Here is a 144,179-nt window from a genome sequence, read left to right as displayed (position 1 = left end):
CACCCAATGCTCCATGCAATCTGTGCCCTCTATAATACCCACCACCTGGTACCCCAACCTCCCACCCACCCCACCCCTCCGCCACTTCAAACCCCTAAGATTGTTTTGCAGAGTCCATAGTCTCTCATGGCTCACCTCCCCTTCCAATTTCCCCCAACTCCTTTCTCCTCTCTAACTCCCCATGCTATTTGTTATGCTCCACAAATAAGTGAAACCATATGATAATTGACTCTCTCTCTGCTTGACTGATTTCACTCAGCATAATCTCTTCCAGTCCCGTCCATGTTGCTACAAAAGTTGGGTATTCATCCTTTCTGATGGAGGCATAATACTCCATAGTGTATATGGACCACATTTTCCTTATCCATTCATCCATTGAAGGGCATCTCGGTTCTTTCCATAGTTTGGTGACCGTGGCCATTGCTGCTATAAACATTGGGGTACAGATGGCCCTTCTTTTCACGACATCTGTATCTTTGGGGTAAATACCCAGGAGTGCAATGGCAGGGTCATAGGGAAGCTCTATTTTTAATTTCTTGAGGAATCTCCACACTGTTCTCCAAAGAGGCTGCACCAACTTGCATTCCCACCAACAGTGTAAGAGGGTTCCCCTTTCTCCACATCCCCTCCAACACATGTTGTTTCCCGTCTTGTTAATTTTGGCCATTCTAACTGGTGTAAGGTGACATCTCAATGTGGTTTTGATTTGAATCTCCCTGATGGCTAGTGATGATGAACATTTTTTCATGTGTCTGATAGCCATTTTTATGTCTTCATTGGAGAAGTGTCTGTTCATATCTTCTGCCCATTTTTTTAATATGATTGCCTGTTTTGTGTGTGTTGAGTTTTAGGAGTTCATTATAGATCCTGGATATCAACCTTTCGTCTGTACTGTCATTTGCAAATATCTTCTCCCATTTTGTGGGTTGCCTCTTTGTTTTTTTGACTGCTTCCTTTGCTGTGTAGAAGCTTTTGATTTTGATGAAGTCCCAAAAGTTCATCTTTGCTTTTGTTTCCTTTGCCTTTGGAGACATATCTTGAAAGAAGTTTCTGTGGCTGATATCAAAGAGATTACTGCCTATGTTCTCCTCTAGGATTCTGATGGATTACTGTCTCACATTGAGGTCTTTTATCCACAGGGGTGCCTGGGTGGCTCAGTGGGCTAGTTTTATTGCATTTTTGAGCTTATTTCTTTGTATTGTTTTCACAGTGGTCACTGTGGTTATTATGACAGACTGCTGTACGAACATTCACCCACTTCAAGTGAAGTGAGGAAAACTTACTCCCTTTTAGACTCCTTTACCTTCTCCACTTTTAAATATCATTGTCTTGAGCATCAAATGTTATTTTTGTTTCAATTATCAAATATGATTTATAACTCATAAGGAGGATAGTCTATTGCATATAGCCATATTTCTGTGGTTTCCATTGTTCTTTCCCCTTTGCTGATGCTCCAGGATTCCTCTTTTTATCATTTTGTTTACAGAACTTCCTTCAGTCTTAAAGTGTAGGTGTGCTAGTGACAGATTCTCTTAGTTTTCCATTGTCTGAGAATGTCTTTATTTCCTCTTTCTTAGTAAACATACTTAAGGTTAGTTTTGCCAGATATGAGATTCATGATTGATAGCTCTTCCCTTTCAGCACTTGGAAAATCTTGTGGCACTCCCTTCTGGCTGCCATGGTTTCCAATGCAAAATTTAAACTGGTGCTCCCCTATAAGTAATATGTCATTTCTTTCTAGCTGCTTTCAAGAATTTTAAATTTGTCTTTACTTTTCAGCAAGTAATTGTGAAGTGTCTTGGCATGGATATCTTTAGATTTATACTATTTTGAGATGACTCAGCTTCTTGAATCTGTAGGTTAATGTATTTCATCAAATTTGGGAAGTTTTTAGCAATTAATCCTTTGAACATTCTTTCCCCCATTCACTTTTCCTCTTCCTTCTGGAAAAGCACCAGCCAACCTTCTGGGGGGTCCAGTGACAAATGTTGGATATTTTGTTATTGCTCCACACCTCCCTGAGGCTCTTATATTTTTTTCTTCAGTGTTTCTCTCTGTTGTTCAGACTGGATGAATTCTATTGATTGGTCCTCAAGTTCACTGATTCTATCAGCTGTCCTGTCCACTCTACTTTTTTTTCTTTTTTTTTTTTTTAAGATTTTATTCATTCATTTGAGAGACAGAGACAGAGATGGAGATAGTACAAGCAGGGGGACAGGCAAAGGGAGAGGGAGAAACAGACTTCCTGCTGAGCTGGGAGCCTAACATGGGGCTTGATCCCAGGATCTGGAGATCATGACCTGAGTTGAAGGCAGACACTTAACCATATGAACCACCCAAGCACCCCTCCACTCTACTCTTGAGGCCATCCAGCAAGCTTTTCATATCTCTTATTGTATTTTTCTGTAGCATAATTTCCATTGGTTATTTTTAATAGCTTTTTTTCTGAGAACTTTAAGACTTTTTAATTGGTTGCTGAAGTATTTTTATGAAGGCTTCTTTAATATTCTTTCAGATAATTCAATATCTGATTCATCTTGAAGTTGGCATCAGTTCATTGTCTTTTCTCTCTAGTGTGGAGATGTTTCTGGCTCTTGATATGATGAGTAATAATTCTTTTGTATCCTAGATATTTTGTCTATTATGTTAGGTGACTCTGGTTCCTATTTAAATCTTACATTTTAGGAGGGCGCCTGGGTGGCTCAGTGGGTTAAGCTGCAGCCTTCGGCTCAGGTCATGATCTCAGGGTCCTGGGATCGAGTCCCGCATCGGGCTCTCTGCTCAGCAGGGAGCCTGCCTCCTCCTCTCTCTCTCTCTCTGCCTGCCTCTCTGCCTACTTGTGATCTCTCTCTGTCAAATAAATAAATAAAATCTTAAAAAAAAATCTTACATTTTACAAGGCAGTCACCTCTTTGAGCACTGGCCTATATTTGCAGAAGATGTGTTTCCAGTGACAGTTATATTTTCTGAGCATTTGGAGTAATACTTTCATGCTTGGTTGGCTGGTGCTTCTAGATCTTTCCCTGGTCCATGCTGGAACTGTCTGGGAGGAAAACTGCCTCAGGGTGAATTATGGGAGTCTTAGGCCCATGGGAACAAAGAGGCTTCCTGGGCCAGTCTGTTTGTGGTGTTCAATTGCATAGCTAGTAAGTGGCAGGACCAGGAGGGAGCCCAAGCAGTCTGGCTTTAGGACCTGGGTTCTCAGCCACTCTGCCATATAACTCCTCTTCATAAGCATGTTTTATTTAATTACCAACCACTATGGATATTTAGGCTATTTATAATTCTCACCCTGATTAGCAACACTGGTATTAACTACCTGTGATTAAAACTTGTGTAAATGTTTGTATAAATCTCTGATAATTCCTTAGCATAAATTCCTAGAAGTGCAACTGTTGAATTGACTATTTTGAAGAGCTTTGTGATGCATGTTCCAAATTACTCTTCACTTTTAGATATAAGCAGTATGAGAATGCCCTTATCATTCACCCTCTGAGCTGAAAAGGGCACAACCTGTCGCTTCTACAGTTTCCCTAAATTACCAAGAGAATGATCTCAGTAACCAATTCTAGAAGAAGTCACACCCTCATCTTTCTAGCACACTTCATTCATTCAATAAACATCTCAGTGCCAGTCATTAGGGATATAAGAACAAAAGAATAAAGGCTTATAAACAAATGGATATACTAGAGTGTTTACATCAGTTAAGGGTGTACCTGTGTCACTCTCAATACTGATGTATTGTCTTACCTACTAGGTAGATATTTTTATTCCTGTTTTCCAGAAGAGGAACCTGAGGCCTGAAGAATCTAATTTGCCCAACAGCTCACTGGAAAGAAGCAATATAGAAAACTCGATGCATCTGACTCCTATGCTCTGTGCTCTTAACAACTGACCCTTAGTGCCTCCCAGGGGCAGTAGATATAGTGAGAGAAGCAGAGGCAGAGAACATCATTTAACAAATATTTGGAGGCTATAGGACTGAAATGTGGGTGTGGAGGGTGGAGTGATAGTAACACTGAGTGGAATTGGAGGCAAGGGCTTGTGGTTTAGGCGACCAAGATATATTGTGTGCTAGACCAATAGTGGGAAAGAGGTCAGTCTACAGCCATCACTGCAAGCCTATTTTATCTGAACTACCACTTATAAAACTGTATTCTATTATGTTTGTGTATGAACATAGGTATTGCAGGAGGAAAGCCATGTTTGTGTGCATTGTATGTTAGGCCAGGTGAGAAGCTGCTTTTATTTTCTACACTTCTTCTTTCCTTCCTTATAAGGTGATGTTTCATTTTGAAGTAGGTGAATAACACAGCCTGGTTTCCTGTTGATTCTGATTTTAAGACCAAAAGTCTTGCATCTTGGGAAACCTCTAAGTTCTGGGCTATTTGGAGGATGACCATTTTTGGGGTCAGAGAACAGAGCAGCCAGTTTCCAAGGCCTGTGGGTCTGGGTCATAACCAAGGAAAAAGGGGTTAATCTCAATTCAGTCAAATTTGAATTGAATGAGAGTGGGCGTGGGTAGACTTTGACTTCGAAATCCCATTATTAAGCTTCTTGAGGGCAGGACTGGGTCTGTCTGTCCTGTGCAATCTTAGAGGTGCTTGGCATAGTGCTTGGCACAAAATAGCTGCCTAACGAATGTGAGGACAAGAAGAAAAAAGAGATCATTGCGTTCCAGTTGACGCTGATTTTGACAGCTGCTTAACCATCTGCTTGTTGGGTCTAGTGAGTCCCAGCAGAAGCTTCTCAGTTTTCAGTGGCTGTTGTGGTGCCTCAAGTGATCCCTTCCTTCACCCTGAGTTCTACAAAGGTGTAATGTGTCTTGCAGTAGATTAAGGGAGTCGTGTACCAAGTCAAAAGCAAAACACACTTTTGGTCAGAAAGCTGAGCCCCAGTCTGGTCCCCTTATGATAGATGGGAGCACACACATTTTGACCTGAATTAAGCTTTGGGAGAGATTTACAGCATTTATTAAAAATGTGTGAGGCATGACTGGATCCAGTGCAGCTGCTCACAGGCACTAGCACTGTCCCGGCTGACAACCTAAGGAAGGTAGAAGGATCATTTAGCATGATGGCAGTGTTTGTTCCTGGGCCCCCTCGACCTTCACATCCTCACTGAGCTGGCTTTTTGCTCTCAGGCTGGAGCCACACAGACCTGTGGCAACCCCAAAGCAACTCTTATCCCTACTAGGCTCTAAACACAGAGAAGAAGAAAGCATATGGGTGTCTCTGAAAGAAACTTGAATAACATTCCAGCCTAGAATGGGGAAGGGGCCAGACCAGCCATGTAGTGCTATTGCTCCAGGATCAAAAGAAAATGGGGAAGACATAAATCTTATTTAACCTTTTAAACCACAGACATGATTGGTATTTACATTATTTTTAGATCATCATATTGTATTGAAAATAAAACATTGCATTGTTAGTTCTTGCTTCTCCATTCACCTGTAACTTTAGGGTTTGTGGATGAATGGACGTTCAGACCCCATTCCTGGTGGTCTGTATGCAGAAATACCTGGGGAAAGACTGACAATGTGCTGCTCCATTGGCCAATGTGAACAGTAAGGAGCTGGGGGAGTGGAAAAGCAGTTAGCTTTTCTTTATTTTGCCACACTTGGATTTCCCAGGAAAGCATGGACTGGTAGAAAAATGTGAATGGGTTTATTTTATGTACCATTTTTAAAGCCTGCTTATGTGGGCTGTTCATAAAAAATCTTTCCAACCAAGACATACTGTGTGGAGCTGAGCTGCCAGTAATCCCTTAGTCTTCCTTTCTCCCTCTATTTTAGTAGAACCCCTGATTTGTGTCTGTCTCTACAGCTTCTCAAAAAAGAGATTCATTTCCCAGCCTCCTTTGCAGCTGGGGATGGCCATGTGACCAGGTTCTGGCCAATGGGATGTAAGCAGAGGTAGTGTGAGCATTTTTCAGGGAGTGCCCTCTGGCCCTCCCACTTCCTTTTCCCAAGTGCTGAACTAGTGGTGAGTGATCATGGACCCTAGCAGTAGAGACAATGTGCTAGGGATGGCAGAACAAAAAGGTAGGAGGAGGCTGGGTCCTTGATGACTTTGCTGAGCAGAATTATCATACCAATTCAGATTTAGTTAGGTCACTGGTATTTGTGGTCTCTGTCACATACTGCTGGACCTTTATCTCAACTAATAGACTGTGTGAAGCCACAGGTTCTAAGTGAAACTTTATGCACCTCACTCTGCTCTTCCTTAGTATTTTCTCCCCTTGGTGGTGCTACTTCCCTTAGATAACCAAGGCTCTCACGTTTTATCTATCCCCCACTCTTTAAAAGCTAGTTTCAGGAAAGAATCTTATAAATGGATTATTACTGACATTTATATAATTTATGACAGTCCAAAGTACTATATAGGTTAGTGTCTAGATACAGGTTTTACAGAATGATTGGTTTATGCAAATTGGTCCTAAAAGAAATTGCTCCATTTGGCACAAAATACTTTTTTTGAGATGTAGAAAAGGATGTGTTAAAACAGAAAGCCAAGTAGGGATGAGCAAAAGCAGAGCAGCAGCTGCTCAAGGGAGAAGGCCCCTCATGTTCAGTATTGCTCAGTCAATCAACAAGTGCTCAACAATGAGGTATGTGCATTATGTGAGGTTCTGGGACACAGTGGTGAATTGAGTAAACAAAGTGACTTGTCAAACATCTGTTCAGTTGGTGTGAGGGGTAGACAGACAGACAATAAATAAATAAATAAATAAATAAATAAATAAATAAATTAGAAGACATCCTGTAGGGCTGTTTTATACATTAAGGAAGCCTGAATGACAAGGAGGAGCCGGTCATGTGAAGATCTAAAGGAAGAGTGTTCCAAGCTATGGGAGCCCTAGTGCAAAGGCCCTGAGGTGGGACCTGATTCGAAGCATTATTAATGAAAGAGAGAAAAAGAGAGAGTATGTAAGCAAGGGAGTCAATGTGGCTGGAGAGGATATTGGAGAAAGGCAGGAAGCTGATCATTTAGAGCTTTGTGGTTCTGGTGAAGGAGGATTGCGCCCTAAGCATAACAGGATGACATTGACAGCAAAAGTTAGATGTCAGCCTGTCATAATGTATGTCTCTCTCTTCTGCCATCTACTTTTTTCCTCACTGACTCACACTTCAGGTTGCAGGAAAACTTCCAGACTTGAGTGGAAGTCTCTGTAATTGCATTTTAAAAAACGTATGATTCTTAGGTCAAAGAGAAAACATCTAAGGGTGGAACTAAAGCATCATTCCTGGCTGAGTGATGTCCTTTTAGAAACCCAAAGTAACAACTGACTACATCAACTACAGAAGTTTGTTGTCATCTAAGATGAAAAAAGTGTGGACACGGCATGTCCAAGGCTGGCATGAGAGTTTCAGTAAGTCCTTAGAAATCAGGCTCCCTGCAGATCACCTGCTTACTATTTCCAAAGTTTGACTTCCATTCTCAGGGTCTAGAAAGGCTGCTAAAATTCCAATGATCACATCGTTATTCCAGGTAGCAGCTAAGAGTGAAGAAGAATGCCCATTCATTTTTTTAATTTTTTATTTTTTTATAAACATATATTTTTATCCCCCGGGTACAGGTCTGTGAATCGCCAGGATAACACATTTCACAGCACTCACCAAAGCACATACCCTCCCCAATGTCCATAACCCCACCCCCCTTCTCCCAACCCCCCTCCCCCCAGCAACCCTCAGTTTGTTTTGTGAGATTAAGAGTCACTTATGGTTTGTCTCCCTCCCAATCCCATCTTGTTTCATTTATTTTTCTCCTACCCACTTAAGCCCTCATGTTGCATCACCATTTCCGCATATCAGGGAGATCATATGATAATTGTCTTTCTCCACTTGACTTATTTCGCTAAGCATGATACGCTCTAGTTCCATCCACGTTGTCGCAAATGGCAAGATTTCATTTCTTTTGATGGCTGCATAGTATTCCATTGTGTATATATACCACATCTTCTTTATCCACTCGTCTGTTGATGGACATCTAGGTTCATTCCATAGTTTGGCTATTGTGGACATTGCTGCTATAAACATTCAGGTGCACATGCCCCTTCGGATCACTACATTTGTATCTTTAGGGTAAATACCCAGTAATGCAATTGCTGGGTCATAGGGCAGTTCTATTTTCAACATTCTGAGGAACCTCCATGCTATTTTCCAGAGTGGTTGCACCAGCTTGCATTCCCACCAACAGTGTAGGAGGGTTCACCTTTCTCCGCATCCTCGCCAGCATCTGTCATTTCCTGACTTGTTGATTTTAGCCATTCTGACTGGTGTGAGGTGATATCTCATTGTGGTTTTGATTTGTATTTCCCTGATGCCGAGGGATATGGAGCACTTTTTCATGTGTCTGTTGGCCATCTGGATGTATTCTTTGCAGAAATGTCTGTTCATGTCCTCTGCCCATTTCTTGATTGGATTATTTGTTCTGTGGGTGTTGAGTTTGCTAAGTTCTTTATAGATTTTGGACACTAGTCCTTCATCTGATATGTCATGTGCAAATATCTTCTTTCATTCTGTCAGTTTTCTTTTGGTTTTGTTAACTGTTTCCTTTGCTGTGCAAAAGCTTTTGATCTTGATGAAATCCCAATAGTTCATTTTTTCCCTTGCTTCCCTTGCCTTTTGCGTTGTTCCTAGGAAGATGTTGCTGCGGCAGAGGTCGAAGAGGTTGCTGCCTGTGTTCTCCTCAAGGATTTTGATGGATTCCTTTCTCACATTGAGGTCCTTCATCCATTTTGAGTCTATTTTTGTGTGTGGTGTAAGGAAATGGTCCAATTTCATTTTTCTGCATGTGGCTGTCCAATTTTCCCAACACCATTTATTGAAGAGGCTGTCTTTTTTCCATTGGACATTCTTTCCTGCTTTGTCGAAGATTAGTTGACCATAGAGTTGAGGGTCTATTTCTGGGCTCTCTACTCTGTTCCATTGATCTATGTGCCTGTTTTTGTGCCAGTACCATGTTGTCTTGATGATGACAGCTTTGTAATATAGCTTGAAGTCTGGAATTGTGATGCCACCAACGTTGGCTTTTCTTTTCAATATCCGTTTGGCTATTCGAGGTCTTTTCTGGATCCATATAAATTTTAGAATTATTTGTTCCATTTCTTTGAAAAAGATGGATGGTACTTTGATAGGAATTGCATTAAATGTGTAAATTGCTTTAGGTAGCATAGACATTTTCACAATATTTATTTTTACAATCCAGGAGCATGGAATATTTTTCCATTTCTTTGTGTCTTCCTCAATTTCTTTCATGAGTACTTTATAGTTTTCTGAGTATAGATTCTTAGCCTCTTTGGTTAGGTTTATTCCTAGGTATCTTATGGTTTGGGGTGCAATTGTAAATGGGATTGACTCCTTAATTTCTCTTTCTTCTGTCTTGCTGTTGGTGTAGAGAAATGCAACTGATTTCTGTGCATTGATTTTATATCCTGACAGTTTACTGAATTCCTGTACAAGTTCTAGCAGTTTTGGCTTTTCCACATATAGTATCATATCATCTGCGAAGAGTGATAATTTGACTTCTTCTTTGCCGATTTGGATGCCTTTAATTTCCTTTTGTTGTCTGATTGCTGGGGCTAGGACTTCTAGTACTATGTTGAATAGCAGTGGTGATAATGGACACCCCTGCCGTGTTCCTGACCTTAGAAGAAAAACTTTCAGTTTTTCTTCATTGAGAATGATATTTGCAGTGGGTTTTTCATAGATGGCTTTGATGATATTGAGGTATGTGCCTTCTATCTCTATACTTTGAAGAGTTTTGATCAGGAAGGGATGCTGTACTTTGTCAAATGCTTTTTTAGCATCTATTGAGAGTATCACATGGTTCTTGATCTTTCTTTTATTGATGTGTTGTATCACATTGACTGATTTGTGGATGTTGAACCAACCTTGCAGCCCTGGAATAAATCCCACTTGGTCGTGGTGAATAATCCTTTTAATGTACTGTTGAATCCTATTGGCTAATATTTTGGTGAGAATTTTCGCATCTGTGTTCATCAAGGATATTGGTCTACAGCTCTCTTTTTTGATGGGATCCTTGTCTGGTTTTGGGATCAAGGTGATGCTGGCCTCATAAAATGATTTTGGAAGTTTTCCTTCCATTTCTATTTTTTGGAACAGTTTCAGGAGAATAGGAATTAGTTCTTCTTTAAATGTTTGGTAGAATTCCCCTGGGAAGCTGTCTGGCCCTGGGCTTTTGTTTGTTTGGAGATTTTTAATGACTGTTTCCATCTCCTCACTGGTTATGGGTCTGTTCAGGCTTTCTATTTCTTCCTGGTTCAGTTGTGGTAGTTTATATGTTTCTAGGAATGCATCCATTTCTTCCAGATTGTCAAATTTGTTGGTGTAGAGTTGCTCATAGTATGTTCTTATAATAGTTTGTATTTCTTTGGTGTTAGTTGTGATCTCTCCTCTTTCACCCATAAGTTTATTTATTTGGGTCCTTTCGCTTTTCTTTTTGATAAGTCGGGCCAGGGGTTTATCAATTTTATTAATTCTTTCAAAGAACCAGCTCCTAGTTTTGTTGATTTGTTCTATTGTTTATTTTGGTTTCTATTTCATTGATTTCTGCTCTGATCTTTATGATTTCTCTTCTCCCGCTGGGCTTAGGGTTTCTTTCTTGTTCTTTCTCCAGCTCCTTTAGGTGTAGGGTTAGGTTGTGTACCTGAGACCTTTCTTGTTTCTTGAGAAAGGCTTGTACCGCTATATATTTTCCTCTCAGGACTGCCTTTGTTGTGTCCCACAGATTTTGAACCGTTGTATTTTCATTATCATTTGTTTCCATGATTTTTTTCAATTCTTCTTTAATTTCCCGGTTGACCCATTCATTCTTTAGAAGGATGCTGTTTAGTCTCCATGTATTTGGGTTCTTTCCAAACTTCCTCTTGTGGTTGAGTTCTAGCTTCAAAGCATTGTGGTCTGAAAATATGCAGGGATGATCCCAATCTTTTGATACCGGCTGAGTCCTGATTTAGGACCGAGGATGTGATCTATTCTGGAGAATATTCCATGTGCACTAGAGAAGAATGTGTATTCTGTTGCTTTGGGATGAATGCTCTGAATATATCTGTGATGTCCATCTGGTCCAGTGTGTCGTTTAAGGCCTTTATTTCCTTGTTGATCTTTTGCTTGGATGATCTGTCCCCAATTCAGTGAGGGGAGTGTTAAAGTCCCCTACTATTATTGTATTATTGTTGATGTGTTTCTTTGATTTTGTTATTAATTGGTTTATATAGTTAGCTGCTCCCACGTTAGGGGCATAGATATTTAAAATTGTTAGATCTTGTTGTTGGACAGACCCTTTGAGTATGATATAGTGTCCTTCCTCATCTCTTATTATAGTCTTTGGCTTAAAATCTAATTGATCTGATATAATGATTGCCACTCCTGTTTTCTTCTGATGTCCATTAGCATGGTAAATTCTTTTCCACCTCCTCACTTTAAATCCGGAGGTGTCTTTGGGCTTAAAATGTGTTTCTTGGAGGCAACATATAGATGGGTTTTGTTTTTTTATCCATTCTGATACCCTGGGGCATTTAGCCCATTAACATTCAGGGTAACTATTGAGAGATATGAATTTAGTGCCATTGTATTGCCTGTCAGGTCACTGTTACTGTATATTGTCTCTGTTCCTTTCTGATCTACCACTTGTAGGCTCCTCTTTGCTTAGAGGACCCCTTTCAATATTTCCTGTAGAGCTGGTTTGGTGTTTGCAAATTCTTTCAGTTTTTGTTTGTCCTGGAAGCTTTTAATCTCTCCTTCTATTTTCAATGATAGCCTAGCTGGATATAGTATTCTTGGCTGCATGTTTTTCTCGTTTAGTGCTCTGAAAATATCATGCCAGCTCTTTCTGGCCTGCCACGTCTCTGTGGATAAGTCAGCTGCCAATCTAATATTTTTACCATTGTATGTTACAGACTTCTTTTCCCGGGCTGCTTTCAGGATTTTCTCTTTGTCACTAAGACCTGTAAATTTTACTATTAGGTGATGGGGTGTGGGCCTATTCTTATTGATTTTGAGGGGTGTTCTCGGAACCTCCTGAATTTTGATGCCCATTCCCTTTGCCATATTGGGGAAATTTTCCCCAATATTTCTCTCCAGTATACCTTCTGCTCCTCTCTCTCTTTCTTCTTCTGGAATCCCAATTATTCTAATGTGTTACGTCTTATGGTGTCACTTATCTCTCGAATTCTCCCCTCGTGGTCCAGTAGCTGTTTGTCCCTCTTTTGCTTAGCTTCTTTATTCTCTGTTATTTGGTCTTCTATATCACTAATTCTTTCTTCTGCCTCATTTATCCTAGCAATGAGAGCCTCCATTTTTGATTGCACCTCATTAATAGCTTTTTTTATTTCAATTTGGTTACATTTTAGTTCTTTTATTTCTCCAGAAAGGGCTTTTATATCTCCCGAGAGGGTTTCTCTAATATCTTCCATGCCTTTTTTGAGCCCGGCTAGAACCTTGAGAATTGTCATTCTGAACTCTAGATCTGACATATTACCAATGTGTTTATTGATTAGGTCCCTAGCCTTCAGTACTGCCTCTTGTTATTTTTTTTGTGGTTAATTTTTCTGCCTTGTCCTTTTGTTCAGATAAGAGTAAATGAAGGAGCAAGTAAAATACTAAAAGGGTGGGAACAACCCCAGGAAAATGTGCTTTAACCAACTCAGAAGAGATCCCAAATCGTGAGGTGGGAGAAAGGGGATAAAAAAAGAGGTTCAAAAAGAAAAAGAGGAAAAGAATAAAAAAAGAAAATGAATAAAGAAAAGTTTAAAAAATATATATATAATAGATAAACTAGTTAAAAAACGTTAAAAAAGAAAAGGGTAAAAGTTAAAAAAAATGTTAGCTGAAGAAGAGAGAAAAAAATGAAAAAGAAAAAATTAAATTAACTGCAAGATTAAAAAATCACAGGGAGAAAGCCATGAGTTCCGTGCTTTGCTTTCTCCTCCTCTGGAATTCTGCTGCTCTCCTTGGTATTGAAACCGCACTCCTTGGTAGGTGAACTTGGTCTTGGCTGGATTTCTTGTTGATCTTCTGGAGGAGGGGCCTGGTGTAGTGATTCTCAAGTGTCTTTGCCCCAGGTGGAATTGCACCGCCCTTACCACTGGCCGGGTTGAGTACTCCGCTCGAGTTTGCTTTCAGGAGCTTTTGTTCCCTGAGCGCTTTCCGTAGAGTCCGGAGGACAGGAATACAAATGGTGGCCTCCTGGTCTCCAGCTCGGAGGAGCCGAGAGCCCGGGGCCCCACTCCTCAGTGCGCCCTCAGAGAACAGTGCCCAGTAACTCCCGTCTGCTTGACCTCAGGCTGCGCGCCGAGCTCACCGAGCCTGCGGCTGGTTCAAGGTAACCCCGAGCTGTGATCTTATTGTCGGCTCTATCTCTGTAGACAGCTTTACCGTTCTAATACCCACAAGCTCTGTGACACTCAGACACCCCGGATCCTTCTGTGACCCTCCGGGACCTGAGGCCACGCTGCCCCCACGTGGGCTTGGCCCCAGTTTAGCCTCTGGAGCGATGTCCCTCAGTGGAACAGACTTTTAAAAGTCCTGATTTTGTGCTCAATTGCTCTGCCATTTGCCGGGAGCCGCCCCCCCCCCCCGGGGTCTATCTTCCCGTCACTTTGGATTCACTTCTCCACCAGTCCTACCTTTCAGAAAGTGGTTGTTTTTCTGTTTCTAGAATTGATGTTCTTCTTCTCTTCAATCTGCCGATGGATTTGCAGGTGTTTGCAATCTTTAGATAAGCTATCTAGCTGATCTCCTGCTAGCTGACGTAGTCTCAGCCTGCTACTTCTCCGCCATCTTGACTCCTCTCCTGCCCATTCATTTTTAAGAGATCTTGAAATTTTTTCTCTATCACCATATTTTGCAAGTTTAATTACAACATGTCTGAGTGTGGGTCTGCTTTTGTTGATTTTGTTGGGAGTTCTCTGTGCCTCCTGGATATGGTTATCTGTTTTCTTCCCCAGATTGGAAAGTTTTCAGCTATTATTTCTTCAAATAAATTTTCTGTCCAAGTGTCCATCAATTGATGAATGGATAAAGAAGATGTGAGATACACACACACACACACACACACACACACTGTAATAATATTTAGACAGAAAAAAAGAATGAAATCTTACCATTTACAATGACATGGATGGAGTTAGAGAGTATTATGCTAAATGAAATGTCAGTCAGAGAAAGACAAATATATTTCACTCATATATGTGAAATTTAAGAAACAAGACAAATAAAGGAAATAGAGAGAGAGAGAGAGAGAGAGAAATCAAGTAAAAGACTCTTAACTCAAGAACAAACTGATGGTTACCAGAGGGGAGGTAATGTGGGGTTGGGTGCAATAGGTGATGGGGATTAAAGAGTATACCTGTGATGAGCACTGGGTGATGTGTGGTAGTGTTGAAGTAGTATATTGTACACCTGAAACTAATATAATACTATGTGTTAACTAATTGGAATTAAAATTAAAACTTAAAAAAATAAAATTAACATAAATAGGAAAAAATAAATACATATTAAATTTGCATAAAAATTTTGTTTACATTTCATTTGCCAATATTTAATCACATAGCTACTTGTAGTTTCAAGGGAGTCTGGGGAAACAGATAGGGGGTAATGTGCCTTAGTGAAAATCAAGGTTCTATTACTAAAGAAGAAGAAGATGAAGTTTTTCAGAAAGAAGCTAGCTGTTTCTGCTACAAGGTCCTCCTTGGCATCCTTTAAAAATCACTGCAGGGGTGCCCGGGTGCCCAGTCTGTTGGGTGTCCTACACTTGGTTTTGGCTCAGGTCATTTTGTGAGCTGTGAAATTAAACCCTTCCTCTGGCTCCATGCTCAGTGAGGAGTTTGCTTGAAGATTCTCTCCCTCTTTCTCTCCCCCACTCACACTCTCTCTATCAAATGGATATATATATATTTTTTTAAATCACTGCATTATATTTAGATATAAGGCATCTAAGGCAGGCCAGGAGATACTTTTTCTGAAAGTTACCAACCTTGACTTCTAATGCACTGGGGAAAACTAACACCAGAGACACAGAGACTAATAGCAGCACGTATTTATTGAAGGTCACTGTGCAATCAATAAACTGTACTAGGCATATGTCCACTCAATGCAAGCCAACCAGCAGACACTCAGAAATTTTGAAATGCATGAAAAAAATGGATGCTAAGTAGATGATTTTCCCTCTCCCTTACAAAGATGATACTTGACTAAAGAGACATACAAGCAATAATGACAATCCAGTAGTCTGAATGTTAGAACAGAAGTAAGAATAAAGGGCTCTTGGTTGGGGGGAGGCAGTCACAGAAGAAGGGATTACCAATCCCTAAACCTGAAATGTGGAAAGAAGCTCAGTCCAGCTATTCTTAATCAGGGCTGGAGCTTGTCAAGGGTGATGAGTAGCCTGCCCAGACAGAACTAAACTGGGGAGATGGTTTTCTTAACTCAGTTTAAGCCACTTCTGACATCACCCTTCAATCACAGTTGTCCATCAAAGTGAACTTGGCACAGAAACATATCTGCAGACAACTGGGTCAGAGTGGAATGCATCATCTTCAGTGGAGAATTTTATGAAGATCACATCATAACCTGGTTCAGACTGTCTGACCTCACTCAATGGCAGAAGAACTTCGTACAGCTTCAATTAAATCCATAAAATTTTATAAAAATTTGTATTTTTATTCCATAAATATCTGCTCTGGGCCAGTCACTGTATTAAGCCAACCAAAGAGAACCCTGAGCTTAGAGAGCTTATGTAATAGACCAGAAGACCCACAACTAAACAATCCATGACACAAACATGTGAAAAGTGCTGTGGAGAAGGCCCAGGTCCCAGAGTTGCACAGCCAAGGCACACCTACCCAGTCTAGAGTCAGGAGTAGATATAGCTTGGACAAAAGGCCCATTTGAAGACCTATTTTTTTTTTAATTGTGGTAAGAACAATTAATGTACATTCCACCCTCTTAAAAAGTTTTTGAGGGTACAACACAGTTTTGTTAACTATAGGAATGATGTACAGCAGACCTCTAGAATTTATTTATCTTGCATAACTGAAACTTTGAAGCTGTTGATAATTGACTCCCCGTTTCCCTCTCCTACCTAAGCCCCAGGCACCCACCATGTTATTTTCTGCTTCTATGAGTGGGACTATTTTAGATACCTCACATAAGTGGAATCATACAATATCTTATCCTTCTGTGACTACCTTATTTCAGTTAGCATAATAACCTCCAGGTTATCCATTTTGTATCAGATGATCAGATTTTCTTTTCTTTTACCTTAAATGAAATACGTTTTACTTGTCCATTCACCCATCTATCTGTGCATATTTGTTTCCACATCTTGGCTATTGTGAATAAGGCAGCAATGAACACAGAAGTGCAAATATATCTTCAAGATTCCAGATTTCAGTTCTTTTAGATAAACACTCAGATGTGGAACTGCTGGATCCTATGACATTTCTATTCTAATTTGGGGGGAAAGCTTTATATTGTTTTCCATAGTGGCTGCACCATCTTACATCCTTACCAATAGCACACAAGGATTCCAATTTCTCCATGTTCTCATGAACACTTATCTTTTGTTGTTGTTTTTAAAGGTTTTTTTAAAAATTATTTGAGAGGGGTGCCTGGGTGGCTCAATGGGTTAAAGCCTCTGCCTTTTGCTCAGGTCATGGTTCCAGGGTCCTGGGATTGAGCCCCATGTTGGGCTCTCTCCTCAGCCAGGAGCCTGCTTCCACCTCTCTCTCTGCCTGTCTCTGTGCCTACTTGTGATCTCTGTCTGTCAAATAAATGAATAAATAAAATATTTTTAAAAAGATGATTTGAGAGAGAGAGAGTCAACAAGCATGGAGGGAGGGGCAGAGGGAGAGGGAGAAGCAGACTCGCCACTGAGCACAGAGCTTGATGTGGGACTCAATCCCAGGATCCTGGGATTGTGACGTGAGCTGAAGGCAGATGCTTAACCGACTGAGCCACCCAAGCGCCCTGTTGATGTTTTTTATATTAGCTATCCTAAATGGTGTTTGAAGATTAATGGTGTTGAGCATCTTTTCATACACTGTTGGCCATTTGTAAGTCTTCTTTGGAGAAATGTCTGTTTAAATCCTCTGTTCACTTAAACTTTTATTTGGTTGTAATGCATTAAGGTATAGGAGTTCCTTATTCTGGGTATTAACCCTTTATCAGATACATGGTTCACACGTATTTTCTCCCATCCTGTAGGTTCCTTTTTCACTGTTAATTATTCATTTTGCTGTACAGAAACTTTTCAGTCTGATGTAGTCCAACTTGTCTATTTTTGCCAGTACTTTTGGTGTCATATCTAAGAAATCATTGCCAAGACCAATGTCATGAAGTTTTGCTTCTCTTCTAGGAGTTTTACAGTTTCAGGTCTGATGTATAAGCCTTTAATTCATTTTGAGTTCTATTTTTAAAAAATCAATTTCATCAAGGAATAACATATATAAAAATAATGTGCCAATTTTAAGTGAACATCTCAATGAATTCTGACAACTGATTGTAACTACCGTCATCCCAAGATGTAGAACATGGCAATCACACCTAAAAGTCAGTCTTGTGAGCATTTTCTGTCCTAACTGAACACCCCCAGTTGTATATAACCATTGATCTGTTTCTATTACCATAAATTAGGTTTATGTTTTCTGGAATCAATATAAATGGAATCATATATAATATATTCTTTTATGTCTAGCCTCTTTCTCCCAACATGATGTTTTGAGATTCATCAATGTTGTTACATGTATTAGTTCATTCCACTCTATGGCTGGCTAGTATTCCATTGTATGGATATTCCACATTTTATTCATTCATCTGTGGATGGGCATTTGGGTTATTTCTAGTTGTGGGCTCTTATGTGTAAAGTTGCTATGAGTGTTCATGTACATTCCTTTGTTTGATCACATATTTTTATTCTTCATTGGTAAATACAGTGCAATTGCTGGGTCTTAGGGTAAGTGCAGTGCTTATTTATCTTTATAAGAAATTGTCAAACTATTTTACAAGATGGTTATATCTTTTATACTCCTATCATAAATGTGTCACAGTTCCAATTGTTCCACCTACTAGTTATCTATTGAGGCATAAAAAGTTGCTACAAATGTAGAGGGTTAAGACAGCACATATATATTGTCACATAGTTGATGCAAGTCAGGAATTTTGGCAACATTACCTTGGTCCTTTGTTTCAAGGTCTCTTGTGAGGCTGCAATCATAGTGTTGCCAGGGCTCTGGTTCATTGGAAGCTCAACTGGGTAAGATCCATTTCCCAGTTCATGTGTTGTTGGCAGGATTCATTTCCTTGTGGGCTGTCAAAGGATCCATTTCCCAGTTCATGTGTTGTTGGCAGGATTCATTTCCTTGTGGACTGTCAGGCTTCAGCAACTGTTGGATGCTGGCTAGTGGCCACACTCAGTTCTTTGACCCATGGGTCTCTTCATGTAGCAGCTTACTTCAACAACTATAGCAAGGGATATAGCCATTAGAGATGGTGGGCCAGCAGGAGAGAAGCTGTAAGCTTATGTACTGCAAACACATGAGTGACATTCCATCACTTTTTAAAAATTTTTTATTTTTTTAAAATTTCTTTTCAGTGTTCCAGAATTCATTGTTTATGCACCACACCCAGTGCACCATGCAATACGTGCCCTCCATAATACCCACCACCAGGCTCACCCACCTTCCCAGTCCCGCCCCTTCAAAACCCTCAGATTGTTTTTCAGCGTCCATAGTCTCTCATGGTTCATTTCCCCCTCCAATTTCCATCACCTCCCTTCTCTCCATCTCCCCATGTCTTCCGTGTTATTTCTTATGCTCCACAAATAAGTGAAACCATATGATAATTGGCTCTCTCTGTTTGAATTATTTCACTCAACATAATTTCTTCCAGTCCAGTCCATGTTGATACAAAAGTTGGGTATTCATCCTTTCTGATGGAGGCATAATACTCCATAGTGTATATGAACCACATCTTCCTTATCCATTTGTCCATTGAAGGGCATCTTGGTTCTTTCCACAGTTTGGCAACTGTGGCCATTGCTGCTATGAACATTGGGGTACAGATGGCCCTTCTTTTCATTATGTCTGTATATTTGGGGTAAATACCCAGTAGTGCAATGGCAGGATCATAGGGAAGCTCTATTTTTAATTTCTTAAGGAATATACACACTCTTTTCCAAAGTGCCTGCACCAACTTGCATTCCCACCAACAGTGTAAGAGGGTTCCCCTTTCTCCACATCCTCTCCAACACACGTTGTTTACTGTCCTATTAATATTGGCCATTCTAACTGGTGTAAGGTGGTATCTCAATGTGGTTTTAATTTGATGGCTAGTGACAATGAACATTTTTTCATGTGTCTGATAGCCATTTGCATGTCTTCATTGGAGAAGTAAGTGTCTGTTCATGTCTTCTGCCCATTTTTTGACATGATAATCTGTTTTGTGTGTGTTGAGTTTGAGAAGTTCTTTATAGATCCTGGATATCAGCCTTTTGTCTGTACTGTCGTTTGCAAATATCTTCTCCCATTCAGTGGGTTGTCTCTTTGTTTTGTTGACTGTTTCCTTTGCTGTGCAGGAGGTTTTGATCTTGATGAAGTCCCAAAAATTCATTTTTTCTTCTGTTTCCTTTGCCTTTGGAGACATATCTTGAAAGAATTTTCTGTGGCTGATATCAAAGAGGTTACTGCCTATGTTCTCCTCTATGATTTTGATGGATTCCTGCCTCACATTGATGAAATGGATGACTATAAACTTCCAGAATTGAACTAGGAAGAAATTGACAACCTGAATAGACTGATATCTAGTAACGAGATTGAAACAGTGATCAAAAACCTCCCCAAAAACAAGAGCCCAGGACCTGATGGATTCCCTGGAAATTCTACCAAACTTTCAAAGAAGAAATAACACTTATTCTCCTGAAGCTGTTTCAAAAAATTGAAGCAGAAGGAAAACTTCCAGACTCTTTTTATGAAGCCAGCATTACCCTGATCCCCAAACCAGGCAAAGACCCCATCAAAAAGGAGAATTTCAGACCAATATCCCTGATGAATATGGATGCTAAGATTCTCAACAAGATCCTAGCAAATAGGATCCAACAGCACATTAAAAATAATATCCACCATGACCAGGTGGGATTCATCCCTGGGCTTCAAGGATGGTTCAACATTTGCAAATCAATCAATGTGATAGAATAAATCAATAAGAGAAGAGAGAAGAACCACATGGTCCTCTCAATTGATGCAGAAAAAACATTTGACAAAATCCAGCATCTATTCCTGGTTAAAACGCTTCAAAGTATAGGGATAGAGGGAACATTCCTCAGCTTCATAAAATCTGTCTATGAAAAACCCACAGCAAATATCATCCTCAATGGGAAAAAGCTTACAGCCTTCCTGTTGAGACCAGGAACATAGCAAGGATGCCCACTCTCACCACACTTGTTCAACATAGTATTAGAAGTCTTAGCAACAGCAATCAGACAACAAAGAGAAATAAAGGGTATTCAAATTGGCAATGAAAAAGTCAAACTCTCTCTCTTCGCAGATGATATGATACTTTGTATGGAAAACCCAAAAGACTCCACCCCCAAACTACTAGAACTCAAGCAGCAATTCAGTAATGTGGCAGGCTATAAAGTCAATGTACAGAAATCAGTTGCTTTCTTATACACTAACAATGAAAATACAGAAAGGGAAATTAGAGAATCGATCTCATTTACTATAGTACCAAGAACCAATAAAAACCTGGGAATAAACCTAACCAAAGAGGTAAAGGATCTGTACTCGAGGAATTACAGAACCCTCATGAAAGAAATCGAAGAAGACACAAAAAGATGGAAGGCCATTCCATGCTCATGGATCGGAAGAATAAATATTGCTAAAATGTCTATACTGCCTAGAGCAGTCTATACTTTCAATGCCATTCTGATAAAAATTCCACCAGCATTTTTCAAAGAGCTGGAGAAAACAATCCTAAAATTTGTATGGAATCAGAAGAGACCCCGAATTACTAAGGAAATGTTGAAAAAGAAAAACAAAACTGGCGGCATCATGTTGCCTTATTTCAAGCTTTACTACAAAGCTGTGATCACCAAGACAGCGTGGTGCTGGCATAAAAACAGACACACAGATTATTTGACCACAGAGAGCCCAGATATCGACCCTCAACTCTATGGTCAAATAATCTTCGACAAAGCAGGAAAAAATATACAGTGGAAAGAAAGACATTCTTTTCAATAAATAGTGCTGGGAAAACTGGATAGCTATACATAGAAGAATGAAATTCGACCTTTCTCTTACACCATACACAAAGATAAATGCAAAATGGACATTCATTCACTTTTGCCATGTTCTGTTGGCTCATACACATAGGTCTCACCCACATTCAAAGGGGTGGATTACATAGGGCATGAACATCAGAAAGCAGGAATCATGGGGGTCCATGTTAGAGTCTGTCTGCCACACTCCATCTCCTCATCAACATTTGGTATTATCAACCTTTTTTATTTTAGCCTTTCTAGTGGATGTGTACTGCTATATCATTGTGATATTAATTTACATTTCCCTGATTATTGATGTATTAAACATCTTTTCATAAGCTTACTTGTCATTTGTATATCTTTTATTAAGATTTATTTATTTATTTGAGGGGGGAGGGGCAAAGGGAGAGGGAGAGAGAGTCTTTTAAGCAGACTCCACACTGAGCACAGAGCCCAATTGTGGGGACTCACAACCCTGAGTTCACAACCTGAGCTGAAACCGAGAGTCAGGTGCTTAAACAATTGTGCTACCCAGGCACTCCTGTATATCTTTTTTGATAAAATGTATATTCGTAATTTTGCTCTCACCCTTTAAAATTGAGTTCTTTTTATTTTATTTCTGAATTGCAGGGGTTTTTATTTATTTTGGATATAAGTCCTTTGTCAGATAAAGTTTCCATTAAGATTCTATCATTATTTATGGTTTGCCTATTTATTTACTTTTTTACTGGTGACTTTTGGTGAAAAATTTTAGACTTTGATCAAGTGTAATGTATAATTTTTCCCTTTTATGGTTATTGACCTCTGTGTCCTGTCTATGGAATCACTGTCTTCTCCCTAATGAGTAAGATATGCTCCAATATTTTCTCCTCAAAGCTCTAAGGTTTTAGTTTTTATATTTATGTCTGAGCTACATCATGAGTTTTATTTTGAGTTTATATGTTTATGCTAGGAGGAAGGTAATGAGCTCCTTTTCACACATACTCCCAATATGAATATCCAGTTGCTCTAATATTTTATGTTGAAAACACTCTTTTTCTTATTGCCTTACCTCATGTCCTTTGTTAAATATGCATTGATATGTAGGTCTATATCTACTCATTTTTTGGCTATATTGGCCTATTTAGCTATTCTTGTACCAATACCAAATGTCTTGGTCACTGTAAATTACACAGTAAGTCTTTAAATTGGGTAATATAAGTACGCTGGTATTCTTTTTCAAAGTTCTTGAGATAATCTAGATTCTTTGCATTTCCATATACATTTCAGAATTATCTAAGTTTTACAAAAGAAGTCTGTTGAGAATTTGATTGGGATTGTGTTGAGTCTATAGATCAATTTGAGAATTGCCATCTGAATTATATTGAGTCTTTTCTCCCATAGATATGGTACAACTATCCATTTATTTAGGTGTTCTTTAATTTCTGTCAGCAAACTTTTATAGGGTATACTGTATATATATTTGATATATTTGCTTAAATTTATCCCTAACTGTCTCTGTTTTCTGGTGATACTCTAAATAGTCCTGTTTTAAAATTTCAATTTCTAATTGTTGCTACTATATGGAAATACAATTTACTTTGCTTATTGACCTATAAATTTCATCCTGTGCCTTTGCTAAAATCAGTTATTTGGTTCTAATATCTTTTGTTTTTGTTTTGTTTTTTCAGATTCTAGTGATTTTCTTTGTATACAAATATATTATTTCCAAAAAATGAGAGTTATATTTCTTCCTTTCCAATCTATATATCTTTTGTTTTTTTTTGCTTTGTCTTATTACATTAACTATGATTTCTAGTACAATGTTGAATAAAAGCAGTGAACAAGGATACACTATCCAGTTCCTGAACTTAGGAAGGAAGCATACTCTTTATCCATCAGTAATCTCAAGATAGTATTAGTTGTCTTAAGTTTTTCATAGATGCATTTTATAAGGTTTAGGAAATTCTGTTCTATTTCTAGTTTGCTGAGAGATTTTTCATAACTGTGCTTTCAATTTTTTCAAGTGATTTTCCTAAATCTATTTGGTTTTTATTAATTTTTAGTTTGTTGATACAGTGAGTTACATTAATGGGTTTTCCAATGTTAAATGAAAATTGCATTCCTGGGATAAACCAAATTGGTCACGATGTGTTATTATTTTTATATATTGTTGGAATTGATTTTCTAAGATTCCTTAAGGATTTTTGAATCCATGTTCATGAATGATATTGGTCTGCAATTTTCTTTTCTGGTAATGCCTTTGTTTGGTTTTGGTATCAGGGTAATGCTGGCGCCATGAATAAGTTGAGAAGTGTTTTGTCCTCTAATTTCCAAAAAAAGAAAGAGGGGGTAGAATTGGGGTATTTCTTCCTTAAGTGTTTCAGAATACTTGCCAGTGAAGTCATCTGTGCCTATGATTTTCTTTGTGCAAACACTGCAATTATGCAATTGCAATTTCTTAAATACATATACAATTCTTCAGTTGTCTGTTTCTTTTGAAGACAGTTTTGACATTTGTATTTTCAAGAAATTTGTCCATTTTATTTACCTTGTTTGAATTTATTGACATAAAATTGCTCATATATGTCCTTATCTTTTTTCTAAAGAGGCTTTATTGAGCTATAATTAATGTGCAGTAATTGTGCACATTTTAAGTGTACAGTTTTAAAGTTTTGACATCTGTATAGCCCTATGATCTCTGGAGTTCTCTCTTAATACAAGTCTCTCTTCTCTGGCATTCTGTCCTATGATCTCCAGCTGCTTTCATCATCCTGGACCATCAGCTCTGGGTTCTCCATTCAGTGAGTCACCAGGCTCCACCTGTGCTCCCCATCCCTGCACCAGAACTTGTAGATGAAGCAGTTATTGGGTTCACCCCATTCATTTCCTGTCTCTCAGGGAACCACAGTCTTTTGTTGCCTGCTGTCTAATGCCTTGAAGACTTCTGTTTCACATATTTTATCCAACTTTTCATGTTGTTTCATGCAGGAAGATATGTCTAGTGCAGTTCTGAATCTCTTACTGAGTACTAACACATCTAGTATTTTTAAATCTTCTTTAATATTAAAGGTTGTTAAGTAAAATGAGTCCTTTACCCTTCTGAAATGTTCCCTTTCATCCTTGGTTGTGTGCCTTATTCAGAAGTCTTCTTTGTCTGACATTAATAGAACAACTCCAAATTTCTTATAATTCGTCTTTGCATGATATATCTTTTTCCATCCTTGAACTTCTGACCCTCTTCATCACCACACATGTGCGCACACGCATGTGTGCCTGTGTTTTGTTTTGGAAGATAGCTCTTACTTTTCTATTCAGTTTCATAATTGCGTTTAATTGGAATATTTACGTGAGTCTTTTCCAATAGACCTTTCTCTGATGATGCAAACATTATAAATTATCTGTTTGATACACTAGCCACTAACTAGCTGGTTACTGAGCACTTGAAACATTGCTAGTGTGACTGAAGAGCTAAATAGCTTATTTTAGTAAATTTTAAACTAACTTAAAGGACTGCATTTGGCCAGTGGTTAACGTGTTGGACAGCAAGGATTAGGCCACTTACATTTAAAGTAATTACTGATATATTTGGGTTGTTTACCACCTCATTATTTGTTTTCTATATTTTGTATTTTTAATTTCTCCGTTGTTCCTTTTTTCTTTTCCTCCTTATTTTATATTGAATGTATTTTATTATTCTTTGTTATCTCCATCATTAGCTTATTAGCTATACCTTTTTAGTGTGTAAGTTTGTTCTGAAGCTTATCATATTCATCTCTAATGATCAAAATCTACATTTAGATAATGTCATATTTCCTCACACATAAGAAAAATACAGTTACACCTCCATTTCTTCATCCCATCTTTTGTACTACTGTTATGTATTTTACTCCTACTCAGATTATGAACTCTGGCTATATATATATTATCATTATGTTCGCCTTAAATAGGTAACTATCTTTTTTTTTTAATTTTTTATTTTTTATAAACATATATTTTTATCCCCAGGGGTACAGGTCTGTGAATCACCAGGTTTACACACTTCACAGCACTCACCAAAGCACATACCCTCCCCAATGTCCATAATCCCACCCCCTTCTCCCAAACCCCCTCCCCCCAGCAACCCTCAGTTTGTTTTGTGAGATTAAGAGTCACTTATGGTTTGTCTCCCTCCCAATCCCATCTTGTTTCATTTATTCTTCCCCTACCCACTTAAGCCCCCATGTTGCATCACCACTTCCTCATATCAGGAAGATCATATGATAGTTGTCTTTCTGTGCTTGACTTATTTCGCTAAGCATGATACGCTCTAGTTCCATCCGTGTTGTTGCAAATGGCAAGATTTCATTTCTTTTGATGGCTGCATAGTATTCCATTGTGTATATATACCACATCTTCTTGATCCATTCATCTGTTGATGGACATCTAGGTTCTTTCCATAGTTTGGCTATTGTGGACATTGCTGCTATAAACATTCGGGTGCACGTGCCCCTTTGGATCACTACGTTTGTATCTTTAGGGTAAATACCCAATAGTGCAATTGCTGGGTCATAGGGCAGTTCTATTTTCAACATTTTGAGGAACCTCCATGCTGTTTTCCAGAGTGGCTGCACCAGCTTGCATTCCCACCAACAGTGTAGGAGGGTTCCCATTTCTTCGCATCCTCGCCAGCATCTGTCATTTCCTGACTTGTTGATTTTAGCCATTCGGACTGGTGTGAGGTGATATCTCATTGTGATTTTGATTTGTATTTCCCTGATGCCGAGGGATATGGAGCACTTTTTCATGTGTCTGTTGGCCATCTGGATGTATTCTTTGCAGAAATGTCTGTTCATGTCCTCTGCCCATTTCTTGATTGGATTATTTGTTCTTTGGGTGTTGTGTTTGCTAAGTTCTTTATAGATACTGGACACTAGTCCTTTATCTGATATGTCATGTGCAAATATCTTCTCCCATTCTGTCAGTTGTCTTTTGATTTTGTTAACTGTTTCCTTTGCTGTGCAAAAGATTTTGATCTTGATGAAATCCCAATAGTTCATTTTTTCCCTTGCTTCCCTTGCCTTTTGCGTTGTTCCTAGGAAGATGTTGCTGCGGCTGAGGTCGAAGAGGTTGCTGCCTGTGTTCTCCTCAAGGATTTTGATGGATTCCTTTCTCACATTGAGGTCCTTCATCCATTTTGAGTCTATTTTTGTGTGTGGTGTAAGGAAATGGTCCAATTTCATTTTTCTGCATGTGGCTGTCCAATTTTCCCAACACCATTTATTGAAGAGGCTGTCTTTTTTCCATTGGACATTCTTTCCTGCTTTGTCGAAGATTAGTTGACCATAGAGTTGAGGGTCTATTTCTGGGCTCTCTATTCTGTTCCATTGATCTATGTGCCTGTTTTTGTGCCAGTACCATGCTGTCTTGATGATTACAGCTTTGTAATAGAGCTTGAAGTCCGGAATTGTGATGCCACCAACGTTGGCTTTCTTTTTTAATATCCCTTTGGCTATTCGAGGTTTTTTCTGGTTCCATATAAATTTTAGAATTATTTGTTCCATTTCTTTGAAATAGATGGATGGTACTTTGATAGGAATTGCATTAAATGTGTAGATTGCTTTAGGTAGCATAGACATTTTCACAATATTTATTCTTCCAATCCAGGAGCATGGAACATTTTTCCATTTCTTTGTGTCTTCCTCAATTTCTTTCATGAGTACTTTATAGTTTTCTGAGTATAGATTCTGTGTCTCTTTGGTTAGGTTTATTCCTAGGTATCTTATGGTTTGGGGTGCAATTGTAAATGGGATTGACTCCTTAATTTCTCTTTCTTCTGTCTTGCTGTTGGTGTAGAGAAATGCAACTGATTTCTGTGCATTGATTTTATATCCTGACACTTTACTGAATTCCTGTATAAGTTCTAGCAGTTTTGGAGTGGAGTCTTTTGGTTTTTCCACATATAGTATCATATCATCTGTGAAGAGTGATAATTTGACTTCTTCTTTGCTGATTTGGATGCCTTTAATTTCCTTTTGTTGTCTGATTGCTGGGGCTAGGACTTCTAGTACTATGTTGAATAGTAGTGGTCATAATGGATATCCCTGCCATGTTCCTGACCTTAGCGGAAAAGCTTTCAGTTTTTCTCCATTGAGAATGATATTTGTGGTGAGTTTTTCATAGATGGCTTTGATGATATTGAGGTATGTGCCCTCTATCCCTACACTTTGAAGAGTTTTGATCAGGAAGGGATGCTGTACTTTGTCAAATGCTTTTTTAGCATCTATTGAGAGTATCACATGGTTCTTGATCTTTCTTTTATTGATGTGTTGTATCACATTGACTGATTTGTGGATGTTGAACCAACCTTGCAGCCCTGGAATAAATCCCACTTGGTCGTGGTGAATAATCCTTTTAATGTACTGTTGAATCCTATTGGCTAATATTTTGGTGAGAATTTTCGCATCTGTGTTCATCAAGGATATTGGTCTACAGCTCTCTTTTTTGATGGGATCCTTGTCTGGTTTTGGGATCAAGGTGATGCTGGCCTCATATAATGATTTTGGAAGTTTTCCTTCCATTTCTATTTTTTGGAACAGTTTCAGGAGAATAGGAATTAGTTCTTCTTTAAATGTTTGGTAGAATTCCCCTGGGAAGCTGTCTGGCCCTGGGCTTTTGTTTGTTTGGAGATTTTTAATGACTGTTTCCATCTCCTTACTGGTTATGGGTCTGTTCAGGCTTTCTATTTCTTCCTGGTTCAGTTGTGGTAGTTTATATGTTTCTAGGAATGCATCCATTTCTTCCAGATTGTCAAATTTATTGCCGTAGAGTTGCTCATAGTATGTTCTTATAATAGTTTGTATTTCTTTGGTGTTAGTTGTGATTTCTCCTCTTTCACCCATGAGTTTATTTATTTGGGTCCTTTCTCTTTTCTTTTTGATAAGTCGGGCCAGGGGTTTATCAATTTTATTAATTCTTTCAAAGAACCAGCTCCTAGTTTTGTTGATTTGTTCTATTGTTTTTTTTTTTGGTTTCTATTTCATTGATTTCTGCTCTGATCTTTATGATTTCTCTTCTCCTGCTGGGCTTAGGGTTTCTTTCTTGTTCTTTCTCCAGCTCCTTTAGGTGTAGGGTTAGGTTGTGTACCTGAGACCTTTCTTGTTTCTTGAGAAAGGCTTGTACCGCTATATATTTTCCTCTCAGGACTGCTTTTGTTGTGTCCCACAGGTTTTGAACCGTTGTATTTTCATTATCATTTGTTTCCATGATTTTTTTCAATTCTTCTTTAATTTGCCGGTTGACCCATTCATTCTTTAGAAGGATGCTGTTTAGTCTCCATGTATTTGGGTTCTTTTCAAACTTCCTTTTGTTGTTGAGTTCTAGCTTTAGAGCATTGTGGTCTGAAAATATGCAGGGAATGATTCCAATCTTTTGATACCGGTTGAGTCCTGATTTAGGACCGAGGATGTGATCTATTCTGGAGAATGTTCCATGTGCACTAGAGAAGAATGTGTATTCTGTTGCTTTGGGATGAAATGTTCTGAATATATCTGTGATGTCCATCTGGTCCAGTGTGTCGTTTAAGGCCTTTATTTCCTTGCTGATCTTTTGCTTGGGTGATCTGTCCATTTCAGTGAGGGGATTGTTAAAGTCCCCTACTATTATTGTATTATTGTTGATGTGTTTCTTTGATTTTGTTATTAATTGGTTTATATAGTTGGCTGCTCCCACGTTGGGGGCATAGATATTTAAAATTGTTAGATCTTGTTGTTGGACAGACCCTTTGAGTATGATATAGTGTCCTTCCTCATCTCTTATTATAGTCTTTGGCTTAAAATCTAATTGATCTGATATAATGATTGCCACTCCTGCTTTCTTCTGATGTGCATTAGCATGGTAAATTCTTTTCCACCCCCTCACTTTAAATCTGGAGGTGTCTTTGGGCTTAAAATGAGTTTCTTGGAGGCAACATATAGATGGGTTTTGTTTTTTTATCCATTCTGATACCCTGTGTCTTTTGACAGGGGCATTTAGCCCATTAACATTCAGGGTAACTTTTGAGAGATATGAATTTAGTGCCATTGTATTGCCTGTCAGGTGACTGTTACTGTATATGGTCTCTGTTCCTTTCTGATCTACCACTTGTAGGCTCCTCTTTGCTTAGAGGACCCCTTTCAATATTTCCTGTAGAGCTGGTTTGGTGTTTGCAAATTCTTTCAGTTTTTGTTTGTCCTCGAAGCTTTTAATCTCTCCTTCTATTTTCAATGATAGCCTAGCTGGATATAGTATTCTTGGCCTCATGTTTTTCTCGTTTTGTGCTCTGAAAATATCATGCCAGCTCTTTCTGGCCTGCCACGTCTCTGTGGATAAGTCAGCTGCCAATCTAATATTTTTACCATTGTATGTTACAGACTTCTTTTCCCGGGCTCCTTTCAGGATTTTCTCTTTGTCACTGAGACCTGTAAATTTTACTATTAGGTGACGGGGTGTGGGCCTATTCTTATTGATTTTGAGGGGTGTTCTCTGAACCTCCTGAATTTTGATGCTCATTCCCTTTGCCATATTGGGGAAATTTTCCCCAATAATTCTCTCCAGTATACCTTCTGCTCCCCTCTCTCTTTCTTCTTCTTCTGGAATCCCAATTATTCTAATGTTGTTTCGTCTTATGGTGTCACTTATCTCTCGAATTCTCCCCTTGTGGTCCAGTAACTGTTTGTCCCTCTTTTGCTCAGCTTCTTTATTCTCTGTCATTTGGTCATCTATATCACTAATTCTTTCTTTGCCTCATTTATCCTAGCAGTGAGAGCCTCCATTTTTGATTGCACCTCATTAATAGCTTTTTTGATTTCAACTTGGTTAGATTTTAGTTCTTTTATTTCTCCAGAAAGGGCTTTTATATCTCTCGAGAGGGTTTCTCTAATATCTTCCATGCCTTTTTTGAGCCCGGCTAGAACCTTGAGAATTGTCATTCTGAACTCTAGGTCTGACATATTACCAATGTCTGTATTGATTAGGTCCCTAGCCTTCGGTACTGCCTCTTGTTCTTTTTTTTTGTGTTGAATTTTTCTGTCTTGTCATTTTGTCCAGATAAGAGTATATGAAGGGGCAAGTAAAATACTAAAAGGGTGGCAACAACCCCAGGAAAATATGCTTTAACCAAATTAGAAGAGATCCAAAATCGTGAGGGGGGAGAAAGGGGATAAAAAGAGGTTCAAAAAGGAAGAAAGGAAAAAAAAAAAAAAGAAAGAAAAGAAAAGAATTTCAAAAAAAGAAAACACCTAAGAAAAATGTAAAAAAGAAAAAATATATATATTAGATAAACTAGTAAAAAATCGTTAAAAAATAAAAAGGTAACAGTTTAAAAAAAAAATTACCCGAAGGCGAGAAAAAAAAACAAAAAATGAAAAAAAAAATTAAATTAACTGCAAGACTAAAAAAAATCTCAGGGAAAAAGCCATGAGTTCCGTGCTTGGCTTTCTCCTCCTCTGGAATTCTGCTGCTCTCCTTAGTATTGAAACCGCACTCCTTGGTAGGTGAACTTGGTCTCGGCTGGATTTCTTGTTGATCTTCTGGGGGAGGGGCCTGTTGTAGTGATTCTCAAGTGTCTTTGCCCCAGGCGGAATTACTCCGCCCTTACCCGGGGCCGGGGTGAGTAATCCGCTTGGGTTTGCTTTCAGGAGCTTTTGTTCACTGAGCGCTTTCCGTAGAGTTCTGGAGGACGGGAATACAAATGGCGGCCTCCTGGTCTTCAGCTCGGAGGAGCCAAGAGCCCAGGGCCGCACTCCTCAGTGCGCCCTCAGAGAACAGCGCACAGTTACTCCCGTCTCCTGACCTCCGGCCACGCTCGGAGCCCACTGAGCCTGCGACCGGTTCAAGGTCACCCCGAGCTACGAGCTTACTGTCGGCTCTGTCTCTGTAGCCGGCTTTCCCGTTCCAATACCCGCAAGCTCTGCGACACTCAGACACCCCTGATCCTTCTGTGACCCTGTGGGACCTGAGGCCACGCTGACCCCGTGTGGGCTTTGCCCCGGGTAGCCTCTGGAGCGATGTCCCTCAGCGGAACAGACTTTTAAAAGTCCTGATTTTGTGCGCGGTTGCTCCGCCGCTTGCCGGGAGCCGGCCCCTCCCCCCGGGGTCTATCTTCCCGTCGCTTTGGATTCACTTCTTCGCCGGTCCTACCTTTCAGAAAGTGGTTGTTTTTCTGTTTCCAGAATTGCTGTTCTTCTTCTCCTCGATCTGCCGATGGATTTTCAGGTGTTTGCAATCTTTAGATAAGCTATCTAGCTGATCTCTGGCTAGCTGAAGTAGTCTCAGCCTGCTACTTCTCCGCCATCTTGACTCCGCCCCCCCTTAAATAGGTAACTATCTTTTAAGGAGTTTGTTTTTTAGAATAAGAAAAAGTATTTCATAGTTACCCAGATATTTAAAATTTCTGTGGTTTCTCATTTCTTTGTGAAGATCCAAGTTCCTATCTGCGATCGTGTCCCTTTACCACTTCTCATGGTACGGGTCTGTGAAGAATTATCTTAGCTTTTATTTGTCTGAAAAGTCTTCAATTTTTCTTCCTCTTAATGGGTATATAATTCTATGATGACCCTTTTTTATATTACTATGTTAAACATTTTGTTCCATTCTCTTATTTTTTTTTATAATCTCTTACTAGAAATCTATAGCTACTCTTTGTTTCTTTGTACGTAACGCATCTTTTTTGTCTGGCTCTTAAGAGGCTCTTTTTATGACTTGGTCTCAGGAATTTATTTTTATATTTTGTCTGTTTTTCTTTAATCACACTTTCATTGAGATTTAATTCATTAACCATAAAATTCACATGCTATAGTTTATAGTATATCCAGAGTGTTCATCAGTCACCACTGTTGGATTCCAGGACATTTTCAAACACTGAAAAGAAATCCTATTCCGATTTGCAGTCATTTGCACTCTCTCACCCTCTAGTTCCTGGAAACCACTCATCAACTGTTTGTCTGTATTAATTTGCCTATCTGGACATTGCATGTAAAAGCAATCGGACAATCTGAACTTTATTTCTTTTTGTGGCCAAATATTTCATTGTATAACTATACTACGTGTTATTTATCCAGTCATCAGTTGATGGACACTTAGGTTGTTTTTACATTTTGGCTATTACGAATCCTGCCACAATGAACATTTGTGTATGAATTTTTGTGTGGATCTGTATTTTCAATTCTCTTGGATATATACTAGGAATGGAATTGCTGGATCATATGGTAAATCTATTTTATCTTTTTGAGAAATTGCTAAACTGTTCTCCATAGCAGCCACATTATTTCACTTTCCCACCAGCAATGTATGAGGGTTCCAATTTCTCCACATGCTTGTTATCGTCTATCTCTTCCATTAGGGCTCAGGAATTTAAATATGGTGTGATCCAGTGTGGTTTACTTTGTGTTTATCTTTTTTAGGCTTTCTGATCTTCACGGATCTCTGGGTTTATAAAGTCTTTATAGAATTTGGAAAAAAATTATTCCTTTATATATTTTCCCACTCTTCCTCCTCCCCCTTTTCTGAGAGTTCAAAGTGCATGTAAGTTGGACTGCCTGATTTGTCCTACAGATCATTGTTGTCTGGTTTCACTTTTTAAAGTTCTCCCCTCTCGGGCGCCTGGGTGGCTCAGTGGTTAAGCCACTGCCTTCGGCTCAGGTCATGATCTCAGGGTCCTGGGATCGAGTCCCGCGTTGGGCTCTCTGCTCAGCAGGGAGCCTGCTTCCTCCTCTCTCTCTCTCTGCCTGTCTCTCTGCCTGCTTGTGATTTCTCTCTGTCAAATAAATAAATAAAATCTTTAAAAAAAAATAAAGTTCTCCCCTCTCTGTTCTACATTTGGGTAGTTTATTTTGCTATGCCTTCATCTTCCAGGGCACACATCTTTTCTTTTGCAATGCCTACTCCATAGTTATTCCTACCTGGTGTAAGGTAGAGACCGAGCAAAGGCACAGTGACACACTCAGTGACAGCCAAAAGGAAACGTAGGAGTCCAGTGTGGTCTTGCCATGCTCAGCATCAACTCAGCATGGAGAAAGGAAGGCCTATGTTCTGGTCCACTGCATGGATCCCTTGCAGGAAACTGAGTGAGGATGTAGCTATTTCCCAACTGTGAAATCTTTCCTCAGAGGGTCAAATTCTCTTCCCTTTCATAGCACAAAGAGAGTAGTCATCTTTCCATCTCTTTGGAGGCAGCCTGCTACTCTTGTCTAATTGGAAATATCTCCAGATCCACACAATGCTGCAGCTGGCAGCCCACCAGTTCCCTCTATGCATCAGAGCTGCTAAACTTGACTGCTGTGAATGATGAAGAAATCTGAGCTGTGTGAGAGGAAAATCGGAAATGTCCCTTGCCAAATCTATTGTGCTGGAGTCTTTGGGATTTGAATGAAGTTGACTGAGTTCTGACAATTTCGATCAGTGCACTTTAAAGTGATGGGATTCAAAAATGCGGCAAAAGGCAATGTTTTTTATTCAATGTGCAAATCATCTGAATGTATCTTCCAGATGACTCTGTACCTCTAATTAATCATTTGTAATTTTCCTACAAGAAAATGTGAAATTGATGGAGCTGAAGACCTTCCAGAAAAAGTGCCATGCTTCTATCCTGAGACCTTCCAGTACCCATACTAAATGAATGCCCATGCACAGGCTTGTGTGGGTAAAGGTGTGACCCCATGAAGGGTGTTGTTAAAGATGCAACAGCACCAAAACCCTCATGATTTCTGAACCTTCTGTGCTCACAGCAAATTACAGGGAAAGAGCAACTCAGCCCACGTCCACATTGGCTCTCTAAATTAGAACTTAGCACTAAAGCTAGAAAAGTGTGCTTATTTTATGCAACCAATTGTCTCCAGAAAATGAATTTCAATTTGTTTTTGTAAATAGTGTAATTTAAAAATAGGTGCTAGGTGAACAATATATATTTAATAAATTCATTCAAATTGGGACTATAATGAATGAAACATTTTAACACAACAGAGAGGAAAACAGAATGTAATTTTTATGATCAAACACTTGGGAAGAATAAACCAACCACACTGACACCTACAGAAATGAAATGGACAGGTGGAACAGTACTGCCAGTGGGAACCTGCTGTGTAGGGTAGGAATTGAGGGCACTTTGGAGGAAGGAGAACTGGGCTCCAGACCTGTTGGTTACAGGGTCAGGGGTTTTTGCACATCATTCAACATTCTAAATTTGTGGCTTCTCCCTTTGTAATATGGTTATTATAATATCTGCCTTATTGAGTGCTAAAAATGTTAAATGACATAATATATGCAATAGTACTCTATAAATTGTAAAGCCCTATTACTACTCATGGGCCAGATTTCAAAAAAAGTAGAGGCTGTTATGGGCTGCTGTCAAGAGAGGGGAAGATTGGAAGCAAAAGGTCTGAAGGTTGGTCAGACTTAGAGAAGCCATGAAGAGTAGAAGAGCGAGTGTTGCAGGCTAGAGGGATAGCATGCCCAATGAACCCTGCACCACTGGGAAGCAGCCTGGTTCTGTGGGAGTGTTTCAAGTCCCTCCACCATCATGCCCATCCTTCTCTAACCTCCAGGGGCAGAAGTGGCAGGCTGGCTCAGAACCATTCCTGCCTGGGGGCAAGAAGTGGTTGGTGATTTTGTTTGAGGATGGGAGCTGGATCTCCAACCAGTGGTTCTGAATACTGAGGGCACATCTAGGTCATCAGGGAACAAGAATTCCTGGTGGCCTTAATGTTAGTTGTGATCTCTCCCTTTCATTCATAATTTTATTAATTTGGGCTTTCTCTCTTTTCTTTTGGATTAGTGTGGCCAATAGTTTATCGATCTTATTGATTCTTTCAAAAAACCAGCTTCTAGTTTCATTGATACGTTCTACTGTATCTCTGGTTTCTACCTCATTGATCTTAGCTCTAATCTTGATTATTTCCCTTCTTATGTGTGGAATTGGTTTGATTTGTTGTTGATTCTCCAGTTCTTAAAGGTGTAAAGACAGCTGTTGTGTTCTGGATTTTTCAATTTTTTTTGAGGGAGGCTTGGATGGCTATGTATTTCCCCCTTAGGACCACTTTTGCTGTATCCCATAGGTTTTGGATCGAAGTGTCTTCATTCTCATTGGTTTCCATGAATTGTTTCAGTTCTTCTTTGATCTCCTGGTTGATCCAAGCATTCTTAAGCAAGGTGGTTTTTAGCTTCCAGGCATCTGAGTTCCTTCTGAACTTTTCCTTGTGATTGAGCTCCAGTTTCAAAGCATTGTGATCTGAGAATATGCAGGGAATAATCTCAGTCTTTTGGTATTGGTTAAGTCCTGATTGTGACCCAGTATGTGGAATATTCTTGAGAAGGTTCCATGTGCACTTGAGAAGAATGAGTATTCTGTTGTTTTAGGGTGGAATGTTCTGTATATATCTATGAGGTCCATCTGGTCCAATGTGTCATTCAATGCTCTTGTTTCTTTATTGATTTTCTGCTTCAATGATCTATTTCTGAGAGAGGTGTGTTAATATCTCCTACTATTAATGTATTCATATCAATATGACTCTTTATCTTGATTAACAGTTTTCTTAAGTAATTGGCTGCTCCCATATTGGGGGCATAGATATTTATAATTGTTAGATCATCTTGGTGGATAGTCCCTTTAAGAATTATGTAGTGTCCCTCTGTATCTCTGACTACAGTCTTTAGTTTAAAATCTAATTTATCTGATATGAGAATCACTACCCCAGCCTTCTTTTGAGGCCCATTGGCATGAAAGATGCTTCTCCATCCCTTCACTTGCAGTCTGGGTGTATCTTTAGGTTCAAAATGGGTCTCTTGTAGAAAACATATGGATGGGTCCTGCCATTTTATTCAATCTGCAACCCTGTGCCATTTTATGGGCGCATTTAGGCCATTCATCATCACTAGCCATCAGGGAGATTCAAATTAAAACCACATTGAGATACCACCTTACACCAGTTAGAATGGCCAAAATTAGCAAGACAGGAAACAACATGTGTTGGAGGGGATGTGGAGAAAGGGGAACCCTCTTACACTGTTGGTGGGAATGCAAGTTGGTGCAGCCTCTTTGGAGAACAGTGTGGAGATTCCTCAAGAAATTAAAAATAGAGCTTCCCTATGACCCTGCCATTGCACTCCTGGGTATTTACCCCAAAGATACAGATGTCGTGAAAAGAAGGGCCATCTGTACCCCAATGTTTATAGCAGCAATGGCCACGGTTGCCAAACTGTGGAAAGAACCAAGATGTCCTTCAACCGACGAATGGATAAGGAAGATGTGGTCCATATACACTATGGAGTATTATGCCTCTGTTAGAAAGGATGAATACCCAACTTTTGTAGCAACATGGACGGGACTGGAAGAGATTATGCTGAGTGAAATCAGTCAAGCAGAGAGAGTCAATTATCATATGGTTTCATTTATTTGGAGCATAACAAATAGCATGGAAGACATGGGGAGTTAGAGAGGAGAAGGGAGTTGGGGGAAATTGGAAGGGGAGGTGAACCATGAGAGACTATGGACTCTGAAAAACAATCTGAGGGGTTTGAAGTGGTGGGGGGTGGGAGGTTGGGGGAACAAGGTGGTGGGTATTACAGAGGGCACAGATTGCATGGAGCATTGGGTGTGGTGCAAAAATAATGAATACTGTTATGCTGAAAATAAATTAAAAAAAAAAAAAAAAGAATCCCTGGTGGCCATCCCTGAGTTGTGCCGAAACAGACTTTCTGGGATTACAGTGGCTTAAGTGCTCTTTTGTTGTTGTTGTTGTTTTCTCTAATCTAGATGGGATTCTGATAAATAACAGAGTTCTGAGAACTGCTGTTTAGTTTTTGGTTCACAAATAGAGAAATTCTTTCTAAGTAGAAATAACCTGCCATCCATTCAGCTGGAAAAGTTAACTCTATTCTCTAGTGGCTCCCAAAGGGCGCTATCTGCATTCTCAAGAGAGGGTCAGAAGATCTGAAACCTTGTTGGTGTACCAGAAACTTCTGCCTCCTGCCCCTGTCCTTAGAACACTAGGCTCATCCTCCTGCCCTGTAAGTGAAGGACTCTGACAGGTGAAGGCTTCAGCTATTCTCAGCAATGGAGAACACTTCACACAGAGAGCAGGGTACCTACCATGGCCCACAAAGATATTCATTGCATGAGCTCTCCTGTTTAAGTCCTTTAATGTCCTCAGTGTCCATACCCACCCTGCCCAATTCTGCGCAGACCCTGTGGAACTGAGGGAGGAAACTGGAGCCAAGCATCTTCACGTATGCCTGAGCTATTAGTGTTATTAACAATAAGTTGCTTTCCATCTTAATTTCATCAGATTTACTATCATTTTAAAATTTTGTTTATTGCCTGTCTCCTCCACTGGAAGGTAAGATCTAAGAAAGCAAAGAATTTGTGTGTATGTGTGTCACTCACTGCTATCTCCCCAGTGCCTAGAGATGTGCTTGGCATATTGTAGGTCCTCAACATATGGTGTATGAATAATGGAATAGCCCCCCATCTCTGAGAAGTTATTATGTGATAGGCCCAGTGCTATACCTTTATGTCTATCATAGTTTATTCACACAATGGTAGGTGGTATTATTCATTCCCATTTTAGAGCAGAGGAAACTGAAATTCTGAGAAGTTAAGACACATATTTATGCTTACACACATAAATAAGAAGTGGAACTAAGCCTTGAACCCATGACTTTACAGCTCCAAAGACCAAGCTCTTAATGATTTGGACTAATTTCTCTCACTCAGGCTACTACAGGAATATGTCTTCCACAAGAACTGGTTATAAATCTGGTTTCACTCTCACCCTGAGTAGTAATATGTTAATGGCACAATGTCCAGACAGTGGTATTTCCTGGGAAGGGGGTGTGGGTATTGAAATCTAAGGGGGAATTCTATCCCTATATCCCACCTCCCAGATCCAGGATTCCTCAAGAAATTTACACAATACCAGATGAGCTCATTCTCTTTGGAAGATTTCTTTTTTTAGTGTTACCCTGCCATATAGGAAGGGCCAACGTGAGATCGAAGTGTGTCTGTCTTGGAGAGTAAGACTCTGGATGACTTTTATTTTACCCTTTATATATTTCTACAATGAATAATCTGTATTAACTATGGTAGGGAGTAAGCTGGTTCAACAAAGAGGCAGCAAAATGCAACAGCCTACAAAACTTCAGTTTCTTTCTCTTACCAGGGCAGAAAGTTGGGTTCCACTTCATGCCATCACCCAGATTCCCAGCTGGCCCCACATGGGTCTAAGGTGCCTGCTCCAGTTGTCCTTGTTTTTGTGGTTGAGAGTAGCTCATCAGCACCACCTCCAGGAAAAGAGGAAGAAGTAAAGGGAGGGCATAAATAGTCTTTTTTTTTTTTTTTTTTTTTTTCCCAAGGAGGTACTCCTACCTCACTTGGCAAAACCCAGTTACAGAGCTACATCTAGCTGCAAGGGAGGCTGGGAAACCAGTCTCTGGGCAGCCATGTGCACTCCCAACACTCATACGCAGAGAGAAATCCGTTATTAAAAGGAAGAAAGGGAGGATGGATATTAGGAGACAATAATAATTTCTGCCATCATGTGTGTTTATTTCTTCCAATTAAAAAAATCTGTCCCCCCAAGAAATTGACTTCTTAAAATTAACATACATCAAAATTGGCTTTTTTTTTTTTTTTTTGGTATAGAAAGGTCCATGAGTTTAAGCACACCAACCGCAATCAAGGTACAGAACAGTTCCGTCACCCAAAAAGCTGTCTTATACTGCGTTGCCTTAGTTACACCCTCTTCACTCTTAACTTCCAATGAACATTTATTTGCTCTCTCTCACTTTACTTCTTTTTGAGAATTTCAAATCTTATATAAATGGAATCATATAGCATGTAACCTTTCCAGAGTGGTTCCTTTCACTCAGCATAAAGCCTTTGAGATTTATTCCACTGTTCTATGTATTAATAGTTTCTTGCCTCTTAATGTATAGATGTCCCACTTTGTTTATCCATATACCCACTGAAGGACATTTAGAATGTTTCCAGCGTTTGGTAATTACTCATAGAATAGCCTTAAACATTTGTGGACAGGGTTCTGAATGAACATAAATTTTCATTTCTCCAGGGCAAACACCTAAAAATGGGATCACTGGGTGAGATGACATGTGTTTATTTATTTTTATAAGAAACTACCAAACCATTCTAGACTAGCTGCACCAATTTACATTTCAGCTAGCAACGTACACAGGAATTCTATACTGCTGGATCTTCACCAGTTGTGGCATGGTTCGTATTTCTTTTTCTAGTCATTCTAATAGGTATATGGTGATATTTCATTCTAGTTTGAATTTACATTTCTCTACTGGCTGATGATGTTGGACATCCTTCATGTGCTTATTTGTCATCCATATCCTCTTTCTGGTGAAGGGTCTGTTTAAGTCTTTTGACAATTTTTCTAGTGGGTTGTTTGTTGAGTAAGACAGTTTTTCTTTTTAACATATTTTGGATACAGGCCTTTTGTTAGATACTTGATTTGAAAATGTTTTCTCCAAGTTTTTAGCTTGTGTTTTCATTCTTTAACAATCTTTCACAGAACAAAAGCTTTCAGTTTTGATTAAGTCCAAATTATCAATTTTTTCTTTGATGAATTGGGCTTTTGCTGTCATGTCTAAGAACTCTTGGCCTAACCTCAGGTCACATAGATATTCTACATTTTCCTTGAAAAGTTTTAGAGCTGTATATTTTCTATTAGGATCTATGATCCATTTTGGGTTAATTTTTGTGTAAAGTATAAGGTTAAATTGAAGTTCTTTTTTTTTTGTTTGTTTGTATGAATCCCAGTATCATTTGTTAAACATACTATCATATCTCCACGGAATTGCCTTTGCATGTTTGGTAAAAATCAGCCATTCATATTTGTTTGTGTCTACATCTCTATTGTTTTCTGTTGATCTATGTATCTCTCCCTCTGCCAATACCACACTGTCTTGGTTATTTTAAAGTAAATCTTAAAACTGAATAACGGGACTCTTTCAAGGCCAATATTCTTTTGGCTGTTCTAGTTTCTTTGCCTTTCATATTGACTTTAGAATCAGCTTGTCAAATATCTATAAAAATTCTGCTAGGAGTTTGGGTGAAATTGTATCCAATCCATAGGTCAGTTTGGGGGGAAACTGGCATTTTTCCTATGTTGTACCTTCTAATCCATGAACATGGTACGGTTCTGCATATATTTAGGTCTTTGATTTATTTCATCAGCTTTTCAGAGTTTCAGCACATAGATTCTATGTATATTTTGTTAGAATTATACCTACATATTCCTTCTGAGAGGAGTTATTTTACATGGTACCTTTTTTTGTTCTAATTACTCACTATTAGTATTTAGAAATATGATAGAGTTTTGTGTTTTGACTTTGTGTCCTAGGATGTGACTAAATTCATTCTTCTTTTTTAAAAAAATTATTTTTATTAACACATAATGCATTATTTGCCCCAGGGGTACAGGTCTGTGAATCATCAGGCTTACACATTTCACGGCACTCACCATAGCACATACCCTCCCCAATGTCCATAACCCAGCCACGCGCTTTCTACCTCCCTACCCCTGCCAGCAACCCTCAGCTTGTTTTGTAAGATTAATAGACTGAATTCTCTCCCTTCAAAATTCATATGTTGAAGCCAGTGTGAGTGTATTTGGAGAGAGGACCTTTTAGGAGGTAATTAAAATAAAATGAGATCATAAGAGCAGAGCCCTAATACATAAGAATGGTATCCTTATAAGAAGAGAAAGAGAAATACACACAGGAACCTGCACACAGAGGAAACGCCATGTGAGGACACAGTGAGAAGAATGACAGTCTGCAAGCCAGCAATCAATCTTGTTGATCTTAATCTTGGACTTCTAGCCTCCAGAACTTTGAGAAAGTAAATTCTCTTGTTTAAGCCACCCAGTCTGATATTTTCTTATGGCAGCACTAGTAGACTAATCCACTCACTTACCATTTATAGGAGTTTTTGGTAGATTACTTGGGATTTTCTATATAGATAATTGTGTTATCTGCAAATAGGGAAAATTTTATGTCTTTCTGTCTAATGTATATGCTTTTTATTTTAAATTCTTATCTTATTGCAGCACCTAGAACTTCCAGTAGTATATTGAATAAGTGTGGGGAAAGTAGATATCGTTGGCTAGAGTTGTTTCTGATTTTAGGGGGAAAGCATTCAGTCTTAACTATGATGTCAGCTGAAGGGTTTTGTTGATGCTATTTATCAGGTAGAAGTGGTTCCCTTCTATTCTTAATCTGCTGAGATTTTTTATCATGAGTTGGTTTGGGAGATTGTGAAATGTTTTTTCTATTTCAATTTACATGACCATATATTTCTTCTTAGCTTTTTGATATAGTAGATAAGTTTAAATTATTTTTTTTTGAATGATGAACCAGTTTTTATGCCTAGAATAAATCCTACTTGGTCATGGTGTGTAATTCTTTTTATATATTCCTAGATCCAATTTGGTAATATTTTGTTGAGTATTTCTGCTTCTAAGTTCATGAGAGATGTTCATCTATATTTTTAATTTTTTGTACTTTGTCTGATTTTGGTATCAGGGTAAAATTGACCTCATAAAACTAGTTGGGACATTTTCTTTCTTCTATGTCCTGAAAAAGATTGTGTATATTCAATTTTATTATCTGCTTGGTACAATTTGCCAGTGAAACTATCTTGGCCTAGAGATTTCTTTTGTGGAAAGTTTTTAATTGTACATTTAGTTGGTTTTTATACTTCTAAGACTATTCAGGTTAACTATTTGATCTTGGGTGACGTTAGATTCTTTGTGGATTTCAAGGAATTGGAACATTCCAACTAAGTTGTTGAACTTGTATATGTGGAGTTGTCCATAGTATTTCTTTATTATCCTTTCAATGGCTACGGGGTCTGTGGTTGGTTCTTTTTTAAACACATTCCACAAGGAAGCATGTTCTATTGATTCTTACACTTCTCAATGTGTTAATAACGTTCTTTTATGGTCTTTGGATTTTGCATGTCTTTAGGGATTATAAAATGGATTTGCAACAGGAATGGCATCTTCAGTCTAGATATAAAATAAAAGGTGATGATTGATTTCCCTGGTATGCGGGCTCTATTTCCCAGCCTTCCACTGGCTATCTCCCAGGAAAAGATTGATAGAGGCTCAACCACCAATTTATATTTCTCCCTCCACCCTCTGTTTTGAATCTCCCCCTCCCACCACAGGGAAGAGATGAAAGTACGATACTTCGTAGAAAATCTTCAATCCTGCCTTAATATTGTTTTCAAGTCCTCATTTACTAATTTGGAAGGAAGCTTGGAAGAAATTAATAACTTGATTATCTGCTATTATTCCCCCTCTGGAGTTGATTACCAGAACAGTTAAGCCCACTTCCTACAGTGAGGAAAGACCTCAGGGATTGCCTTCCTGTTTAAGATCAAGAAGCTATGTTCCTTTAAAGTAGGTGTCTTTTACAGAAAGTGTACAATATACCTGGCTACTATACGTATTACCTTTATCAGTAATAATATCAGGGTGGGGTTTATTGCTTTCATTTCATAGGCAAGAACAATAAAGCTAAGAGATATTCAGTTCAAGAATGTTTCATGTTTCTCGCTGACCATATGACCCTGAGAAAAATAAATATTAGTAATTAGGCTTCAGTTTCTTTATTTGTAAGATTGGGATACCAATATAACTTAACTCATAAGATTGGTTGAGGGTTGAATGTGTCTGGCACATTCTAAGCATTCAATAGATTTTGTCATCACTCTTGCTGCTATTACTATACCAAAAACCATGTACTAAATTTTTACTAAATATTATTCAAAATTTATAATCATTAAGTTAAAAAATTAATTTGTATTTAATTAGGGAGATCTTGACTAACCAGACCACACAAATTATTTCCTAAGTTGACTGTTTTCTTGGTTTTTGCTGCCTTCAGATCAGGTTCATAAGAAATGAGAGGGTATATTTAAAATAACAGCCTTCGCATTCTATGGAGAAGCAGCCGTCTCTGTGCCTGCTTACATTCTTGGTCCTAGAGAGCTGCTGACTGGTCAGAGACTTCATCAACCCAGATAGCCTTATGTAGGTTCATTAGGTTTACCAAGGCAGGAAAATGGGTTAAAGTGTTGTGCAAAATTGGATTTCTGTTCCCATTTCTCCCTCTCCGACTTCTTCCGCCATGTGACCTTGCACTGCTTCTCAATAAAGTAGGTGGAACATACATCCACACCTGGCTGGACGTGGCCATGTGACTTGCTTCAGCCAATAAAATGTGAGCATATGTGATGCTAAGCAGAGGCTTTAAATGCCTGTGTAGTTTGGCTTGGATGCTTTGCTTCTGCCATCTGCCATCTGCAATGAGAGGGATGTGCCTTGGGGAGCTGCTGGTACTGTAATGAGGAGACACGTGGAAGAGACGTAAGCTCAAACTGTGGCTTGGGGTCAAGTCCAACTGATTCCTGCAGAGCCAGAGAGAGCCCGAGGTCCATGAACAAAGAAAAGCAGCATTTGTTGTTACAAGACACTAAGATCTTGAGTTTGTTATGCAGCAAAAACCGGACTAATTGCAGATGTTTTGGTGAATTTTCAACAATAAATATTAAAATCTATTGAGTGTGGTGATGATAGGGAGTAGGTATTTCACACACGGTTTGTCAGGAAATCCATTTAATCAAGTAAAGACTATAAATTTCCTCCACAGTACTCAGGTGAAAGATATATCAGATTTCTTTACACTTTGTAAATCCACCAACTCTGCTTCAAGCCGTCACCTTTAGGGATGGGAAATTCCATTTCACTGGTATTTTGGAGGTCCTCTCCCTCCCTTGGGTTGTTTGGAAACATTGACGCTTACAACACCCAGAAAATTGGGGAAAGGCTTATGACTGCTGTGCCTGAAGTATCTTGTCCAAGGCCAGTGGGGAGTGTTCCAGTGTTGAAAGCCCACTCTCTTCCTTTGTGCTGAGTTTGTCTGGGCATCCCTGCTGAGGTTCCCAAGCAGAGCCTAGAGAAGTACTTCTTAAACTCCAGTATGCACACAAGTCACTCGGCAATCTTGCAAAACTGTAATTTTGGATCCAGTGGGTCTGTATTTCTGATGAGCTCCCAGGATGCTGACATTGCTGGCCACGTACCACATGTTGAGTCAGAAGACCCCAGACTGCAGCCTCTGCTGGCATTCTAAGAAGCCGTCCTTCTTCATGAGCACTCTGAATACCTGGAGCTCTGGTTCCCCGCACATGTGGGCCACCTGTCCTCCCCGCTTCCCAACACCCTACTTAATCCCACCCTCCAAGGATGAGCCCTTGCCTACCCTCTGCTCTTCATTCACTGGAAACATTCCCTTTTCAGATCATGAGCCTCACAGCTCTGAGTTAAATCTAAACTAGGATTTAGAAATTAAAGTCTGGATCCTTTTCTCCTTTGCCAAGTGCATCAGAGACCTCCAGGACTCAAAGGCCTGGCTGTGTGTCCAAAAAGGGAGTCAAAGGAGAAAATTAACTCGATTGGCGCTAACAGTAATAAAACTGAATGAATATCTCAAGAAATCAGCCAGCCACGTTGGAACAGGACAGTTCCCTGGATTGCCAATGAGAGAATATTGTCCTGGAGACAGGTCTTTGGCTCAACGGGGTAAATGCACACGCCTTCTGTCAGCTCAGAATTCTTGGTCGTTTCACATTCAGGGCCTTGGAAATGCTGATTGTTAGACCAGGCAGTCAAGATAATTAGCATGTAAATGACACCTAAGGGTTCGAAGCAGGGCTGATAGGAACCCAGCCTTCAGGGCAGCCTTCCCAATTCTGCAAGTTTATGGCCAGGAATCTGTTCTGATTGGTTGCTTTATTTGCTAAATGCTTTCAGTATAACAGGTTACTTGGGGAATAACTTTGCAAACATGTATTTGCCGTGCCTATTCTTATATATCTCATTTTTTCCCTTACAATGAAAGTATTACAACACTTTTCAAATACGGGTTTAAGCACCCAACTCATGCATAAGGTAAAATATCCTACTATCAAGTCAGTCTGTGACTGGTTTGCTTGAAAATCCCAGGAAGCCAGCAGCCTTATTTTATCAAAACATTAGGGAGACTCTATCCTGGTGGGATGGTGAGGCTGCTGAGTCCAGGCCCGTGGAAGAGAACAAATGATGGTTTCTCAAAGAGGATAGGACATGTTATAGAGATGTCAGGCACTACATCAGGCTAGAGTAAGACCCTCAAATAGCTAAGGGTGCCTTTCTCTCTTTTCTGGCTCTTTCTTTCCTTTCCTCTCCTCTTGCCTTTTCTTTTTCCTCCTCTTCCTCCTCCTCCTCCTCCTCATTCTTCTCCTTTCTTGGATTTCTGTCGGCTCCCCTTGAGAAGCAGATTTCAAAGACTGGGGCTGCTCAGTGGGGCTCCAGATGGGGGCTAGTAACCTGAGTGCTGCAAATCATCTGAGTATAAAAAGGCTATTCCAGCAAGATGGCCTCCTTAGTCTGGAAAGGGTAGGAGGTGAGGAGTGCAAAGGGGGCTTGGAGATTATAGGCCTCTGGGGGCATTATGGGAACTCCATGGGCTTTGTGTAACCTCCAGTCTCAGTTTGCCTGTGGTGAACCCCCCAAAAGGTGTTCTTATGCCTGACGGAATGGGTGGCAGAGAAGTGAGGTGCTGGGGAGACTGTCTTATACATATCCAGGCTTGGGGAGAGGAAGGAAGAAAAGAGAAGCTGAAAGAAGCTATGGAGACCTGGAACAAGGAGGAGAGGGTCACAGGAAGCTACCTGGGCCTGACCAAAGTTTCTGGGGCTGAGCAGTAGAAAGGCCAGTGTCCCTAACCCATAGCTTCCCACCTTAGCATCTGTACTCACAAGAAGTTTTCATGGGCAGAAGTTTTACTTTCACCCTTCCTGCTAGCTTTCTGCTAACCCACTTGTCTCATGTTAGTTAAGCCAGAACATGAGTCCGTGTATTGTGGTCATATGGGTGTGAGGCCTGGAAGCCATTCTTTAGTACATCTTCAGTTGTGAGGGAGGAAACCAAAGCCCACTGGTAATTCTCTTCCTTAGCATTTACTGAGCTCCTACACTTTCTAGGTGCCAGGGTTCAGAGATGAATTAGACATGAACTTGGCCACAGTGTTAGGTCTAATGGCCTCATTCATGTGACCTACTCCAAGTCACATAATAGTGACAAGGGTTAACCCAGAGGGTCTGGCTTCAGGCTCATGACCTTTCCACCCATTACACTTCCACCTCTAAAGAGTGTTCCACTACTCTAAGCATAGTCTTTCTGTGTTAGCCGGGGAAGAAACCCCATTCTTCTCAAAGCTCAGTGTGCACGTGGATTGCCTAGAAACGTATCAAAGGGCAGATTCTGATTTGGTAGCTCTGGCCTGAGGCTGATGTTATGCATCACTAAGTGGCTCCAGGATGAGGCCACTGCTGCAGGTCCACAGATCACACTTTGATTATCAATGCCTTAATCGATTGTAATCCACTGGTACAAGCTCTTGGTTGAAAAGGATTCAGAACTGGTCCCTTCTCAGCAGTGATGGGGATGAAGAAAGAGGAGTAAAGGATCTGGGCGAGATCAGTCTGTCTTGCGAGGTGTGGGAGGGAGATGCATGGCAGAGTGCCCTGTGCTTGCCAGTCCATAATGAGACGGTCTCCAAGTACCCTTCCACATCAAGGATTACAAGAGGGTATCATTCCAGCCAGACCCTAAGGTAGTATGGTGGGTGAATTATTATGCAATTCAAGTCTATTAAGTAAACAGCTGAGCTGACAGCCTATGTTGTATGAACTGAGGAGAACCCAGAATGTTTTTCTTTAATCCTAATTTTAACCTCCTTTAACTCACCCTCTTGTGCCCTACTTGGCTAGTGGTTGACAATTTCCTTTTTCAGTAAAACTTGAGATACTCCAGGATGGCAGGATTAAGCCATTATTAGTCACTAACACCACAGTGTGAATGGATAAGCTCTTCTCAGCAAGGAGGAATCTTAGTGAAACTAGGAGTGAAGTCATCTGGGTTCCAATCCTGACCCTGCTACCAACAAGCTGTGCAACTTTACATAGTTTTTATAGTCTCCTTGGGCCTCAGTTTCCTCTCTTATGCAATGAAGGGGGTAGACAAGGTCAGCACTAAAGTCCTCTGAGTTTTACCAGCTCAGTATTTTGTCAGAAACTGCAAAAAGGGAGCTATCATGGGCCACTGAGTTAGAGGCCAGTTGGAATCACTAGCTTGCCTGCCATACCTCCAGGCCTGGAGGGTGCGACTCTTAATTCCCAAGTGAGATGAGAGGTATTAAACCCTCCTGAGAGCACAAGGCAAAGCACAATGACTGTGAGATAGCCTCATCATTTTGTAGGACCGTGTGAGGCTTCATTGGCCTGTCTGCCATAGGTCCTCAATGAGGAGGGTTCAGGGACACCAAGTGGGAAGGTCAGCTGCATACAGGGCCTCTGAGCACAGGGGTTTGGGGGAAGGCCAGAGAATGACACCTGAGACCAGCTGCCAACTTCTGATGTTGCCCCAGCCCAGCCCTGCTGTCCAGAGTTCCCACTCCAGGTGTTTACTTTTCTCTTTTCCAATCCAATTTTACCTCAGGTTAGAGCTACCCAAACAAGTTATTCAGATAATCATGACTTTCACCAGGAATATCCAGCTAATGATGTCTAGTGCCTCTGTGTTGGTCCCAGGTAAGCGGCACCTTCACTCTGCCCCGATCACCAGGGCTCTGAATGACATATCTCCAGCTCATTCTTTCTCCTGTTCTAGAGATCAGAACCAGAGTTTTCTGCTGCTCTGGGTCAGTAGCTCCCCTTCTCCTCTACAGCTCTCCCTCCCTCTTCACCTACCCCCTCTCTGCCTCTCCCCAGACTTGCTAGTAACAAGTCTCTTCCCAAACCCCCGCTTCCTCTACAGTTCCCCAAACGCCTTTGAACCTTTGTGATGGAAGCCCATCAGAGAGAAACGCTTTCCTATTTTATGCAGTGGTCTAGTATTTCCCATGGTTTCAAAGTGCTTGTCTTGCCTGTTGGACTTGCCACGGCTCTTCTGTCACACTGCTAGGATGATGGCTCAGGGAGATCAAGTTGACTGAGGGCAAAACCCTCAGAGTGTGTGGGTGCAGATTAATCCAGAACTCTGGTCACTCTAAGGCTCTTTGTGGGTCTCCCTGGAAGATGGTGTGTGTGCTCCTACCTGTGTGCTAGTGATGTTTTTGAGAGGATGGGGGTGTGTGGCATACACAAGTGGGGCCTGGGGCAGGAGGTGTTTCATGGAGTAATAGAACTCTCAAAAGTGCCACCTCTTCTCATACCTGTAGCAACAAGCGAGTTTGCTCAAACGCAGCTGGAAAGAATCAGCTCTCTCCCCAGAAGGCCACACTGACTCTTGACCCTGACTCTGACTGAGGTCAGAAGCAGGAATACTGTGGCTGCACCTCCGGCCTGTTTACCTCCCATCAAGTCTAGCTCAGCAACAAGCCTGTTTGTAAACACAGATACCCACCCCCATTTCTGGGTACTTCCCTGCCCAGCTGTGATTGTTAATTTTATGTGTCAACTTGTCTACGGCCATACCACCTTGAACGCGCCCGATCTCATCTGATTTTATGTGTCAACTTGGCTAGGCCATGGTATCTAGTTTTTGGACAAACAGGAAGCTAGATATTGCTGTGAAGGCATTTTTAGATGAGATTATCATTCACAAGTGTAGACTCTGAGTAAAGCAGATTACCTTCCATAATGGGTGTGGACCTCATCCAGTCCTGGATGTCCTGGAGGTCCTCCAGGAAGAGGGAATTCTGCCAGATGACAGCTTTCAAATTTAAACAGCAACACCAGCTCTTCCCCTAGGTCTCCAGCTAGCCAGGCTGCCCTGCAGAATTTGGACTTGGCCAGGCCCCACAATCGTGTGAGCCAATTTCTGAAATCTCTCTTTCCCCTACTATCCATCCATCTATCCATTCATCCATCCATCATCTACAGAGAGATAATAGTACACACACACACACACACACACACGCACACACACACCCTATTGGTTCTGTTTCTCTTGGGAACCTGACAGATATGCCATCTGAGGTGACCACAGAGTCCTGAGGGATAACCCAGAGGCAGAACCAATGGCAAACTGATGAGCATTGCTCTCTTCATCTGTCTAAGGTGTGACTGGACACTTGTGGTTAAAATTCTGGACAGACTGGCACAGGGTGCATCCCTAGCATCCTAATAACATTTTGCTGCATCTAAGGGCTATTGGGGTGGGACTGTACTCTCATAAATTCCCAACTGGGTGTATATCCTAGGTGTCATTTTTCACATCAAGCTTAAAGACTTAATTTATCTTAAAAGGGGTAATTTATTACTTTACTTTTCCTTCAGAGGAGACCATCAATATCTCTCCCAGGGTTCTGAAGAATCACACCAAGTCAGTGCAATATGGGCATTGCTCTTTGTTAAATGAGGTCTCCAGGTCTGCACAAGGAGGTGAGGGTAAGCATCTGTAAGTCCTTGTTTCTCCATTTGTAAAATGGACACAGTGATGACCGCCATCGTCATCATTGTCATCATCATCGTCATCATCATCATCATCACCCACTGGACTACTAGGAAGCCATCTATGGAGAGATAGAAATTGATCACAGAAATGGTCTCCCTCCTCCTCATTCTTTATTCCTTCTTCCTCCCTTTTCATTGTTTGCTTCTCAAGGGATGAATAAAGCTCCCCCAGGACTAAGCCAGGAGTTAAAAACCAATGGAGTACATCAGTTTAAGTAAAAGTGTGACACTTGTAGGCCAGTAGGTTTGAATACGCTTATATCCATTCCCCTCCCCTCCAACTTCACCAATGCCCCTTACAGGCTTTAGAAGAGACAGAGTGATTGTGCTAATACTGCAGCAGAGACCAAGGGAGACTAACAGGAGGTTTGGGCACTGCAGCAAGCCCAAGGTGGGGGTGGCTCTAAGGGGAATGGGGGCTCTTTGCATTTCTCAGATCACATCTTATAGGTCAAGGGTCAAGAGACTTGAATACCTACCCCAGCTCTGAAATTAAACTTCTGTGTGAACTTGCACATGCCAGTAAACAGATCTAAGGCTTAGAACCTTAGTTTCCTTTTTATACAACAGAGGTAATGTTACTGTTCTACACACACACACACACGATTTTTTGATACCAACACTAAAATATCTTTTCCAGTTTTATTGATAAATAATTGACATATATCTCTGTATAAACTTAAGGCCGATAGCAGGATGGTTTGATTGACATATATTGTGAAATGATTATCACAACAGGTTTAGCTAACATCTGTCTTCTCCTATAGATTCAACGAAAAGAAAAGGAAGAAGAATAAAGGAAAACATTTTTCTATTATGATGAGATCTCTGAGGATCTACTCCCTTAACAACTTTCTTATATATCATACAGCAGTGTTTGCTACCGTCATCATGTCCTGCATTGAATCCCTAGTACTTATTTATACCTAGAAGTTTGTACCTTTGACCACCTTCTTGCAATTCCCCCTCCTCCTGGTCCTCACCTCCAGTAACCACAAGTCTGATCTTGTTTTCTATGTGTTTGATTTTTTTGTGATTTTTTTTGTTTTGTTGTTGTTGTTGTTTTTTTAACATTCCACATAAAAGTGAGATCATACCGTATTTGTCTCTCTGATATATGTTGCTTAGCACAATGCCCTCTAGGTCCAACCATATTATCAGAATTGGTAGGATTTCCTTGTGGGTTTTTTTTTTTTTAATGGCTGAAGATTATTCCATTGTACATATATAACACATCTTCTCTGTCTATCTATTGAGGGACACTTAGGTTGTTTCCATGTCTCGGCTGTTGCAAATAATGCTGCTATGAACGTGGGACACCAACATTTTTCAAAGTGAGGTTATTAGAATCACCTGCACCAAGTCCCCTGAGGAAACTGCTAACATGCAGACTCTTGGACCTTATTCTGGGCTTTGCTGAATTAGATTTTCTGGGGCCAGGAATCTACATTTTAACAAGGGACCAAGTGTCATATTTTGTTCCCATTATTCACGTTTATGTTATTCTGCTGAGAGACTGGAATTCCATCAAATTCTAGTCTCACTAGTATAGTGAATTATCGACACAGGCCACCTTTTTTTTTTTAATTTAAAAAATATATATCTTTATTATGTCCATGGGGTAAAACACGTTTTAGATAATTTACTCTTTTGAGCAGAAGAATGTTGTGGTAGAGGGGCTAGGCAATGTCTCTATTTCCCCACTGTTCTTTGTATTCACATCACTTGCAATGTGACATTGCTGTACTTTCCATCAAAATGTAGTCTATTTCTTTCTCCCACAAACCTGGGCAGCTCTGTGACTTGTTTCAGCCAATAGAGGGCGGGGAAAGTGATGTGTGTTCCTTCCATTGGAGGCTAGAAGAGGTCCCGCCCCTTTCTACTCAAATAGATCCTGCCACTGCCCTGTGACCCTCCCAGGCCCACCTGAAGGGGAATGAGAGTGCACAGGAGGGAGAGTCCGGCTGCCCAGTCGTGGACATATGACAAGTTCATAGTTATAAAGCAGACTGCCCCCAAACAAATGAGGCAGCACAGTGAAGACCAACAGAGCTGCCTGCTGGATCCATAGGTGACCACAGAATCTCTAAGTCCAGAAGAGCTGCCTGGCTGACTTGTAGACTGTAGCCTTAAAATATGGGTCTTGGAGTGCCTGGGTGGCTCAGTGGGTTGAAGCCTTCGCCTTCGCCTTCGGCTCAGGTCATGATCCCAGGGTCCTGGGATCGAGCCCAGCTTCCAGCTCTCTGCGCAGCGGGGAGCCTGCTTTTCCCTCTCTCTGCCTACCTCTCTGACTACTTGTGATCTCTGTCTGTCAAATAAATAAATAAAATCTTTTTTAAAAATGTGGTAATTTTAGCAGGCTCTGGGGCATAAAGACTGTCCCTAGTTGTCTAATCCTGGTTCTGGCATGATTGGGGTGGTGGAAAGGGGTCCAAGTGTGAAAGCCAGGGAGGTGAAGGAGGAGGTTAAGGTGTGGGTTCTGGACTAGTCAGTTTGCATGAGAAAGGTGTAATCCTAGCTGAGACATTTTCTCTGTCTAGGAAATAGCTAACCTGGGAACGAGCAGTCCCTCCAGATCAGCAAGGTCCTAAGATGTCCAAGCATCGGAAAAGACATGATTAGTTCAACTGTGAGTAATAGTTAAATAGACATTGTTTTAAGCCACTGAGTCTGGAGTGAGTTAGTGATGCAGCAACAGCTGATTCCTACGAATGTCCATGAGGAACAATGACAATGAGAAGGTTGCTATGAACACATTTAATAAGGACATATTTTCCAAAATTGAAACTCAGACAGGAGGAAGCAGTAGGACAGGCTGCAGTGACCACTGGCCATGGGTAACTTACTCTTGTTCTGATACAACAATTTGCTGATGATTTTCCCAATTTGATTTTTCCAGGCAATTCTGGATGGAGCTGTCTTGGCTACTTCCCCATGTGGAGCCCTACTGTCTCCAAGCCCTTTTTTCTCCCTGCAGAAAGTGGAGGTAGCTTAGGCTTAAGGGTTTGTAAAACCAGTAATAAAAACACTAAGCAGTTTGCTTTCGGAAGTTACTTCTTAGAACAATGATTGTCTAGAAGGTGGGATCTACCAACATATGTCACCCCCAATCAGGGAGTCACATGCAATAGGAAAAAAAAAAAAAAGAAGCATATTTAACAATACAGAAACATTTAGCACTTTATAGTGAGAAAAAGACATTAGTTTTTGTTTTGCAGTACAACTACCCAAAGTAAAGTTCAAAAGTAATTTTTTGGCCAAAGGAAACATGCAAAAGATACAGTGATTTTCAGATGGGACCTTTCAGGACTTGAGAGTGAGGTGGGAACAGTGTGAGATTTGTGCTTTCACAAGAAGGGTTCTGGTTAATAAAAGTTTAGATGCTTCATCTTAGAGGGCTAAATGGTGCCCAGTGTCCCCATCATGGTAAGGCTTGAGTGGCCTTCCAGTGAGAACACTGGAAGTAATGGAAATACACTTAGTAATGGAAATAACCGCTTTATATGCAGCATGTGGTTTCTGTGAACCCCAGCTCTTGCCTTAGTAATATCACTGAAATGCACTGAAATCCATTGAAAATCCCTTCTGCAGATTCCTAACTAAGAACATTTCTTTCAAGGCAGGAGATTTAATGGAACATAAAGCAAATACCAAACTTGGTCAAAATTAATCAAGTCCTTTGAACATCACTGGCAGAGCTCTCTGAAAATGATGCAAATGACAAATTCGTCTCTAAAGGCAAAACTCAGTTCAGTCCCTAAGTAGGGAAAAACCCAGTCCTCCACCTCCTTCTGTGTTTCTCTTTCCTGTGTGTCTCCTTTTCTACTCATGCAGAACACTCACAATACCGCTAATGCCAGATGTGTAGGGGTTTTCCTGCACATCAAGCAATTCTCTGGGACACCAGCAGGGGATCCTACAATGTGACTGGCACAATTCTGACACCATTTACATGGAGGTAGCATCACATCCTGCAGATTAAGAGCTCAATCCCACAAGACTGCTCCCACTGTGTTTCAGATGCCAATTGTAAGTAATATGTCCCCAGGTTACCCACAACTTCCATCATATTTGGTTATAAATCGGGGGTTCCCATGCATGGCCCTTCCTCAGACTTGATTAATTTCCTCACAGAGCTCAGGAAAACACTCAATGTATCTGCCAGTTTATTAAAGGATGTAGTAAAGTATATAGCTGTACAGCCAGATGAAGAGGTACAGAGTCAGTTCTGGAAGTGTCCCACGCATACTGCTTCTATCCCCATGGATATGGGTGTGTCATCCTCCTGGTGTGGGTATGTCCATTCACCTGGAGGCTCTCTGAACCTCCTAATATTAGGATTTTATAGAGGCTTCCTCATGTGGGCATGATCAATATTAGCTGTATTTACAGCCCTTTTCCCCTCTCTGAAAGTTTGGGGGTGAGGCTGAAAAGTCCAAGCTTCTAATCAGATCTTTCTGGTGACCAGCCCCCATCCAGGAGCCCACCCAGAGTTATCTCAGTAGAACAAAAGACACTGCTAGTGTTCCTATCACTTAGACATTTACAAGGGTTTTGGGAGCTCTGTCTGGGGAACAGAGTGGCAGGACAAGCATACGTTTAGTGTTATCCAATAGCATCTCACTCAGCTCCTAACTACTACTCTGGGACAAGAGTTAACACTGCTTCCCAACTTTTCTGCACTAGGGACTGCAGTGGCTCAGGCAGTAAAAAGTTTGTCTCTAGTTTTCTGCAACCAGCTGGGAAAGCAACTCCTAGTAGCTGCAGAGCTTTCCATTATTTACCAAAGGTTGCAGTTGAAATCCATCCCATGACCCACTGCTGAACAAGTGGCAAGGAGGTGATGAAGAGGGTATCAGGAGAAGGAAAAATAATTGCTGGAGCACAGAAGGAAAGTGTAAATGAGTTAAACTACTCTCTTGAGAGGGCGAGAGCTAGGAAGGCAGCTATCCTGTGCCTATGATTCCTGGTAGGTGTTTCCACTGACAAAAATGCCACATGCCCAAGGATGCAGCCACTGTGCTGGGTGGGGGAGGGTTGTGGGGACAGGGAGGGGGCTGCTGAAACACAGAAGATATGCATATGGCACTGAGAGTCCTTGAGTCAATCAGCTGATCCTAGGGTAGCATGGTTCTTTGGGGCCTGACTGTGCTGCTATGGAAAAATCCAATTCCATGGCAATGCCTAGGGACAAAGTAGCTATGTTCCATACCAGCAGCCCTGGGGCCCCTCCCTTCTTCCTCAGCACAGCACCTCCCTTCCCTGGGCTCAGTCAGTCCAGACCCTACAGTGCTGTTCAAGTGGTGTGTTTGGAGAAGCAGTGAATGAGCATCTGGTGATGAGAAAGTGAGTGTGTAAAAGTAAAAAACACATGGTGTGGCCCACTCTCCATGTCTTGCTACAGGTCAGGAGCCGACAATCTCCCTCTTCAGCACTTTCTAAACAGTTTGCCCTCTATGTTGAGTCCATTGTAAAAGTGACATCTTCCTAAACCCACATTGGTCAGGCTATTTCTAATATCTGCCAATGTCCCTTGAGTAAACTTCTGATAGAGGGAAGAGTTGGGAGTGTTTTCCAGTCACTCCCATGAGGCCTCCTTAAGGTTGCTGACAGCCTTCTTCGAGGTGGCAAAAATGGGTGGGGGGGGGGGAAGTGTATGGAAACTACATGAAAAAAATCTGACCTTTGGGGCAGGCTTTTCAAAGAGTCAATTACAGTTGAAATTAGGAGATGGAAGGAAGTTAAAAGACTAGAAGCAATAGCAAGGCATGACATTCATCCAGCCTCGAGATATATATTGAGCACCACCTCGAGCCAAGCACTATTCTAGGTCTTGAGATTACAGAATCTAAATTGGAATTTGAAACTGGATTCAAATGTACATAAAAACGGGCCAACGTAGATAATTGGTGTAGGGACCGAAGATATTTCCGCAGACTTTGAAGACCTCACGGGGTGGGGGGCAGGGGTGGTGGTGGCTGTGGAGGTGGGGCTGGCAGTCTTTAATATGGATTTTGCCTTTGTCACTAGGGACACCCCCTGTGCCCTTGTCCTGAAGTGCCCAGAGAAAGACCTGTGCCATCTATTTTCAGAACACGAGGACATTTGGTGGGCTGCTCTGACGAATTTCCTCTGCTGTAGAAGGAGAGGGGCTGTTTATGGATTTCTGGAGGAGGGACTGTTGCCTGATTCTCTTTGCTTGCCCTACTCAGAAAAATGTTCAGATTTCTTTTTAAGGCGATACATGCAGGATCATTCTATTGCAAGCTATGCATATGTATCTGTTTAATTTTAACTCAAGCTCTTTACCAAAAAGCAAGTTCATTTACTCAGAGCCTAGACAGAAGGCTTTCCCAGTCCTGACACCTTGCTTATTTGCTACTTAAAGTCTTTTGGAAGAAAAGAACAGATTTTTGCATTTTGTTCCCTTTCTTACTTCAGAATTTTTTTTTTTTAAACCCACACAACTGTCCTAATTGGAAAGGATTCTTGATCTATTTCATTGCAGTCTGTTTATTTCTGGTAAGTGTCCAGAACACTTGGCCCCTACCCCTGCCAAGGCTGCTCTCCAACAACATTTCAACTTTGTTCCAGAGCAGTTGGAGTTTCACAGCAGCCCAGAACTCTCAACAGAGAGCCCCAGGTGATATGCTGGGGCATAAGTCTCCCCTCTGGGTCCTCAGCTTCCCTTTAGGCCCACCCAAGTTGCTTGTCACAATGGCATTCCTGTCTTCTCCCTTCTGCTCACCTTTCCACATAGGGAAAGGTGCTGCTGCCACACTCCGGATGCAAGCATGGAAACTGGGGGGGTTGTGGAGATCAAAATCTAATTCCGAAATCAACTAGAGTCCTTGGCATATTGCACAAGCCTAGGACAATTCCAGCCTGAACAGATATGCATTGGGTTAAGGCTGTACATGGTAAGGAGGTATCTATTAAAGGCAAGAGATCAGATTGGAACAGGGCAAAAGGTGGGGTTGTAGGAAACAGGCAAAAAAACAAGGCGTCTCCATAAACACATGTGACACAAATGAAGTCATCATCAGGAATAGCCTTAGGGATTGGTGGAGGGCTGGAAAATCCACCAAGATAATAAGCAGTTGTGATGGGGATCCTTACTATAAAGCACCAGAGAAGGACCGTAGAGCTGATTTAGAGTGGAGGTGGTGCACCAGGAGCCTGCAGATATGCTCTATTTGGCCCACAAAGTGTGTGTGTACATGTACATTTTGCACGCGTGTGTGTGTGTTTTCCCTTTAGTTGATGTAGCATGTTTTTGGTTGACATGTACTCTCTACTTCTCTTCACTAATGTCTATTACCATATTTCCTGCTGGAACAGTCACACAGGGGCCAGAGAGGGGGATGGAAATTGATTCAGGAAGAATGTACCTCCATCATGCCTCAAACTGCACCCTGCTGAAAGTCTCTCGGAGGACAGCACAGAAGCTTAGTATTAATTCCTCCAAATTATCCGACTTGGCAATGAGCGTAGTGGTCGTGCTTCCTTCTCCTCATGGGGATCATAGCTTCAAGGAGTTTCATATGCTATAGACTCCAAAACATATGTATGAGTTGTCAGGAGGATAACCCTCACAGGAAGAAATACAGGTGTGTCTAGGGGCCAGTGGCAGCAGGGCTTAGAAAATGCAAAAAAAAAAAAAAAAAAAAAATTGCACTTCTTGAAGGTGATCTGCTCACCTGCCCCTTGTTGCACTGGCTGGTGAAGGAACTAGAGGTTCAAGGGTTGGCCACAGAAGCCCTGTGAACCCAGCTTGATTCAGAGAAGTCGAGGAGGCAGAGTTCTATAAAGAATCACACTATTTTCAGGAAGCAGTCCGTCTCTGTGGAAACAGAGAAAGAGAAAGGTCCTTTGGGATCAAGAATTTTAGAAAGCTGCTCCTGCCCCACTCTTATTTAGAGCCTCCTGCAGAAAGCTTTTTTTGGGAAAGTCCCACCCATATACTCTATAAGTAACAAAAAAGAGAATAGAATACCTTCCACGCAAGTGTGCTGTAAGATGCAAAGAACAGAAAATTCTGTCAACAGAAGAACATGCACCAGAAAACTGCCTGGAAGAGATGAAATTATGATCAAACATTCCTCCGTGAATTAGAGACAAAGCACAACCAAAAAAATCTTAGCAAAACAATGTGATCTCTAAAGGGAAACCACAAAGCACAAATGTCAGAACTCAAATACAAGAAGACAAAGCAGGGAGAGGTGATGAGATAGGAGCAGAAGAATCAGGAAAGATAGAAAAAATAAAGCCATCTTCACATGACTGAAGACAAAATTGGTTGGGGCTCAGAAGGAGTGACGTCCCGGCAGCAGATGCTGTACAGGAATCAAAGGGTAGAAATATGAAATGCAACTACATGAAATAGAGACAGAAGTTTAAGACAATTAAAGGGGGCATGGCAGTGATAGCAGAAAGTCCAAAGAAAGCCAACATATGCAAAACTGGGGTCCCTGAAGAAACCAAATGATACAAGGTAACAAGTATTTTAAAATATAATTCAAAGCAGTTCTTAAAATGAAACAAGACTTCAATCTACTTATTGGGTGTCCACACCACTTCCCAGGGAAACCTGATCCAGGATAGTCACTGTATGAGACATAGCCTAGTCTAATTATTGACTTAGGGAGAGTATAGTTTGTAAAGCATAAAAAAATCAAGTTATTTACAAAGAGAAAAAAAAAAAAAAAACAACAGATGGAACTCAGACTTCACCCAATAGTATTTAACATTAGAAGAGAATGGAGAGGGGTGCCTGGGGGTCTCAGCTGGTTAAGCATCTGACTCTCGGTTTCAGCTTAGGTCATGATCTCAGGGTCCTCAGATTGAGCCCCACAAGGCTCTCCACTGGGCGTGAGCCTGCTGGAGATTATCTCCCTCTGCTCCTCCTTTTGTTTGTATGCTCTCTCTCTCTCTCTCTCTCTCTCAAATAAATAAATAAATAAAATCTCTATACAAGATAGAGAGAATGGAGAAACACTCAGAAGATATTTAAGGAAAGTGCAAACCAAGAATTTTCTATCATCCAAGCTGTTCGAGAATTATAAAGCCTATTGCAAACCATTTAAATATGCAGAAACTCCGAAAGTATTGTTTCCACGAACCTTTCTTGAGGAAACAACCAGAAAATGAACTTCATCCAACTGAGACTCAACTGCAGAAACTTTAGCCAAGAGTGTGACTGTAAGCCTTAATTATATTTAGGTTGGATCTAAAAGTAAATGTGAAGTGGGGATTGGAGTAACAAAATAGAATGTAAGTGTCGTATGCTCTGACAATGTAGAAATAATACAACTGGCAAACACCGGGAATAGGAAAGGGTAAAGATGTCATTTGGAAGCTCAGTGATGGCTTTATCAATAGAATCAAGGACACGGGGAAAAGAATTTAAAGACTCAAATAATAGAACATACATTTTTAAGAGCCCCAAATAAAAACTAATCAAAATAATATTACTTAGTAAAGTAGGAAGTGGAGAAGAGACAGAAGGGAAGAAAATAAATATGAATTTAATTATTGTTCAAAGCAGTTTAAAGAGCAAATGACTGAGGATTTTGTCTGATAATTATATCACTAAAACAATATTATAATTCCTCTTACGTCTCACAACTTGTTTCTCTTCCCTTCTCTTGAAATCTTCTCTTCTCTTCCCCTTCCCTCCTTTCCTCTCACCTCTATTTCCCACCCTGTTCTCCCAACCCAAGGAGAAAACAAACGGACCTTATACTGAAAGATTTTAAAATACTGTATGCAGAGAGCAAAATATAGACCTTCTAACGCATATTGTTAGAATGTCTATTCTACTCAAGGCAACCTACACATTTAATGCAATCCCTATCTAAATACCAACAGCATTTTTCTCAGAGCTAGAACAATCCTAAAATGTGTATGGAACCATAAAAGACCCCAAATAGGCAAAGCAATCTTAAAAAAGAAAAACAAAGCTGGAGGCATCACAATTTCAGACTTCAAGTTATATTACAAAGCTGTAGTGATCAAAACAGTTCAGTACTGACACAAAATAGACACACAGATTAATGGATCAATAGAAAACCCAGAAATGAACACACAATTATATGGTCAATTAATCTTCAAAAAAGCAGGAATGAATATCCTATGGGAAAAGGAATGTCTCTTCAACAAATGGTATTGAGAAAACTGGACAGCAACATGCATAAGAATGAAACTAGACCACTTTCTTATACCATACACAAAAATAAATGAAAAATTAAAGACTTAAATGTGAGACTTGAAAACATAAAAGTCCTAGAAAAAAACACAGTAGTAATTTCTTGGACATTGGCAATAGCAATTTATTTCTTGATATGTCTCCTGAGACAAGGGAAACAAAACCACAAAAATTCCCTACTTGAACTATATCAAAATACAAAGTTTCTGCAGAGCAAAGAAACAATCAATGAAACTAAAAACCAATCTACAGAAGATATTTGCAAATGACATATCTGATAAAGGGTTAGTATCCAAAATACATAAAGAATGTATAAAACTCAATACCCCCAAAATGAATAATCCAATTAAAAATGGGCAAAAGATGTGAAAAGGCAAATGAAGACATGCCAATGGCCAACAGACACATGAAAAGTTGTTCAGCATCACTGATCATCAGGGAAATGCAAATCAAACTTAACAATGGGCTATCACCTCACACCTGTCAGAATGGCTAAAATCAACAGCTGTTGGCCAGGATGTGGAGAAAGTGGAACAATCTTGCCATTGTTGGTAAGAATGCAAATTGAGGCAGCCACTCTGGAAAACAGTATGGAGTTTCCTCAAAAAGTTAAAAATAGAACTACCTACAATCCAGCAATCACACTACTAGGTATTTACCCCAAAATACAAAAATGTTGATTCAAAGGGATACATGCACCTTGATGTTTACAGCAGCATTTCTAGACAAAAATCCATAATAGCCAAATTATGGAAACAGCCCATATATCCACTAGCTAATGAATTGATAAAGAAGAGGTGGAGTGTGTGTGTGTGTGTGTGTGTGTGTGTGTGTGTGTATGTACCATATCTCCACTGGCTGATGAATTGATAAAGAAGAGGTGGTGTATATGTATGTGTGTGTATATGTATGTATATTTATGCATGTATATGTATATGTATATAAATGCATGTGATACACAGATACATTCCACATATGTGTGGAATATTACTCAGCCATAAAAAGAATGAAATCTTGCCATTTGCAACAGCATGGATGGAACTAGACAGTATTATGCTAAACAAAATAAATCAGCTGGAGAAAGACAAATACCATATGATTTTAGTCATATGTAGAATTTAAGAAATAAAACAAACAAGTGAAGGGGAGGGAGAGAAAGAGGCAAACCAAGATACAGACTCTTAATCACAGGGAATGGACAGACGGTTACCAGAAGGGAGGTGGGTGGGGGAAGGGCCAGATAAGTGATGGGGATTAAGGAGGGCACTTGTTTGATGAGCTTGTTATGGAAGTGTTGAATCACTACATTGTGTACCTAAAACTAATATTACACTGTATGTTAACTAGCTGGAATTTAAATAAAAACTTTAAAAAAATACAGACCTTCTACAACTTACTATAGTGCTACATCCCAATAAACCCATCATAAATTGAAAGTAATGTAAGTTGAAAATGTATTCAATGCACCTAACCTCCCAAAAATCACAGTTTAGCCCAACCTTAACATGTTTAGAAAAATTCCATCAACATAAAACTGGGCAAAATCCTTTTACAAAGCCTATTTTATAAGAAAGTATTGAATATCCACTGATAGAATACTATACTGAAAGTGAAAAACAGAATGGTTGTAAGGGTACAGAGCAGTTGTAAGGATGTTGGTTGTTGATCTTTATGATCATGCGGCTGACGCAGATCTGTGGCTCATGCCTCTGTCCAGCTTTGAGAGAGGATCGGACCACAAATCACCAGCCCAGACAAGAAAATCTGAAGTATGATTGCTACTGAATGTGTATCACTTTTGCAACATCTTTAATTTAAAAAACCATTAGGCCTAACCATTGTAAGTCAAAGACCATCTGTAATGTGACAGATCTAAGATCAAACTCATATCAAAAAACATAAATGGGATAAATTCAATTATTAAAATAAAGGATTTTCACCTTGTATCACAAAGCACAACAAAATCTTTTGCTGTTTAAAAACAATATTTCTCGAGGCACCTGGGTGGCTCAGTGGTTTAAAGCTTCTGCCTTCGGCTCAGGTCATGATCCTGGAGTCCTGGGATGGAGCCTCGCATGAGGTTTTCTGCTCAGTGGGGACCCTGCTTCCCCCTCCCTCTCTGCCTGCTTCTCTGCCTACTTGTGATCTCTAAGTCTCTGTGTCAAATAAATAAATAAAATCTTTAAAAACAACAACAACAACAATATTTCTCAAAAAAAAAATAAATAAAAGGAGGAATTTAAAAGGAAGGAAAAAACAACAACAATATTTCTCAAAAAAATAAAAAATAAAAGGAGAAATTTAAAAGAAGTCATATCTTGGGCAGTAAATAAATCATAAGGTTTGAAAATGAAAATGATGGTCATCAGGTACCAGACAAGCATAACCAAAAGAAAGCAAGTGCTGTCAGTTTACCTTCAAAGAAGAAGAAATTCAGGACAAAAACCATTAAATGAGACAAAGAATAAGATGTTATAAAGCTAGAGAATGGATTGCACAAAGAAGACAGAATAGTGAATGAATATCTGTGCATAAAACCACATGACAGCAACATTCACAAGGCAGAAATTACAGAAGATATAAGGAGAAATAGAAACACACTTGTCATAGGAAAATTTTCAGTCCTATTAATTCATGTCAGAATTAATGTCAAACAACAAAAAGAAGTCAAAACTAAGAAAGTTGATCTGATTAATATATGTCAAAATCTATATACTGAAAATGCAGAATTTACCTTCTTTTCAAAGGTCAAGGGAACACAGATGAAAACCGACCACATGACAGATGGTAACAAACATCTCAATGAACTCCCAAAAGGAGAAATAGTACAGGCAAAATCCTCTGATCATAAAATAGTTAACCTAGACACTGACAACTAAATAGAGAAATAGAAGAAGATTCTTTTATTTGAAATTTTTAAAGAGGTAAACAACTCTCTCCTAAACCTCTCTTAGGTCAAAGGAGAAATGCATACCAAATTGCAGAGATTTTTAGGAAATGACAATTGATAAAATGACACAACATTACCTGTGAGTTATTGCCAAAGCAGTACATATCCTTAAATGCTTGGGTTAATAAAAATAGAAAGAACAAAACAAATTATTTAAACATCTAATTCAATTTTTAAAACACTCACTCTTTTTAAACCCAATCTTCAACCTCAATTAATTATGTTAAAGTAGACTTAACTGATGTACAATAAACTGTACACATATTTAAACTGTGTAATTTGGTGAGTTGTGACATATTTAGCCACTTGTGAAACTATCACCATGATCAAGTTAACGAGCATATACATCACACCCCAAATATCCCATGCTCTCTCATAATTCCCCTTTCTTTCCTCTCCCACACTATCCCCAACCACTGATTTAATTTCTGTCAATATAGATTTGTTTGCACCTTCTAGAATTTTTTTAAAAGATAGAATTATAAGCATTATGTAGTTCCTATAACTCAGCATAATTATTTTTAGATTCACTAAAATATTTCCATGTAATGGGTTATGCCTCAAAACTACCGAGCAGTGGGGAGGGGCAATGGGGAGAGGTGGGATGAACCAAGATTGGCTATAAATGGATAATTACTGAAGCTGAATCATGGACACCAGAGAGTTCATTTTACTATTCTGGCTTCTTATATAAATGTTTCAAAATCAAATCTTTAGAAGTTAGTAAAATGAAAATGGCAAAAGGAAACAGACTAAAACAGTGCTCCAACTTCCTCTGGTGTTAATGAGACTTTGCCTGTTAAGGAGAGCTGGCCACTCTTTCACTTATACTGAATGGTTCTTCATCTGCTCCACTTTCTTGTCTGAGAAAAGCAAAACACCACATTTTGCTTATGGTGTTTAATGTGTGTCAGAGTCCATTACCCCTAAGGGAGTTGCATTTTGGAATGTTTGGTATGGTAGACTGTTATATTTGTAGTTTCCAGGGAACCCTGCCTTCCAGTATTGTCACAGTGTCTCTAGGCTTGGCCATATGATGGCTTTGGGCAAATGGTCATTAGCAAGAGGGTTGCAAGCAGAGGTCTGATCCATGCTTGTAAAGTAGGGCTTGTCCTCTTGGAGCCAGCTGCAACACTGTCAAGAAACTCAAGCTAGCCATATGGAAAGACATTGACCGAAAAGGCCCAGCCTTTTGAACAAACCCAGCCAAGCACCCGTTGTATGAGGAAAGAGCCATCTTGGATGTCCAGTCAACCCAAGGAATCATGAGAAATAATAAAATTGTTATTTTAAGCCAGTATATCTGAATGGTTTCTAACACAGCACTAGATAACCAAAAAAGTCAGTACATACATGATTGTGCTTCCAGAAAGTTGGTGAAAATTTGCACAAGTGAGCCACAGGATAAGAGAATTAGTCATGAAGACAAAACTTCTACAACTACTGAGATAATTATTTGCTTTCAGCAGGAAGTGAAGTTTAGAAAATCCCTCTCATGCATAACTTTCCTGGAATACATCTCCTGGGTGGTGGGTAGCTGCCCATGAGAAAGCACGCCCAGAGAAGGGGATGCTGGAAAGATCTGTGTGTAATGGGCATTAACCCAGGTGAACATGACTGACCACAGCTCCTTGGCATAATAAAACACCATAGTGGAGTCAGCCTTGTCCTGCTCAGCCCATTTCCCAGAGCCACTGTGAGCTGTTCAGGGCAGTGCGGCAGAGAAAAAAGCCAGGTCCAGATCCAGGAAGGCCTCAGAGGAGTCGCAACCCCCAGCTCTGGCTTCCAGACACTAGGCTCCCAGACACTAGGTTAGGGAATTGAGCCACAGGCTGAAGAGGGTGCTTCACATCAGTGGAGGCCAGAAACCCCTAACCCATGGGCCTGTACCACTGTACTGGCAACCATCACAGTAAGGCCCCCATCACAGAAGGAAGAGCCAAAGAGAATGAAATCATTCCATGAGAGCCTTGCCCTTGCCTGCATTGCATTCACTTCTCCTATATATTCTTTTACAAAGTGAGTGAAATTGTTCTAGCTCACAGCAGTGGGTGAAAACAGACTCCGCCCACCATTTCCTGGGTGTGGGTGCTGTGGGCAGATGCCAGGAGGAATTTAAAAGAAGTCATGCTATTTTGGGTGTTATAATTTGCCAGAAAGCCAAGGCAGCAATACGTCTGCCTGTGTGAGATTCCCACCCTTTAGATAAGGAGCTTTGTCCCGCAGTTCACATTGTTCCAGCATGTTGAAGTCATTCTGCGGCCTTTTCCCTTACCGTTCCTGGTTCAGCACAGGGTCTTGTGCTCTGACCCTGGGCAGCCTCCTGCCTGGCCAGTCTACATGCAGATCTCCAAGTGCTTTTACCTAGTGGCTCATGTGAGGGGTGGGCAGGACCAGGGTGGTGTCATCACAGTGGCAGGCAAATCTGAAGTTTGCCAAGAAAGTTCCAGATTGATTGGCTCCATCCCCAGTGGTGACTGGACCATGAATCAAAAGAGAAATCCCAAGAAGAGTGGCTGAAGGGGTCAGGCCAGGCCAGCACTGCCCTGACCAGTGCAAATCAGGAAAAGGAGGTCATTTAGAAAAGAAGGGAAGGCTATTTTGGGGAAATAAAAGGCAAATGGATGTCACTAGACAACAGGCCAGACCTCCAGTAATAGGTATATATATATATATATATACATACATTTCATTTTGGAGAATTCTGCGGAGCTCGGAGGCAGAGCCCTATTTTTAGTGTCTATTGTGTGAGGCTTTGGCAGAGATGTGCATAGCTGCAGTTTTCTTCTGACAATGATTACATTTTAAATAGAGAAAGAAGGTAATGAGGGCAAAAATAATAACTATTTTCAGGCCTCAAAATTCAGGGTGTTTGAAACAGGGTTTTCTAAAATGCCAGCCTTGGTAGAAGAACCAGTTTTCCTTCTTGCCTTTCATTCAAGGCCTCTTAATAGGCAGTGTGCAGGCAGGGGGTGGGGATGGGTAGGCAAGGCGGTGCTCTTGTTTTCCTCCCTGTGTCCCGCTCAGGCCCAGTTGTCTGATTTCCACTATTTAACAAGGGAGGAGGAGAGAGGAGCCAGGGGCCTACCCAGCATGGAGATTCTTCAACTTTGTGCCTCAGAATGCCTGGGGACTGCCAGAAGTGCAGATTCCTGATCCCAGCTCCTCCAGGGTCTGATTTCTTGGTCTGGGAGAGGACTAGGAAGTAGAATCCGCACCCCTCCTGGCACCTCCCACCCAACTGAGTGTCTCCAGTCACTCAGCGTGTGGACAGTCCTGGACCCCATTTTGAGAAACCTCCCCCTGCAGCCAGTGCCCTATAAATTGGACTTACAAGTTCATGAACTTGAAGGAGTTTGAGATGTTCAGAAGAGAGCATTGACCATAGAATTAGATGAAGATGAGAGATGGTGTGGGACAGACTGTGATATTGTGATTTATAATAAGATATAGTGGGGGGGGGGCGCCTGGGTGGCTCAGTGGGTTAAAGCTTCTGCCTTTGGCTTGGGTCATGATCCCAGGGTTCTGAGATGGAGCCCCCGTTGGGCTCTCTGCTCAGCAGGGAGCCTGCTTAACCCCCCTCCCCCAACTGCCTGCCTCTCTGCCTACTTGTGATCTCTGTCTGTCAAATAAATAGAATCTTAAGAAAAAAAAAAAAAGATATAGGTACTTGCTCTTTGTCCCCATTTCTCTGAATCAAGCTCCTAAGACACTTGGAATTTCCTAAGTGAGAAGAGCCATCAACATGTCTTTCGTTACATTAATAAGGTGACTTTTGGAGACACCTAAGGATGAGGGCTGGTTGTTAGTGGAACTAAACCTGAGATTAGGGGTCGGAATTTTCATTCCTAGCCCTGGATCTCCCAGGAGGAGAAAGGGGCTGGAGACTGAGTTTAATCATCAGTGGCTAATGATTTAACCGATCATGCCTCTGTGATAAAACCTCTGTAAAAACCCAAAAGGACCAGTTGGGAGAGCTTCCAGATTAGTGAGCATGGAGACTCAGGGAGAGTGGTGCACTCAGAGAGCATAGAATCTCCATGCCCCTTCCCACAGAGCTTGACCTATGTATCTCTTCTATGTGTCTGTTCCTAAATTATGTCCTTTGTAACAAACTGGTTACTAACAATCCAGTTAGTAAAATGGAATCTTGGAACCTCCAATCTATAGCTGGTCTGTCAGAAGCACAGGTAACAACCTTAACTTTCAGTTGGCATCTTGAGTGGGGTAGGGAGGCAGCCTTGAGGGACTGAGTCCTTTAACCTGTGGGATCTGATGCTATCTCCAGGTAGTGTTGGAACTGAGTGAAACTGTAGACACCCCACTGGTGTGAGAGAATCCCTTGATGTGTGTCGGGAGGAAAATCCACACACTGGAATTCAGTGCTGAGTTATAAACATGGAACCCAAAGTCTAGCTGAGCTGATTAGAAGCTGGATAGCCGAGACCACTATTCAGAGCACGTCTAATCAAAACAGGTCTGAACTGAAACGTCACTTTCCCCTTCCTCAGCCTATACCAAATCATAGCAAAGAGGATTTCCCATCTTTTTCATTCAAACATGGAAAGGACTTGGGCTAAATAAAGATGTTGTTGGAGTGCCCTTTGAAGAAGAGAGAAGGGGTTGGGGAAAGTCTCCACTGGATGGAGAAAGGCAATACCTGTTGGTTCAGTATGGGTTGGCTAGTCTCTTCCAGGAGCTGAGTGTGCCTACAGTTCCTGATACTTGTGTGTGGTGGCCACATCAGGGGGCATCACACTCAGAATGAACGTGAACTAAGGGTTGATGGAAATGGCTTTGTAGTCCTACAATGCTGTAATAAGATATCTCTGGTTGCATCGAACAGACGACCATGATTATTACCAAAAGAGCCCAATTCTTAGCAAGTAAAACAAAGGTGATCCCTGACTACTTTACAGGACTCTGGGGGACGTCCCTTATTCTGATGTCAGACTGACAGCACCAAGCTTCCTTCTTCTCACTGTGACTGAGATACCCTAGATCTTCCCTCAGGTACCCAGTTCCTCATTCTTTCTTTACTACAACAGAAGGATGCCCAGACCCCTTCCAGCTGTATTGAATCAGAATCTCTGGGGATGACGGGATCTAGACTGTGTAGTGTTTTAGAAGATTGACAGTTGATTTGGGTGCATAATTGGCAACCACTAATGGCATTGTCAGGTGTCCTTCTTCACATTCTCCACCCTCAGTAGGAGGATGGTATGCATTTAGCCAGGTTAGTGGCAAGAGAGAGAAAAACAACTTGAAGTAGGCTATACCAAAAGGAGGGTCTTGTGGCTGCCGTAATTGGAGTGTTTCAGTGGGCGGTGCTGGTGACCAGCCTGGCTGGATCCCAAGTTCTAAACATGCCTTCCAGATTCTCTCCCTCCATCTTTCAGCACTGATTTCTCCCTATTATCTTTAACCTCAGACCAACTGTTTTTAGGAAGAGGCAGGGATGACCCCTCAACATCATGCTACAGAGGATAATTGCAGAGACATAACCACTAAATAGGTCTCTCAATGGCCCACCTGACCCACGCCTGTGTTACAGGGTAAGGAATGGATTGATTGGCTGAGGTAGTCAGGTGTCAGATCTGGGTGGGTTATTTACTTGAAAGGAAAGATCTGCAAAGGAAAAGAAGCAGAGACTCAGAAGTGGTAGTATCTACTGGAGACCGGAAAGACCATGCTAATAGCTAATGGTTTTCTGAGTACCCTGTATGTCTATCAGCCCACTGAGATAAGCACTTTACACAGAAATTCTACCGCAAATCTCACAAGATGCATCCCTTGTATACTTTCATTTCCTAGAGAAGAGGAGAAAGGCCTAGAGAGGTTGTGTGCCTACACAGGCTTGCCAACTATTGCTGGCAGAGCTAGAAATTCAGCGCGGGACTGTTTGATGCCAGAATCAAGCAGTAACCAGAATGGCTCTCAGCCTCCACAACCGCATGAGCACATGGCTTCCCTCCTCCTCTGGCTCCCCCATGAGAAGGTGGCTGATCATTACTCCTTTCTTATTCTTTTGACTTAAATGACGCCTTCTTCCTCATTTTGAAGCATCCTGAAGGGCAATTATTATGCTACTGACACCTGCCAGCAGTGTATAAATTTGACAAATCATCCTCGGTTCTGCTCAGAAGTGTGCTCTGGCTCCTCACTAGCAGGTCCTCGGGGTTACCAGCTGTGGCCCCAGTGCTGGATCTGCTCGCAGACTTGAAGGTAGCGGGGCTGGAGGAACTACCATGTTCACTTGCAGATGAAGTGTCCCTGGAAAAATTGTTATGGGGGGGCTTAAAACCGTTTTGTTTATTACAAACCCTGCTTCACATAAAAGGAAAGAGAGGCAGTAGATCAAGTGAGAAATTCCAGAGGACTGCAGATTTAGAGAGACCTCCTCTCTGCCCCAATCCTCAGTTCTCCCCTTCGCCACCCCCTGCCAGCCCCAGCATCTTTCTGTCCCCCTCCCCCAAGAATCCCTCCTTCTTTCCCTCTGCAGCACCTCTATTATTTCTAAAGTACATTATATACTTTTATGACTTGGTCTTCCTGCTGTGACATCAAGAATAAACTTTAATAGGAGTATAAACACCATTTGAAAATCCTTTTGCAGGCTTTCACTTTTTATATTATACTGTGTGCTTGTCTCTCCATGAATAAACAAATCACGCACCAACAAGTAGGGTGAGAAAATACATTTCCTTTGTTGTTACAGCAGTTCTTGCTGGAGGCTTGTAACACAGATATATTCCTACCTTCCTTTCCTCTCTGACATCAACAAGAAGACAAGAGCCGAATCCCAACAATTCCTTTCTCCGCAAGGATGCAGAACAGTAATGTCACCCAGGCTCAAGGCTCCCCAGACTCTGGCTGTGACTGACACTCTGTCCGTAAACTCCAAATTGAGTAACTGGGTTCTCCTGTGTGCTGTCTATCACCAGTATCAGACAAGGAGAGGCAATGTGCCGGAAGGGTTTAGATGGGCAAGCTGTTGATGAACATGGAAGGAGAGGGCTGCACAACGCTGGCATGCAATAGGGGTGACATGTCCCTTGATAAATCCTATCCGTTTTTATGATTGGAATGATATTTAGTGGTAATATAACATGTAATTACCTAGAGAAAAGAGCATCCATCCAGGGATGGAGTAGTTTGAAAGCCTGTAGCAGTGGTAAGTTTCTTTTCCGTAACAGTTGCAGAGGGAATTCTCGTCTCATTTTGATTGATCTGCACTAGGGCTCAACCCATCTGCGATTAGGAAGCAGGACTAGTGACGCTCTCACTGAATGTACCGACAGCCCCACACTGTGCACTCATTTTAGAGACAGGAGAGAGGGCATGAGGTTCCTTCTTCTATACTGCAATATTTTAGCAGAGGGACATAAAAAGAAGTTCTATTTCGAACGCGTGGAGTTTAAGGTGCTTGAAAGATTCCTAGTCTCCAGAAAGACATGTCCAGTGGGTAGTTGGAAATCTAGTGTCCAGAGCTCAGAGCTGCATTTGAGAATAATACTCTGATTGTACTTCAAGCTAGAAGAGGGAGGGAATACTCTCTCAAGTAGAGGTTGTAGAGAAAGGGGATGAGAAATTTTATCTGGAATTTGGGGAGGGTAGTCCCATTTACAGACCAATCAGAGAAAGAAAGAACAAAAAACTGAAAGAAAGAGAACCAGAATGAGGTGCCCTGGGGGAACAAAGGAGAGGTGAGTTACCAGGAGTAGCCAGTCAAACGCTGCTGAGGATCTGATGATGATAAAATCCCTGGACAGAACTGTGTATCCAAGAGTTTGGAGCTGGCTGTGATTTTGCTGAGGGTGTGTTGCAGTGGCTGTGGTGTGGTCTAAGGCCAAAATTCAGACTGCACTGGTTAAAGATAAGGAGAGATGAAGTGCAGAAAACTCTTACAAGAAATGTATTGGTGAAGAGAAGGCGAAGGATGGTCAATAATCTGTTGGAAAGAAAATATTGCCAGGTGATTGCCCCTGGACGGGAGTGCCAGGACTATGTATGCAAGAGAAGCAATGTAGCAAGGGGTACCTTCTGTACCTCTGAAGGTACAAGAAGAGGTTAATAACTAAGGGCACAAGGCATGAGTGAGGTGTGGTGTGTATGCATATATGCTAGTGAATGTGTGTGTGTGTGTATGTGTGTGTGTGTGTAAGGCTTAAGCATGGGTGAAAGTAAAGTGAGCTGGCTGGAAGTGAAGTGATGAAGGCTCAGTAGGTCTGGCAGCAGCTGTCTCTCTCTTGGACTCTAGTTCCTGTGGGTGTGTTTGCATCTCCTCAGCTGCCTGGGGGAGCCTGGTCAATGCTAAGCCTGCCATGCCCCACATGAGAATGCAATGTCAGGGATGACAGTAATGTCCCCTGATGCTCCCATTGCCTCTCATCCCCAAGTGCCAGGAGGACCTGGGGCCTCAGCATCAGGGCAAAGGGGTGCGGGAATGGTCCCCTCTCCATATGCATACCACAGTTTTTCTGCTAGCTTGGACCTCTTTGAAAACAATTCTGGTACTTGCTCTGAGCAATGCTCACAGAGTGCCCATGCATTTCCTCCGCCTGATAGCAGGAGCCCATCTGTCACATCCAAATTCCTCCTTGAGAAATTGTGGTCCTCAGAGATGCCTGTTGCTGGCCTCTGAGCCTACCTTTTACCTCTTCACCAGGCTTTACTGTTTCTGTTCTCCTCATGAAGGTTTAAATTCTTATGCCCAAGTCCTAAGTCCAAGTTTACACTCAAGGCTTCTATGCCCCATCCCCATATAGCAGGGACTATGAATGTGAAGTCCCCCTCCCACCTGACAGTCTTCCTGGGAATGGAAACCCCTGCTGCAAATGAGCATCAGAGGGTCTAGTCTCTTCCATAGCAATGGCTTTTACCTGCTCAGAAGTTTCTGTCACACAGACACAAATGGTTTTGTAGCTGTGAGGAAGGGGAAAGTAAGACAATTAAGGAGGATGGGGGGAAGTAATAGAATGAGAACTTGCTAAGAGAGTTGATAGATGGAAGGTTAAGGGATTGGGATCTGTGGGACACAGAAGAGTGATTTTGCTTGATTCCACCCTGCAGGTGAGGTCAGCTGTGCAGACCCACAGGGCTAAATGGGAAGGCTGGCTAATGAGTGGGATGTCGGTGTGAATAGAGCCCGAGGTTGATGCAAAAACCCTACATAGCAAAGGATTAAGATCAAGCCAAAAAAAGAGAAAATCTGTGGTCTTATTTGATGGTAAGGGGCAACCAAGACTGAGGTCAAGGGCCAAGTGGACATTAGAATGCAGTGGTAGATAAGAAGTAACATCTGGACAGGAAAGTAGAATGCAGATTTGTAAAGAGGACCTTAGCGTCTCAGAGCTCTTTCTCTCCTGAGATGGTTTACTAGTATCTAGGAGCACTAAAGGTGGTGAGGTAGACAGGTTCAGTGGGACTGGGAGGAAGAAGGCCAAGAGGTTGTAAGAGAGGACATTCCAGAAGAGCAGTAGCTCCGAATGATGAGAAGTCCAGGGTGTGACCATTCTTGTCAGAGCTGAAGCAGGGGGAGTGAACCTTGGAGTTGAAGGTCTCAAGGCACAATCAGCCTGGGTGTTGGAGGGACCAGCAGTTTGGACATTAATTGTATAAAGAGGAAGACTTGGAACTGGAGCCAGAAACCTTAAGGAATATGACATAGTGACTTAAAGATTGCTCAGTGATGAGAATGAAACTGGGAAGGGACTGGATGTCAAAATGGGACTGGTTTGAAGAAGATGTAGTTGAAGAAAAGACAACAGAAGAGAGACTGCCTGAATGGAGTTACAAGGTACCTGGCCGTTATGACCTCATACTGTATTTTATCATTACCTGTGTAATTACCTTTACTGGCATTCTTTGTTGTGTGTGTGTGTGTGTGTGTGTGTGTGTGTGTGCAAGAGAGAGAGAGGGAGAGAGAGAATTTGAATTACTATATGGCATCATTTACTTTCAGACTAAGGAAATACCTTTAGTATTTCTTGTAGCATAGATTTGCTAGAAATGAATTTTGTTTTTATCTGGAAAAGTCTTCTTAATTTGCCTTCATTTTTAATATTTTTTTATACTTTATTAATTATTTTTATTAACATATAATGTATTATTTGCCCCAGGGGTACAGGTCTGTGAATCTTCAGGCTTACACATTTCACAGCACTCACCATATCACATACCCTCCCCAATGTCCATAACCCAACCACCCTCTCCATACACCCCTACCCCTGGCAATCCTCAGTTTGTTTTGTGAGATTAAGAGTCTCTTATGGTTTGTCTCCCTCCCGATCCCATCTTGTTTCATTTTTTCTTTCCCTATCCCCCAAACCCCTTGCACTGCCTCTCAAATTCTTTTATCAGAGAGATCATATGATAATTATCTTTCTCTGATTGACTTATTTCGTTCAGCATAATACCCTTTCATTCCATCCATGCCATTGCAAATGGCAAGATTTCGTTTCTTTTGATGGCTGCATAGTATTCCATTGTATATATGTACCACATCTCCTTTATCCATTCATCTGTTGATGGACATCTAGGTTCTTCCATAGTTTGGCTATTGTGGACATTGCTGCTATAAACATTTGGGTGCACGTGCACGTATCTTTGGGGTAAATTCCTGGTAGTGTCATTGCTGGGTCATAGGGTAGCTCTATTTTCAACTTTTTGAGAAACATCCATCCTGTTTTCCTGAATGGCTGCACCAGCTTGCATTCCTTCCAACACTGTAGGAGGGTGCCCTTTTTTCCACATCCATGCCAACATCTGTCATTTCCTGACTTAATTTTAGCTATTCTGACTGGTATGAGGTGGCATCTCACTGTGGTTTTTTGATTTGTATTTCCTTGATGCTGAGTGATGTGGAGCACTTTTCATGTGTCTGTTGGCCATCTGGATGTCTTCTTTGCAGAAATGTCTGTTCATGTCCTCTGCCCATTTCTTGATTGGGTTATTTGTTCTTTGGGTGTTGAGTTTGATAAGCTCTTTACAGATTTTGGATACTAGCCCTTTATCTGATATGTCATTTGCAAATATCTTCTCCCATTCTGCCAGTCGTCTTTTGGTTTTATTGACTGTTTCCTTTGCTGTGCAAAAGCTTTTGATCTTGATGAAGTCCCAATAGTTCATTTTTGCCCTTGCTTCCATTGCCTTTGGCAATGTTTTGAGGAAGAAGTTGCTGTGGCTGAGGTCGAAGAGGTTGCTGCCTGTGTTCTCCTCAAGGATTTTGATGGATTCTTTTCTCACATTGAGGTCTTTCATCCATTTTGAATCTATTTTTGTGTGTGGTATAAGAAAATGGTACAGCTTCATTCTTCTGCAGGTGACAGTCCAATTTTCCCAACACCATTTGTTTAAGAGACTGTCTTTTTTCCATTGAATATTCTTTCCTGCTTTGTCAAAGATTAGTTGACCATAGAGTTGACGGTCTATTTCTGGGCTCTCTACTCTGTTCCATTGATCTATGTGTCTGTTTTTGTGCCAGTACCATACTGTATTGATGATTACAGCTTGTAATAGGGCTTGAAGTCTGGAATTGTGATCCCACCAACTCTGGCTTTCTTTTTCAACATTCCTCTGGCTATTCAGGGTCTTTTCTGATTCCATATAAATTTTAGAGTCATTTGTTCCATTTCTTTGAAAAAATTTGATGGTATTTTGATAGGGATTGCATTAAACGTGTAGATTGCTTTACATAGCATAGACATTTTCAGAATATTTGTTCTTCCAATCCATGAGTATGAAACGTTTTTCCATTTCTTTGTGTCTTCCTCAATTTCTTTCATGAGTACTTTATAGTTTTCTGAGTAAAGATTCTTTGCCTCTTTGGTTAGGTTTATTCCTAGGTATCTTGTGGTTTTGGGCAAATTTGCCTTCATTTTTGAAAGACAGTTTTGCTGGTTATAAAACTCTTGGTTGACAGTTTTCTTTTTCTTTTGTATACTACCCTCCTGGCCTCAACAGTTTCTGTTAAGAAGTCAGATGTTAAGCTTACTGAAGAACCCTTACATGTGATGAGTCATTTTTCTCTTGCTGTTTTGAATACTCTTTATCTTTGGCTTTCAATATATTGACTATGTGTCTGAGTGTGAATTTGAGATAATTTTACTTGTGGTCTATGACATTTGTGCAGGCATAGATTAATAGTCTTAATAAAATTTGAGATGTTTTTACTATCTGTTGTTCACATTGCATAATCTCCATTACTCTGTTTTGTATTTGTTGATTATTTCTTCTTTCAGCTCAAAATACTACTGAACTCCTCCTACAGAATTTTTCATTTCACTTATTGTACTTCTCAACTCCAGAATTTCCATAAAAAATAATTTCCATCTCTTTATGATAATCTCTTTTTGGTGAGACATTGTTGTCAAATTCTCCTTTAATATCTTAGACATGATTTTCTTTCTTTCTTAGAACATGTTTATAATAGCTCATTTAAAATCTTTGTCTAGGGATGCCTAGGTAGCTCAGTAAGTTCAGTGTTTGCCTTCAGCTAAGGTCATGATCCCAGGGTCCTGGGTTTGAGCCCCATGTTGGGCTCCTTGCTCAGCAGGGAGTCTGCTTCTCCCTCTCCCTCTACCCATTACCCCTGCTCATGCTTGCTCTCTCTGTCTCTCAAAAACAAATAAATAAAAGCTTTTAAAAAATAAAAATAAAATAAAATTTGTGTTTTGTTAAGTTCAAATCTGGGTCCCCCTCAGTTTTACTGACTTGTAACTTTTCACAAGCCTCATAAGTTTTTGTTAATATTAAGGAAGGCACAGATTGCATGGAGCACTGGGTGTTATATGCAAACAATAAATCATGGAACACTACATTAAAAAAACTTGATATTTTAGATAATATATTATAGTGACTCTGGATACCAACTCCCTGTCACCTCCCCCTCCACAGGGATGATGTTGTCATTATTATTTGCTTGGTCATTTCTCATTTTTTTGAGGGACTTGAATTAATTCTGTGACATCTATTTTCTATGCACTGGGAAGCCCCTAATGTCCCTGTTCCAAATTTTTTCCTTGTTTTTATCTTTTAGCTTATCTATCTAGGGGTTGCACTGGGTCTTCACAAAACATTTTTGATAAAAATTTGTGCTTAAGTTCTCTTTATCTGTTATATATTTTAATCCTTTATTATGTGTGTGGCTTGGAGACTACTATCACAGTTCAAGGGGTTTGTGGGTTTTTGTCCCTTATTCAACCAAAAATTAGCAGCTTGGATGGTGCTTTCCCAATCATAGCAGAGAGGGCAGAGCATTGGGCATGCATAAAGTCTTCCAGACTGCCAGGGCTGTATATGGTGTTTTTTTTTATGTCTAGCTTTATAAAAGTTGCCCCTGGATCACAGAAGCTTGCTGTTCAGTCAATGTTTAGTCAAAGACTGTGATTAAGCTTGTGATGGTTTCAGTACTGGTTAGTCTCTTGATCACAGCTATCAGGAACACAGCTATTACAACACGGGACTGGAGGAGATGAGAAACGAGAATGACTTGCCATTTTCCCTGCCCAGGGTGATACTGAAGCTCCAGGGTGGGCCTCTAAGGAGACAGGGAACCTCTATCTTTTTGGCTGTGCTGGCCTGGGTAGAGCATTTAAGTAACTGGAAAGAGCTTGGAGGAAGAGCAGATCATGGCTCAAATGTCACAGACTCTTACTTATTCTTGGGATTTAGCAGATTTCTCAAATGAATATTTTTTCATTTTCTATATGTTCTTATGACAGTTTTCGGAGAATTTTAAGTATGTTATTATTATTTTTAAATCTCCAGTTAAATGATGGTTTTGGGGGGAAGGGGACCCACTGAGCTCCTCATTCTGTCATTTTGGAAGTTCCCAGCTCATGGCTTTTGCATTATTGTCTTAATCATACAATTTCCTTCCAATTGGAACCTAACCCTGTTCCAATGTAAAAGGCCCTCTCTAGTGTCTGGGCTGGGATAAATCAACTAACTCCTTTACAAGGGACATATTAAGTCTTATTCTGGACCTGGCACATTTACTGTCCTGCCTCCTTATACTTGTTTTTCTAATAAGACAAAAGAAAGGTCTGTGTGGCTCAGATTTTGTATACAGGTTGTTGTTTTTTTTTAAGATTTTATTTATTTATCTAAGAGAGAGAGTGAGTGATAAAGAGAGAGAGCATGAGAGGTGAGAAGGTCTGAGGGAGAAGCAGACTCCCCATGGATCTGGGAACCTGATGCGGGACTTGATCCAGGGACTCTAGACCATGACCTGAGCTGAAGGCAGCTGCTCAACCAACTGAGCCACCCAGACGCCCCTATAGACAGGTTTCTTAATTGTTTTTAAATTTCTCCGCATACATAGTGCGGTGGCTAAGAGCAGCTACTCAAGCCAGTTTAACAGGGTCCAACTCTGGCTCTACCATAGGCTCTGTAGGTCTTCATTGTCTTTGCTATAAACATGTGAGGAGGGCAGAATTGGATAGAAAATCATATCCATTTAATTCCCAAATATCCCATGTTCAAAGTCCTTCCACAAAGAAGGTTATTTCACAACTTCTCTCCATAATTTCCTTTAATGGCTACAGTTCTCTCTTTCCAGGAACCTGGGGGGTAATTATTAGTCAAAGAAAACAAATCAAGTGTTTTTTTTTTTTTTTATCAGAAACTATGTTTTTTTCCTATGCTTATGTTTTAGCTACACTTCCTAACAGCATTTCTCATGATATAGGGCTTTTAAGAATCAATGGGTTTGGAAGCAAAGTAGTTTTACAAGATTTCCTTCCTTGGTCGTAAGCAGTTGGATATCTATAAAGGACCAAATTCTGCTGAAGATCTCCCCTCCCCAACTTAAAATAATGAGCAAAGGATAGTAATGAAAGGGATAGTTGGTTGATTTTAGTAGGCATGTATAAGCAAAAAGAGATGCTAATGAAATGAATGCTAAGGCTTAAAACAAAGTGTTTGCCAGATTGGGAAACTGGCTTTTGACAAAACTGAAAGCCTAACAAAGAGAATCCTTGTGGGCTGAGACAGGTTACACCCTTCAGCCTTTGGGTAGCCAGCTCCACTCCTCTAAGATGTAGTGCCTATCAGTAAGTAGCCTCTAGCATTCACACTACCCACACCACTAACCCACACCCACCCCTTTCCTCAGCAAGCACTCTTACCTAGCACTTCCTTAATTGTAGAACAGAGAATAAGGGAACTGGTAATTCATAACATCATTGCTGACTTACATTTTAGTGAGATAAGGGGGGGAAATAACATAGCTAGAAGAAGAAAAGTTATTTATAGAACTGCATAGTGATTCAGAGATATTAATAACACCTGGGACTCACCAAGGGCTGTTGCCTCAAAATGCTTTCATAAACAAAACAACTCCAGCTTGCCATGTGCGTGGAAAGAGATAGAACAGCATTTGTTAGTTGCCAACCCCCAGTTTACAGACTCTAATTGGGGTTGGCGCTCATTTATGGAGCATGTCTCCATGCCAGACACAATGCTGAGCTCTGAACATTTGATTACTGTGTATCTCTCACAAAGGTGAGTGTTTTTATCCTCTTTATATAGATAAGAAAATAAGAGGATGGTCGTGAAAACCCCTGGCTAAGGTCAGTCAGTTTATACACAGAAGATCTGATTCCAACCCAGGCCTACATGACCTAAAGCCTGCCTGGTACACTTAGCCATCCAGTTTCCAAAAGACTGAAGCACTAGTACAGTACATACCAGGCACAATAACAGGAGGCTCCCACTACCTGAACCGCTATGCTCTGATATAAGGTGAAATGCAGTACAGGGAGATCTAAAAATAAAGGTAGAATCAGGGCTCTGGTCAGGATTCTGACACTTACAGCTTGAGTGAACTCCACTGGGTAAAACATATGAAGCGTATAAGTCCCTGTGAACCTATCTGTAAAATCAGGATTATTGGAGACTTCTAGTTCAGGCCATGGGTATCAGACTTATTTTCCTACCACAAGCTCTATGAAACCTGGAAAAAAAATTAAAACAACTGCTTACAGTCATTGTACAACAGATACAGCATGGTTGCAGAGAAGAAAACATGAAAAAACTTCATATTTATGCCAGGGAACACTTTCTAAATCATGGCATGGAAGTGGAACTAAAATGGAGAGTACTGTTGTCCTTGGGTGGAGAAAGAAGGTAAGAGTTTGGTATTGATGAGACAGATGGAATTTGAGGGGCAGGACACCAAGAAGAGGAAGCTATGCAGGGGGAAAAAATCCCAGAAATATGCACAGTAGACCTCTTGAGTCTTGAACAAATGCTACATATGCACAGGTCACACACCACAAGATTTGGCAGAGAGAAACTGCTGGGAGCTAGGAATTTGTGAAGATAATAGAGATGGCACAGTGTTGGTAAATGCTGGAACTCCAACTTGACAGAGGGGAGAAACTGCACTGAATGTCCTAGGCATTCAGTTAAGACCCCAGAAAAGCCATGCCCTAAATTAAGAGCTACTCTTTCTTATCCTACCACTTCTTAGTTTCCCACACCAAAGCTTCAAACTGAGCTGTGCTGTCAAAAGATTAACTATTTATTTCATAAATAAATGAACTGTTTCAAAAGAAATGCAACACTCTTTAAAGAAAGAAAATATAATTTGGGCTTCTATCAATATTGTATGCACTTAACTGAACACCGTACAAACAAAAATCACTAGACAATAAAGAGAAAAGAGATGTGTCCTAATACTAGGAGAATAGCAGTCATTAGAAGCAGACACAGAGATGATTCAGATAATTGGATTAGCAGAAAGGAAATTTAACTGTTATTGGGACACCTGGGTGGCTCAGTCAGTCAACCATCTGCCTTCAGCTCAGGTCATGATCCCAGGGTCATGGGATTGAGTCCTGCATTGGGCTTCTTGTTCAGTGGGGAGCCTGCCTCTCCCTCTGCCTGCTGCTCTCCCTGCTTGTGCTCTCTCTCTCTTTTCCTATGGGGCTTTCAGCAGAGAAATGACAGACATTTCCAAAAAGTCATACATTTCCATAACTGTAGACTGAGAAAGAGAGGCAAGAGATCTTAGAGTCCTCAAAATGGAAAACATGATGTCATAAAACATTTCAAATTTGATGAAATATATCAACCTGATAAGTTCAAATTCAACAACCTCAACAATTCCTAAGTCTTATAAATTAAAAAGAAGACTACACCTTGATGTAAATTAGTAAAACTTCCCAACACCAATGATAGAAAATTTTAAAACCAAGCAGATGAAAAATACTTCTTGATACAGAACAATAAGAATAATTACAAATGAAATGGCATCTTTATTTTTTTTAAAGGTTTTATTTATTTGACAGAGAGAGAGATCAGAAGTAGGCACAGAGGCATGCGGGGGTGGAGGGGAAGCTGGTTCCCTGTTGAGCAGAGAGCCTAATGTGGAGCTCGATCCCAGGACCCTGAGATCACGACCTGAGCTGAAGGCAGAGGCTTAACCCAGTGAGATACCCAAGTGCCCGAACTGGTATCTTTAAAATTCTGAAGAAAAAAGCACCAACCTAGAATTCTATTTCTAGTAAATATATTCTTTTAAGAAAAATGAAACTATAAAATTTTTAAACTAAACAGAGACTGAAATATTTCATTAATATAATGCACTACCAGAAATGTTAAATAAAGTTCATCTGACTAGGGGCGCCTGGGTGGCTCAGTGGGTTAAGCCGCTGCCTTCGGCTCAGGTCATGATCTCAGGGTCCTGGGATCGAGTCCCGCATCGGGCTCTCTGCTCAGCAGGGAGCCTGCTTCCTCCCCTCTCTCTCTCTGCCTGCCTCTCTGACTACTTGTGATCTCTCTCTGTCAAATAAATAAATAAAATCTTAAAAAAAAAAAAAAAAAAAGTTCATCTGACTAAAGGCAAATGAAAGCACATGAGAATCCAAAATCTATGGAAAAGAAAAAAAAGAAAAGAAATGGTAAATATACTTGTTTGTTTCTTAATTTCTTTGAAGATAATTGACTTTTTTTTAACAAAAATACTAAGAACACATTATGGGCCCTATAACATATTTAGTATTAAAATGTAGTAAAAATAGCACAAGGATGTAACATAAATAAGGGAATATTATTGTAGGATTTTTACCTTTTATGCAAAGTCATATAATACTAATAAAATAGACTATGATAAATAAAGAATGCATATTTTAACCTCTAGAATAAACATCACAAAATCCAAAATCAATGGAGGAGATATATCGGTGTACTAACAATTGTTCAATTAATTAAAAGGAGAGAATAACGAACAAATGACCATGGGAATGGATGGGACAAACAGAAACCAAGTAGCAAAGTTGGTTAAACATTTCAGTTAATAAGTAGAGCTTGTCAGACTAGATAAAAATACAAGATTCAGCTATACACTATTTATAAGATGCATACTTTAAAAAGAAAAGACCCAGAGAAGTTAAAAGAAAGGGAAAGATACGCAAACATTAACTATAAGAAAGCTTGAGTAGCTATATATTAATATGTCAAGGTAGGTTTTAAGGAATATTGCCACAGAGAAGGAGGAACATTTTTTAAAGATTAAAGGGTCCATTCAATAAGAAAATATAACAATATGTGTGCTTTTAATTAAAGAACTTCAAAATACATCAAAATATATTCAGAGAAAAAGTGATGGACCTAAAGACAGAAATAGATGAATCCATAATTATAGTTAGATATGTTAATACTCTTGGCATTGAAAGAATAATATCAAACAATTTAATTGGCATTTGTCGAACACAATATCCAATTCCAATACACATTCATTTCAGGCACAAATGGAACATTTACCAAGATAAACAATAAAGTACAGAAATCGTAAGGAATATCATCTTTGACCACAATGGACTTAAAATAGTCATCATTAATAATTTTCAGAAATCTCTAAATATTTAAAATTGTAGCTATGTATTTCTAAATATGCTAAAACCCAAAAAGAAATCACAAAAGAAATGAGAAATACTTTTAACTGAAGGACAATTAAAATACTACATATAAAAATTGTCAAATGCAGTCAAAGGAGTGGTTAGAGGGGAATATGTAGCTTTAAGTGATTATATAAGAAAAGAAGAAAGATTTAAAACTAATAATATGATAACACCCTAAGGAGTTGGGAGAGAAAAGAGCAAATTGGCAGAGACAAAATAGAAGAAGAAAAAAAGATAAGATAGATGAAAGAAAATAATGAAAGAGAAAACAAATAGAGGAAATCAGTGGAATAAAAAATAATTATTTTTAAAAAATATTAATAAAAGTGATAACTCTATTACCATACTAATAAAGACGGGGTTGCAAATCTCAGAAATAGAAATGAAATCATCACTAAAACCAACACAACAAACATTACAGACAGTCAAATGATTATAATATAGGAATGTCGTAAAAATTTTATACCAATAAATTCAACATCTTGTATAAAATGAATAAATTCCTTGAAAGACAGATATATTAAACTGAACTTAGAAGAAATAGAAAAATCTAAATTTTCCTTTACTTGCCAAAGAAATTAAACTTGTAACTAAAATCTTTCCCCCAAAGAAGACACTGGTGAACTATATCAAGAATCTGAGAATACAATAATATCAATACTTTTTTTTTCCAGAAAATAAAGGAGTAAACACTTCCTGGCTCAAATTATGTAGATATTGAAGCCTGACAAGCATGCCACATAAAAGAAAAATCTCAGATAATATTACTTATCCATGTAGAAACAAAAATCCTGACAAAAATATGAGCAAATAGAACTCAGCAATATGCAAAATGGTAACACATCATGACCAAGTGGGTTTTATCTCAGAAATTCAAGGTTAATTTAGAATTCTCAAGAACATTCTTCACCACATTAACAGAATAACACTTATATATATAGTGAGAATATGTAGAAAATATGGTAGAATGTGGAGCAAATGGAACTTTCATTCATAACTGGTGGGAGTATAAATGATGAAGCCACTTTGGAAAACTCTTTGGCAGTTTCTTATAAAAATTAAACATGTATTTCTCTTATAGCCCAGCATATTTCCATCCTAGGTATTATGCCAAGAGAAATCAAAAATATATGTCCACAAAAATACCTGCAGAGAATGTTTATAATAGTTTTATTCATTGTAGCTAAAAACTAGAAACAATTGAGATATCCATTTAATGGGTAAATAAATTATAGAATATCCACACAAAGAAGATGAGTCAACAACAAAAAGAACAACTAGTACCCTTAGCAACAGGCATGAATCTCAAAAACATTATCCTGAACAAAAGAAGCCAGGCACAAAAGAATTCATCTTGTATGATTTCATTTATATGAAGTTCTGGAACTTGTAGTGAATAATGATGATCCTCGTGGGTGGGGAAATGCATGCTTGACTACAAAGAGAAATGCAAGGTTATTTTCAGAGTGTTTTAAGTGCTCACCAACTTGATAGGAGTGTGAGTTACACCATTATATGCTTCAAGTCATCTGACTGGGCACTTCAGATCTATACATTTCATAAGAGGTGAAATTAAAGTAACACAAATTGAATAAATAAGAGAAAAAAATGTAATTCCTTCCCTGTCTACCACACGTGAGAATGCATATGAATACACTTTGTCGTCATTAAGTATGGTATAAATGCACCTCGCTGCATAGCAATTTTGGTGTCTAGGTGTTTTCAGAACACTTTGGAGCAACTCACAGCAATATAGCATTTAGAGCTATTGAAAATTTTTGAGACTCTTTAACCAACTACTCTGGAAGAAGATGGAACAGATAAAGAGCACTGAGGTCTCAAAGTGATTAACATGTAGAGGTGGCCATTTTGATGGTGTTTTTAGAAGCAACCCTCATCGTACCCTTCCAGGTTGGTGACCCTGGCTCCCCACATTACCACCTAACCCCCATCCGATCTTGTCTGGCAAGCCTGGGGAGATGAACACAAGAGCCCTCTAATCTTGGGGGAAAATCACTTCATTTTATTGGGACTTTGTAAAGGAAGTGAACCAGATGGTGCCTGGATTGTGCAGCTCTTGCCCTCCAATATTAGAAAGCTGATATATCCTGCTTGAGTTTCCCACAGGAAAGGACTGACCCAATCACCTAAAATAAATATCCAATGACATCCTCTTTCTAAGAACTTCCCCCAAATAAATATAGTTATAATGGAGTAATCTCATGTTCCCCTCTATCTTCATACGTTGTCACTGGGCAGTGGTGAAATAGAAGGAGCAGAAACACATAAATGCCTGTGACTTAGGGTGAGGATGAGCCTAACAGATGTTAATGTTAAAGCATTTTGGACATGTATTCCTAAATGTACCCATTGTTCCTCTCTCCCAAACAGCCTACCCCTAAACTCCACTTAGACATACTTGTACAGAAAGTGTGTATGGAGCACGAAATAAAATTCAGTTCTTTTTGGGGGACGGGGTCTAGGTTGACCGGCTGTTGTTGGTAATGAGAATAACGTAATCTTCAAGGACACATCATGCCTGAAAGCCCACCATTTGTTATTTAGTATTTGAGGTGAGCATGCTCTTTTCCCGGAACTCTCTTTTAAAATGCACAGGTTTTTTGCCAGCTCTTTATGACCCACTGCAAAAATCAACCAATATCAAGGTCAGGGGTCTAAGGGAGGCTGCCCATGAGCCCACTCCCCTGGGCCCAAAGCAAACTATTAAACTCCTTTTGAGTCCCTTTCATAGTTAAGTCCAAATCCATTGAGCTGTGCCTCAAGTGACAGATTTCCTGATTCCAGGGCCAAAGGGCACTAGATTGCTGAGCCATCTTGGCCACTGGCAACTCCATCTACTCTGGGAGAAGGTGCCTAGCACCTTCATCGCATGTCAGTCCAAGACCAAAGGCCTGTTCAGTTCCAATTCAGCTCTTAAAAGTGCAAATATGGGAGAGTTCTGCATTCAGTTCCCAGCTTTACCAGTTACTATATAGGCAAGCTACGTAAGCTCTGAGTTGTACTTTTCTGATGCATAAAATTCTGTGTAATAAAACATGTTTCAAAGAATTTGTTGTAATGATGAAAAGACAGAAGCTCAGCCTAATACAAGTTTTTTCAAACTTTTTTGACCACAACCCATATGTTTCTAAATACGCACAGAAAGCATTGTAAATTGAAGCAAATGTACTATGTATTACACTGGGATTTTCTTTCTTTGCTATGTAATTCTATTTTATTTTATTTTATTCTGTAAAATGAAGGTCTATATACATCTTATAACCCACCAATGGATTAAGACCCACCATCTAAGAAACCCTAGTCTAGTCAACTGCCAGCTTGTTCAATAGCCCCAGGGGCTCCCTGACAAAGAAAGAGTTTTTGCATTCAGGTCTGCAGTGGAAAGTCTCAGCCACCCTGGCTGATGCTCATCTTCTCACTCATCCCAAAATGGGAGTGCATTTATTTCCTAGGGCTGCCATAACAAGGTGCCAGAATCTGATCACTTGAGCCAGCAGAAATCTACTCTCTCACAGTTCAGGTGGCTAGAAGTCCACAATAAAGGTGCCCACCGGCCTGCTTCTTTTTGGGCTCCAGAGGGAGAATCTGCTCCATGCTTCTCTCCTAGTGTCTGGTGGTGCAAACAATTCCTAGTGCACCTTGGTTTTCATCTTTTTCACTCCAATCCCTGGTATTTTCCCTGTAAGCCCTCATATCTTCTTCCCTGTGAATGCATCTGTCTCTGTGTCTCTCTCCTCTTCAATAAGGACACCAGTCATATTGCATTAAGGGTTCACCCTACTCATCTTATGATGACCTCATCTTAACTAATTACATCAATGATGACATAATTAACAATGAGGTTCTGGGAAGGACAAAAATTCTTGAGAGACATCATTCAATCCAGTATAGCCAGTATTTTTGTTTTCCCATCCTGAGCCCATGGCCCACCAACTTCCCTAATAACGCAAGGAGTGACAGTGGGCTAATGGAGATTTTTGTCAGGACTGACTGAGATGTGCATTTCAAGGTCATCTTCTGAGGCTCCCCCCATCCCTAGCTGAATTGAGACTTAAAGTTATAAATGTTGGAAAGCTCAGGTCTTGGGAGTTATTTGGAAATAGGAATTCTGTGTGCATTCAGGTGGAACCCACTGAACCTGCTAATTTCAAAGGCGGAGGCAAAGCCCCTTTAGGCCGGAATTCACTCCCAGGAAATGCTGCAAAGCAGGCTTCTGCTGGAGCAGCAAGCACAGCAGGTAATCAGCTGCCACAGGATGAAAGACAGGCTGGAAGGACTCGTAGGGGACAAGATGCAGACAGGTCAGGAGGAAGGCACTCAGAATTCTGGAAAAGGAGGGATTCCAACAAGAAAGTCTGACCTACCTAACAGACTACACACTCCTCCACTAATTCTAACAAAATGTACAAGCTCATATCTTCAGGAGAGACAAATGGGCTGAATATATCTGCAGGACGGGAGTTCTATAAAATGGGATTTACTCACCTATAACTCACAGAGCAGCCAAATGCAAGGGAAGTGGCTAAGAGCTGAGAGCCACTGATGAAGAATTTATTGGAGTGGTTGTAAGACTATCTCAGGATGCAAACCCATTTATTTTCCAATTTGTGAATCAGAAATGTCCTGGGTCAGATAGGAGAGCTAAATCTGGTGCTAAGAGCAGCAGTGTGTTAATCAAAACAAAATTTGCTGTCAGAAATTTAGAAACTTGAGGATAAATTCAGTTGATTTCCTATTTCCTCCATTATCAAAGAGCCTCCCTCATGGTTTTCATGGCTCTGTTGCTCTGGGGATGGCCCCTGTGGTACTGCAAACACCCCGACCAAGACCCAGCAGGGCCCCTGAGCTCTGGGTTCTGGGTTGTTTCAAGTGCAAGTGTCCGGACTTCTGTTCTGGGTTTGGTGATAGAGACTCCATGCTGTTGTTACTACAGACTCAGAGAAGCTTGGATCTATAGGGTTTTTCCTACCCAGGGCTGCTAGTGCTGGACCTGCTCAGATGAAGTCCACTGACCACCCCCACAGGCTTCAGCTCAAGGGGATTAACAGCAAGAAGAGGAAAAAGGGAAAGTTGGCAGCAACAACTACAACAAAACCATAATAACATGGATGCCTGGGTGGCTCAGTGGGTTAAGCCTCTGCCTTCAGCTCAGGTCATGGTCTCAGGGTCCTAGGATCGAGTCCCGCATCAGGCTCTCTGCTCAGAGAGAAGCCTGCCTCCTTTCTCTGCCTGGCTCTCTGCCTAGTTGTGATCTCTGTCAAGTAAATAAATAAATTCTTTAAAAAAACCAAAAACAAAAACAATAACAATAGTGGCAATAGTTAACAGTAGCACTTATCAGACCCTTACTAGGTATCTGGCCCTCTTCTAAGCACTCCACATATAATAACTCATTTATTCTTCAAAGCAACTCTTTGCAAATGGTACTACTAGTCTTTTTTTGCAGATGAGGAAACTGAAGCACAGAGAGAAGTCCAAAAGAGTCTTCTCATTTATTTTGGGGTCCCTCTCAAAGCTTGGTTTTAGGGTGTTCCTTCTTTTTCATCAGACCCCAGTCTTGAGTCATTAGGCAACCTCAGAGCCAGGCCTAGGGAGGAAATGGGCTGCATTCAGTTGGCTGTCTTGTAAATAATTGCAGGAGGTGCGCCCCTGCCAGATCCCAGGGTTTCTTTGATGTTCAGCTATAACAACCATTTGAGAGCCATTTGCCACTGGTATCCCCTCTGGTTGCAGACTCAGCAATAATTAAAGTAAGCCAGGTTACCGGGACCTACGACATCAGCTATGCTCTCGCTCTCTCTCTCTCTCTCGCTCTCTCTCTCTCTCTCACACACACACACACACACACACACACACACACGCACACCTGGTCTCCCTGAGAGCTTCCTGAATGGATGCCTACAAGCCTCTCCTCTTAGACAGTAAGCTCTCTGAAGATGCTTTTCGAAGATAAAAATGCAGAAAAGCTGCCTGTAAGAAATGAACAAGTGAGGGAAATCCTGACCTATAGACCCCACTCAGGAAAGTGCTAGCTGGGTTTGCTACATCACATGGAACATCATTTATCCATAATAAATAAAAATCCTTTGCTTTGTGGGCAACAGAAAACCTATACACTTGAGAGCCTCGCCTGCAGTGGAATGTAAACCTCCCTGCTGGGGGCTGTTGAGAGACTGCTCTGGGTGAGTTCTGTACTTTTCTGAAAACGAGAGACCCCAGCTGGGCCCAGAACTGCTGTTGAGGACCTAGTCCTCCCTGCCCTCTGCTGAATATATACCCAGCGCCTTGTTCTGCCTGGTCTGACACTAGAGCCCAAGTGCTAGACCAACATTATATATTCTCCTGGACCTCCTTGGCTAATACCCTACTCACTAGACTCCTAGGCCTTCCATTCCACACAAAAGAATGGTGTGCTCCCTGCACTTCTTCCTCCAAGGACAGTGCAGCCTCCCCTCAAACATCCCTGTTTCAGAGAGGCCTGCCTTAGCCTCCAGCCTCAGAAGAGGGTTCCCTGGCATCCAACTTTTCCCCTCTCATAACACTCAGCATGTTTGTGTCTTATTTCATGTCAGTGTTCCACACCTGCTTTTCTAGCTGCTTTCCATGAGAGCAGAGTCCGTGTCTGTCCTGACACTTTCTGAATCTCCTGTACCTTGACACATAGCAGGTACCCCATAAATGATCACTGAATTGACTTACTTTCCAGTAAGCTTACTTTCATTAGGCACATCCTATATGCCAAACACTGTATTAAATATTATCTTCATGTCATAGGTGGCTGGTGTTGATGCCTCTTGATCCTGGGGGATAGAGAGGGGTGCCCCAGGACTAGCCAAGATGATCCTTGGATTCATGTAGGATGGAAATCAAATGTGAGCCAACAGGTAAGAGTTTACTGAACATGTAGAGAGAGCAGATAGAGACAGAGTGTGTGGGAGACTTGAAAAGGGAAGAAGAATGAGTCTCGAGTTTGTTCAGAGTCTGAGATTTTTATTGAGGATATGTATGTGTCCCCTCAGGCATCCAGAAACCAGTTAGACTGTAGCCAAGGACCCAGGTATTATTCCTTGGAGCCAGAGGGACTTGGCTTTGAGATATCTATCACCCGTGGTCTGGAATATGTATATGGTGGCTTCTTTTGGTCATTCTCACCTGGTCTTTCCTTCAATGTTATCTATTCTAGAGAAATCTTTAACTTCTTGTCCCTTACAAGGAGGACATATGCTATTTGCATAGACATGAGTTAAAGTAGGGCGAGGGTATAGATCTTAACTAGGAGAGAAGCAGGGAAAGGAGCAAAAAGCAGATTCTTATGGAGTCTTTTAGGTTTCCCATCTCAGTGTTAGGCACAGAAAGGTCCAGTAATTTGTTCAAAATCACACAACTGGAAAGGAGAAGAGATGCAAGGAGGATGTGAACTCAACTGGTCTGACACCAGAGCCCAAGTGCTAGACCGACATTATATATTCTCCTGGACCTCCTTGGCTAATACCCTACTCACTAGACTCCTAGGCCTTCCATTCCACACAAAAGAAGACCTGTACTAAGAGGGACCACACATTCCAGCAGCCTGTCCAGACTCAGTGCCCCTTGGGCCTGGGAGACAATGCCTATTTATTTTATTTATTTATTTGTTTGTTTGAGAGAGCACAAACAGGGGGAGAATCAGAGGGAGAGAAACTTTAAGCAGACTCCCCACCGAGCATGGAGCCCCACATGGGGCTCAATCCCATGACTCATGAAATCATGACCTGAGCCAAAACCAAGAGTCAGATGTTTCACCACCTGAGCCACCAAGGTACTCCAACAATGTCCTTTAAATAAAGAACACCACACTCTTTCTTCACAGGACCTGACTGCCACCATCTGCCTCAGCCCAACTACTTAAACCTCTCAGGCCTCAGAATCTGCCACACAGGATCAACACCTTCTCAGGGCATCCTTCAGAAGATCCAGCTAGACTGATTCAGGCTCCACATTACTGGACTGAAACTCTCCCACACCACATACTAGCTCTGTGACCCTGAGGACAGGCAAATGACATTTTGAGCCTCCACTCAATTAATGATTGAAAACTAAAGTATCTAGTGAAGCCCAGTTCAAAGTTTCCCTGAATTAAAAATACTGCCTTTAAAATTTATATTTTTTAAACTAGAATTGACCAGTTTTGTCCTTGGTATCTGTGTAAGTTTTCGGAGAGAAAGTAAATGCTTCTGAAAGAAACATTACTATAATAGGAACACTAGCAACAATGACAGAAAACCGGCAACACCAGCAAATACAGACCTTGCACAAAAAGGACAGATGTGAAATCCCCCCTCCGCCCTCCACCCTTTAGCCCAGTTCCTCACCCTGTAGGAAGAGCTTTCTGGCATCTCTTTTTAAAAGACGGGGTAACTGACAGTGTCAATGCATTCTACCTCTAATGCTGGAATTTCTTTAAGATAGCTCACACATTTGCTAATTTTCTAACTGAAATTTGATTTTTCTGATTCTTACTGACTGAACTTATGGGGCCAACTTCTATTTCCTGAGGCAAGGTTCACTCTGTTATACTTTTACATCTGAATTCTCATCAGGTCTTAGATCCATATTTTAGTTTTATGTTTAGAACCAGGGGAAGGAAGCTAACATTTATTGCAGACCTACCCTTTGCCCACACTTCATGTAATTCCCCTTCTTTAATTAGTTAAGTGATTGTGTGAGCTAAACAGTGTTGTCCTCATCAGATGGGTGAGAAAAGTGAGGCCCAGAGAGATTTAATAGCTAACACAAAGCAACGATGGGATGAATATCTGTATTAGAACGTTTTCAGTTCTGTCAGAAACTCAATTCAGACTGGCTTAGCAAGAAAGTGCTTCATTGATTCCCCCCACTTAGCGACACAGGGTAGACTCAAACACAGTGGGATCCCAAAACGCTGTACTTAGGACTCAGTCCTGGCTCTGATCAGGAGCCAACAGTCCGGCCCTCACCTTGTAGAGCCAAGATGGCTGTCAGCATTCCCAGTTTCCACCTGATGTTCTCCGAGACCCCAGCAGGAAGAACACTTCTGTTTCTAATTAATCCATCAAAGGTCCAGAACTGAATCTCACCGGCCTGGCTTGGACGTCGTGCTTACCCCTGGACAAGTCCTGTGGCCATGTCTTGGTGAAGTTCTCACTTCAGAAAGGATAGTGGGCAACACATCTAAGCCACATGGCCTGAATAGTGGAGGGGTGTGTTTTCAAAGTAAAGCTTTTGGGGTTATTTTCAATTCAAGGAGAATAAATGCTGGGAAGGCAGCAACACATGGTAATGGTGCTCATTACCTGTCTGCCCCCAGGCCTCTTCTAAGGGGGATGCATGATGCTAGTCTGGGCAGTCACTCCATCCAGGAGGCAGGAAATATCGAGTTTTCAACTGAACAGCTCTTCCTCTGCCACAAATCCTTAAGCTTTCCCAACTATCAGGTGGGATAAATGGGAAGCTGACCTGTTTTCCCTCTATGCCTATTCCAATATTAGAACTACAGCTCCAGAACTTCTCCCCTTTCTAGAATCCAGAATCCAGAATCTCCCCAATCCAGAAGCCCTTGTCAAACTGCTGACCCAGAGGCTTGGAGTCCATATTAAGCTCCTCCTATGAGGAAATGAATTACATGGCACACGGTCAGATCTCACTGTCAGCACTGGGGGCCTTTCCTCTAGTCCCTTACATACCCCAGCTCACCCATATTTCACCCAGGCTGCTGGAGGCAAAGCCCTCAGGTTTTGGTGCAGGGTTACCTGGAGGAGTGGCCCCAGTCCTTCTCCTTGATCCCAGGCAAATTACTTAACCTCTCTGTGCCTCAATTTGCCTCTTCTATAAATAAATTAATGTAGATAAAATGTTTAGCACAGTGCCTAGGCAATACCCAGTGCTAATTAAGCATTAGCTCTTATTATAATTACTACCTCATTTATGTGTTGTAAAAATTAAAGGAGTTAACACATGTGAACAGTGATAGGCACATTATAAAGGCTTAACAGATATTTGTTGTTATTGTTACTTATAGACCAGTGAGACATAGGGACCCTTACTTTGTGGTCTGTCTCACAACCTCAGCTGCCTGTTAAATTTGGGAAGATTGTTTTTTCTTTTAAGATTGTATTTATTTATTTATTTGACAGAGAGAGACAGTGAGAGAGAGAACACAAGCAGGGGAGTGTGAGTGGAGGAAGCGGGCTTCCGTCGAGCAGGGAGCCGGATGCGGGGTTCCATCCCAGGACCCTGGGATCATAACCTGAGCTGAAGGCAGATGCTTAACGACTGAGCCACCCAGGTGCCCCAGGAAGCTTTTAAAATGCTCATGTTTGAGATCTGAAAGCCCTCAGACTTTCTGACTGGGCCTCAGCCTTGGCTGCTCTGAAACCACCCAGAGGAGTTTTAATAATTTCGGATGACAGATGCCCTGGCCCAGGGACTCTGATGTAAACAGTCTATAGTAGTCTGGGCATAGGGACAGTTCACATCTTCCCAGGAGCTTCCAATGGGTGGCCAGAGCTGAGAACCACTGCCTCTGAGGGAACTGATAGGGAAAGAGGACATCTTCGGTAACACAGTAGAGACAGAATAGGTGAGAGGAAATGCCTGGTGATTCAGAGACTAAATGGGTGCAATAAACTCTGAGAGCCCTGAATATGGCCCCTCGAGGACCTCCACTGGAGGTCAAGCCAAGAAGCAACCAGTCAGTGGTAATCAGACTCCAAAGGCTCAGGGGGCCCCCTCAGGGCAAGGCCATGCTCAGCTGCTATGCCAACAACAGCATTCCAGGGGAGGAAGAAGGTACTCTTCCAACCAGCTGGCCTGCCTGATTTGGGAATCTAGAAACCCTAGGTCTGACTCTGGCCATAATAAAAGACTTCAAGTTTACTAGATTTAATTTCCTCGATGAGAACTGTGTCCCTCACTCATTAATATGTGGGCTGCCCAGTCTAGAGAGGGACGTGGCGATGGAAACGAGAAGGCCCTGTAGAGGTGCCTTGTTTACATGGTGTCAATGCTGTTTGCTGACACAGGGAGCAAAGCCAAATCACAGGTTTGGAGCAGGGTGTGCTTGGGGGTGGGAATGTGAAGTACAGAGTCATTCATCTTTGCATCTAACATAATAGCTGTCATCCTTGACTACACATACAAAGCCTCCGGGGGACTTTACAAATGTCTGCAGTCCTATCCCTGCCCTTGGACTTGCTGCTTTACAGCTGACCCTTGAACAACATGAGTTGGAGCTGCATGGGGGTCCACTTACATGCAGATTTTTTCAATTCAGTACAGTACTGTGTGTTTCCTCATCCTTAAGATTTTCTGAATGACATTTTCTTTTCTCTAGCTTTCTTTATCATAAGTATACAGTATATAATACATGTAACATGCAACATATGTGTTCATTGACTGTTTATGTGATCAATAAGGCTTCCAATAAAAAATATGCTATTAGTAATTGCGTTTTAGGAAAGTCAGAAGTTATACGCTGATTTTTGACCTCATGCATGGGGGAGGGAGAGTATCAATGTCCCTGACTCCCAGGTTGTTCAAGGATCCGAGGGTGAGGCCTGGTGCTGGGAATTTAACCTCCTCCAGGTGCATCCTGCATTCAGCCGAGCTCATGGTAACTGCTCAAATTTCTTAGTATAGAACCTGAACAATGGAAGGACAGGGTGTGGCAAGTGGCCTGAAAAGAGGTCCTTGTTATAGGGAAATCCAGGGGCATAAGCTTGAGCCCCTCTAGCCTTCTGGGATGGCTTCCTGAGGGGCACTGCTGTGGGGAGGAGGACAGGACACCTAAGGACTGAGTGTGTGGTAGGAGGAAGGGCTCCTATTTTTGTGGGCTTGTCCATTTTCAACATATTTGCTCTGAACTCTTAGGTGAGATAAGAGGAGAAGGACTAGATTCAGATGACACCATTTTACTCAGAGTTCAGCTGGTGCTGGAGTTGTTGACCTAAGGATCCTGCACCATAATGACCCCCCTCTATAAACTACCCAAGGATGCCCAAAGTGTACTGACCCTTAGAAATAGCAGGCTGGTCTTGAGACCCAGGGGAAATTCTGGATGAATGATTTTTATAAATGGGCTCAGTCCTTGGGGGGAAGGCAGGACTGGGCAGAAGCTACAGGCTGCAGATGCCGTTTTCCTGAAGCACCTCTCTGAAGACGCAGGCTGTTCCCATGGTAATTTGAGTCAAACCATGGGAGAAGTAGCTCGTCACTGCGTGGTCAGTTAGACATAATATGTGATTTTAGATAATTTTCTTTGACTGCATCTGTTATCAAAAATCACTTCTACCTCTGGAGTTTTTATACTGCTATTTTTTAAAGGGAAAACTGTGGAAAGTGCATCCTTATCAAAATATCCCCCACTTTCTATTCTCTCTGTTTCTTCCCCCCTCTCCCTCGCTCTCTCTTCTCTCTGCTTTGAAGCCATCAAATTGATTCAGCTCAAGGCTAAATATAGGGATGACTAACAATGATTTCCACAAGAGCCTTAGAAATCGCTTGTAAGCGAGCAAACGGAAAATAGATTATCCAGCAACCACATCAACCAACGTTTGAGACAACAGCCTAAATCTAGCCACTGAAGTGAAATGAAAAGTAATGCTCTTTCCTCAGACGGCCTGTCAGCTGCATCGCCTGAGCAGGAAGAAGGGAGTATATGGATGCTGTGCCCTCAAGGCTGGGTCTGGCTTGGTGTAATACCTGGTTGGAGCTGTCCCTGGGAGGGGCTGAGGGGGTTGGGGTGAGTGTCCATTTTCACTGTTTGCATCACAATGAGTTTTGTAGAAATTAGTTTATGAGATGTGGCTATATTTATAAGAAAGAAAGAAACCCTCCATACATTTCACATCCCTGAAGAGGCCTGGAATACTGGAAACAGAGGGGGCGAAGGTAAGTGGGTGAGTGATGGTATAAGGCTCCAGAAGATGCCACTGAAGAGGCTAGTCCAGAATTGGGATCAAAACAGCTCTTGTTGACTGTGGAAGCTTCTCTTAATCAACTCCCCTCATTAAGCTGTGCAAAACACCATGACTGCTCATGCCTGGCAGGCTGTTTTCGTCCCAGCCTGATACCTGGGCAAGCAGGGCTCCTGCCCTCAGCCCTATGCCCTTGAGGGCCCTGCTCTGTACCCAAGTTAAGAGGTCTGAGGCACAATAGGACAGGTCAACCTGGAGGGCCCATCTCATCTTCTCTAAGAAACAGTGTTCTCTCCAAGACTCTTTAAAAACAATGGTTTGGGGGTGCCTGGGTGGCTCAGTGGGTTAAGCCTCTGCCTTCAGCCCAGGTCATGATCTCAGGGTCTGGGATCGAATTTGAAGCTTTGCACCATAAGTCCCAGGCTGCCTTGGCGTGTAAGAAGTTGGGGCGGGAAGATAAAACTGGCAGGTGGGGTATGGGGGTCTCAAACTGGCCCTGTCTGGGTACAGTGTTTTAGGATTCAATATCAAAACTTGTCCTCCTGGGTTCATCAGGACAGAAAAACTATATTGTGTGTTAGGATTAGCTTGATTGGTAAACTTTAAATGGGGGCCTCCATTTGTGCTCACACCCTAGAATTCAATGTTACTCATGCAATGGTGCGGGTGGGGGTCTCTAGATTACTCCTTTCTGTTCCCACCAGTGGGGGTGTTCTTTACCACCCAGAGCCACAAGGATTCTTCCCAGTCCCATTCTGGCTGGATGTACTTGCTATCACATTTACATAATTCCTTTCAGTACTTACAAATTAATGAAACATGAGTATGAAAATCAAGAGCTTTGTTGTTGATGCAAAAAAGGGCAAATTTCTAAAAAACAATGGTATTGAAATAAATGCAGGCAAGACAAGCATACATGATTGGGAAAAAACTTAAGTACTGGAAGGATTCTGCACTTGTTTGCTTCTTATATGAGTATAAATCTTTGATCCATTTTTAGAACCCAAACTGAAATTACAGCCCATTTGTTACACTTGCAATTCATATAAGGAAGAGAATATGAAGTTCGAACCAAAGGACAAGACACCAGGCTAGAGCCTTGACCCCACATCAAAAGACAAGCAAATCAGTGTGCACTGGTGTGCTTTACATGAAAGGGTTTAATATCTTTATCATTGCCTATAATTTCCCACTTAGCATTTTTGATGAACACTTCAGGGAATGATTCTACATAAGATGCCATCTTATACTGTTATATGGGACACCATAGTGAAAGGTATTAAAGCTTCATAGGCTTCATTTCCGTTAACTCTCATAAAAGTCCAGTAGGATAGATGTGAATGTATAGTCACAGATAATGCAATGAATCTCAGAAAGGAGTCACTTGCCCAAAATCATACAACTAGTGAGAAGAGATTTGAACTCAAGTCCACCTGACTCAGAGTTCAAGAGCTTAACTTCTATGCTGTGCTCCACAGTATGTGCAGTACGTGCAAACAGATGACTGAGGACCTCTAGACTCAAAGCTCCCACTAACTGGGTGCTGGTGCTATGGGGGAGTCAGGGTGCCAGGCAAAAACACAAAAAAAAGCCACAGGTAGTACATGGCACAATGTCTGGAGCATTGTTTCTACTTGATGACAAACAACAGAAAACTTAAAAAAAAAAAAAACCTGAAGTGAATTTGTAAATACCATGGAATGAGATGCAAAATACTGAATAACTTCCAAATATAAAACAGAGACTTCCCAGAACTCTGGGAAGCTTTAGCCTATATCCCCACATCCTGTAAGGTCCACTGTCTTTATGGGCCTTTGGGTGGAAATTTGGGGAAGCACAGTCCTATGGAGTATTCTAGAGAATTGCCTCAGGGTCAGGGAGGCTGATGCAGTTGAGAAGGCTAGGGTGAGCCTTGTCTAGTGTGGCCAGGTGTTATTTGAAAGGGATAGCAAGGTTTTGTGGCGGGGCACACTGAGCTGTGCCATGCCAGACTCCAGCATGGGCTCACAGTGAGAGCTGGGGGATTCATGGCGCTTAGGAGGCTAAGAGGGCTGGGATGGCCAACAGCCATCCATGAGGAGCTAGAGAGAGAGAAGACTGCCGAGGTAGAGACCCTCTAGAGGCTGCTTCATGATTCCGCTGAATGTGAAGTGTTCTCCAGCAAAGCTATCAACACCCACCAAAAGAAGTGAAAGTAGGGGAGGGATGACTTTGAGATAGGCATGCCCAGTGTGAATCTCATTCTGCAAGTGCAGACCATCAAATCCAGGAGGCCTAGGGCAGCCTTTCCCTAAGCCCTGGTCAGGGGTCAGAGTCTCCATGCTTCTGTCTAAAATCCCACATCATCCTGATCTCTGGTGAAGCTTTAGAGCAACTGGAAGTCCCGACATCATGTGTAAGGATGTGTTGTTCTGGGGAACCAATGCATGGGGGCTCAGGATTCCCCAAAAGGTGAAGAGTCATTGCCAGAAAGAACCATTGCCAGAGAAGCCAGGCATGGGGGTTTTAGGTAAGCCAGACCAGCAGCCAGGGCCCACTAGGCCCTGAACCTGCTGGGCCTACAGAAGTCTTTCTAGCAAATTCTCTAATATTCACATAGCATTGGCTCCAGCTTCTCCCATTGACAGAAACTTTTGGATTTATGTCTTATGTAAGTGTCCTGACCTCTGCCTCATTTAGTACAGGCCTTGGCAGTGCATGTCTGATGAATTGATCAAGGCACAGGGCACAGAGGAATGAATGCTGAGCTGTTCCTGGAAGGGAGCCAGGAATAGTGATGTCTACTTCTGTGCAGCTGTGGAATACATTCAATTATTCAGTGCACATGACAACGTTGTGAAGTCTGCCTGAAGAGCCTGGGGCTCGGAGAACTTAACCTGTCCTCCTCAAAGTCATGGAACTGAGGACTTCAGACTCAAGGCACTTACTAGCTCAGCTACCTTGGACAAGTCAGGCTGTCTCCAGGACTCAGTTTCTTCATTGATGGAGTGGGATTAATAGGGCTGTTAGGAAGATCCATGACACAGTGTGAAGATTAAATGGTACAAGGTGCATAAAATGCCTCCAGCATGAACGGGGGCATCACCGCCTAGCAGCTGTTCGCTATCATAACACAACAAATAGCTGCTCTCTTTATTAAATGCTTCTGAGGGAGGCGGCTGGGGTAAGGATGAGATGTACAGTACTGTTAGATATAATCCCACAAGTGGTTTATAGCCTGGACCTGACCATACTGAGCAGAGTTACTGACCAAAAGAATAACAATAATGATTCTACACAGAACTGCTTCTGTGCCCCCCGACCCCGCAAGCATTCATGGAATTATTCCTCTTAATAGCCCATTCTGTAAGAAAAAGCTAGGACTCATGGAAATGAAATGACTTTCTTAAAACTCCTCAACTTGAAAGAGTAGAGGCAGAAGGGCAGTGAGGGCCCTGGGGCCACCAAGGACAAACCAGCACCTGCCTGCCACCAGTAACAACTAGAGTTGTGTCAGGTGAGGGACTCCAGATAGGGCAGGGATAGAGCCCATGTTACCAGACTCAACTGCTGAGTCCCCCCACCTCCCTCATCACCCTAGTAGAAGCTTCCTCTAAAACCATGTACCTTGCCAGGATGCAGAACTAAAAAGTTCATAAATCAGAGAATTGCTGAGTGGCAAACAAGCTCATTTCTGAACTGCAAGAAAGGAAGTGACACTTCCCCAAGGGCTGCAAAGATGCTGTTTGTGAGAGAGGCGTGAGAGGGACCTGGCACCATGCCCATGAAGAGACAGGTATGTCTGCAGAAAGGCCTGAGTCCCAGTCCAACTCCGCAAGCACCGTCATTATCCACAGCTCCATGAGCCTCTGCGGTGACCCCCACAACCACTCCTTACCCACCACCTGGCTGCATCATATCCTGCTTGTGCCCACTCCAGGCCTCCTATCACACACAGGATCACTTCACACTTTATGCTCACGCTGCCCACTTCTCCCTTCCCTTCTGCCACCTTTACTAGCAGCACTGGCTTTCACACTTGCCTGAGAAACCCCATGCTTTCTCCTGCCCCAAGGCTCTGCACAGGGGGTTCCCTCTGTCGATATCCCTCTTACGCTAGCTCTTCAAATAGCTGATTCCTCCTGTTGTTCAGATTTCTGTTCGACTGTTACCTCTTCAGAGAGTTCTTCCCCGACCTCCCAATTTAAATTATACTCTGAGGCTATTTGCCATTTTAAATCTTCATGAAGCCTTCAAAATCACCACCTAAAATGATTTTGCTATTTCTTTCTCTCTCTGAGGCAAAGGCCTTGGTCTAGGGTTAGAACAGTGCCTGCTACAGAGTAAGCACTCAGTGAATCCTTGCTGAATTAGCAAACAAATCAGCACAGGGATGAAGGGTTCTGGTGCCAACCATGGGTGCACCTTGCTGGTTGGTGTTCTATGGCTCTGGGTAGCTCTTATGGCTCTGGTCCATACGTAAGGCATCCCCTAGGCTTGCTGCTGGGGGCTATCGGAAGATGGAATAAGGTGAATAGGTGGGAGAGGGCATCCATGTTCCTCGAGCTTTGATGTAGTTTTAATTCTGAGGGACTAGTTATCCTCATCTTGGATTAACTGTGTATGTCTGTGTATGTATTAACAGTATGTACACTGTGTATATAATACATAACTGTGTATGTATTAACAGTAGCCCAAATCCTAACCTTAGAATCCTAACCTATTAGTCATGTGAGATGGAAAGTGATGCAGAATGGAAGGACAGCTGGTTTAAGAGCTGGTAGACCTGAATCTGGGTTCTAGCTCCATCTTTATAACCTGGGTGATCCTCGTAACCATAAAGCATCTGGCTCTCCTCTCTGGAAAATGGTTGAATGTATGAATTTGGGAGTCAGGCAGCCTTAGGTCTGAATTTGAATTAGGTCACTGACTAAATGAGTTTGGCAGGTTACTTAACCTCTTTTTGTTCCAGTTTCCTTATCTATGACATGGAAATCTTAAAACTATCTCGGAGTGGGGACATCAAGATTAAATAAGTTGATGCTTGCCAAGTTGATGCTTGTCTGTGACTGGCACGTACCATCTTCACTGCTGTGACCTCTGGATACCAAGAAGAGGATGTGGCTGTCATCTTCTGAACTGACAAGCAAACCCTCACCATTTACATAATTCTTTAGCTGGGGTAGTTCTCAAAGTGTAGTCTCCGGGCCAACTCTATCAGTATCACCTGGGAACTTGGTAGGTTAGCAAATTCTCAGGCCCCATCTTGACCTAATGAACCAGAAACTCTGGGAGTGGCACCCAGCAATCTAGGTTTTAACAAGCCCTTGCACATGATTCTGATACCCAAGCAAGCTGAAAACCACATTTACAGCCCCAATCATCATCTTCATCATCATCATCATCATCTTCTTCTTCTTAAGATTTTATTTATTTATTTTACAGAGAGAGACACAGTAAGAGAGGGAACACAAGCAGGGAGAGAGGCAGGCAGAGGGAGAAGCAAGCTTCCCACTGAGCAGGTAGCTTCATGTGGGGCTTGATCTCGGGACCCCAGGATCATGACCTGAGCCACCTAGACACCCCTAGCCCCAATCTTCTGAACACTAACTTCATATTAAAAACATCTGATGTACTTTAAGATTGTGCCTGCCCCCTCATGCAGTGATTCCCATTTAGTTGGTCTGGGAAAGGGACCCAGGCATTGGTATTTCTCAAAGCTCCCCGAGTGATTCACAGGCAGATGGGCCTGAACAACCCAAGTACCCCCTCCCTGGGGGAGAAATGGAGCTTGTTTCTAGCCCTGGAGGCAGATCACTCTGTGACCACTTGACATTTCTTATGATGACAGATATCCAAATCTTATAGCAGGAACTGGTTAATTCATACTATGAAAAATTATATACTAACAAATTAGACAATATAGAAGAAATGGATAAGTTCCTGGACACATAAACTTCCAAAACTGAACCAGGAAGAAATAGAAAATTTGAACAGACCAATTACCAGCAATGAAATTGAATCAGTCATTAAAAAACTCCCCAAAAACAAAAGTCCAGAACCAGAGAGCTTCACAGGTGAATTCTAAAAAATATTTAAGAAGACTTAATACCTATTCTTCTGAAACTGCTCCAAAAAAACAGAAGGAAAGCTTCCAAATTCATTCTACAAGTCCAGCCTTACCCTAATACTAAAGCTAGCCAAAGACACTACACAAAAAAACTAGAGGCCACCTATTTCTGATGAACATAAATGCAAAAATCTTCAATATTAGCAAACTAAATTCTCTGTACATTAAAAAACATCATTCACCATGATCAAAAAAGATTTATTCCAGAGATGCCAGGATGGTTCCATATTCACCAATCAATCAATATGATACATCCATTAACGAGAGGAAAGATAGGGTGCCTGGGTGGCTCAGTGGGTTAAGCCTCTGCCTTCAGTTCAGGTCATGATCTCAGGGTCCTGGGATCAAACCCCACATCAGGCTCTCTGCTCAGTGGGGAGCCTGCTTCTTCCTCTCTCTCTCTTCCTGCCTCTCTGCCTACTTGTGATCTCTCTCTCTCTCTCTCTCTGTCAAATAAATAAATAAATATCTTTTTTAAAAAAAGAGGAATGATAAAAACCACATGATCATCTCAACAGATGGAGAAAAAGCATATGACAAAATACAACATCCATTCATGATAAAAACTCTCGACAAAGTAGGTTTAGAGGGAACATACTTCAACATGACAAAGGCCATATATGAAAAACCCACAGCTAATATCATACTCAGTGGGGAAAACTGACCATTTTTCCTCTAATATAAGTAACAACATAAGGATGTCTATCTACTCTTACCACTTTCATTCAAGACAGTACAGGAAGTCCTAGCCAAGAGGCATCCACATTGATAAGGAAGAAGTACAACTTTCATGATTTGCAGATGACATGATACTATATAGAGAAAATTCTAAAGACTCTACCAAAAAACTACTAGAATTGATAAACTCAGTAAAGTCACAGGATAGAAAATTAATATACAGAAATCTGTTGCACTTCTATACACTAATAATGATGTAGCAGAAAGAGAAATTAGAAAAACAATCCAACTTATAATTGCACCAAAAAGAATAAAATACCTAGGAATAAACTTAACCAAGGAGGCTTAAAACTTGTACTCTAAAAACTATAGAACACCAATGAAAACAATTGAAGTAACACAAACAAATGGAAAGATACTCCATGCTCGTGGACTGGAAGAGCAAGTATTATTAAGATATCCATACTACCCAAACCAATCTACAGATTTAATACAATCCTTATCAAGATACCAATAATATTTTTCACAAAACTAGAATAAATAATCCTAAAATGTGTATGGAACTACAAAAGACCCCAAATAGCCAAAGCAATCTTTTTTTTTTTTTTTTTTTTTTTTTTTTTTTTTTTTAAGCCAAAGCAATCTTAAGAATGAAGAACATAGCTGGAGATATCACAATCCCAGATTTTAAAAAAGACTACAAAGTTGTAGTGATCAAAACAGTATGGCCCTGACAGAAAAACAGACACATAGATCAATAGAACAGAACAGAAAATCCAGAAATAAGCCCACCATTATATGATTAATCTATGACAAAGGAAGGAAACATATACAATGGGGAAAAGACTTTCTCTTCAACAAATTGTACTGGAAAACCTGGATGCTACATGCAAAAGAATAAAATGGAGCCACTTGCTTATACTATTCACAAAAATAAATTCAAAAAGGATTAAAGTCCCAAATGTGAGACCTGAAACCATAAAACTCCTAGATGGACACATAGGCAATAATTTCTTTGACATTGGCAGTAGAAACATTTTTCTAGATATCTCTCTCCCCAGGTAAGGGAAACAATAGCAAAATTAAACTATCAGGACTACACCAAACTAACAAGCTTTTGCATAGCAAAGGAAACCATCAACAAAACAAAAAGGCAATCCACTGATCAACAAAACAAAAAGGCAACCTGATGGGAGAAGATATCTGATACCTTAATCTCCAAAATACATAAAGAATTTATGCAACTCAACACTGAAAAAACAAATAATCCAATTAAAAATAGGCGGAAGGCATGAATAGACCTTTTTCCAAAGAAGACACACAGCCAACAGACACATGAAAAGATGATCAACATCACTAATCATCAGGAAAATGTAAATCAAACCCATAATGAGATAACATATTATACTTCTCAGAATGGCTAAAATAATAAATGCAAGAAACTAAAGTGTTGGCAAGAATGTGGAGAAAAAGGAACCCTTGTGGATTGTTGGTAGGAATGAAAACTATACAATTACTGTGGAAAACAGTATGGAAGTTTCTCAAAAAATTAAAAAATAGAATTACCATATGATCCCGTAATTTCACTACTGAGTGTTTGCCAAGAAAACCTGAAACAAAAACGAGAATTTGAAAAGATATACAAACAACTATATTTATTGCAACATTATTTATGATAGTCAAGATATGGAGTCAAGTGTCCATCCATAGATGAATGGATAAAGAAGATGTGATACACACACACACACACACACACACAGTATGAAATATTACTTAGCCATAAAAAAGAACGATATCTTGCCATCTGTAACAAAATGGATGAACCTAGAGAGTATGATGTTAAGTGAAACAAGTCAGAGAAAAGACATATACCATATGATTTCATTTATTTGTAGAATTTAAGAAACAAAACAAATGAACAAACAAAAAAACAGTCTTGAATACAGAGAATAAACTGATGGTTGCCAGAAGGGAAGTGAGTTGGGGGAGACAAAAAAAAAAATGGTTATTTAAACTAATATTTATGGAGGGCCCATGACCCCAGCATGCTCCTGGATCTTGGAGGCATAGAAGATACTCCCAGTTCTTTTAAGAAGTATGTGATTTTAGGTGTTCAATCAGAAAACAAAGAACAAACAATAAAGAGTGAGTATGTTGCACTTTCTGTTGTGCCCACAATAAACTGGGTGACCTGAAGGAAGTCACATGAGCTCCCTGGATCTTCACTGAGAATAATCACATTGTACCTACTTCTTAGGGAAGGTGAGAGTATAAAATGGGAAAATGTTTGTGAAAAATATAAAGAATGACATACATCTAAGATGATATTTTTATTTATTGGCTTTATTTTTCTCTTCATAATCCTGAGTACAGACTGCAGACAGCCAGTTAGAAACTCATGGCATTAGCTGGGGATTCATCTATATTCCAATCACTTTCTTCTACTGATGAGGAAATGGAGGTTCAGAGAGAGCATTTGCTTTGCCCAAGGAAACATACGGTAGGTAGGTCACAGGGCCAAGACATGAATGTCTGGCCAGAAGTTCTGAGCCTCTAAATACATCACTCCCAAGAGAGACCTATGAGTAGGATATTGACAGACTGAAGCCAACCAGGGTCTGAATCCATGTGCCATCTGGGGGACTGCTGCAGGGAGAAGGCTCTGGATGCACAGTGTTTTAACATTTGAGGAACTGGCCTGAAGAAGAACAGAGATTGTTCTGCAGACTGCCAGAGGGTAGGAGAGTAGAACAGAAGGTTGTAGGGACATAGAGCACATCACAACATACAGAACACAACCAAAAATAGAATGGAGCTACCTTGGGGGCGATGAGTTTCCTGAGACAGGAGGCATTCCTATATGGTAGGCAACAAACTCAGAAAGTCTGTGACCTGAATCCTTTAAGCCACATTGTAGTATGGCGGAGAGGTTGGACTCCATCAGTGCTTTTCAATACACTAAAGTCACTTGGGAAGCTTTTTAAACATACAGATGCCAGGCTCCAATAAAAATTTCTGGGGTGGGGAGAAGGCGTTGATATTTTTCACAGGTTCTCCCAGATGATTCTAATGTCCAGCCAGAGTGTGGAACCACTGAGATTATATGATTCTAAGAAATTCCCTTTAGACAGGAAGGAACCCCCTCTCCCCCAACCAATATATCATTTCCTTCAGTGGCTGTTAGCTGGTGCTAATTCTTTTTTTCAGGGGACCAAAAAGGGGACGAATGCAGACAACCTGAGCTGGAAAAGATGGTTTTTACTTCCTAGCATGACTGTGATCAATCTATTTTTAAAATAGAATATTATGGAAATCCAGGGTCCTTGTTTTTCAGCTTAAACAAAAGTCTGACTTTTCTGAAAATGTTTTATGTGAGGGCTCACTGGGTTTTCCCAAGGAAACACTTCTGCAGACAAGCTTTCATCAAACCTAATCCACAACTCCATCAAGAATGCGTGCTAAGAGAGGTCTAATGCTAAGCACAGTTAGCCTTAGGCCTTTACTCTCCACACCCAGCCCAATAACTTCAAGACCTACATTCTCACTCATTCCAGGTAACCTCCCCATCATATTCTGTAGCATCAGGCCAACACATTTCCCCTAAGTGTTTCATAAGATCTTTGGTCTTTCTGACATTCTCAACTTAGAGAATGAAGTTTCCAGCTTATTATTTGCCTGTCTTTGGTGCTTTTTAGAGTGAGAAAACCATAAGGGCCGTACCAATCTCTTTCATAACTGAAGAGAATGTACCTTTCCTTTTAAAAAGAAAGCTGCCTCATTTCCTAGGGAGAAAATGCCTGCAAAATAAGAGGTCTGCGGATAATGCTGCTGAAGGAGGGAAGGCTTTTCTTCAGGGGAACAAGTATGAGGCTGTGCCAGAAGAGGCCTGGGTTTCAAAATAGGGTGCTCACTCTGATCCTAAAACCCTTCTCATGGTGCTTTGGAGTCTAGGGGTAAAGAGAGATCTCTGCGGTTCATAGACTGTTAGGAGATTAAACAGATGTAAGCTGGCGTGTTACTGGTATGTTAGAGTTCTCCAGAGCAACAGAACCAATAGGATATGTATGTATATATCATGTATTGCAGTGTATCCCATGGCCATATGGGATTTATTCTACTTGTGCAAGTAGTAAATACTGGATCAATATCTGATAACAGGCCAAAGAATAAAAAATATGATCATATGATCATAACAACTGACACAGGGACACATTTGACAAACTTCAAACAAACCTCTCAGTGTATTAAGAATAAAAGGGAACTTCCTCAACCTCTAAAAGCATCTACCAAAAACCTAGAGTTTACATCAGACTTAATGGTCAAAGACTGAATGCTTTCTCTCCACAGTTGGGAATTAAGCAAGAATGTCTTATCTCATCACTTACTCAAAATTCAAAACAGTACTGGAAGGTCTACTCAGGCAATAAAGCAAGAAAAGAAAAGAAAAGAAAATGCATTCTGAGTGGAAAAGAAGAAAGACAAGTGTCTTTATTGCAGAAAACATGATTATCTACTGAGAAAATCCTAAGGAATCTGCAAAAAAGATCTTCTTTAACTAGTAAGTGAGTTCAGTACAGATAAAGAGGATATAAAGAGGATACTTCAGTAAGTGAAGAGGATATAAGATCAACATAAAATGTCAAGTGCATTTCTATATGCTGATAATGAAGTGGAAACCAAAATAAAAAATAAAAAATGCAATACAACTCTTAGTCTGAATAGTTATAAATTTAACAAAATATGTGTAGGATCATTACATTGAAAATTATGAAGTGCTAAAAAAAAGAAAGAAAATTATAAAGTGCTGATGAAAGGAATCAAAGAAGACCTAGATACCTGGAGAGATACACTGTGTTAATTGGCAGTAACACTCAACATAGTGTTCTATAGGTTTCATGCAATTATTATCAAAATCCAAGCAAGGTTTTCGAGGAAGGTAGATGAGATATCATTGAGACAATCTTATTCTAAAATTTACATAGTAAAGCACAGGACTTAGAATAGCTAAAACAATCCTGACAAAGAAAAATAAAGTGGGAGGAGCCATTCTACCCATAATTAAGGCTTGTGTATAACTACAGAAGTCATGATAGCATGGTAGTGACAGAGGGCTAGACTTATGGATCAATGGAACAATAGCAAACTCAGAAATAGACCCTCATAAATATGCCAACTAATTTTTGACAAGATGCAACGGCAATTCAATAGCCTTTTCAACAAATTATGTTGGAGCAATTGGACATATGTAAGTAAAAAAAAAAAAAAAAGAAAGAAAGATAAAAAAGAACCATGAGATAAAACTCACACCTTATATAAAATTAATTCAAATGGCTCATGGATATAAAAATAAAACCCAAAACTATAAACTTTTTAAAAAAAATTATAGGAAAAAATATTCACGAACCAGAGCTATGCAAAGACTTCTTAGACTTGACACCAAAAGTGTGATGCAGAGAAAGAAAAATCGACTAGTTGGATCTTATCAAAATCAAAAACTTTTGCTCTGTGAAAGCTCGTGTTCAAAGCATGAAAAAACAAGCTACAGACTGGGAGAAAATATTTGCAAATCACAAATTTGACTAAGGATGAGAATCTGGAATATATAACAACTCTCAAAACTCAACAATCCCATTATAAAATGGGCAAAAGACATGCACAGACATTTTACTAAAGAGAATATACAGATGGCAAATAAGCACATGAAAAAAAAACATTTACTTTTAAATACATCACCTGGAGAAGGCAATTAAAGTGAAAACCGCTAATGAGTGGTACTCCTGGAAACAGACAAAAGCACAAAACAAAACAAAACAAAAACCCTCCTGAGAACAGACAAAAGGAAATGGGATGGGTCTCTAGTAGCTCCTCCCATAAACACAGCGGTCCTCTCTAGCTCTGGAAGGAAACCAGGCTCCAGAGGGCCACCAAGCAGGGGCACCATGATTCTCCCATCTGACTCCTCTTTTCAAATAAGTAAAGAAGAAACTGAGCTAAAAGAAAGCACGCCGTAATAGACCCCACAGGACTCCCGGGTTAATTGGAAGTCTTCCTACGGAGGGTTTGGATAAAGAGGCAGTAGCACAATAGCACAGTGTCATTGGACCTTGTCCCCCTCTCCTGATTACACTCCTTCCCCACACCTTTCTTGCCACCTTTTCAGAGTCTGAAGGCTCTGTCTGAGCCACACAGCATTCTGAGGTTGATACTAATTTTTGGCAAGATGCAAAGGCAATTCAACAACCTCTTCGACAAAGTGAACTTCTAAGCTGGTCTAGAAAACCAAACAGCATTCCTTTCCTGAACACACCACAGCCTTGCCTGCTTTAAAGGGTAGTGAGAAGACAGATGAGTTAATAAAGGCAAACAGCTTTGCAACCTGTCCATAGACAATCATATGTAATCACTAAGTGGCTCATGCTCCCCTTACTGTTATCTATGCCTCCTGAGACCACTTAGGTGATGCCAAGAGCCTGCAGTATTTCATCTCCAGTTCCTGCTTCATCAGAGCAAAGTCCTAATCACTGTGTAGTTACTGTCAGTTGAGGTAGCATCCGACCCTGTCCTGCAAGGGAGAATCATGGTGCCCCTGCTCCATGGTCCTCCAGAGCCTACTTTCCTTGCAGAGGGCAGCTCTGTTAATGCAGAGGAACTACTAGGGACCTATCCCATTTCCTATTAGGTGCTTTTGTCTTTTCCAGGAATACCACTCATTAGTGCTTCTTACTTTAATCACCTTCTCCAGGTGACATATTTAAGATTAATGAGGAATTTGTTTTCATCCAACTAGTTAGGGCAACAGACCTATTTTTTCCCCTTCAAATAAATCTTCTAGGTAAAATAATGAAAAAACGTGTTTCCCTCTCCCACCTTGGCCCTACTCTGAATGTTTCTGGCAGCTCTGAGCAGAGCTGATATGTAAAAATCAGATCCTCTATTGCTAATTAATTAGCCCACACTAGCCCAGGCAGACGGACTCTGCTGGTGAAGAAAAGGGATGGTCACGGGAAGGGCGCCTGTGGATGTGGTAGATGCTTATGTGTAATGAGCATTTGAACAAAGAGCTTCTTGTGTTGGGTTTCTATGGACAAGAGGAACCCCTGTGTAGGCTGGGCTAAGTTATTGGCTGAAAATGTGGGCTTTTGAAAAAAAGAAGAAGGAGGAGGAGGAGGAGGAGGAGAAGGAGAAGGAGAAGAAAAGAAGAAGAAGAAGAAGAAGAAGAAGAAGAAGAAGAAGAAGAAGAAGAAGAAGGAGAAGAAGGAGAAGAAGGAGAAGAAGGAGAAGAAGGAGAAGAAGGAGAAGAAGGAGAAGAAGGAGAAGAAGGAGAAGAAGGAGAAGAAGGAGAAGAAGGAGAAGAAGGAGAAGAAGGAGAAGGAGAAGAAGAAGAAGAAGAAGAAGAAGAAGAAGAAGAAAAAGAAAAGGCTTTTTCCTCAGTTTCATGGTTTGAAATGACACGTATTGACTGCTTGTTGGGGTCTGTGTCAGGGGAGATCTCACTCTCTGAGACAGGCAGGAAAGTCTAGGTATGTGTTCCTAACCCACTGGCTGAGGCTTTCATGTGCCCTGCACCTTTCCCTCTGGTAGCACCCACCTCACAGGCCAGAAATGCCTTCTTCACGTGTCTCTGGCCCACAAGAGAGTGTAGGGTACTTGAAGGTAGAAGTTGCATCTTCTCAAATGGAGGACCTTGCACCCTCTTTCTCTGGAGCAGATGCATCTTGGTCTGGTTTGGGAGGACTCTGGACACTTTTGCACTTTTGATAAACCATGATAGGTTATCAAGTGGGCCTCACAGTCCTCTCTCCTCCCTTCCTCATGTATGCTAACTCCTCCATGCTTTAAGGTTTGGTGTTCCATTGGTAAAGAGCCCATTTTCAAAAGGTCTGTGCAATCTGGCTGATCTTGACACAGTAGGATGTGCGGCTCTCAAGCCCCCAGATGGAATACACAGGGGCAGAGAGTTAGTGTGTCTCACCTTGTCCAACTTACGCTGACCTGGGAGCTAGATGTACCCAGACAGCTCAATGAACAAACCTCTGATGGAAGCAAACACTAGCTTTCCACCTGGAAAGGTCAGAGAACCACCAATCTGGGCCCACAGTTGGGACTGAGTATGAGGGGGAGGAAGGGAATAGTAGTAATTCTGAGGCTGAAGAAGACCAGTGTGGGAAAGATGCAAGCGATGAATCCTTTTAATTCTTGAAATGCATCAGTCCCCACTGCCCTACTTTCAGCACAGGGAAAGCCAATCACATCCTGCTTTTCATGAAAATGAAGTAAAGAGCTCCATTCGTTAAAACAGCAGAGAGAAGCCCTCTGAGATGGAGTTGCCAAAGTGAGCAAATAAAACACAAGACACCCACTTAAATTTGAATTTTAGATAAATGAGGAAATTTTTTAGTATATGTAGCTCCTGTGCAATATTTGGGATACACTTGTACTAAAAATCATTCCTTGTTTATCTGAAATTCACATTTGCCTTGGTGTCCTGGGAACTCTGAGAGGTAAAGGCCACTATCGAATGGCCACAGTGTGTTCTGTTCGTACGTAGGTGGTGGCCACGTGGAGGAGGGTGCAGAGGTGGTGGACCCACCCCAGGGTGACCTAGAAAGGCTACGGAGAGTTAAGAGAGAAGGCCACCTCCATCATAGGAATGATCGGGGCATCAACCACTATGTGAGAGGGATTAGCAGAACATGATGGAAGCACAGATGTGTTCCTGTCCAAAGTCCTGAAAGCTCAGGAACGACATCAATGTTTCACATTAGGGAAATGGTATTTAAATGATTATGGCTTAGGGCGGGTATCAGAGACACTAGAGACACTAGAGCACACGTTTAGAAGCAGATTTTTACAAGTGTGAAAAAAGGCCCATCCTCTTTCATTCCAGGGAGCCCTCAGCTCCCCCATGCGGGCCTCCCGACAGGCCCGGGAACCACACAGCTGCATGAGAAGGGTTTCTGCCCTGCAGTTACGCTTGAACTCCTCAGGCCCAAACCTCATCTCTGATGCTTCCTATAATAATATAACTGGTGCCCATAGCAATTATATTCAAACGTTAACACCTCACTAAAGATGTCACCAAGAGCCTCTTCTAGCATAGCAAGTGGGGACTAAACATGCAATGCCCAGCACATACTTCTAAAGCTCACCAGAGCTGTCTCCTCATGGTGCCTGCTCTCCCTCCACTCCCGACTTCTCCACCCCTCCTACCCTCCCCCTACCTTTAAGAATATTGCCTTCTTCCTGAGATCTCTGTGCCCTTTGCTCTGCAGATTAATGCAACCTGATATTCAGGCTTTCCTGGGTCTCCACCCCACCCTCTCTCTCGGTGCGGAACATTAGTGGGGTGAGGTGGGTTGGCAGGATTACACATCATAATAACATTGTTTTCCTGATAAACAGCTATGCCATAGGTTGATGTGATGATTAAAGAAACCACAGATGTAAAACCACTAACAATAAGCCTAAAGCATGGAGCACACTCAATAAATGTTAGTTTCCTTCCCCCACCCCCAGATGCAAAGATCAAATGGGTCTAAAAGCATTTTCAAAGTAGAGCACACAATAGGAATGTCTTCTGATGAAATCACTGTTCTGATGCTGAGATAAAAGGAGGCAAAGAAATGGTCTAACCCAGCTGGGTATGGGGGTCAGCGTCCTTATATGGGCTGATTCCCATAATGGGATGAGTACCCCTCACCCCGAAGAGGAGGTCCCCAAAAGGTGGAGATGGTGGGGGGAGCAGGGATGCTTTAAGGCTAAAAGGGAGAAAAATAGGAACTGTGTCTTGGGTGGGGGTAGGGATTGAGACACTGATCTGTGAGCCAAATAAACCCTTCTAGAAGAGTGGGTTCGCAGGGCATGATCCTTATCTGTAGCTGGAAAACAGCATGGGGGGCTATTTATTTCTTTGAAGTCTATTAAACATATACATATATGATTTACTCCCTCTTTTTCTAGTTTTTGCCTTAATGTTACAATGGGACACAAAAAGAATGAAAAATACAGTGCTCCGCAGTGCTTTCTAGAAGCCTCAATTTTTTTCTCCACGAAGAAAATGAAATCATGGACCCCCATGGGGTTTCAATCAGTGTTCTTGTTATGGGCTGGGTTGTGTCTCTCCAAAATTCACATGGCCATGGTGATATCTTGCTCTGCATGGATGAGGCCTGCTGTGCTTGGTGGGCCAGAAGAGAGGAAACAACTTCATTGGGTTTTCAGACAGTTGAAGCCTAGAAAGCAGTCATTTTCCTTGAACCAGCTGTGACAAGCTGAGGACCACATAAGCCTCACTACAGTGTGCAAGGCAGGAGCGCCAGGTCAGGAAGAGACCGTAGGACCTCAAAGAGGCTCAGGCCTACAGGACACATGTGGGGATGTGGGGAGGCTCTACTTTAGTGCTTCTAAAGCAAGTGAAATCTGGCTCAGAGCAGATTTTTCCTGAGCAGGCCTAAAATCTGCCTTCATTGGGACATCCCGCCCCCCACCCTGCAGGGTTCCACAAGAACCAGGAACCTTGTGGAGTACCAGGGAACAGGGGGGAGCCCTTGTCCTTTCAGGCCCCAGGACTGCCCCACTGTGCACACTATCCCATGCATGGGCCTTTGGAGGGGGCTCTGCTGCTTAATGATCACAAAGGGTGAGTTAATGCTGGGAGCTATGGGATCTGTAGTCAAGGCCCACAATCTTTCTCACAAGAGAAAGGACACCTTTGTCCTTTCCCCTCAAGGACACCACAATCTTTCTCCTCAGCAGTCCTCCCCTCTTGCCAGAGCATGTCCAGGGAGGAGGGTCTTGTCACCACTGATGAGAACCTTGAACTTTTTCCTTCCTAGACTTGGGAGTTAGTTCATGTGCTTCCTCTCTCTATCTCTCTATCTCTCTCTCTGTCTTCTCTCTCTCTATCTGATTGTTCTCTTCTTCCCTCCCTCCATCCTCCTCTCCCCCTAGAATAAGCTCAGGATTGCAGAAAAACAAAAGCCAGGAGGGTAAGGTAAATTCAAGCAGGAAGGTGGGGTGCGGGTGGGTAGTGGGTAAGAAAGTGGGGACAAAATGCAAATACACACCTTGACAATCATCCCCTCATACCCTTTCCACAGAGCTTTGCTTCTAGGCCCTGGTCTGGGGTCAAGAGATCCTCAGGGTCCAATTCAGGCCCAGATGCCTTGCAGCTGCACTTAAGGCCACTGAATGGCATTTCCCTCTCTGCATGGACTATGTCTTGCTCATTGTGATAGCTGCTGTTTACTGAGAGCATTCCATGCACTCAGTAGTTTTGCATCAGTTATCTTTAACCCTCATGGTATTTGAAAGTAGGTATTATAATATCACCTTCTAACAGAAGGTGATGTTGAGTCACACAGGCAGGTGACACCCCAAAGACCTCAGAGCAGATGGTTGCCCAAGTGGCTATGAACGTGGGTCTGAGTGGTTCTAAAGCTGCCCCTCTCAGCACTCAGCCCAGTGCCTCCTTCTGAAAGGTGCTCAGCAAATGCATGGGGGCATTTTCCTCCATGGGGGAAATGCCGGGAAAGCAGGAGTCAAGACCAATCCCATATACCTTCCTTGGGCTGCTTAGCTGAAGAAATCCTGCTAAGAAAGGGGATAAATGGTGTGGGGAAAACAGAAGCTTATTCAACATAAATTTCAAGACCCTTGTTCAATGGAAGCCTCCTTCCATTTCCCTGTCAGAAGCAGAGGCACATGCTCAGGGCCCGAAGCAGCGGCTGCTTTCCCTGCACACAGGCTGGAGAGCACTGTGTAAGTGAAGTGAATTCCATGGGTGCTTCTCTCCTACTCCAAACTTTCTGGGGTTCAGCTTTATGGCTCCAGACATGGGCAAGTGTCCCTATTCTCTTTCTGGACAGGTCACATTAGGAATAGAATATGTTTTAGAAAAACATTTCTAGACAACAGGTCATGCTTCAAAAGACTTTGAAGCCTACTCTTTATAGCACCATATATAGCTTGGGTGAGTGGGGGCCGGGGTTGTAACTGTGGACCTGTGGGAGTATGTGTGTGAGTTTATGCATTCGTGTATCAGCCCCTCTGCCTGGCTCTACCATGAGCCCCCTTTGCGATATCCAGACTATTTAAGAGGGGCACAGGACAGCCATAGGAATCTTCAGCAAACCTGCCATTCACACAAACAGCTTTAAACTTTATCTCTGCCCTAACAACAAAGCCCGTCGAGTTGGAGGGCTCCAGAGCCACTCTCTTCAGGCATTCTTCATCTTTGTTTCCTCTGTTGCTACCTTCTCTGAAGTAATTATTACTCATTAGGTATATTGCACAGAAAGAAAAAGTAGGTCAAGGATTAAAAAAAAAAAAAAAGAAAGAAAGAAAGAAAAAATCACCTTCAGGAGAAGCAGTCATATTGTGTAAAGCTATTTTGAACTTGCATGAGATTTTTTTGAAGGGGGAAATACTTTGTGTAGGGCTGGCTGCTGTCACAGCTGTCTGAAGAATAAGTGCCCATCCCAGAGCTTTTCATATGTTAAACACATGATCTCCGAATTCCATTTTTAAAAGATAATTCTGCCCAGTGGGATAAGCAACCTCTATGTCTAGGTTCTACACAATATAGGCCACCTTGAGGATCCCCAGCTGAACAGGAACAAGGGATTCCTGAGAACTCCCCGTAAATGGACAGAAAGAATGAGAAAAACGTGAGCCCAGCCCTCTGGACAACACGTGCCTCTCAGGGTCAGAGCAAGGCCAGTGGGCACGCTGTGCCCAAGGGAGTCTTAGAAAGTCAGAAGCTTTGGAAAGAAACATCCCAGGTCATTCCACTCTGACATACACCAGCGCTCCATGCTGAAGTCTCTGCTGCTAAAATGAGTATATTTAGGAAGCATAAAATGTACAGTAGGATCAGTACAGGTGACAGGTTGCAAGGTGTCTAGAATTAAGGCTTCCTGGCTATGATGGTTAATTTCATTAATTTTGTTAATTTGTTAAATTGATAGTTAATTTGGCTGGGCCATGGTGCTTAGGAACGTGAAAAACATTCCGGTTGTTTCTGTGAGGGTAGTTTTAGATGCAATTAGTGAACTCTGAATAGAGCAGATTACCCTCTATAATGTAGAGGAGGCTCATCCGATCAGTGGAAGGCCTACATGAAACAGAAACCTGACTTACCCTGAAGAGAACAAAATTCTGTAGACAGATGGCCTTTAGACAGATGGCCTTCAGACCTGAACTGCAGCACTGGCTTTTCCTGGTCCTCCAGTGTGCCAGCCCACCCTGCAGATTTGGGACTTGACAGTCTCTAAAACCACAAAGAAAATTTATAGTGGATATAAATAATCTCTCTCTGTAAGACAGATGATAGATAGACAGACAGACAAAGATATATAGATCTCTGGAGAGAGAAAGAGAAAAATAAACAGACATACAGACATCCTGTCAGTTTCATTTTCTGGAGAATCCTGACTAATACACTGGAGGAAGAAGGCCTTGACCTAGGACTTAATGGAAGGAGGAATGCAGTAGGAGGTACGGCACAGCCGTAGTATCTGCACTTGAGTGTGAGACCTGGTCCTAGTCTGCCATGGATGGGGTGTGCTCCACATGCCCAGACTGCTGTGGCTGCTTGCTACACTTGCTTTCCAGGGCATAACCAACTGGTCTGCCTTTGATGCTGGGCTATTAAGATGGTTTCCAGAGGTCTAGAGGCATTAGTTCAAGCAATCTTGTTTTTCTCTCTTTCACAAAGTAAGGGAGAGGGAGGGAGGAAGAAAGCTGGACTAGAATTTAGCTTTGCTAAATGGTTCTTGCTTAGTTACGCTTCCCTGGGTCCCATGGTGTCCTACACATCCTTCGCTCTACCATGGGATCACATCACTATAGTAGGCCATCACTGAGCTGGTTGGCTAAGAAAGCAGCATTCCTGCTTTTCTAGAAACTTCCATACAATTCCCTATGGAAAGCATTTAACAATTGTGGGTTGTGCTTCTGATCAAGAAGAAGGCATCAGATAAAACAACAGCATGTGGTTAAAGGCAAAGACACCCCCAAATCTTAATTATTTTAAATGGTGAAAGTATGTGAAAAGTCTTATAATATTAGAGTTAAAATGTACCATTAGGAAGGATTTAATCTATTTTTTCAAATGAAGTACAAAATCTAGATAATTATGTAGAATATTTATAGTACTTATAACCCATCTTATTGAGCAGATCTGAGAATAGAACCTACATTTCCAAATAAACATTCCATTTACCTCACTTTAAGAAGGTCTTTGAGAAGTGGTATTTGTGCAGTGTCTACAAGTTTGTGGTAATGGCTGTAACATTTACTGACTGCATAAAATAAAAGCCTACTCTATTCATGTTCTTATTAAGATTAATGTGTTCACTGTGAAAGCTGCTAATTAATTGTAAAAACAATGATTGTTGTTCCTTCTTAGAGTTTACCTGAGCTTTGGGGAGTCAGTTTGGATAGCCAACAACTCTTAAAATTGTTATCCAGGGGATACCTAATTGGTGATTTTTTTTTCTCTCAAAAACAGTTTCTATAATAGGAAGTGAACTTTAAAGTCATTCTGGGGAGGATTCCTTTCTAAAAGTAGCTATTATATTCTCTAAACACTGCATTAACTGATTGGCAAGATGAAAACTTGACTGTTCAGTGGGGGAAGGCAAGTCAGAGCATGGAGCAATATGTAATCAAGTGGTAAATCCATAGGCAGGGGTGTAAGGGCTGCAGGAATGCTACAAATATGAAGACAACAGCAGGAGGGATTGACTCAGAACTGGAGGATGGAGTCAGGCCAGGGCCTGCAAATCTGACTGTAGAAGACATTGGGACTGGAGAGCACACAGAGGTTGATTTTAATGCAAATGGTTGCAGTCTCTTACTGCTCCTTTTTTTTTTTTTTTCCTCCTACAGTTGCATTATCTCTTCTTCCTATCTTCAGGCAATGATTTCCAGGCATCATTCTCTTCTCACTTGCCATGCCCGAAGCCTTGCAGTGCTACTGTGGCAGCCTTAACTAGATAGAATATCAAAATCTTCAAACTGCTTTATTCAAGCCATCACCTCATCACCCCATCAAAATTGCCTCAGCCAATGACCACCATAGAACTATACAGCCCAATCCAGTGAAAACTTTTCAGTGTTCATACTTGCATACTTTTCAAGAGCTTTTGGTACAGCTTGGCCCCTCTCTCCTGGAAACACTTTTCTCTCTTATTTCTGGGATATTATACTCCCAGCACCTCTACTACTGTGTTCCTCCTTCTGGATTACCAGAAACTCCTCCAGTACACAATGTTTACATGTTGGGGTTCCCTTGGGGCTTGGTCCTGGGTCATCTTCCCTTTTTCTCCACTCTTTTGCTCTCAAAGAGAATTGCATGCCCTGCCCAGAAATACCAAGGTATCTAGGAAGTAGCAGTATGTAGAACACTCCTCACTAAAAGAAACCCAACATCCAGGCCTGGCAAAAGCCTTTCTATCTCCTCAGGCAGCAGCAGCAGCAGAAGTAGCAGCAGGAACCAACTGGAGCTCAACAGCACCAGATAAGACAGGCAGATCAAAGACTGAAGACCCTACAAAAGATCCTACAAAAGCAAGGCAAGACACACATACTAAACCTAAATAGGGTATATAACTAATATGAAAAAAAATAGGACCCAGTCTCCTAATAGAATAGACAATGTTTCCAAGATAGAATTAAATTTAAAAAAATCACCTGTCAGACCAAGAACAAACAAACAAACAAACAAAAAATCACATCTTCAGTGAGGAAAGACAAAGCAACTAGCACCCACACTGAGATGAATCAGGTATTGGAATTATTGATAAGATTTCTAAAGTAGCCATTATAAAAATGCTTTAATAATTGATAACAAATTCTCTTGAAATAGATGAAAAAAATCTGAGCAAAGAAACAGAAGCTGTTAAAAAAAGAAGAAGAAGAACCAAATAAAAATTACAGACCTAAAAACACAATGTCAAAAATCAGAAAAACCTTACTGGATGTGCTCAATATTGAATGGAGATGAAAAAGGATAGAATCAGTGGACTTGCAGACCACAGAAGTCACCCAATTTGAAAAAAAAGAGAAAACAGACTGAAAAAAATGATCAGAGATTCAGAGTACTGGGAAATGGTAAGAAAAGACCCAACCTTTATAACCTTAAGAGTCCCAGAGGGAGAGGAAAAAGAGGGCAATGAAAGAGTAGTTGAAGGAACAATGACTAAAATAGTCTTGAATTTTGCAAAAGACAAAACCTACAGATTCAAGAAACTACATAAACCCCCAACAAGCAATCCACATCAAAACACACCATAATTTAACTTCTAAAACTAAAACCAAAGAAAAGTCTTGAAATCACTCAAACAGAAAAATACCTTATTCATAGGGGAACAGCAATTTGAATTTGATTTCTCATATGAAATCACGGAAGCCAGAAGGAAGTGGCATACTTTTCAAGTGCTGACAGAGAAGTGCCAACTGTAAATTCTGTATCTGGTAAAACTCTCCTTCAGGAATGAAGAGGAAATAAAAAAGATTCTCAAACAAAGGAAAATTAAAAGAGTTTATTGTTAGCAGACCTACACTGAAAGATTGGCTAAAGAATGTTCTGCAAACAGAAAGGAAATGATTTTTTTAAAAAAAGGAATCTTAGAGTACTGGAAAGAAAAAGGGAATAATGAAAAGAGCAGAAATAAGGACACTGTAGACTATCTTTTCCTTCATAAGCTTTAGAAATCATATTTGATTATTGAAATAAAAATTATAACACCATCTGATGTGCAAGAAAACGATATTTAAAAGTGAGAAAGATAAAAGGACCAAATGGAACTGAGATTTCCATACCTCAATTGAAGGCAAAATATGGATAGCAAAATTTGGATAGACTGTAATAATGTATAATCACATGTATATACTGTGATACTCAGAGTAATCACTATAAAACTTATACAAAGAGATATTCTCAAAAACACCATAAATAGGGGCACATGGGTTGTGCAGTCAGTTAAGTGTCCAACTCTTGGTTTCTGCTCAGCTGGTGATCTCGGGATTTGTAAGACGGAGTCCTGAGTCAGGCTCTGTGCTCCACAGGGAATCTGCTTGGGTTTCTCTCTTTCTCCTCTCCTTTTGCCTCTCTTTCTCTCAAACAAATGAATAAAATCTTTAAAAAAGACACTATAAATAAATTAATCACTATGGAATCTTAAAATTATTCAAGTAGGGGCACCTGGTTGGCTTAGTGGTAAAGCCTCTGCCTTCAGCTCAGGTCATGATCCTAGGGTCCTAGGATCAAGTCCTACATTGGGCTCTCGGCTCAGCAAGGAGCCTGCTTCCCTTCCTCTCTCTCTGCCTGCCTATCTGCCTACTTGTGATCTCTGTCTGTCAAATAAATAAATAAAATCTTTAAAAAAAATTATGCAAGTAACCTTCAACAAGTCAAGAAATGTGAAACAGAGGAATGAAAAGCAAAAGAAACAAATAGAAACTAAATAATAAAATGGAAGACTTATGTACTAACATATAATAATTAAATATAAATGGTCCAAATACTCCAAATGGCAGATTAAATTTTAAAAATAACCCAACAGGGGCACCTGGGTGGCTCAGTGGGTTAAACCACTGCCTTCGGCTCAGGTCATGATCTCAGCGTCCTGGGATCGAGTCCCGCATCGGGCTCTCTGCTCGGCAGGGAGCCTGCTTCCTTCTCTCTCTCTCTGCTTGCCTCTCCATCTACTTGTGATTTCTCTCTGTCAAATAAATAAATAAAATCTTTTTTAAAAAAATAATAAATAAATAAAAATAAAAATAACCGCACAGTTTACATAAAAACTCATCTCAAATTCAGTGACACAGATAGGTTAAAAGTAAAAGATGGGGAAAATAAACCATAAAAACAATTTTTTTAAAAAAATCAGGACTGATTTTATTTTAATATCCAATGAAGAAGACTCCAGAGCAAAGAAAATCACAAAAACTAAAGAGGAACATTACATAAAGGTAAAGGAGTCAATCCATAAAGACGATATAACAGTCCTAAATGTGAATGCACCAAACAACCGAGTCTCAAAATACATGAAGCAAAAACTGATAGAGCTGATAGGGAAAATAGAAAAATCCATGATTAGAGCTAAAGACTTCAACACTTCCCTCTCAGAAATTGAACTAACTGCTGGATGGAAAATCAGCAATGATACAGAAGATCTAACACAATCAAACAACAGGATCTATTTGGCATATACAGTAAACTCCACCAAGCTGCACTGAACTAAACATTTTTTTTCCAGTGCCCATGGAACACTCACCAAGGTAGACTATGTCACAGGTCATAAAACAAACCTCAACAAAATCATATTGTGGTCTCTGGCCACAAAGAAATAAGAAATCAACAACAGAAAAATAATTAAGTAAGTGGAAAATTAACAACACAATTACAAAAAACTCATGGGTCAAAGGTCTCTAAAGGGAAATTTTTAAAAAATACATAGAACTGAATGAAAACAAAAATACAGCATATCAAAATTCATGGGATGCAACTAAAGGAATGATGTGAAGAAATTTATGGCCCTAAATGCTCACATTGGAGAAGAGGAAGGTCTAAAAATCAATAATCTAAGTTCCTACTTCAAAAAACTAAAAGAGAAAAGCAAAATAAACCCAAAGAAAACAAAAGAAATAAAGTAGAGATTAATGAAATTTAGATTGTTTTTAATCAATAAAATTAATAAATCTCTAACAAGACTGGAAAAAATAAAATGAAAGACATACCATCAATATTAAAAATGAAATGGGGTATACCACTCCAAATCCTGCATCCATTAAAAAGGTAATAAGGGAATATTAGGAATAACATTAAATCCATATATTTGATAACTTCAAAGAAATAGACTAATTCTTCAAAAACCACAAACTATCACATCAACCAAAATAAAGTAGATAATCAGAATAACTCTCTATTACAGAAATCAAGTTAATAACTGAAAAGTGTCCACAAAAGAAATCTCTAAGCCACTACAGAATTCTTCCAAACACTTAAAGAATTAACACCAGTTTTAAACAATCTCCTCCAGTAAGCAGAATAAGAAGGAACATGTCTCAACTCATTTTACAAGGCCAATGTTACCCGAATACTTAAACCGGAAAAAACAATACAAAGAAAATAACAGACCAAAACTCTTGTGAAATTAGATGTTAAAACCTCAACAAAATATTCACAAACCTCATCCAATAAAGTTTGAAAAGAATTATACAACACAAACAAGTGGGATTTCTTTCAGGTATGCAAGTCTGATTGAACATTCAAAAAATCATTCAATGTTAGGTTTCATTTCAATAAGCTAATATAGAAATACCCTATAATCATATCGGTTGGCACACACAAAAAACATTTGATACAATCCAAAATGATTCATAATAAAAATCTCAGCAAGTTAGGAATTAAAAGAAATAACCTCAACTTGACAAAGAATTTCAACAACAGAAAAATTACAACCAATCTTATACTTAATAAGGAAAAACTGAATACTTTCCCCAGGAACCTATGAAAAACCTTCTAGAACTACTAAGTGAGCTCAGTAAGCTCACAAAATACAAAATCAACAAAGAAAATGAATTGTATTTCTATATATAATGAACATGTAGAAATCAAAATAAAAAACATAATACTATTTATAGTCATGCCAAAGAAAATGAAATTCTTATGCATATATTTAACAAAACATGTACTGGATTTCTATGCTAAAAATTATAAAATGTGATGAAAGAAATAAAGACCTGAATATATGGCAAGCCATACTGTGTTTATGGATTGGAACACTCAACATAGTAAAGATGTCAATTCTCCCTAAATTGATCTATAGGTTTAATGCAATTGCGAACAAAATCCAAGCAAGATTTTCTATAGAAATAGACAACCTTATTCTAAAACTACATGGTAAAGCATAGGCCCTAGAATATCTAAAAAAAAAAAAAAAAAAAAATCCTGACAAAGAACAATAAAGTGGGAGGAATCATTCTACCTACTATTAAAGCCTGTGTAGAACTACCGTAGTCAAATTAGCGTGGTAGTGACAGAGGGCTAAATGCATAGATCAAAGGAAAAATAGCAAACTCAGAAATAGACCCACACAAATATGGCCAATTAATTTTTGACAAGATGTGACAACAACTCAATAGAGGAAGGACAGCCTTTTCAATAAATGGTATTGGAGCAACTGAACATTTGTAGGTCAAAAAAATGGACCATGAGATAAACCTCACGCCTTATACAAAATTAATTCAAAATGGATTATGGATTTAGGAGGTAAAATGCACAACTATAAACTTAAAAAATACTCTATGAAAAAGTCTTCAGGAATGGGAACTATGCAAAGTGTTCTTAGAGTCGATACCAAAAGCATGATGCACAAAGAGAAAAATTGGCAAGCTGGTCCTCATCAAAATTAAATACCTTTGCTCTGTGGCAACTCATGTTCACAAGGTGAAAAACCAAGCTACAGACTGGAAGAAAATATTACAGACCATATATTTGACAAAGGACTAGTGTCTACACTTCATAAAGAAGGCACAAAACTCAATAGCAAACACCAAAAAATCCAATTACAAAATGGGCAAAACACATGTACAGACATTTCACCAAAGAGGATCTACAGATAGTAAATAGGCACATGAAAAGATGTGCAATGTCATTAGCCATGAGGAAAATGCCAATTAAAAACAATAAGATACTAGGGGTGCCTGGGTGTCTCAGTGGGTTCTGCCTTTAGCTCAGGTCATGATCTCAGGGTCCTGGGATGGAACCCCGCATTGGGCTCTCTGTTCAGCAGGGAGCCTGCTTTCTCCCCTCTCTCTGCCTGCCTCTCTGCCTACTTGTGATCTCTATCTCTGTCAAATAAATAAATAAAATCTTAAAAAAAAAAACACACACACGCAAATTGGGACGCCTGGGTGGCTCAGTTGGTTAAGCAGCTGCCTTCGGCTCAGGTCATGATCCCAGCGTCCTGGGATCGAGTCCCACATCGGGCTCCTTGCTTGGCAGGGAGTCTGCTTCTCCCTCTGCCTCTGCCTGCCATTCTGTCTGCCTGTGTTCACGCTCTCTCTCCCTCTCTGACAAATAAATAAAAAAATCTTTAAAACACACACACACACACACAAAACAAAAACACAAACAGACAGTAAGATACCACTTTACATATATCCTAATGACTGCAATAAAAAATAGTTAATAAGGGGTTCCTGGGTGGCTCAGTCAGTTAAGCATCAGACTCTTGATTTTGGCTCAGGTCATTTTCTCGGGGACATGATCTCAGGGTGTCATAAGATCGAGTTCTGCGTTGGGCTCTCCACTTGGCAGGGAGTTCACTGAGTTTCTTTCCTCTGCCCCTCCCAACCTCCCTGCACATGCTCTCTCACTTTCTCTCTCTAAAGTAAATAACTAAATCTTAAAAACAAATAGTGACAATACCAAAAGCAGGAAAGGGAGAGGAAAAAATGGATCTCTCATGCCTTGCTTGTCAAATAGTATAACCACTCTGAAAACCAGTTTGACTGTTTCTTTTAAAACTAAACATGCAACTTCATGGGACTCAGCAATCATTCTTGTCTTTCATCCCTGAGAAATGAAAACTTACATTTACACAGAAACCTGCATATGAATGTTCACAGCAGCTTTATTTGTTATAGCCCAAACTGGAATTCACCCCAATATCCTTTGATAGGTGAATGATTAAACCAACTGGTCCATCCATACCACACGATACTACTCGGCAATACACAGGAATGAATTATTCACACACTCAGTAACTTTGAATCTCCGGTGATTTATGATGAATGAAAAGAAGCCAATCTCAAAAGGTTACATGCTGTATGATTTCGCTTATATAATATTTTTGAATTGACTAGTGGCTGCCAAGGATTAAGGATGGGATTGGGGGTAGATAGAAGTGGGTATGATTATGAAAGAGCAACAGGCAGGATCCTTATGATGTTGAAACTATTCAACATCTTGACTGTGTTGTGGATATGTGAACCCACTTAGGTGACAACACACACACACACATATACAAGGAAAATTTGGGAAATCTGAATAAGCCAGTGAATTGGAGCAGTGTCCATTTCCTAGCTGTGTTTTTACACTATAGTTTTACAAATTATTACTATTGGGGAAACTGAGGAAAGTATGCAAAAGATCTGTTTCTTGGATGGGGGTTCTCAACAGGACTAAAATTTTCTCAATGTCAAGGATAGCTGCTCTGGCTCTTTTTTTTTTTTTTTAAGATTTTATTTACATATTTGAGAGAGAGAGAGCACAAGCAGGTGGAGAGGAAGACAGAAGGAGAAGCAGGCTTCCGATTCAGGGCTCAATCCTAGGACCCCAAGATCATGACCGGAGCTGAAGGCAGATGCTCAACTGACTGAGCCACCCAGGCACCCCTGCTCTGGATTTTTATTTATATTCTCTCACACAACACTTAGCACCAAGCCCACCACATAGTAGCTTCTCAGTGAAGCCTGAGAATTCCCTTTTAATTGATGGTATCATCTGATGAGGTGGGCATGGAAGACTGTCAGGACATTTACCAACAGATACTTGGAAGAGTCTCAGTCATGGGTATTTCCCTTTTCCAAGGGCAATCGCACCTGTTATTTACTGACATTTACTTTCAGTACATGCTCTGCACTGTCACAAATACACATGACACGCACTACTGCGGAGACTGTGGTTGGACAGGACTTCGAGCACTGGTTCTCATAGCAACCAGCAAAGAGCCACTTCACATGTGTACTTGTAAAATCACCAAACGCGACTCAGACTTGCAATCCAGCTTCTGCTGGGAGGACGTTTCTTTCTTGGGTTCGTATTTTATTAGGCTTATTACGAAGCCCAACGTGGTTACAAATTCAACCCTCAATGTTGTTTAGTCTCAAAGGACCCTATATTGAGCCTGTCTATAACCTTAGACGAGAAAAGAGTACACTGAATTCAGTTGAACACTTGAACATTTTCTACACACAAGGCACTGACCTGGGATCTCTAAGCAGTGATTCCTGTTCCCAGGCAGCTGACAGGTCATGTGGAGGGTCTCTACAAGTGCTGTCAGAAAAGACAGACTTTGGTATGAGCCATCAGTCGGTGCTGCTATGAGGCCCTGGGACCTTGGAAGTGATGATTTCCTGGTTAGTGGTGGGTGCCCTGGAGAGAGGCACAGGTTTACTGAAATAACTGTGGGCTACAATGGTTGGGAGCCTGCTTGCCACCTCGGCCTGTCTCATCAGAATCCTCACTTCATCACTTAACAGTGGGTAATATGAAGCCCATGTTCTGTCTTTAGAATCAGGAAAACATTATCAACCACCCAGAATTGGTGTGAGAAACAAAAGGTAATGCATGTGATCTATTTAGCCCAGAGCCTAGCATACAGTAAGTGCTTTCTAAATGCTGGCTATTATTGTTTAGCTGGGGGGAAAAAGATGAACAAGAGCCTAAGTCCTCTTGAGCTGCTTCTATCCAATGGTGTGCTAGACATGCATGAAGACGGATGACAGGGGAATGGGATCCATGTTATTACAGACTGCATGAGACAAGTGTGGATCTCACTCAGGAGGCCAACAGATGCTTCCTGGTCACCCCAGTGCCATTCACAGCTGCCTAAAGCAGGATTTACTCACACTAACATCAGCTTTGGGCTCACCAATTAGTAGGACAGTGTGGCCTGAGCTCACTGATCCCCTGCCTGCTCACCATGTTTATTTCCTTGTTGCTGGCTCACCATGGCACTTGGCTGTCTGCAAAGCTGTGGAAGAAGTGTTTTGTGTGGGTTCCCCAGTATCGATGTGGCCCCAGAGAGAGGCCTGCTGAGGACCTATCATTACCACACCCCCTTCAAGCACAGGCACATCCAGCTTTCCTCTAGCTCACCACTTTTGGTGTGAGAACCATATCAATGCAGTTACTGTTTCTTATCTCGAGAAAGGGTCCCCATTTCCTGGGGGGCGGGGGAGAAGCTCAGGGTGGCAGAGAGATTGAATCTTGCAGCTCAAAGCATCTTTTTCCTCCCCGCTCTGAGCCAGCTTTGTGGGGTGCTGTGATACAGACAATGCCTTCCAGGGCTCACTGTCCTGTAGTCTGAACCACATCAAAGTACAAATCCTCGCTGTGCCCAGTAGCCCCACATCAGACCTTGGAACTTGGCAGAGCTGGGTGTGTTCCCTTCTAGCATCCACCAGACCCTGAGTTGTCATCCTCTGCACAGAGAACTACATAGAGGATCAGTCCCAGCTTACAATCCGAGGTAGGAACTCTCAGAAATGTCAGTTTGAAGTTCAAGTAAATTTTGCCTCAACATGGTAATAAAGAGTTATATTTTAGAAGGAGTAATAACAGAGTGGAAAGGTGTGCCATTTATTTGCTTTCTTGACTGATATCAGTGTACAGGGAGCATGGTGGGGTCTGAGGCCCTCACACAGCCCACCTGTCCCCCAGGTGTGGGCAGTAACCATAGGTGAAATAGTTGTGGGGACACGGCAGCTTAAGATTTGCCAGGTGAAATCTAGAAAAAGGGCAGAAGCCATTTAATCAAGTGTAGAGAAAAGGATCCTTATGAAGGGGGATCTGTCAGATAACCTGCCACAGAAACACTTAGGTCAGAGTTTGACCTGTGAATGGGCTTGTGACTGAGTGCGGGGAACCCTGAGTTCTCAGAGAAGACTCCAGCCTGCGTCGGTGGGATCAAGTGGGCTTACAGCAGGAACTGTGGAGTTCTCTTCTCTGAGCTGGGAACATAAGGAGGTGAGCCCAGGGTCTCATCCAGCCCCATGCCACTAACGTGGAGACTAACATGTCTCGCAGGATTCGAGACCCAGATTTTCTCCAGGTGTGAAGGAAGACTCCTGGTTTAGAGAGAACAGCTCCATTTTTCCCCTTAGCCAAAGTCCCAGGTCTAGAGACTCTGCTGTTGATCAAAAGGTGGCTCTGAGATGCATCAAAGTAGAGGTCAAGGCTATAGCCTGCACACAGGGAAGGTCTCCCTGCCCCTGAACAGCCTCTGAGGCCCAGGGCAGTTCCGGCCCTCCTGTGTCCCTCTGCTGGCCTTGGTGCCTGGAGACCATCCCCTTCCTCAGAGCCACAACTCTCTAGCTGCTGGGACTCTGCCAGTCTTTCTCAACCTGTGCTGAAGAATCATCAAAACTGCTAACATTGTTTTGATCCAAACCCCATTCTGGAGTTTTAATGTTCCCAGTTTGTTTTGTAAAATAAAAATCCATGCTTCTAGTGTTGGAAGAGTACTAACTAGATAGAAAATGCTTCTGGGTCCTTTGGATGTACAAGGCACACTTGGGAAACAGAAAAGAGGCACAGTCAGAACAGAAAGTCACCAGAATGATGAAGGTACCAAAAGCCATGTCCAGAAGAAGCCACCAGTGTGGCTGAGCAATGGGAAGACCAAGGGACATGCGGCACCAGACTCGGGGTTTGTTGGGTCGGAGGGGAAGGACACCAGCTCTTGTAGCTCCACTGTTCTGGGCACCAAACATCCATGGCACTCCTTTTCTGTGCCATAGGCCTCTGGATTCTTTCTGTCCCATCTTTCACTTTTCCTGTGTCTCCACTGAATACTAACTTTCCTCTGGTTTTCCTAGGGTCTTCCTGCTCCCTGCAATGAAGCTCCCTTGCATGCACCGCCCTTGATCCAGGGTTTCCACCAGCTGCTGCCCGGGCTCTGGGAGCCCTAGGCCTCACAGGGGTCACGCTTTCCTTCTGTTCAGGCTGGCACAGGTGACCCACTGACCTACTTTTCTGTACTGCTTGGTGTAACTTAGCATCCTTGCAGTCAAGGTGCCCCTCCTCCAAGGAGTTGTGATGTTTAGATTCTGTGACAGGAAACAGGAGGGTAACGGCCCTGCAGATAAAAATGCGATGCCCCGAGGTGTTCACGGCCTCCAGGCGGGCTCTGTTTAATTGCACAAACATCATTTATCATGAGGCATGTGACAAATTCATCTGCATTTTCTTTCCAGCTTACAGCTCTGCATTCTCTCATGCATGTCCATTAGACTTGCCTCTCCTACTTACATATTTAAATGAAAACAAATTGGCTCATTTACTCTGAGATACTCAGCTTGACAGAGATTGAAAGTGTGTGTGTGTGTGTGTGTGTGTGTGAGAGAGAGAGAGAGAGAGAGAGAGAGAGTGTGTGTGTGTGTGTGTGTGTGTGTGTGTGTGTGTTGTATTTGTTTTTTCTCAAAGGGTTGGGATGTCTGGGTGGAATGGATCATTCAAAAAAAAAAGAAATTTTCAGAATGTCTTCAATCATCTGCACAAAACAGAGTCTAAAATTGCTCAGGAAAAAGCTCATTGATAAAACCACCGCCACAGACAAAACCAAATCAATGTGGCAGTCTGTTGCAAATGTCACAGCGTCACGTATTATTTATAAATTCACAAAGAGCTGCAACCAATTGAGGAATTACTTTTCCCTGCCTGTCTGAACTGGTTTGGAAGAAGAGAGCTGCCAGGGGAGTAAGGCCCCATGCAATGCAAAATGGGGACAGGCTGAAAGGGCTGGACAACCAAGTAACCCCATGTTGGGGGGGCAGGGGGGTTTGCCGGCCTGATGATGGAGGGCAAGCCCTCCCACAGCAAGGGCAGAAGGTGAGACTGGGCACAGTGAGCCCTCCTTACAGAAGGGATGTACAAGACAGGAAGCCCAAGCAGGGAGAGACCCTCTCCATGGGAGGTATTCTCCTCCTTTTAAACTTACTGTTCTTTTCGAATGATGCAAGTAACTGATAGACACCTAATATAGGAGCATAAAAAAGTTTCCTTTACTTCCTCCTCCAATCCCAATCCTTAATCCTGTAGTATGTATTCTTCTGGAACTCTCCATGAATTTACACATACATAAGATAATATGGCTATAATCTTACATAAATGGCATCAGCAGAATTTGTTAGAATTGGTCACTCCCTCTTCTTGAAGCCCTTTCTCCCCTTGGTTTCCAGCACCTGACCACTTTGAACTCTCCTTCTACCTCACTGCTCACTGGTCCTTTTCCACCTCACATGCTGGGTTCTCCTTAATGAGTGACCTCGGAATGAGGGAGGGTCCCTGGCTCCATCTGGGACCACGTATCTACCTCTTTGATCTCTCCCGGTCCTACAGCACTTCATAGCACTTAGAAGATGAAGGTTCTCAGTATGTTTCTCAAGCCCGAAGCTGGACCACCACTGCCCACCTGACATCTCAGCCGGGACCTCTGACAGTCACTGCAAACTCGTCCAAGGCAGAACCCTTGATTTTGCCCCTCCTGAAACTGCGACTCTCCCAGTCTATCTACCACTTACTAGTCACAGACTGGGATTCCTCCTTGGTTCCTCTTTTCCTTCCATAATCCGAACTGTCAACAAATCCCAGGGTCACTGCTCTCCAGAACCTCTCACTTCTCACCCCGCGCCCACCCCCATGATGGGGCCACAACAAAGCCTTGCCTCAACTATTACAGAGGCCTCCTAACCTGCTCACCCTGCTTCAGCCACCTCCAGAAGCAAGGCTTTTCACACTAGACTGAGCTTTTAAAAAGTAAAAGCAATCATGTCATGTCCCAGCTCAAAATCCTCCCTGCCATTCTCAGAACTGATCCAAATGGCCCTGTGTGGCTCACCTACTGCACCTCTTGGTCCCACTTCCAATCATGGCTCAAGGGGCATAGACTCCCAGGAGGGGGACTTTGGTTTGGTTCCTTACGACAGCACCAGCATGTAGGAGATTCTCAATATATGTATTTCAATTAAATGAACTTATTTTTTATTTTCCTTTTTGAACTTTACTGTCTGGGAGATTTTTTCCATATTGTTATATATAATAACTATCTCTTACTTCTGTATTACATTCCATGGATTTTCCCAGATTTACTTAACTGTTCTCTTACTGATAAAAATTTGAGTTGATCCACTTTCAAAGGTGTGATTAACAAATAAATTAAGTGGAGAAATTTAGGAGAGAAATCCCAGTCCTTACATAGGAAACACCCTGGATGGGTTTCAGCATGTCTGGGAACTTCCAAAAGTGTATGTGGGACTGCCTAGGTGTGTGAACATGGAAGTCCTTGACTCGGCTGGTTTCTTAACCTCTTAAAAGTTACAAATCACTGGATCAGGATGTTTGCTTAAAACTAATCCAGCCCATCTACTCTGCTGGCCCTGCCAGCCCCTAACAGGAAAAACTAACCAATTTAGAAGAACACTGTCATCAATCCAGAGACTTTGAGGTAGTGTGTTCTGGGTGAAGGGGCCAGAATTGGGAAGGGCAAACCCACCACTCCTCCCAGTGATCTATGGCTGACTCTGAACTTCAAATGGCCTCCTCTCCCCTGTTGACCATGAGCCTAAATGAAATCTGCCTACCTCCAGGGGACACATAGGAAATGCCTTTATAACTGTAAATTACTACTTTGCTTTTCTGACTTCCCAGTTTCTCCATCTCCTAATCCCATACAAATGGTGGTATACAAAGGTAAAAAAGAGAAACACAAAACAAGACCGCGATGAGATGAAGTTGATGAGAGCACTATGAGTTCTTGAAGATGCAAAGAATCTCTGAAAATTCTGCCAAGGAAAGCAGATGCCCCCCAGAGCAGGGACCTTGCTGAAGGATGTGTTAACTGTGCAACTTCGAGAGGCGCTGTCATTTCTTTCATGACTCTCAGCAGTTCCTGCTGCAGCAATAAAGTCACTTAAAGCATCAGGAAGGAGTGCTGCTGGCCAGAGCTGAGGGAGAAGGAGATGATGTTCTATAGCAAGCTTTGAGCAGCAGGTCCCCTCCTAGTCCTTGGGGAGCAAGGCTTGCCCACTGGCGAGTCTCTCAGGAGACCCTTGTCTGTCTGCTCCCTAGAAGCCCATCAGGGCTCTGAATGTCAAGTCCTGGCTCTTACTCTGGACTGAAGAGTCTGGGTGCTATGTAGTTCTCCAATCTGTTGTCAGATATCCCAAGGTACCTTACTGACAAATGAGTGGCTTTGATGCATTGGGGTAGAAGAATTTTGAGTGGTCAAATTGGAAGATCTGTATTGTTAAAACTAATATTATAATAGAAGTTTAATACAGCATAATGATTAAAAGCACAGACTAAAAGCCAGACAACCCAAATATGAATCCCAGCCTCACACTGATTATCCGTGCTCTCGGAGGAGTTTCTTCATCGTTCTGTCCCTCAGTTTCCTCTTCTGTAAAAGGTCAAGATAGCGGCTCTCTGTGGCGGAAGTCCCTGGCTGCTTCCCCTTTTCTGTAATGGCAGAATTGTGGAGTGGCAGGTGCTGGTGGGCTCTACCACGTTTCCCAGCCTCCCTGGCATCATGGTCGTGTGACTTCATCTCCCACTGAGTAAGTGGGAATGATTGGTGCTGCTTCTAGATTAGGCCTTGGAAGAGCAGGTATCTGCCTTGACCCTCTTGTCCTTTGCCTCTGATAGCTCAAGTAGCCAGGATCACAGCAACTTTTACAAGGCACCTGGAGACAGTGGTAGAGGAGCCATCAGCCTGACCATGTTGCCTTCCAACTTGGAACACAGGCGGTCACAAGAGAGAGAAATAATCTTCCATCTGGCTAGAGCCGTTCTGTTTTTGTTTCTCTTTCTTAAAGCAGCTATTGTTATCCTCACTAAAGCCCTACCTCACAGAGGTGTTAGGAGTATTCAGTATGTTAGCAAATACAAAGGAATTAGGACAGGGACTGGCACAAAATCAGTGCTGTATACATGTTGGTTAATATTACTGGTGATGAAACTCCTAATAAAAATCATCAGGCAATTAGGAAGAAGGGGCGTATGTAAAAATCACATGGTGTGTTTTGATGCTCTGTATCAATGAGTCATGATTGATGCTGAGGTTTCTACTGTCCAGCCCATAGCTCAGCACCATTGCCCAGACTACCCACAACTGGCTGGGAATACAAAATAGTAAAGCACATGACATTTTGGACTGTGTCTTTGATTATAAAAGTTCCTTATGATGACTAAAATAGTTTACCCTTCTTAGAAAGTTCCCAAGAAGAGTGATTAGAAACTTGTGCCAGGAAGACAGGAATGGAGTAATAATTATCATGCTGGGTGACTTTCAGTTACTTAGAAACATGAATGTGAAGAAAACTGATATGCCACCCCTTTTCTAAATGGGACTGCATTAGGTTATTTGTGTCTTCTTTCCTGCTTGTCCACCCTGTCACTGACACTTTGGTGGGGAAGTGCATTTCCAGAAAATGCAAGGTTCTCATGACCAGTGCAGAGCTCACAGCCCTTACAGCAGTCACCTTGGTTGCCTGGTTACTGGAGGAGAGGAGAGCTGCAAATGAGAGGAGCTGGGAGAAGGCTGTCCAGAGGAATAGCATGTAGACTACAGAACTGCAGGGTGGCCAGTAGCTTTTTGTTCTGATGAGTACACAGTGAAGCCTGTGTGATGGCCTAGGCAGAAACAGCTGCCCACACTGTCAATCCATGATAACATACACCCAGCACCTACGGGGGGCCACCATGTCAACTGTACAGATCCCTGCTTTGGACAAGAATGAGAAATGCCTGAACTATTTCCAGCTCCCCTGGATGACAGTACTGACGAGGACCTCCTACTCCCCAGCCCTGAATCTGAGCCAGAGATGGACAGCTCCCAGACTGAACCCGCGGTGGCTAGACAGCTGCCATGCCACAATCACATCCTGCAGCCCAAGAGCACTGTAATCCTCGAATCACACTGGCATTTGTGAATTAGCTCAGGAGGTCCACGCAGAGCTAGATAAACAAAGGACACTGAACACTGTCTGACTCCCTGCCTGTCAAGGGATTCCAGAGTTTTCCATTACCTGTGTAGCCTCTATAACTAATCAAGTGCCTGTATAATGTGGCTACTCCACACATTTGGTATGCTTGAGTGCAGGACAAAGTGCAGGGTCGCATGTGGTCACAGACCAAGGCTCTGGTTGCAGACAGCCTGCTTCTGCCACTCTCAGGTGATCCAGCTCTTGGCTGAGGTACTTTCTTCTCTGAAGCCTCAGTATTCTGATCCATACAATGGGAACAGACAGAATTACCTAACAGAGTGTTGAATGGATTCAACATGAGGAAGGCAAAGTGCTCAGCATACAGTCTTCCAAATAGTATTTGATCAATAAATAGGGTGACAGTCTCAGTTGGATGCACCTTTTGTCCTGGAGTCATTACCAACAGCACCTGATTTCACATTTAAAAGTGTCCCAGTTTGAGTGATAAATGATAGATCCTATCAAAAGATGATGATGATGATGACGACAAGTACTAATTGGGTCAGGAGGCTAGTCAAGGACTGGGAGGGATCCCTGAATGCAAGCTTGAGCCACATGGCTTTGAGCCAACAACCAAGGCATCCTCCCTCTTGGCACCATTCATCTGTACCACGAATAAACAAAGTGATGTAGATCATCACACATAGCGCAGATCAAGTCAGATACTACATATACGACGTTCTTTTTGAAAGGGATCCTGTCCTTATGGAGCTTCTAGCCCCAGCAGACGAGGACAGTGAGCAATAAATAAGGCAGCCAAGAGCAGATGTAAGCAGGAGAGTGAGCAGAACAGTGCGGTAAGTCCCCAGGGTGGGGAAGCTAGTGTGCTGATGCAGAAAGGCTCTGAAGAGTTCAGGGTGAGGCTGGGTTATGGAAAACCTTCTGAAGATAATCCCATGACTTTCTTTCTGATCTTGGTTTCTCTCAAGGACTTCCTTTTGTTTTCTTCTCAGCAAGGAGCCTTGCAGAGTTATCACAGCTGATGACAATGGCAAGCATATGTCGGGTAAAGTCACTTAAGAATCCCCAAGCAGCAGCCATTGGTTGTGGAGCTGGAATTAAGCACTGCATGTGCCACCAGTCATTCCTTTGCCTCAGCAATCAGTGAGGCTAGTGCTGTTGTCACCCTGTAAGGAGGGGTAAGTGGAACTTGGGAGATGAAGCCATTCCTCTAAGCTCTCCCTACTGGAAGGAGTGGGACTGGGATTTGAACTGGGTCTCTCCAGCTCCAGGGACACCAAGAGTTGTGTCCCATGGCACAGTCAGAATGGGAAGTCTCCCTGCAACCCAGGCTGGCTGCTGCCCCAAAAAGTCCCCACTGCCAGGGAATAAGCCAGAGAGGCAGGTATAAAAAGACCACAAATGCCCCACGGAGGGAAGTCCAGCCTTCAAAGCACAGTCCACAGGGAGACATAGAAAACATGGAGTGTCAGTTTTGTGGGAGTGCCAATCTGAGTCTCGCCCATGCCCCCTCTGGGCAGTGGGCATCTGCCTTACGGATAATAGTAATACTCAACATCGCCTGAGCACATATTGTGTGCCAAGTTCTAGGTTTGATGCCCCACTTGAGTTATTTCTTTTAATGTTCACAGGAACCCCATGAGGTGGGTGAATGTACAACCCCCCCGCCCCCCCGCACCAGTCCTGGCTAGCTCCATCTCACAGGCAGAGATCCAGTGCCCAAAGCTTCTGGAAGTTAGAGCCCAGAAGTTCAAACTCAAGGCAACAATTATAACCCCCTCTGAGTATGAAGTGGGAGAAATCCTACCTAAGAGCCAGTGGGCCATGAGTGGTGGCAGGTGTGAATCCTGAGAAAGTATGAACCTTTCTGGTCAGTTGGTTTCCTGGCAACATCTCAAATTGTGTGTGTGTGTGTGTGTGTGTGTGTGTGTGTGTGTGTGTGATAAACATTCAATTCTATCAAAGAAAATCACAAAATGTGAAAATTAATTTTTCTCTCCAGCAGAGAAACATCAGGGATTACAAAGTACATTAATGGTATAATACACAGGAAGGGGGTCAGGTTGCTGGCTTTGGCCTTGGAACATAGGAAGGAGCTATAAGAATAAAGACATGCTCCAATAAAGATATGCATCCAAGGAAAGACTGTGTCGGAGCTTCAATGTGTTCCCAGGGTGAAAGGCAAGGCCCCAGATGCGGAGGTACAGGAATGGGCCTCCAGTTTCTAGGGCCTGGGGCAAGAGGTATAGACAAAAGCGGGGCCAGGAAAGTCCAGGGGAACAGAGATTTTCTGGGCAGGGATTCAAGCACAAAGACCCAGTTACCTACTTGGCTACAAGTGGAAACTTAGCGGGAGAAAGGCAGGAGCCCAGTTGCTAGGACAGCTCCCATAGAAGAGCAAGAGGAATCAGACCCTGAATCCTGTTTCCGTATGAGGAGCTCCTTCAGTGTCCCCAGACTCAGGCTGGAAGAGCTAAAGGCTGCACTGTAGGTACAGGTCATGGAGAGGTGAGGGAGCAGGGCTGGGAAAAGAGAGACCTGGCAGGTCCCACAGAAGATCCCCAGTGTTGGCCTGGACATTGTGCAGGTAAAATCCAGCAAACAGTAGGCCTGAACATGACTGCCAATGCACTGATTTTCAGACAGGCCCCCACAGTGCCCACCTTCTAGCATGCTTCTGACAGCACACTGTGTGAAATCTTCGAAAGTAGTTCCCTTGTTTGTACTGCCAACAAGAACTGGTTTCCCCAAAAGTAGGTCAGGAGCTCTTGGGAAACTTATGGATTCTGACTTTGATTTTTTCATCTTAAAGTTCAAAGAGCATGAATAAGTTCACTGGAAGAAAAAAAAATGCTGACTTTCTTGCAATCTAAAAGATGTTTGGCATGAAGTGAACTAAAAACTGAAGGAGTTGGGGAAACCCTTGTTGTGGCCTAGCAAATACTCACCCACTGTTTGACTACTCTAAGGCATGGCTGTTTCCCTCTTGGGAACAGGTGGGACAGGTGCAGCCCTGAATACAGAGACCATGACACTGGATGACCAAGCATGTTCTTGTGCTGCCGCCCTCTGTCCATTCCCACTTATGGAAACTGCCTTCCTGCATGACTCACAGGAACAATTTATTATCTCAGTGAATATCTGAAGCCTCCTATATAATGGACAGGTTTCTTTATCTCTCTTTGCTAGAAAGAGGAAATGAGGGGATTCCAGCAAGGCGATAGGCATAGTATGACTGTGAGCCATGCAAAGAAGCCAGGTCTTTAAGAACTAGGACCACATGTTGTTTATTTGGCAACCACAGGAGTATTTAGCTCAGGACCTTGTTTTCCAGAGTCAGTTCTTAATGAATAAATGAGCAAGGAACAAAGCTTGTGTCCTTAGAGTCTGGCAGAACAGTATCTGCCTATTGGAGGACAGGGTTCAGAATAAGGCACAGGCAATGAACGCCACTCTGCTTCTTGCCAACTTCAGTGGGCTTCTGTAGTTTTGGCCTGACCAACATCCCCTCCACCTTCTTCAGGCAACAGCATCCTGGATTTTCCAGTGATCTACCATCTCCTCTCCATTCCGGATTTAATTCATCGGATTTGGGAGTGGACATGACTACACTGTCTTCCGGCAGCAATGTGACCTAACCCAGAAAAATCACAGAATCAAGTGAATGACTTATAATTTCAATTTTTGGAGGCAAAGAACTCCTACATTAAAAAATGATTTCATTCAAGTAAGTCCAGATGGCAATATTCATAATAAACTGCTTTCAATGGCACTGGCCTCTTGCCTTGAAAATGTTAGCTGATTACAGCAGTAGACACAGGTTACCATGTCCTCAGACATCAGAGAACATTTATACAGATGAATAAGTGGGAACAAATTAGATTCCATCTCATGTTGATAGAACTTCAACAGGAACAAGCACCCCTTGATCTGATTGTTGGAGCCAGCTCAGCTACAAGGAGATGTGTTTCAGAGTTCGTACAGGAATCAGGGTGGAATTTAGAATGCATCTTGAAGATCCTATTCTTCAAACATGTATATTAATGCAAAACAAAGAAAGGCAGCCTTATCCACAGCTTGCTCAACTTGCTGACTTTGGAATGAGGACTCAGAAAGTTTGTGATTTCGTCACCTGTGATCTTCTCATTTCTGGCCAGGCTCTAAGCTTTTGGTTGGGGTGCTGACAATAGTTCAGTTCAATTCTCTCCCAGCTGGACATGGTCTCTATTGGCTCCATGGTTGGGAAGACACTGATCACTGACAATGAGGCCGTGTCATCATCTGCAATTGTCAATGGGACTTGCCAAGGTTGGCCACTCCTAGGTGGTGAGCCAGACACCAAACCCAGGGCCATCAGATTCTCAGTTAGGTCTGTTAAGAGTCACTTTTGTTCTAGGACAAGTTGCATTTGAGTAGCTCCTCCACTAAGCTGAGTGAGGGGGCAATGGGGTCATCTGAAACAACCCTTGGTTTCAACAATAGCTTACGTGATTCATTAGGCCAACACAAGTATCACATGGGCTTTTTACAGTCAGGGCAGCCTAACTCTGGGGTGGGACCCAATTTCTTGGCTGTGCAGTGTCAGGCTGTAGGCACCTCAATTGGGAGGAGGTTCCCAAAATGTCTGCCAATGTGAAGCCTCCACAGAGAAGATTCCAACCAAAGGGGCTTCTGATGGCAGAACACATAATAAAATTCATCCTCATTCCTTGGAAATGTTTCAGAAATGGATATAGAAGCAGAATTAGTTTCTGTCCTTCTTATTGGAGAACCAGGCCTTTGGATCGGCCAAACTTAGTTTCCAGGTAAAAGGTTGCCAGCTTGGGACTCATTACTATTTATTGAAACCAAAAGATGACATAATTGGAGATTTGTCCCAGTACATTGTTTTCTTTTTTTTAATCACTCCAGTATATTTTTTTAATACTAATATTAGTCATCTCTAAATTGAAAACAGTGGATGAGGGTGCCAAAGTCACATTACTTAATTATCAACAAAGCATTGACTGATTTGTGAATGTTGAACCACCCTTGCATCCCAAGGATAAATCTCACCTGGTCATGGTAGATAATCTTTTCAATGTACTGTTAGATCCTATTAGCTAAGATCTTGTTGAGATTCTTGGTGTCCATATTCATCAGGGATATTGGTCTGAAATTCTCCTTTTTGGTGGGGTCTTTGCCTGGTTTGGGGGTCAGGGTAATGCTGGCTTCATAAAAAGAGTCTGGAAGTTTCCCTTCTGTTTCTATCTTTTGAACCAGCTTTAGGAGAATAGGCATTATTTCTTCTTTGAATGTTTGGTAAAATTCTCCAGGGAATCCATCAGGTCCTGGGCTCTTGTTTTTTTGGGAGGTTTTTGATCACTGCTTCAATCTCGTTACTAGATATTGGTCTATTCAAGTTGTCAATTTCCTCCTGATTCAGTTTGGGAAGTTTATAGGTTTCCAGGAATGCATCCATTTCATGTAGGTTGCTTAAATTATTGGCATATAACTGTTGATAATAATTTCTGATGATTGTTTCTATTTCCTTGGTGTTCGTTGTGATCTCTCCCTTTTCATTTATAATTTTACTAATTTGGATCCTCTCTCTTTTCTTTTGGATTACTTTGGCCAATGGTTTATCAGTCTTATTGATTCTTTCAAAAAACCGGCTCTAGTTTCATTGATGTGTTCTACAGTATCCCTAGTTTCTATCCCCTTGATCTCTGCTCTAATCTTGATTATTTCCCTTCTTGTGTGTGGAGTTGGCTTTTTGTTGTTGATTCTCCAGTTCTTTAAGGTCTAAATAAAGCTGACGTATTCTAGGTTTCTCAATTTTTTTGAGGGAGGCTTGGATGGCTAAGTATCTCCCCCTTAAGACCACCTTTGCCATATCCCACAGGTTTTGGACCAAAGTAACTTTATGTTCATCGGTTTCCATGAATTGTTTAAGTTCTTCTTTGATTTCCTGGTTAGTCAAAGCAAAGAACCAGAACTCACAGGAATTCTGACTTCTGGACCCTCCGGACACACCAGGGAACAGACCCACCTCCTGAACACACCAGATGTGTTCAGCAGAGATTTGAGTGGCTGGATGATGACAGGACTCTCCCCTTCACAGAGAGAAAGGTCTGCATGCTGTGTGACTATGGCTAGAGCTCTGGAGTTACATCCTCTCTCCACTCATCCAAAATATCCTTTCCAAAAGGAATTCCTCCTATGAGGCCTTTTGAACAAGTCCAAGGCTCAGAGACCCTACCAGAATTTACTGACTTGAAACTCCAATTTTATTTTATTTTATTTTATTTTTTATTTTCAGCATAACAGTATTCATTATTTTTTTCACCACACCCCGTGCTCCATGCAATCCGTGCCCTCTATAATACCCACCACCTGGTACCCCGACCTCCCACCCCCCGCCACTTCAAACCCCTCAGATTGTTTTTCAGAGTTCATAGTCTCTCATGGTTCACCTCCCCTTCCAATTTCCCCCAACTCCCTTCTCCTCTCTAACTCCCCATGTCTTCCATGCTATTTGTTATGCTCCACAAATAAGTGAAACCATATGATAATTGACTCTCTCTGCTTGACTGATTTCACTCAGCATAATCTCTTCCAGTCCCATCCATTTTGCTACAAAAGTTGGGTATTCATCCTTTCTGATGGAGGCATAATACTCCATAGTGTATATGGACCATATTTTCCTTATCCATTTGTCCGTTGAAGGGCATCTCGGTTCTTTCCATAGTTTGGCCACCGTGGCCATTGCTGCTATAAACATTGGGGTACAAATGGCCCTTCTTTTCACAACATCTGTATCTTTGGGGTAAATACCCAAGAGTGCAATTGCAGGATCATAGGGAAGCTCTATTTTTAATTTCCTGAGGAATCTCCACTCTGTTCTCCAAAGAGGCTACACCAACTTGCATTCCCACCAACAGTTGAAGAGGGTTCCCCTTTCTCCACATTCCCTTCAACACATGTTGTTTCCTGTCTTGTTAATTTTGGCCATCCTAGCTGGTGTAAGGTGATATCTCAATGTGGTTTTAATTTGAATCTCCCTGATGGCTAGTGATGATGAACATTTTTTCATGTGTCTGATAGCCATTTGTATGTCTTCATTGGAGAAGTGTCTGTTCATATCTTCTGTCCATTTTTTGATATGATTGTCTGTTTTGTGTGTGCTGAGTTTCAGGAGTTTATTATAGATCCTGGATATCAACCTTTTGTCTGTACTGTCATTTGCAAATATCTTCTCCCATTTCGTGTGTTGCCTCTTTGTTTTTTGACTGTTTCTTTTGCTGTGCAGAAGCTTTTGATTTTGATGAAGTCCCAAAAGTTTATTTTCGCTTTTGTGAAACTCCAATTTTAGTCAAGGGAATCATAAGAACTAACCCATTCCAGTGTGTGTGTACCCTTCACTATAATCTCGTTTCTCCAAGCTTTATTCTCAGAAGGCATTGATTTTTTTTTTATTTTTAAAGATTTTATTTATTTATTTTAAAGAGAGAGCTTATGCAGGAGATGGGAGGGGAAGAGGGGTAAGGACAGGGAGAGGGAATGAGAATCTCAAGCAAACTCCATGCTAAGTGCGGAGCCCGAAGCAGGGCTTGACCTCACAACCCTGAGATTGTGACCTGAGCTGAAACCAACAGTCAGACACCTAACAGACTGAGTCACATAGGCACCCCTCGAAAGGTATTAAAGCAGCTTCCATCATTAGTTCCTTTCTATCTTGTGCTCAAATTTACACAGTTTGTGCTCTGCAGTGACTGGTAAAGTGCTTGTGAGAGCAGTTTGTGCCTACAAACACTGTAGGTATGGATGACCTGCCTGGGGAACAGCAGAGACGGACCTGGGTGACCAGCCTCCAAGCAGAGGCCGAGAGTATGGACACATGGCGGGAGGGGGGAGGGTGGCACAAGGCGCTAGCTGGTCTCATGGCATCTGCCTGCTTCCATGCTTCTGGATTTAGCAGTTAGGTGCACACATCCCACCTTGCTTGCTCTGACTCTGAGAGAGTCAGGACTGTGTGAGGGCTTCTCCCTGTCCTTCCCCATCACATGATCGTGAACCCGCTCAGTGAAGAGGCATGTCACTCTGAAGGTACTCAGTCACTACCCCACACCAAGACCAACAGGGTAGTGAAACATGCATCAGCACAGGAAGCACAGAGCCTGGGCCCTACAGTCCTGTGAGGAGCTTACAGAACTGGTTTAATTCCAATTTATTTTAAAGTCAGAAGAAAACATGACTATAAAAATAATGATTATAAGATAATGAATCCAGCCTGGATTATATTCACCTTTATACAAAGCAGTCATTAATTATAATTCTTAATATTTCTTTTATAGAGGAAGCAGCCCACAAAGGCAAAGGGGCCCAGGTATGTGAAAGCCCAATATAGCCTAAAGACCTGAAGTCTTCTGACTAGAGGAAATTCTAAGAAACTGGAAAGCCAGAGCACAGAAATGCCTTTCTTCTTCCTTCTTTCATTCAATCCTTTCTTTTTCTTTCTTTTTTCCTCTCTCCTTCCTGCCTTCCATGTGCCGAAGGGGATGGGGGAAATGTGTGCCTGAAATAGGGGCCAGACAGCCTGCTCTGTCAGGGAAGATATTGAGAGGGAAACACCTTACCCACCTCCACCAACAAAGAAGCCTGTGGGACACAGTGGAAGATGCCAGGTCCTCGCCCTGACTCCATCACTCCTCTAGTTGATATTGTTGAGCAACAACTCTGTGCGAGAAGCAAGGATGAGAAGGACCCGCCTTTGCCTTCTAGGCCCTCTCTGTTGGGAAGGGACAGGGAACAAAGAGGCCATGATAAAGCAGAGTGACACACTGTGAGTGATGCCGTGTTCAGGTGGGTCTGGCTAAAGAGCAGGGCTATTTTCCAGAGAACAGCCCCCGGAGCCCAGTGATGGAAGGTGTGGGAAGGCCAGAGTGTGAGAGCAACATCGTCGGGTTTGTGTGTCAGAATACTCACTGTGTGGCCTGAGAAGAAATCAACTGCAAGGAGACAAACGGGAAGCAGGAAGGCAATTAGGGAAAAGGAGGCACACCAGGAAGGAAGGATGTGGATCTGAATGAATCTGGAGGTGTCGGAATCTCCCAGTTTGTAGAGGAACCAAGCAAACCTGAGAGACAATGACATGAGATCTCTGAACTCAGATGGGTGGGTTGGCTCAAACCTGGGGTCATCAGGAGGAGGCGGCCTCTCCTGGAAAAGGCACAGAGAAGGGATTGGTGGCTGGGTCTGGAGTGTGTTGATTTTGAGAAGCACCTAGATAGGCTTCAGTGGGTACGTGGGAACATGGCAGACAGTCTAAGTCAGAGAGGAGCAGGTTCCTCAAGTGCAGGAAGGCTCAGGTTTGGATGAGTCTACCTGTTCTGTGGTTGCCTGAGGCAGGAATTGCTGGCTTTTTACCATGTGAAGAGGGAGTTGATGCAAAATGCCCTCCTGGGTCCCATGACAGAGAGTCTGTGACTCTGAGAACCACTGGGAAATAACAATGGCCACTGCCCACAGGACGGCAGTCCCTCCATCTCCCTGGCTGTGTCTGGCCATAAGACCTCAGGCCTCAGCCCCCACACCCACTGCTGGCTCTCTGCAGCCATCTGTTCCCAGGCTGAGAGGTACTGGGCTCTGAGCTCGGTACCCACAGAGGCAAAGGAGCATGAGAAGGGTGGGTGAGAAAGGAGGCAGGGTGGGGTGAAGCGAGGCATAGCAAAGGGAGTGGATGGGAGTCAAGGAGACTTGATTCCTGGCTAACAGCGTGTGAACTTGGGAAAGTCACTGCTTCTTTCTGAATCTCTGTCTTCAAACATTAGAGGTTAGATTGATCTCATGATTTCCTCAGTGGCCTGCACTGTTCATATACTGTAATTCCAGGAACTCGTGGATCTGCAGAGCCTGGGTGGTGGGTGCTCACTGGCTCTAATACCTGTGTCTGAGTCCTCCCATATGGGGCTTGGTGTAAGCAGAGCTTCCTGGCTGTGGGGTGAAAGTTCCCTCCCCTGACTCCCCTCACACTTTTCCCAGCCAGCTCCAGAGAGAGCCTTCTCAACTACTCTCAGCTTCAGCCAGACCCTCCCTTTGCCTGGTGGGACATCCCGGCTCCTCCCCCAGCGCTCCTCCCCTGTGGCTCCCCTGCCGGCCCAGGGAGGCAGTGGGCCCTGTAGCTCAGCGCCCTCTAAATGCCTGTAGAGTGGGCAAAACTCTCCCCTTTGCCACCTTTCCTAGCCCACCACGGGTTTCCATCCTCTGGGAGCCTCTGTGAACTGAAAGGAGCAACCCCAGACCATTTGTCCAGAACCCTTGAGCCTGTGTTACTGTCCAAGCAAGACCACAAGACTTGGTGGGAGGAGCCACCAGCCTGAGTCCTTGGAGTGCAGGAGTGCCACACACAGGGGTGGGCCACCCAGCTCATTCCACATGCAGAGGGAACAAGGCTGAGAGTGCATAATGGCAGTCAAGAGTAACAAGTCCTTCCATGCCAGCGATGGGCACTGAGATGTTGCCATGGTGAAAGGGAATCAGCAGACCAGCTGGTGCTGGAAAGAACTGTCAGCGTTTAGACAGATGTGACACTAAGGCCCGTAGAGCGCACAGGACAGAGCTTTGTTCTGCTCCAAAAGCATAGGGGAAGAAAGGCGCTTTGATGCTTGAATATGTTTTACTGTGGCCTCGGCTCCAAGTTCAGTTCTAAGGACTCTGAGAGTTTGCTGCTTATTTGTGAACTTAGGGAAGAGGATAAGAAACAAACAAAACCTAATGTTTAACAACCATACTCTACTTTGGGAAGCCACTTTCCCAAGCTCCAAGGGAGCAGAGGGAAAAGGCAGAGCCCCTCACATTCAGACATTTATTTCCTGCTGGAGAGACAGTAACTTAGAGATTTCAACACCAAGTGGCAGAGGAAGACCTGAGCAGTAAAGAGAGGGACAAAGAGTCCCTGACCCTCCTCGTGTCCACGCTGTGGTTTAGTTCCCTCCCCCTGCTCTGTGCAGAGACAGGGTTGGGCAGACATTGACTCCCCAAGCCTCCCAGCAGGTTCTGATGGGAAGGAGCCACACAGCACACTGGCTGACCAGTCTGTCAAGCATAAGCCCCTTCCGGGTTGGCTCACCATTCCCATTCTCCATCAGGGAAGATGGAAGATTGGAGAAATCAGGGAACGCACACACTTAAGAGGCAGAACCCACATTCACAAGCTGGTTCATCAGATTCCTAAACCCATGAGGGTTGAGGGAGAAGAGACCAGCCTAAAACAGTTGGGCTCTGAGCAGGCAGAATTTAGTAGGCAAATGGAAGAGGAATATTCCAAGCAAGAGAACAGAGCAAAGAAAAGATTTAAAGGATTAAATTCAACACGAGAAATTCAAAACGAGAAACGTTTTGCCATTTGTTTGAGTCGAGTAATTTATGCTCTAGACTTGCTTTTGCTTAACTCCATGGAATGCTTAATCTTTCTGGAATTTAATTCCCTCTCTTGCAAAACAGGGTATACTCACAGGGTCACAGGGATGCTGTGTTAAAAATAGTGCAAGCCATGAAGGTGCTTTCGGATGGTTAAGGCACTGTGTAAGTATAGGACCCTGTTGGTAAATAGATTACGTTTACAGGTGACTACCAAGTCAAGCACGGTCTGCATGAAAAAAGACACAGCATATGAAGAACGGCCAGGAAAGGATGCAAGAAGAAGCCTCTCGTGACGCCACTCCCTGCTCCTGCCGTATCCCCAGTTTCTCTGAAGCTCTCCACTGCCCCCTTCTTCCACAGGGTGAGTGACTACAAGAGGAAACATTCCACAGAGGGGGCAGGCACAGTTCCCCAGTGGACTGCA

General features: G+C 41.7%; 1 long non-coding RNA gene across 1 annotated transcript; it reads right to left on the bottom strand.

Moving 5' to 3' along the window:
- Nucleotides 1-49,610: 49,610 nt before the first annotated feature.
- Nucleotides 49,611-124,843, bottom strand: LOC309872638. The gene is made up of 3 exons (XR_014316033.1): nt 124,611-124,843; nt 57,504-57,646; nt 49,611-49,862 (listed from the first exon to the last, which is right to left on the bottom strand). It is a non-coding gene; the product is annotated as an uncharacterized lncRNA (long non-coding RNA).
- Between the last annotated feature and the right edge of the window lie 19,336 nt (nt 124,844-144,179).

Source organism: Mustela nivalis (genome assembly GCF_964662115.1).
Source record: "Mustela nivalis genome assembly, chromosome: 8".
In the NCBI taxonomy this organism is placed as follows: Eukaryota; Metazoa; Chordata; class Mammalia; order Carnivora; family Mustelidae; genus Mustela; species Mustela nivalis.
The sequence above is the reverse complement of the archived record's forward strand: the minus strand, read 5'-3'. Positions and strand labels throughout refer to the sequence as shown.